This window comes from Coloeus monedula (genome assembly GCF_965178545.1).
Source record: "Coloeus monedula genome assembly, chromosome: 27".
Classification (NCBI taxonomy): Eukaryota; Metazoa; Chordata; class Aves; order Passeriformes; family Corvidae; genus Coloeus; species Coloeus monedula.
In genome coordinates this window covers 1,958,275-2,096,307 of record NC_138807.1, presented here as the reverse complement: position 1 = coordinate 2,096,307, position 138,033 = coordinate 1,958,275, and the positions used below count along the sequence as shown (strand labels likewise).

Below are 138,033 nucleotides of genomic sequence, written 5' to 3'. Positions count from 1 at the left end.
AGGGAGAGGACACTGCTATGGCAACTGCGATCACTCCCTGCCCTGCTGTGGAGGCAGAGCTGCAGGTTTGTCTCTGTTCCTGAGCAGATTGGCTCAGCCTCAGCCCCAGGCATGCCCCGAGCCAGTCTCTCCTTGGGTGGCCAAACTGGCACCTCACCCGCTGGGCACTGCTGGGCTGGCGAAGGGCAGCCAGAAACAAATAAAACCTGGGGGTTGCAAGTGGGTGGAAAAGAGCAAAGTTGTGGTCTCCGTGCTGGGTCTCCCCCTCCATCTGTGCAAAGGTTTCATGAGCACGGCCACAACAAGGCAGAGATGCTTAAAAATAAAAATAACCCAGCCAAGGGCAGCCAGAGAGTGCTCTTAGGGCGACGGCACAGGCTGGATGCGAGAGGATGAGATGTTTAAAAGGTTTGAAAGCAAACCTAAAGCCAGATCAAAAAGACAGGCACGGCATGGTGTAAAAACCCCTCAGGCTTCTCCAGATCACTTCAGACTCCTCAAGGAGATTGTGGGTTGAGGCTGAAGTAAATGACATGGGGAGATTTGGACTCCAACCACCCTTCCTTGCACATCAGCAGCCCTTGGCCAGCCCAGCCCCACTCTGGGGAAGCCAAGAGCTCGCTCACAAGCTCCTTCCCCAGGCCGGATAAGGAGGTTTGTTTGTGCTGTTTGTGGGTTCCACGCTGTGGGTGCCTCGTTAGGATCATCTTGGTCTTTACCCAAATCCTCTTGAGTTCATCTGAGACGCCCCTTCAAAGCAGCACGGGCACTGGAGGGCTCTGCTGTCCCTTCCCGACCTGCTGTTTATTGCTGAGGACAGCATTTCGGTAGGTTTTAACATCCCAAAATCTGCATATTTTTGGGTCACACTCTGCTTCCTTCAGGATTCTTCGGAGCAGACAAGCCACGTCCAACCCTCCTGCTGAGGGGTCACCAGCCCACACACGGGGCTGAGTGGGAGCAGGGAGCCTCCACAGCTCTGGCCCAGAGTCATGAGAAAAAATCATCTTCAGCCTTTGGTGTTTTTTTTCCCCGAAGCTACAGCTTGTCAACATCTCCCGTGAAATAAACCCGGGGAAGGTACAATTAGATTAAACCCGAGTAACTTCTTCACTCACTCAGGAGCATTATAGGCACCTTACACGTGGAAATTAAGTACCATTTGAAACATCCTGCATTGGCAGGTCAAAGTATTTAATTTCAGCTTTTAAATAGCATTTCCTTCCGGAGCTTTCCCTTGCCCACTTCATTCAGCTGAAGTCAACACCGTTCCTGGTGTTTGTCTGACAAAGGACTTGTCACATCACAGGTTCCATTTCTGCTCATCTTTACTTTGATTTTCACATCAGCTTTCCTCCAAGAGGGCAGCCAGGCTCCTGCCTCAGCACCTACTGAGAGCCTGAGGTGCCGAGAGCCTGGCACAATCCCAGCTGGATTCCTCTCCAGCCCGGCCACCCTGGCATCGCCTTGGCACTCTAATTAAGAGCCAGCAGGGTGCCACATGCTCCCAGTTTGAGGACTGGAAACCAGCTCAGAGGAAACAAACTCATTCACTCCAAACTCCTGAGGAAGGGAGTGGGGCTGGACTGCAGAGCCAGGACTCAGGATCACGGAATCACAGAATCATCAGGTTTGGAAAAGCTCTCTATGATCACCAGGTCCTACCACTAACCCAGCCCCGTGTTCATCACTAAACCACATCCCCAGGCACCACATCCACACATTTTTTTGGACACTTCCAGTGATGGTGACTATACCACTGCTCTGGGAAGCCTGTGACAATGCCTGGCCACCCTTTCCATGAAGAAATTTTTCCTAATGTCCAAACTAAACATCCTCTGGGGCAACTTGAGGCCATTTCCTCTCTTCCTGTCACTGATTACCTGGGAGAAAAGACTCAAATCTCCCTCTCCAAAATGTCCCCAGCGTAGCCTCAATATTCAGGCTGGCAACAGCTCCAGAAGGTCTTTTCCAGCCTAAATGATTCTATGATTCCAAAATCATCAACCATTAGCCCACCACCACAAAACCACATCCCTAAGCGCCACACCTACATCCCTTTGAAATCCCTCCAGGGATTGGGATTTGTGTCTTGGTGGCTCTCTTGTCTGGTTTCAGTGGTGCCTGAGAACCTACCAGAGCTGGTTTGACCGCAGGAAGGGGATAATTTAAAGAATTACAGAGTGGTTTGGGTCAGAAGGGACCTTAAAGGTCTTCTCATCCCAACCCCTGCCACAGGCAGAGACAGCAGCACACCTCCCCTGGCACAGCTGGAGACAGGAAGGTGTCTCCAGGTGTGATAAACTTGGAGCTGCACGTGAGGCTGCTGGCAGGATTGCCACCTGTGCAGGCACGGAATCATTCTGTGTCATGGAATCACACAGGGTGAAAAAGACATTTAAGATCCTCGAGCCCAACCCACACTTCTGCAGCCACAGCAGTGCCAGCTGCCTTGGGCCTGGCAGGGTGAGGATCTCCCAGGGGTAACGAGGGAGGGCTGGTGGCTTCCTGGGACACCTGGCTGTGGTGTCCCAGGCACAACCGTCCCACCTTGCTCAGCTCCACCCGGCCTGGGCAAGCACAAGAGCCATGGGATGTGGAGTCCTGGGATGCCAGCCAGGAGCAGGGAATAGCAACAGCAAAGCAGTGGCAGGGAATTGAGGGGGAGGATGGGCTTTTTTGTCCTCTTTTTATCCTTTCACTGACACCCCCTAGGTCAAGACTGGCTCTTCCACAGGACCAGCGCTGCCCCAGTCCTGCAGAGCCGTGCCCTGGGCCCACCCAAAACGCCCACTGCCATCACCTCCTCCCAGCTGCTGCAGAAAATCCCCGGTGTCCCTGCTCTGGCCGGGCTCTGCCGCCTTCCCTGGCTCTCAGTACAGTATCTGCCAGCCCCCTCCCTGCTCCTCGGGCTTTGTCAAAGCACATTTCCCAATTAGAGGATAAAAATATTCCATTCCTGACTCCGCGCGCTATCGATTTTGCCTGTAGCTGTGGAGGGGGCGAGGGCGGGCGTGCGCGGGGTAGGGAGAGGTGAAGGGCTGCAGGCACGAAGTGCAGCTGCCTCCCCCCTACCCCTTTATTATTATTGTTATTATTCATCCCGGTGAAAAGCAGCGAGCAGGACTGGTTAGCTCAGCTGACCACTGATAGAGAACAGGGGATCGATACTTAATTGACACAGGCTGGGCAGCCGGAGCAGGGATTGGAGATGGGGGAAGGCTTCTGGGAGGAGGGAGGGGAAGAGGAGAGAAGGAACAAAAGCCAGGGGAAGGAGGAGAGGCAGCGTGAGGGTGGGAGGAGCGGGGAAATAATGAAAGAAGAGGCAGAGGGGCCGGGAAGCCCACGGAGCCCAGCGTGTCCCGCGGGAGCTCTGCGCTGGGAGCTCTTCCACCCCTGGCTGTGACGGGACAGGAGAGGTGACAGCGTGGCAGGGACGTCCCACGCGCCTATCTACAGCCTCTGCAGGGAGCAAGGTGTGGGCTCTGCTCCTGGGTAGGTGTTGGGCACCCTCAGCTCAGCGAAGTGCCCAGGGCCAGCACTGCCAGCTGTCCCTCCTTGCCCGGCATCATCAGGAGAGGGACAAGCCCTGAATGTTGCTCCAGTGACAGAGGTGCCCCCGGGAGACCCGAACAGCGCCCAGGGACCAGCCTGGGATCTCTCCCACCAGCTCAGGGTAACTCCACCTCCTGCTGTGTCCCTCCCTGGGCAGCACAGCCTATCCCACGTGGTGTATCTGCCGCTAGATGTGGTCTAAACTCCCCAAAGCTCATTTTCCCACCTCTGGATGATGCCTCCCGGAACTGTTGGAAGGGTGAGTTTGAGCACAGCTCATCCAGTGAGACTGGTCTAAAGAGTGGCATCCCAGCCCAAGGAAGGGGTTGGAAGGAGATGGTCTTTAAGGTCCCTTCCAACCCAAACCAGTCGGGGATTTTACGATCCCGTGGCTTGTTCTCTCTCATTGGTCATCCTCTCCCTGCCCAACCCTGCTGTGGAGCTGACAGCTCACAGGGCGGGGTCTCACTGAGGACAGATGTGTCACCTGGTGGCCCTGCTCACTCCAGTCCCTCGAGGACAGCAGGGTTTGAGTGCTCAACGGAGCCCACAGTGCCCTGATTTCTTGGGAAAAGCCCTGAGCAGGTTGGGGAGTGCCCAGAGGCCAGGTGAGGTACCGGACCTGGCAGCCACCCTCTCGTTCAACTCAGCTTTAGTGAGGGTCCCACCAGAACCTCTCACCTGGGTGGGGCACCGGATTTACAAGGGAAATGTGGACAAGCTGGAGAACCATGAAGGGAAAGAACAGGAACAGGAGGTGTGGAAGACGTGGCCTTTGAGGAAGAGTAGAAGGCAGTGAGTTCATGTGCTCCAGAAGGGAGAAGATACAGCAGCAAGTCCCGAAGGAAGGACACTGGCTGGTTTCTTCTTCATCTCAGACAAGGGGAGGACAGGAGAAACCATGCCAGGCTGAAGGTGGGCTCCCAGGCAGCAGCCAGCTTCTCTCTGAGGATTTTGGTGGCATTTAGTGGCCCTGAACATGATTACTACAGAGGTCTGGGGAGAACAAGGTGGACATTCCTGCAGAACTCCAGGAGATACTCCCTGTGGTACGGAGGTCTCCAAAGGGAACTTTGACCAGAAGAACAGAAAATTGCTGAACTTCTCCAGGACTTGGCTGCTCCAAAGCACTGGACAACAAATCCTTGGGGCCAGGAAGGGAAAAGCCAAGACATGTCTTGACCTTCAAAGTCCTTCAGCTGCCCACAGCAGGGGCTGCTCTTCCCTGGGAGCAGAGCTGGGCTCCCAGCCCAAGACAGAGGCAGCAGGACTCCCTCCATGGGCAAAAGGTTCTTCATCCCTGATGGCGGAATAAGAGGGATGACCTCTCCCAAGCCTAAAGGTCACTTTTCTTCCTCTTCCATTTTACTCTTGGCCCTTCCAGTTCTCTCACCCACCATCTTCAACAGGACACCCATGCACAGAAAGTCTTCAAGGTTGACCTTCAACAGCACCTCCCACCACACAACCCAACCATCCAGGGAGAGGCCGGTTGGCCTCGAGCAGAGCCCAACAGAGCCTGTGGCTGCCTCCCAGTCAACAGGAAGAAGAAGGCTCTTCCAGGCATCTTCTGCTGCTTCAGACATTTCAACCCACCCAGAATGTGTCAGCCTGGAGACACAGCTGGAAGTGCCTGGATGGGAAATGCTCAGACCCTCTTCCCACCTGTTGCCCATGGATGGGAAAGGCAGATATATTTAACTTCTCTTGGCACCAGCCAAAAAGAGCTTTGAAAGCGGGGATGGGGTGGTGGGAAAAGAGCGCTTTGATTTTACTTGTTGTTTTTATGGACTCTTAGAGGCCCGGCCTGACATTTGCTCCTTGGTCAGGTGTGGGCCCCACCAGGCCATGGCCCAGGGAACCTCATCCCAGGGCCTGCCTCGTCACTCTTGATCTATAACACGTCAGCCTTAAAAGGATCCTCTCCATCTCCTTAAACAATGTATTGCCGCTGTCCATCGCTCCCATTAATGCATAAAAAATCATTAGGCATTTCTATGGAGACCCATCGCCATAAACGCAGCCTCCAAATGCACTCGGGCACTAAAGCGGCCAAAGTAAACTGAGGCGATTCCTGCGGTAAAACCCTCTCCTCACTCATCCCACCCCAGCCCTCCCCCAGTCCTCGCCGTCTCTCTTCCCTCGATCAATTTTATGGTGCTTGCCTGGGGTTCATTAATGTTTCCGGAATCTCTCTGTGCCCTGTTTAAAAATTCTTAATTAAGCAAGGTTTTTTTGTTTACACTTGAACTAATTACACTTTTAAACCCGACAATAAAACATCAGCTCTGGGCCATTAGGGCCCGCCACGGGCAGGCAATTCAGGAACTGCCATGCTCTGCAAGGAGATAGGAAGGCCAGGGATGCAGCCTAGCTTCCGTCAAGAGGACGCCAGGATCTTCACTGGGTACATGGAGATGGGGGCCAAGGGTTCGAGCAGCCAGATGTCCCCTTCAGCTCTTCCTCGTTCCCTCCGGATGCGCCTTCCCTCCGAGATAAGGCCTGGCAGAGGAGATGGATGGGGAGGTGTCCTCTCCCAGCGCTCATCGCTGTTTGCCACGCTTGGGTTCTCCACACAACCAGCCTGTTTTTCCAGAGGCACGTTGGCCCAGTAATGGGCGGTGGAGGAAATGGAGGCCTGGGAAATGGGCCTCATGGAGGAGGTAGGCCTGGGATGGCAGTGGTTGGGTTGTGTCCAACGGGCTGGGCTAGAGCACTGGTCTGTACCCAAGGAGAGGCTCTCCCCGGTGGCCGAGGAGAAGAAGGGATGGAACAGAACCTCTGGGACACATCTGTCTCCATCAGCAAGGGAATGTGCCCCAAGCTCATCTCAGGAGCTTGGGCTCAGCTTCTCAGCACTGCAGAAAACATTTTCCTGGCCATTGTCTGCCTTGGGCTTTGTGTGTCCATCCCTGGGGACAGGAGCTGAGCTGGGGTGCTCAGTCCTTGGGGCGGTGGCAGCTGATGCTGCTGGAGACCCTTTAGGCAGGAGATGGTGCAGCTGGTGGTGAACACAGGGTCACCACTGCCCACTGGTGTCACCCCTGCCCACCACCACCACATGAATGCCCAAAAGTGCCCATGAGCACAGAAATAGGGGTCACCCAGGGGCTGTTCTGCTCCAACCAGGACCAGCAGATGCTGGTCACGAGTTCACTTCCCACCACAGTGGTGGCTCTCCAGACACCAGCTCCAAACTGGTATTTCCTGCCTTCTTTCTGTCCCATCTGAAAATACCCTTCCTGACATCAGGAAGGCACACGGGGCACGGTGAAGCTGGGGCAGGATGAATTTGGGATGTGAGGAAGATGGGACCGTGAAGATGGGAATGGAGCAGGGCTGTTGGGAGCCTTCGGGTCATGTCAGTGGTAGCCACGTGGAGAAGGCAAGGCAGGACATGGCTGGCAACTGGTCCCTGCATGTTGGCAGCTCTTGGTGGCCTCAGGTTCCTGATTTCTGTGAGAGTCTTGATGCCCAACAGCAGAGGGGTGGAAATCCTCCATATCCCACCCAGCCAGGCTGCCTCTTCCAGGTCCTCAAGGGGCCCACCAAGAGGAAACGGCCCAACTTTTGCTCAGGTGCTTTCCTGAGGTCCTCACCAGAGGGAAAAACCAGAGTTCCAGAGCTCCCCCTGCAAAAGGGTGTGTGGCAATTGAGCCCCTGGAAAGTCCTTCCACCAGGGGAAATTCAGATTGGATATTACGAAAAATTTCATCACTGAAAATGTGCTCAGGCACTGGCACAGGCTGCCCGGGGCAGTGGTGGAGTCACCATCCCTGGAAGTGTTCAAATCCATGTGGATGTGGCACTTGAGGACGTGGTTCAGTGGAGAAACAGTGCTGGGTTAATGGTTGCATGCAATGACCTTGGAGGTCTTTCCCAACCTTAACAATTCCATGACTCTGTGACTTTATCTTCCCCATCCACGGAGCAGAGAAGGCTTTTGCAGAGCAATAAACACCCTGAGCAGGACCAAACGCTTACATCCAGTCCTGTACCCTGCTCCCCACCTCGCTCCATCCCAAAAGGCTGCCCCCAGCACGGCTGCCTTTGGAAATCCCTTTCCCTGACTGTTGCCAGCAGGGAGCTTGGGAGAAATGTCTCACCCTCGCCGAGATCCCTGCAACCAACGTGCTTGATAAACTCCCCCACACGGTGAGAAGTGGGGCTTCAAAGGCATTTTGGTTTTTCCATAGGTATTTATTTTAAAAATAAAAATCCATATATGAAACTTTTTGGGGAAATGTTGCATTTTTTAACCCAAAAATAAAAACCAACCAGATGCTCAAAGGTTTTTGTGAGCCTAACTCATAAATAAACCAGCAGATTTGCTTGGAAAGACGGGAGGAAGACGGGAGTGGAATTGTCGGTTCCAACACAGTGATCTTTCTTTTCTCCTCTCCTTTCTGAAGCAGAAAATGTCACATTTGGTGAGAATACCTGAAGCAAAACCCGAGCAAAGATTTGATTCCTTCCTCCCGGCCGCCGCTGCCCACGTGAGCTTCCAGCCCTCCTCCTGGACAGAAGCGGGAGCGCAGCGGCAGCAACGAGTCAGTCCCCGCCTCCGCCAGAAATCCCTCTGATTTTGGGGTTATTTTGTTCATTTTGGACTCGACCTGTTTGGTGTCAGCTGCTGGTTCATGTGAAATCTTCCTGGACCAGTCCCAGGTGAATGTCAGCTTCCCGTGCTGCCCCTGGAGCAGCGATTCCCTGGAGATGCTGCTGGGGGGATTTTACCCCGGCGCAGCAGAGTCCAACCTTGTCCCAGGGCAGGTGGTAAGGAAGGAAATTCCATTGTCCTCCTGAGCCGTGAGAGGAACCCGGGCACAGAGCAGGGGAGCAGCTCCCCAGGATTCCCAAACCATTGGCAGCCCTGGGGAGAAGGACTTGAGGGTGTTGGTGGGTGAGAGGCTCAACCTGCCCCGGCCATGGGCACTGACCCCAGAAACCCCCCCTGTGCTGGGCTGAGCCCCAGCGTGGGCAGCAGGGGAGGGGGGATTCTGCCCCTCTGCCCCGCTCAGCTGAGACCCCACCTGCAGAGCTGCCCCAGCCCTGGGGAACAACATCAGGAGCACGGGGAGCTGCTGGAGCCACTCCAGAGGAGGCCACGGAGCTGCCCCAAGGGCTGGAGCCCCTCTGCTCTGGAGCCAGGCTGGGAGAGCTGGGGGTGCTCACCTGGAGAGGAGAAGGCTCCAGGGAGAGCTCCGAGCCCCTTGCAGGGCCTAAAGGGGCTCCAGGAGAGCTGCAGAGGGACTGGGGACAAGGCATGGAGGGACAGGAGCCAGGGAATGGCTTCCCAGTGCCAGAGGGCAGGGCTGGATGGGATCTTGGGCAGGAATTGTTCCCTGGGAGGGTGGGCAGGCCCTGGCACAGGGTGCCCAGAGCAGCTGGGGCTGCCCCTGGATCCCTGGCAGTGCCCAAGGCCAGGCTGGACATTGGGGCTGGGAGCAGCCTGGGACAGTGGGAGGTGTCCCTGCCATGGCAGGGGTGGAACAAGAGGTTGTTAAAGGTCCCTTCCAACCCAAACCTTTCTGGAATTTTGTGATACGGCACCAGCCTGGGGGTGCATCCCCTCCTCACCCCACAGTCCCCCTGCACTCAGCAGCTGGAGCTGAGCCCTGGCAGAACATTTCCATGGAACAGCAGCACTGCTCTGTCACACAATCAGGGGACAAAGGCACCCCAGGCCTCTGCCAAGGGAGCAGGAGGGAGCAGGAGGAGAGTGTGGAACTGCTGGGAGGAGGAGGGTGAGGAGGGAAAGGAGGAAGGAGCAGCAGGGGACAGGTCTGGGTTTCCAGCAGGGGACAGGGCTGGGTTTCCAGCAGGTTCCTCTCAGGGTGATTGGCTCAGGTTGCATCGATCCGGGTGTGATCAGGACTTTGTATTTGCTGCACAGGGGAGGGGGAGAGAAGCTTTGAGCGGAAGAAAATAACAAGACTGGGAAAACTGGAGGTGGGAGTTTTCCTGTCCCTTCTATTGCTCTAGATGAAGGCAAAATAACAGATCCCCAATTCCTGGCAAATCCATCCTAGTGCCAGTGTGGAGCATCCCAAAAATGTCACAAGTCACAGGGAGAACACAGCTCAGAGGATCAGTCTCAGCTATGGGGGCACTTTGGATGCCAAATCCAACCCCTGTTCATGTCACACTCTCCCTCAGCACCTTCTCCTCCTCCTCCCAAGCCCTCCTTTACAGACTCCCCTGAAGAGAACCCAAGCCGAGCCCAGCAAACTCATCACACCTGTAACACAGGTGGGCTCCAGCCAGCATGGTAAAATCCACAGGAGGGCATGGAATAAATCACGAGACACCGTGTCTGGGTGGTTTGGTTCTCCTTGAGTGCCCATAGGCATCCACAGGAGCTGGGAAGGCACAGCGAGAATGGAGAGGTGCTCACCTCCCCCTGTTCCCCCTGCCCACCTCCTGGGAGGGGCCTTTGGGGGCAATAAATCTCCCTGATTAAGAGGGAGCAGTATTTGGGGAGGATTTACAGCAGGAAAAATGGCCAAAAATGTGGAGAAGGGAAAGAGCGCAGCATTGTGTGGGGTTTGATCCACAGGGAGGAGGACAAAGAGGCAGGAGAGGGGTGAAGGAGCAAATCAAGGCAGGGGAACCACACAGGGACCATGGCCCTTCACGCCTCTCCTGGCACGAGGAGTCACCCCTGGGTGTCCTGCTGGCTGGGACGGAGGAGAGGGGACAAACCTCTTTGGGGCACAGATGAGCTGATGCCCCTGCACATGCCCACTTGTCCCTCTTCATTCTTTCCCCAATTTTGCTCTTTCCTCTTCAAGGCCTGGAGGAAAACCACTGCTCCTGGAAATGTCAGGCAGGGTTTGCTCTTCAGGGTGGGGAAGCAGGAGGGACAGCATGGGACAGGCTGGGACAGGATGGGACCAGAGGGGAGCAGGGATGAGAGGCTGCAGGTCTCCTTTTGCCTGGGGAGGGATAAGAGGGAACAGCACCTTCCTCATGTGTGTCCCCCAGAAATAGGTCAGGACCCCACAGTGGGGTTTGAGGTGGCCCCAGAGCCCTCCCACAGCCATGTCCCTGGGGTGTGTGGGTGACAGGGGCTTGTAGAGGACTGGGGGCAGGAGTTTGCTGGGGTTAACAACCCAACCCCCCTGCCCCCAGCCCTGTGTCCCTCCATGCTCACGCCTGTCCCCCACCCAGGCCATCATTTGGTGCTCCCCTGCCCCATGGGCAGGGTCTCCACCCCACAACCCCTCCAGCACCAAATCCCAGCCTCTAAACAGCCCCCCAGGACGGGCAGCTTCCCACATCCCTTTCCCCTTCCCGCAGCCAACATTATGGCTGGAGCACAGTGAGGCTGCAGCGTCCTCCTCCCTCGCCCTGCCCCTGTTTCCATTTTATGAGCTTTTTCTTGCTATAAATATGGTTTTGAGAGCCCATTTATCAGGTCCTGCAGCTCTGGAGTCAGCCTGCCGCGCTGCCCATGACAGGTCAGAATTGACTCGTATGATATTAGAATTGCTATTGATCCCTTCGGCACCTCGCCCCGCGCCCGGCTCCGTGACCCAGTGTCAGGCTGGGCAGCCCCCCTGCTCCGGCCGCCCCCTGCTCATCCTGGAGGCTGGGATGGGGTCCCTGGCTCCCTGTGCACCTTCACCCTGAGGGGACCCGGCCCCCATGTCCCCCCATGGGTCCTTTATCCTCCCATCGCCTCCCCCCTGCTGGGGGTGCTGAACCATCCGGAGCTGCTCTGTGGGCAGAACTGGATGATTCCCAAGGGAAAATCCTGCTCTGGCCTGGGGGAATTTCAAGGCTCTGAGCCCATTGCACAAGGACTTTGGGGCTGAGATGGGTGTGGCACCCCAAAAAGGCTGTGAAACCCTCCGTGCCTCAGTTTCCCTACCTCCAAAGCAAAGCACCCCCACCCCCTTTTCCTGCAGGATTCCGGACCGAAGGTCAGTGAAGTCTCAAGTAGCTCTGGGCACTGCTTTTATCAACACAGGCAAATGCCACCAGGGATTTGAGCTGAAATAACCTGGTTTCTTCCATCCCTGTTTCCTGAGGGATCCATGCAGGTTCCTGCTGAGCTGGAAGCTTTTCAACAGTTTCCCAAAACACGATGATTTTCACCGCCAGGTTACTTTGACCTCCTATCAAACCTCCATCTTTCTTTTCCCTGTTTTTCCCTAGAGGAGGAGCCTGCTTGCTGGTCCTTCTTGGGCAGAATGAAGGGCACCAAATGAAAAGAGCAGGCAGCAGGATCAAACCATGCAGGAGAAGGTCCTTCTCCATGGACATGTCCTCTGCAACAGCAAGATGCTGCAGACACTGCAAGGCTGGTCAGGAACAAAGAATATTTTCATGGGAGATAAACTATCCATGGCCATGCACAGCCAAAACACCAACCCTGCACCTGGGGGCTGAGGGAGTAGCTGGGGCTGCATCTGTGGTAGGGGGACATTTCATAGCCACACATGGTCATATGTGGTCATCCACGATTGGGCATGGTCATGGGTGGTGGTGAGTGGTCATATGTGGTCATCCACGATTGGGCATGGTCATGGGTGGTGGTGAGTGGTCATATGTGGTCATCCACGATTGGGCACAGGGATACAGGGCTGTCTGTGGTCATCTGTGATTGTGTGCAGTCATGGATGATGGTGAATGGTCGTGCATGGTCATCCATGGTTGTGCATGGTCATCCATGGTGGCGAGTGGTCATGTGTGGTCATACACAGTTGTGCATGGTAATATTTGGTTGTACACGGTCATGCATGATTGTGTGTGGTTGTGTGTGGTCATGGATGGTGGTGAGTGGTCATGTGTGACCATCCATGACTCTTCGTGGTCATACATGACAGTGAGTGGTCATACATGCTAATACAGGGTTGTGTGTGGTCATGGGTGGTCACGTGTGGTTGTGTGTGATCACAGGGGCTGGTGAGTGCTTGTGCACTGTCATGGATGATGGTCAGTGGTCATGTGTGGTCATACAGAGTTGTGCAGGGGAATATAGAGGTGTCCGTGATCATGTGTGGTTCTGTCTGGTCATGGATGGTGGTGAATGGTCATGCATGGTCAACCGTGGTTGTACATGGTCAGCCATGGTGGCAAGTGGTTGTGTGTGGTCATACATGGCTGTTCAACGTAGTATTTGGTTGTACAATGTTGGGTGTGGCTGTGTGCGGTCATGGATGCTGGGGAATGGTCGTGCGTGCTCATCCATGGCTGCACATGGTCATGGATGGTGGTGAGTGGTCACATGTGGTCATATGTGGTGATAAAGGGTTGTGTGTGGTCATGTGTAGTCACATGTGGTTGTGTGTGGTCACAGATGGTGGTGAGTGGCTGTGCATGGTCATGGATGGTTGTGAGGGGTCGTGTGTGGTCACGGATGGTGGGGAATGGTCGTGTGTGGTCATCCATGGTTGTACATGGTCATCCATGGTGGTGAGTAGTCACATGTGGTCATTCATGGTAACATAGGGTTGTGTGTGGTCATGTGTGGTTGTGTGTGGTCACAGATGGTGGCGAGTGGTTGTGCATGCTCATGGATGGTGGTGAATGGTGGTGTGTGGTCATCCATGGTTCCACATGGTCATCCATGATTGTACATGGTCAGCCACGGTGGCAAGTGGTTGTGTGTGGTCATGCACGGTTGTTCAAGGTAATATTTGGTTGTACAATGTTGTGTGTGGTCATGGATGGTGGGCAATGGTTATGCGTGGTCACCCGTGGTGGTACACGGTCATCCATGGTGGTGACTGGTCATGTGTGGTCATACACAGTTGTGCATGGTAATATTTGGTTGTACATGGTCGTGTGTGGTCGTGTCTGCTGGTGAATGGTCATGCATGGTCATTCACACTTGTACAAGGTCACACACGATGGTGAGTGGTCAGACATGGTAATATTGGGTTGTGTGTGGTTGTGTGCGGTCACGGATGGTGAGGAACGGTCAGGAATGCTCAGGTGTGCTTGTGCGTGGTCACACCTTGTCCTGCCCGACAGTGAATGGTCACACATGGTCACACACGGTCACACACTGTCCCACGTGGCAGTGGTGACATCCGGAGCCAGGTCTCTGTGCCCACAGCCGGGAGCAGGACACGAGGAGCCGCCAGCTCACAGCTCCTGGGTGCAGCCTTAGGGATGCCAAACGCCAGCCCCGGCTTTCCAAGGAGTTTCTCTCCAGCCAGGACTGGTGATCGATCACGGGGAAACTCCGCATCCTCCTGAGCACCCAGGATTAATTTGTTTGTCTGAAGGATGCTAATTAAGCCTGTTTAAGAGAAAGTTAACTTTAATACGGTGATCCAGTTGATATCAAGAAGCTGCCAAGGAGAGCTGGAAGCAGCTGATCCAACTCCTGGCCAGAGGCTCTGCTTCAGGATCTGCTCAGCCCAGAGCCAGGGCAGGACCCTTTTGCCCTGGGATGCTTCCCACGACATTGCCTGCTCCTGCATTCCACCTGCTGCAACACCCAGAGGGCACAAAACAGGGACCAAATCTGATCCAACCTGGGCTTATCAAACAGGACCAAAAGTACTTTTTTTCAGTTTATCGGCAGTTTGCCACTCCCCAGCTCAAAAAAAAAAAAAAAAAAAATAGAAGTACTTTGATTTGAAATGAAAACTGGTCCGAAATCATTAACAAATCGATAGTCAAGCAAAACCCGATAGTTCTGGGTCAGGCAGCACGTTTGGGTTTGATTTCAGGCTTTGAGGCACAGCTCGAACATTTTAAGGTCAAACCAAGGGAAATTCTTCCAAAGTTTCTCTGGTGGAGAAACTGGAGCTGGAGCTGCTCTGACGTGAGCTGGCACAACTGGGCTGTGCCGGAGCCCGACACGCCCTGGGACCCTCCCATCACCCTGGGGCAGGACACGGGGCCTGATCCTGCTGCCCTGGGTGCTGCAGGAAGCCTGGAGCTCCCTGTGCTCCCCCTGCTTCCCAGTTCCACCAGTGACAGCTCCCCACCCACCCCAGGACAGGCCACCAGCCCCGGGCTGAGCAGTGGCAGCAGCTCCTCGTCCCGGCGAGCCCCGTCACCCGGGGCAGGGCGACACACATCGAGTCAACAAAAAAATCTCCTGGCAGCTCCATCTCTTTTTTTTTTCCCCCCCTTAAAGCAAACATCTTCATTACAGCTCGGAGTTGTTTAAATAAATGAATTAATATTGACAAACCATCAACGAGGCTAATAAATGATTAGTTAAAGGCATACATACATCACATTACGGTTAGCATTAGCCGGAGCTTAATTACTTGTGGAGAGGATCCCATTAGAGGAGGTGCTACGTCGCCGTCACCCTCCACAGCCCTCTGCTCCCACGGGGCTCCCGTGGCCCTGCGGGACCCCGGTGACACTGTGGGGCCGTGCCAGGGTGGGCATCAGCAGGGCAGGGAGTGGCAGAGGGATCCCGTCCCCGGCTGCTGCTGCAGGCGCATCCCCTGCGTGCAGCGAGCGGGGCGGGCTCGGCAGGCAGAGCTCTGGGCAGGAGGAGTTTGACCCCTGGCCTGGCACGAGGTGGTCAAACACCCAGATCCATGCGGCCTGCGAGGAGAGACACCGGCAAATAAAATAGGCAATAAATAATAATAACAATATCATAAAATTTTCAAATTTATTGAAAACCGGTCCACTCGCCGAATATTGGATTTTTCTATTATTTACGCAGCTGCTGATTTTCTGTAAATATTTAATGCCCCATGGATTTTTTTTTTTTCCAAAGTACAAATCTGAACAATTTCTAAATTTAAAATCTATTGCAACGCAACGCGGCGAGCGCCTGATCCTGCCCCCCTCCCTCAGTGGGAGCCATCCCGGAGCCGGGATGGGACCGGTGTGCACCCAGAGGTGTCCATGGAAACTCCTGCTGGGGGTGTTTTGGGTCGTCCTCTCAGCCCTCAGATATCAAAGGGGACAAACGGGCAAAGCGAGACCTCTAAAACCTCCTAATAATCCTTCTGGTGTGTCCAGCAGGCTGTGCCACCCACGCCAGGGTCCCCAGGCCACCGTGCTGGTCACACTCGTGGTGTCACTGGGTCGCTGCTGTGAGGACAGAAGCCAAAGAGCCCAAAAGGCAAAAGCTGAGATGAAAGGCAGCGAGAGCGCCAGGCTCGCATCCATATGCAATCGGGCTTGGAGAGGTTTGTTAGGACTAAAGAGGCGCTTTCATCCCTTCCCAAGGTGTTGTAATGTATCCCCAGCTGGCTTTCATCTCCCCCTGATTGATACTCAGGGCTCTAATGAGCGTGACGGGAAAAGTGGCCGAGGCAGGGGGAGGGGAGGGGGGGACCCAGACCCCTCTGCAAAGGTTTCAAAACACTTTCCGTGTTGCAGCTAATGAGGGGATCAGGAGAGGGGAGCTGGAGCTGTGCCAGGGAGAGGTGGGAGGACGGGGCTCCTCGGGGGCTCTCGGGTGCAGGTCTGTGCCCACCTTGGGGACATCGAGCCCGTGCAGCCATGGGTGACCCCCAGCAGCATTTAAAGCCAAAGAAGGATTGAAAAGCCCCATTGCTCTTGTGTCCCCTCCTCTGTGTTTGTCCCCGAACTGCAGAGCAGGGGGAGAATGGCCGCAGTGGTCACTCCGCCCTGAGAGGGGAGGGTTTGTCCCCCTCTCCCTGGGGTGGGCGAGTGAGAGGGGAGCCCCAGGACAGAGCACCCCGCTCCCAGGGAGGTTGGATGCTCAGCAGACATCCCCCATCCTCCTCCTCACGTCTGGGCTGAAAATCACAGAATCCCAGAATGATTTAGGCTGGAAGAGACCTTAAGGCTCCTGATAAATGCCCCCTGTCATGGGCAAGCACACCTTCCACTAGACCAGAGCCCAGAGCTCCATCCAGCCTGGCCCTGAGCACTTCCAGGGGTGGAAAATCTGGACAAACACTGATGGGACCCCCCTGCACCCCCCAGCACCTCCCTCCCCCTGCTCCCCTTCGCATTTATGCCACCAAGGGCAGGTTGGTGGCACCCCTGGCTGCACTCCATGCCGCGAGGAGCCAGCAGGACTGTCACCCCCCCTCTTGTTATGGCATTTATGGCACCTGGGATCAGCCCTGCTGGCACCTGCTGCTGCCTCCCGACACGGCCACCCCAGTGCCACCAGCTCCGGGTGCAGGGCAGCGCTGCCACATTCCCACCCCCGCAGAAACGATCTCACTCCCAGCCTCTCCAGCCCGGGGCAGGATCCGCGCTGGATCCCTGTGGGATGCGGGATGGACGGAAGCTGCTCTGCTGTGTTTGGGAGCCAGGGGAGTGTCCTTGGAACCTCCCAGCAGAAGGCTCCGCTACCAGGGGACAGACCTGCCAGACTGTCACCGGCATGGCCCCGAGCACCCTGTCCCTCTCCTTCCCCCTCCTCTTCCTCTCCCCTCTCGTCCCTGCCGGCGTTCCCCCGTTCCTGTCCCCGGGGCTAACGGGGCTGCTGAGGGATGGGCCACACGCCGACGAACGCAGCCTGGGCGCGGCTTCTCCCTCTCCCCTCCCGCCCATTTGTTATCCCTGATGTCCAAAGTGCTTTTTTATTCCAAAGTACAAATCTGAACAATTTCTAAATTTAAAATCTATTGCAACGCAACGCGGCGAGGGCCTGATCCTGCCCCCCTCCCTCGGTGGGAGCCATCCCGGAGCCGGGATGGGACCGGTGTGCATCCGGAGGTGGCCATGGTCTGGAACTGCCAGCTCCTCTCAGGAATGCCAAAAAATGAAAAAGCCAGGGGGGGAAAAGGGGGAAAAGGAAAAAGGAGGGAAGAGAAAAAATGGGGAGAGAGAAAAAAAAGGAAGGGGGGGAAGAGGGGGAAAAGAAAAAGAGGGGAAGAGAAAAAAAAAAGGAGGAAAGGGAAATAAAGGAGGGAAAATTAAAAGGAGTAAAAAAGCAGCGGAAAGAAGGGAAGGGAAGGGAAGGGAAGGGAAGGGAAGGGAAGGGGAGGGGAGGGAAGGGGAGGGGAGGGAAGGGAAGGGAAGGGAAGGGAAGGGAAGGGAAGGGAAGGGAAGGGAAGGGAAGGGAAGGGAAGGGAAGGGAAGGGAAGGGAAGGGAAGGGAAGGGAAGGGAAGGGAAGGGAAGGGAAGGGAAGGGAAGGGAAGGGAAGGGAAGGGAAGGGAAGGGAAGGGAAGGGAAGGGAAGGGAAGGGAAGGGAAGGGAAGGGAAGGGAAGGGAAGGGAAGGGAAGGGAAGGGAAGGGAAGGGAAGGGAAGGGAAGGGAAGGGAAGGGAAGGGAAGGGAAGGGAAGGGAAGGGAAGGGAAGGGAAGTTACAGCAGCTTCTCCCAGGCAACCAGACTCCTTAAATAGATCCAAAGGTGTCTGGGAGCATCGGATCCATGGATTGGGAGTGCTCCAAGCTGCACATCCTGGGTAGGCTGGGGAGCCAAGCGCTGTCTCCCCGCTCCATCCACTACCCCGGTGCCGTTCCCTCCTCTCCTCTCCCCAGCCCAAGCAGCACCTGCTGCCCTCTGAGGGGCTCTGGCAGTGCCAGCCCCACTCCTGGCCCTGGCACTGGGCATCCTTCCCTGCAGCAGTTCAAGGCAGCTGGAAGGGAAAATCAAACCAGCAGAACCCAAAATCCCAGCCCAAAGCCCAGACCCTTTCCCAGGATGTGCAGGGGTTTGGGGCAGAGCATCCACCAGGGAACAAGGATGGGATTTTGATCATTCTGTGTCATTTCCTATTTTCACAGAATCCCAGAGAGGTTTGGGTTGGAAGGGACCTTAAACTTCATCCTGTTCCACCCCTGCCATGGGCAGGGACACCTCCCACTGTCCCAGGCTGCTCCAAGCCCCAATGTCCAGCCTGGCCTTGGACACTGCCAGGGATCCAGGGGCAGCCCCAGCTGCTCTGGGCACCCTGTGCCAGGGCCTGCCCACCCTGCCAGGGAACAATTCCTGCCCAAGATCCCATCCAGCCCTGCCCTCTGGCACTGGGAAGCCATTCCCTGGCTCCTGGCCCTCCAGCCCTTGTCCCCAGTCCCTCTGCAGCTTTCCTGGAGCCCCTTTAGGCCCTGCAAGGGGCTCGGAGCTCTCCCTGGAGCCTTCTCCTCTCCAGGTGAGCACCCCCAGTTCTCCCAGCCTGGCTCCAGAGCAGAGGTGCAACAATTTATTTTAATTCTCTTCCAGCCCTTGGAGCCAGCAGGAACAAGAATTAACACATGAAAAAGGAAGAGAAAGGGGGGCAGGCAGGGATCCCCACTTTGTCTGGAGTTCCAAGAGTCTCACTCAGAGCCTCCAGAGCCGCCAGCCTGGCGAGGAGCTGGGGCCTGGGGGTTTCCCACACCTGGCACTGCCGTGGTTGTGCTGCCCAGGACCCATCACAGCTCCAGAACCCAGGGAGGGGCTTCCCCAGAGCCTCCAGACCTTCAAGCAACTGCTTGGAAAACCAGAAATGCACTTAAAAGCCTCCCAAAATTCAGGGCCTGAGGCTTTAAAAAGCAACCCCCAGCCTGGCCATAGGCAATGTCTGTCCAAGCAGCCTCAGCTCCCAGAGCAGCTCAGGACTCCCCCGACCTCGGCCCCAGCCTGGGGCTCCAGCCCTGCAGCTCCACGGCTCTGCCCCAGGGCACCCCTGCCTGTCCCACAGAGGGCTGGGAGGTGCTGCCAGGCATCCCAGGGGGAGGTGGCACAGGTGCCTCAGCCCCTGGTGTTTTGGGATCCATTCCTCTCCCACCATGCACAGGCTCGGAGCGCCCGGCTGAGGGATCGATAGGGTTTGATCTTACACTGGGAGGAGGAAGGTAAAAATAAACGGGAAAGGGAGGGAGGAGAGCACGGAGGAGCAGATGGAGTGTTTGGCACTGGAGCAGGGGCTGGGAAGCGCCTGGAGTGCAGCATCTCCAGCCCTGGTGGGTCCCAGGGAGTCCCATCTCAGCTGTGAATCTCCAGCTGGGAGCACTGGGGCCAGATGTAAAGGACGCCCTGCAAGATGCAACAAATAACTTTGTGTTCTCCCCCAGATTCCCTTGTCCCGTCTCCAACCAGTCTCCCACTGCCCCAGCATTGCTCACGGACACCACCAAGGGTCCTGTCCCCTTCCCTTGGCTCCCTGTCCCCAGTGCATCCCAGCCAGGGCCCGGGTTTGCTGCTCTGACCCCAAACACGGCACCATCGGTCCCAGTGGGGGTGTTTGGGGACCCCCACCCTGTCGGGGCGCCTCGTGGGGCACCTGCTCCCCTCGATCCAGCAGCACCAGGATCCAGAGTGGCTCCAGGGCAAAGAGGGAGGGAAGAGTGGAGCAGGGAGCAGGCACAGCTTTCCCCAAGGCTGCTGTGGGGACACCCCAGAGTGCATCCCACCCCTCTCTGGCAGCTCGTGACCTCCCCTGGGCTGACCCTGCTTCCCTCAGCCCCTCCAGCAGCCGCCTCTCTCCGCCGCCTTCCCCTCCCTCCCCACTCCCAAACGATCCCGAAGTCTCTCATTTTCCAAGCCCAATTACTCCGGCACAATGCCCCCGGCCGCGCTCCGGTGCCTCCCGAGGCTGCCCCAGGGCTGGGGGAGAGACCGGGATCCACGTGGAGCCTTCATCGCCCAGATGTGTGTCGGGGTGGTCGGGATTCCCACCGGGCTCTCCTGGAGAGGAGAACGAAGCAGGAGCAGGATGAGCCACGTCCCATCCCATCCCTGCTGGTGAGGGAATGGGCGCAGAGGGATGGGATTTGGCTGGGATTTGGGAGATTTTTCTGCTCAGACAGGAGCTGCTCCCTTCTGGCACTCCTGGAGAGGGGTTTTGGTTGAAGCCCAGCTCCTCACCTTGATCCCGGGGTCTGTGCAAACCCAGGAGCGGGGCTGGCAGGAGCCTCCCCCGCAATGCCAGAGCGCACCCAGGGCATGGAGCTGCAGGGCTCGGACTCGCCAAACGGCCTGGATCAGCAGCAGCTGGCTGGAAAAGGATTTTGGCAAACCCACACCCCTCCCCACAGCCCCCTGCCCTCCCTGTGCCACAGCCACAGGGAAAAGCTGTGTGTGGCCAGCTCCGAAGGCAAAGCTCTGGCAGATGGAGAGCCTGGGGTGAACCCAAACGTTTCACCTGCCCTGTTTCATGGGGCTGGGTCCTTCCCTGCGTGTTTTGCCTTCCCAGGGAAGACCAGAGGTGGGAGTTGCTGTGGCTGCTTTGGGAGGAAAGGTTTTGCCGTGGGCTTGTACCATTTCTGACCAGTTCCACAGGTATTCCCATCTCTCTGAGAACACCCTTGTGGACCCTCCAGGTCCATCCCTGTGCCCCAGAGGAGCCCCCAGGGTGAGAATCCCAAGGATCCCTCGGTGTCACACGTGCACCGAGCGCTGCCCGTGCTCAGCTGCCACTCCACAGGCCCTGCACAGCCCAAACCTCTGCGGGGAGCTGGTTTACAAGAAGAGGAGTGCTGGCTTCCCAAACAAGCCTCCCAGTCCACAACACATTTCCAGCCATACATAATCTAATATACGTTACCATAGCGCCAATCAATAACTCAGTAGGCCAGCTCCGAAATTATTCTCTTAAAGGGCCAGCGCTCCTCTTCCTCCCCCTCCCCAGGCCCATCTGCCTCGTGTCACAGCCCAGAGGAGCCTCGTGTCCCCAGGTCTCACCTGCCAGGCAGGGCACGACACCAGGCTGGTGGTGACACCCTTCACCCATCACATGCCCTCCGTGCCACGTCCCTGTGTCACAGCGTGAGGGACGCGCGGGTGCCACTCCCAGGACACGTCTCTGCCACCACCAGCAGCTCCCTCCCTGCTCTGCAGCTCCATCTGGGCACAGCTTTCCCCTCCTCAGCATCCCCACGCTCCTGCATCCCACCCGCTCAGCAGGATTCTCCAGGCTTCCGGGAGCAGAGGATGCCCTGCCCAGCGGCTCCCTGCCCCTGTCACTGCGAACTGGGGACGGGGACCTCGGCTCCGGGCCAGTCCCTGCCCTTGGACAAACCCCCAAAGCTCCCGGGAACACCTGGAATGCGTTTCCAGCCTGGCTCCCAAAGCACCGCTGGCAGGAGCTTCTCCTCCTGCTCGAAATCCAAGGGGGAAAAGCTCCAAAAGCCCCCGGAGCGGCCATGGCCTCCCTGCAGCCTCCCTGGATTTCACCCCCCTGCAGGAAAAGCGTCCCAAAAGCTGCTCTGCGCTCCAGGTATCCCGTACAAACCCATCCCGCATCCCGGATTTCCAGACCCGAGGCTGTGCCCTCCTCCCCTCAGGCACTCGAGATCCCGCTATAGAAGTGACAAAGAAGTGGCAGCACCTGGAGCCGAGCAAAACGAGCCCCACAGCCCTGGCCGAGCCCTGCAGGGAACGCTCCCGTTCGTGAATCCTTCAACACCGAAACCCAGCCGTGCCAGCCAAGGGCGCCTCCTCTATGTCTCAATTCCAGCAAAGACAAGCCAGGGAGGGGAAGAATAATTGCAAGGGAGCTGGAGAGGGGATCTTCATCAGGAACTGGAGTGACAGGAAAAGGGGAATGAGTTCACACGGAGAGAGTGGGTTTAGATCAGATACCAGGGAAAAATTCTTGGCTGTGAGGGGGCACAGGGTGCCCAGAGCAGCTGGGGCTGCCCCTGGATCCCTGGCAGTGTCCAAGGCCAGGCTGGGCGGGGTTTGGAGCAGCCTGGGACAGTGGGAGGTGTCCCTGCCTTGGCAGGGGTGGAACAAGAGGTTGTTAAAGGTCTCTTCCAACCCAAACCATTCTGGGACTCTGTGACAATTAATAAGATCCTAATGAGCCTCAGCAAGCGGCACGGGCTGCAAAGTGCCTCATTTTGGGTGGAGTTTGGGAGGTTTCTGCGCTGACCACGTGCTCCTGTTTGATTGGCGTCGCCAGAATTCGGAATCTCCCCACTGCACCCCGGGCTGAGCATTCCATGCCCAGGGAATGAACCGAAGCTGCTGCTGCCGCTGCCGGCGGCTGTCCCGGGCTGCTCCTGCCCCCTCAGCACCACGGGAAACACTTTGGGGGCGATTTTAAGGTTTTGCTTTTTTCCAAGCTCACAACAAAACACACTGCAAGGGCAGAGGAGATGCTGGAGCTGTGAGCTGGATGCAGGCAGGGTCTGGTTGCACCCCGCTCCTGTGAGCACGAGGAGTCCTCTTGCAAGAAAAGCCCACAGATTTTCATGGCAAACTGGGGATTTTTCTCCCCTTTTTTTCATCACGCCCCCAAAACGTTTTCGTGGAAACCCTGACCGAGCGCCCTCCCTGAGAGCTCTGCGTTTGCCACATTTCTACCCCCGAGACGCCTGGCTGTGGGCACCGATGACCTCGCCGAGCTGGCATCCCACGGGGGAACCCTTGGGCACAGCCTCAGGAACCAAACCTCGACTCGGGGAGAAGCTCCAGAGCCACAAGGTCCCTGCAGCCGCCCCCTGCCCCAGCGGCATCCCCGGCCCCCGGGCAGGGCTGGAGCCGGGGCCCCCGGGGACCCCTCTCGGCATGGCCAGCTGCCTTCCAGCAGCCCCCGAAGGGCAGCGCGGCCCCGGCAGCGCTGTCAGCCAGGCTCTACGTCTTCCATTAATTCACTTCACACTGTCCATATTGATCGGCTCTGCTCTCTCCCCGGTGCCCCCCCTCGCAGCCCTCCCCCCCGCCGGCTGCTGCACCGCTGGGCAGCCCAGCCTGCATGCTGCATGATCCATACAAACTCACTTACTCAGGGAAATCAATGGGCTCGAAAGAGCACACGCAGCAAGGCGAGGAGTCTGTCTGGGGATCGACCGCCCAGCAAGGAGACACAGAGAGCAGCAGCCCGTGCCCCGCCGCTGCCCGGCGCCCCGGGGGCCGGGGGGTCCCGCTGCCACCCCGCCACACCCCCCTGCGTGCCACAGCCCCCCGCGGGATGCTGGTGACAGGGGGCGGCCATCCCGGGGGGTTTCCTGCCGGGAAGGGGTGTTTCACCTCGGGCAGGGGCAGGGGAGGGTCCCGCCGGGATCGCTGCCTCCTCCCCCCAGACCCAAGAGGAAGCTCAGCCCCCTCTGATGCTCCAGCCAGCGCAGGCTCCAGCGTCCTCCCTTTGGTTCTCCTCAGCTTCAGCCAAGTCACGCTGCAGCCGTGCCTCAGTTTCCCCATGTTTAACCAGCAGGGCGAATCCCGGAATTCCAGCGTTATTTGGGTGCCCGGGGTTGATGGGTTAAAGCCCTTCTCGTTCCACCCCTTCCACTGTCCCAGGCTGCTCCCAGCCCCAATGTCCAGCCTGGCCTTGGGCACTGCCAGGGATCCAGGGGCAGCCCCAGCTGCTCTGGGCACCCTGTGCCAGGGCCTGCCCACCCTCCCAGGGAACAACTCCTTCCCAATATCCCATCTAATTCTACTTCCCTTCAGCTTAAAGCCTTTCCCCCTTGTCCTGTCACTGGGTGCCCAAGGAAGCTGGAGGGATGTTCCCCTTCCAGCCAGTTTCAGGGTTAGGGGATGCCCTGTTCTGCCAGGCCTGTCCACGGCAGCAATAACTGGTTCTGGACCAAGGAGAAGCTAAAATTGAGGGGGTTTTGCCCCCTCTCAGAGCACCGCCGGCCCAGTTTGCCCTGGGAAACTGTTGCCACCACACAGGCAGCACCGGGGTGATTAATAAATCCTGCCAGAAGAGCTGCTGCTGTGCTGAGTTTGCCCATCAAGGAAGGAAATCTTTATTTATATATATTCTATAAACTAATTTTTGCATCATTGCAATAAATCCATCTTCCAGCCGTCAGCTGCAATCCGCCGTCAGGCCCGGCCGGGATGCGGGGGGTGCGGGGAGCAGGAACGGGAGCATCCCGGCACCGCTGGTCCTGGGGGGGTCCCCGGGGTGCCCACCGGGGCCGGAGCCAAAATGGGAACTTGGGGCCGTGTCCGGGGGGAAAAGGAGCGGCCGGTGCCCCCCTGGGCGCGCGTTCGTCATGCGGGGGGACCCCGGGGGCATCGAGGGACTGGGGTGTCACCGCACCGAGGAAACGGGACCCCAGCGGGCTGGAAGCCGCTACCTCACCGGGGAGGAACTGGGGGAACGGGGAAGGCCCCGAGACGGTGCTGGCGGCCCAGTACCGGTAAATGCCGGCAGTGCCCTGCGTGGCGGGGGAAGCCTCTTCCGAGCAGCCCCCTCCCCTCCCCGGGGCAGTGTGGTTGTGCTGGAGACACCGAGTCTGTGCTCCGCAGGCTCCAGCTCCCGAGCAGCGCTGGGGGCAGTGCGGGGCTCGGGGAGCAGCGGCAGAGTTATGGGGACAGCCGCTGCCCCCACCCCAAAGCCATCCCCCAGCGCCGGCTGTCCCTCGAGGGGTCGATTTGGGGGACAGGAGGTGGCAGTGAAGGTCCTGAGCAGCCTCTGCTGGGACCTGGTATCTTTTTGGGATGGGACTTCGTCCGCGGGTGGCTGCACCCCGAGGCGGCTTCCCTCCTGAGCCACGGAGCATCCCGAGATGGGAATTGCACGGGAAGTCGGGGTTCCCGGACAGCCTGAGGAGTGTCCCGCTCTGCCCTGCCAGCCCGGGGTGTTCCCGCTGGGGGAAGATTTCGGTGCCTCACCCCCTCCCCCTGCCCGGGAGGGACTCTGCTGCCCGGCCCCGTCCCAGCACAGCCCGGGGCCGGCGGCCGCGGATCGAACCCAGCAGTGCCCGGCAGGAGCTGCGGGCAGGGATCCACTGGGAGATGAGTCTGCTGGGCCTCAGCCAGGCCAGGAGGGGCCGCAGCCGCGGCTCCAGCCCGGACCAGGGGTGCCAGGAGGGTGAGGAAGGCTCAGAGCAAAGGGGGGATGGAGGAGGGTGAGGAAGGCTCAGAGCTGGGGGAATGGAGGAGGGTGAGGAAGGCTCAGAGCAGGGGGGATGGAGGAAGGTGAGGCAGGCTCAGAGCAGGGGGGATGGAGGAAGGTTGCCATCAGTTCCCCTGTTCAGCAAGCAGAGCCCCCCGAGCCCTCCCAGGGGGCTTCCCCATCTTGGGGGGCCGCAGGGCTCTCTGCCCCCCTCCCCTCCAGGGCAGGATGGGGCTTCTGGGGTGCAGCAAAGCCCCCTGGCCCCCCACCCCTTCCTGACATCGTCTGTCAGGTTGTGGGGAGGTTGGTGGGAGTGGGGGTCACCCCCATGGGCAGCGGGATTTGGGAATTGGAAGCCCCTCTGCCCAACCCTGAGCACCCAGACCCCCACCCTGCCCAGAGACCCCCACCCCAGCACATCCCCCTGTCCTGAGGTCCCTGCAGAGCCCTGAAGGGACCCATCTTGGGGGACGCTGGCACAGGCTTTGGGAACAAAACTCTGAGTTGCTTTTCTATCATTTCCCCCCTGTTTTATCCCTTTTCCCCCGCCTTTCCCAGGCCTGCCAGCCCTGGCACTCGTTATGGAGGTAACGAAGGGCCCTGTGCATAGCAATGAGATTGATTGACCCCGCTGACCCCAGCCAGGGCCTGGGCTCCCTCCAGGGCACCCAGGTCACCGGCTGCTGACCATCACTGGTTGCCACGGTGACACCAGTGGCCCCTAGGGATGGATGGGGGGCTCTGGGATGCAGGGGGATGCCGGGGCAGGTCAGAGTGTCAAGGCTGCTGCGTTAGTGAGATGCTGCTGGTTTGGGGAGGGTGAGGGTTAAATTCCCAGCCCGGGTGGGACCCGGGGGCAGGTCCCTTCCAAGGGGTGCCAGGGGGTGCCAGATCACCTGTGAGACTGGGCGTGGTGTGTTCTCTGGGGAAACTGAGGCATAGAGGGGCGCCGGGTGGCACAGCAGGAACCCAGGAGTGATGGGAGCCGGTGGGGAGAGGGAAGAAAGGCTGGGGAGAGGGAAGGACAGGCAGGGGGCGTGGAGAGCGGTGGAAGCGGGGAGAGGTCAAGGGTGGAGGTTTGGGTGGGGAGTGCAGGGTGAAAGGTGGAGGGGTGCAGGGCAGGATGGGGGTGCAGGGGTGCAGTGTGAGAGGTTGTGGGGTGTGGGCAAGGGGCAGGGTGAGGAGTGGTGGGGTGGAGGATGAAGGGTGCGGAGGGAAGGTCAGGATGGAGGGGTGAAATGTGAGGGGTTGTGGGGGCAGGGCCGGGGCGGGGTGAGAGGTGCAGGGTGAGCGGTACAAGGGCAGGGGCACAAGGAGAGGGGTGCAGGATGAGGGTCCTGCCCCGGGACCCCAATTCCTGGGCTCCGCTGCCCTCTAGCGGGCAGATCCCGCCCCTCCCGGCTGCACCGTCCCCGCGCTGTCCCCTTGTCCCCTCTCCTGGGGTCTCGGAGCCGCCTCCGCCCCGTCCCCAGGATCCCGCGTGGGGCCACTGCCGTCCCCCGGGGGGAACACGGCGGGGTCAGGTCCCCGGGGTGAAGGGGATGGGGGCAGCTGCGGGCGGGTCTGGGGTTAAAGCCACGCAGCTCGCCCTCGGGGGATGCTCCGTGCGGGACCCGCGGGTCACCGCCGGGGTTCCCTGTGTCCCTCCCGGTCCTCCCGGTCCCACCGGGTCCCCCCGACCCCCGGACCCGCGGCCCTGCAGTGCCCGCAGAGGCCGCCAGGTGACGCCACGAGCCCTCCTCGGCGGCGGCGGGACCGGAGCGGGACCAGCCCCGACTGTGCCCGGTCCCTGTGTCCATCCCTGTCCGGTCCCTGTGTCCATCCCTGTCCTGTCCCTGTGCCCGTCCCTGTCCTGTCCCTGTGTCCATCCCTGTCCTGTCCCTGTGCCCGTCCCTGTCCTGTCCCTGTGCCTGTCCCTGTCCTGTCCCTGTGTCCATCCCTGTCCTGTCCCTGTGCCCGTCCCTGTCCTGTCCCTGTGCCTGTCCCTGTCCTGTCCCTGTGCCCGTCCCTGTCCTGTCCCTGTGTCCCGGTTCCTGTGTCTGTGTGTCTGTCCCTGTGTCCCGTCCCCGTCCCCGTTCTGTAACCGTCCCTGTCCCTGTCACCAGCCCTGCTCTATCCCCCAGCCCTGCCCCTGTCCCTGTCTCCGTCGCCAGACACGATTCTGTCCCGTCCCTGTCCCCAGCCCTGTACGCGACTCCGGCTCTGACCCTGCGCCCTGTCCTGAACCCGTCCCTGTTTTCAGCCCCCACCCGATCCCTGTTCCAGTCCCCAGCCCCGTCCCCAGCTCTGTTTCCAGTCCTGTCCCCGTGCCCAGTCCCAGCTCCAGCCCTGTCCCTGTCCCCAGCCCCATCTCCAAGCCTGTTCCCAGCCCTATCCCTGTCCTGTCCCCGTCCCTGAGCCCATTTCCGTCCCTTCCCCTGTCCCCAGTCCCGTCTCCAGCCCTGTTCCTGTCTGCAGCCCTGTCCTCAGCCCTGTCCCTATGTCCAGCCCCTGCACTGTCTTTGTCCCTGTCCCCAGCCCCGTCCCTGCCGCCTCCTGACGCTGGGCTGGTGCTCAGCATTCCGCAGGGGGGTCACACCCCCAGCCCCTCTCCGCACCCGCCCTTGGTGGCACCGGCCAGGCTGAGTCGCGCTGGGCAGCCCCGGCTCGGTGGCACCTGGGTCACCCGACGGTCGGGACACGCGGCCACACCTCGGGCTTCGGCCGGGGACGGGAAATTCCTGGTTCTGCTTCTGCCCCTCTGACGCGGGTGAGCCGAGGGAAGGGAGCGGAGCCCCACCCCCGCCACGGGCTGGGGTCAGGGCACATCTGGGGACCCGCTGGGGTTCAGCCGGATCCCGACAGCCGGGATGGGCCCCTGGACACAGCCCGGGACAGTGACAGAGGGGCAGCTGGAGCAGGGACGAAACACCGCGTGGAGAGGCAGGAGAGGGCTTAGCATCCCTCATTCCCCGAAGCCTCCCTGTTCCATCAGATATTTCGGGAAGCGACACCTGCACATCCCGCCCGGTGCCAGCGGGAACAGGGATGCGCGGGGCTGGGGACCGAGCGAGGCAAACTCCCCCCGCTCTGCCCGGAGCGCTGCGGTTGGAGCCGTGGAGTGGAAGTAACAGGCGGTGACACCGCTGCCCAAAAACCGCCACCAGAACAATGGGCGGGAGCGCGGGGGACGCAGGCGGCCACGCCGCCCCCAACGCTCGCCAAGGAGCCGGGGACATCCTGAGGACTCCCTGCACGGGCACCTGGCATCCCACCCGAGGGACACCCCACCCACGGGGCTGGGTGGCTCAAAGGGGTGACCGAGGCGCCGTGAGGAAGGGCTGGAATTCCCGAGGGTGGCACTGGGACAGAGCGGGGCCATCGCACCAGGGGCACCCGCCCAGCCCGGGCTGAGCCGCCTCCGGCCCTGACGGGGAGAAAGTGAGGGAACAGAAAATGGCAGGAGAGACAACGGAGGAGCGGGGCTGCTTTGCCTTTAAAATAATGCAGCAAAATTAGCAGCTCTGCAGTCATTAATATGCAAAAATGCAAATGAAGAGGTAATTAAGCTGCAGTCCTCCGGAGGATATTTCCATCATAATGAATTCTATTGTCAGGGAAAGAGCAGCCAGGCAGATTTATGGTGCTTACATGAATAAAAAATATGAGTATCCAAGTGGTGTCCTTGCCGCCGGCTGCTGTCCCCTGCCCCAGCCGAGGAGGGCACAGGGCACTGAGGAGGTGCCCGTCCCTTGTGCCATCCCGACTGGCACCGCCCGTCACCGAGGCACAGCAGCCGCCGGGGACTTGGGTACCTGCAACAGGGCAGGGGAAAAACAACTCCTTCCTTCCCTTCCCTCCGTGCCACAGTCCCCGGCAAATCCCCAACGAGACCTGTGCCAGGGCCATGCCGGTTCCCCGGGAGCCACAGAGGGACTGGGGACACCCAAGCCGGGAGGTGACTCTTCCCTGCGGGGTCCCAATGTGGTGGGGCTCTCCCAGGGACACCCTGGGCTGGCCAGTGACACGTCTCTGCAAGGAGCCGGGGTCTGAACGCACCAGGATCCTCTCGTCCTGCTCCCGTGAGAGCTGGGTCATCACCTGGTGCATTCCTCTCTTCCCGCCCCATGAGTGCACTGGGGGCCAGGACCCGGCCAGGGCTGGCACTGGGGACACAGGGGGCACTTGGACACCAGGAAGGCGGCAGCTCCAAGCTCGGGGGACGACCCATGGGTATGCCCAGGATCTGGGGTGCTGCCAGCCAGACCTCTGAGCCACGCAGGTGATGCCCCAGCCCCAGAGCCACCAGTCCTTGGCCATGGGGTCAGGGTCCATCTGCGGGGTCAGCCCCGTCCCCTGAGCCACCCGTGGGTGCCCCCGGGCAGCCCCCAGACCTGGTGGGCGAGGGCTGGGGCTCAGCCTTCCCCTTTCATTCCCGCCAGCGGCGTCCGCCACGGAAAACAAACCGAAACCCACCCAAAACGAAATAGTTGGCCGCGTGCCACCCTGCAGCTGCCGGCTCCGGCTCAGCCTGGCATTTTTCAAATGTCACGGCAAAAGGCTGCGGGGCCGCCCGGCTCGGGGGGCTCGGCACCGGCGGGGGGCTGGGGACAAGAGGGGGACGGGAAGGGGTGCGGGAGAGGGGGAAGGGACACCCGCCACCCTTGCAGCTGTCATTGTCACCCCCGAGGTGAGGAGCGGGCTGGGGGAGGCGCAGGGAGCTGCGGTGGGTGGGAGGGAAGCGGCTCCATCTTAGCGTCGGTACGGTCGAGGCGAGGGGAGACGATTAAAGAAAAAAGGGAATAAAAGCAGGGAAGGAGACGGGCAAACAGCAGCAGCTGCTCCTGGGGATGCAGAGCTCTTTCTTTGCTTTCAAAGCCGCACAAGTTGTTGGTCGCAGGCTCGGGACCCCCTCCCGTGGTCCCCCTGCCCCATGCCGTGGGGCCGAGGGTGGCTGGGCAGCTGCGGCCGGAGGCTGGAGCCTCGCTGGCTGGTTGAGGATCCAGGGAGCCGGAGCTGAGCTCGTCCCCATCCCGGGGCATCGCCTTGGCTCACTCAGAGGGATCGGCCCTCCCTGCCCTGCACGGGATTCGGGGGGCAGGGGACACGGGGCAGGCGGAGCTGTCCCCAACAGGATCATCCTCACGCACAGCACACGGGGTGGCTGAGCCTTGGCACCCCTTGGTCCCCGTGCCCCACACCCCTCTCCCCCCACCCAGCCCCACCGCGCACCTGCGGAGCCGCAAACCTTCCCCTCCCGCTGGAGCCGGGGCACGGGGGGCGGGGATGGGGGCAGGATGGGGGTACCCCGATTCCTCCTCCCCGTGCTCTCCTCTCGGTGTGGAGCAGGGGGAAATCGCTGCCTCTTCCCAAGGGAAGCTCAAAGCCAGGATGCCCCATCCCTGGGCAGGTGGGTGCTCAGGGGGCACCTCACAGGTGGGTGCCACCTCCACCGAGGAGCATCGGAGCTGTGGGACCACAGCGGGCGCTGCCACCCCTGGCTGTCCCCTCCCCAGCACCCTCCTGAGCCCCATTAGGGTCAGGGGATGCCAGCAGGGCTCTGGGGGTGTTTTAGGAATTTAGGAACGGCTCATGGCCCCCCTCCTTGCTGGGTCCCAGCCCCACACCCAGGGGGTCACAGAGCCTGATGTGGTTGAGGGTCCCGGGTCCAGCTTTCGGGGTTCCTGTGCCCCAGGTGGGCTGGGGAGGAACTCGTGGATTATGGGTGAGCAGAAGGGATTTGTGGTGGTGATGGGCAGTAAATTGGTTTCAAACCAGCTCTTGAGGAGCCCAGAGACAGAGAGGGTTGAGGGCAGACCTGCCCCATTTACCTCCCCGGCCTGAGGACAGAGCCCCCTCCCCCATGACCTTAGGGGGCTGCAGGGTCCCCACCCCTTGTCCCAAAGCTGCCAAACCCATCTCCCGGTGGATTCGAGGGATCGGGGTGCTGTGCAGACCCGAGAGAGGGGGACACCCTCATGCCACCACCCCAGAAGGACCCCTGAGGCCATCAGGACACTTTCTCCAGTCACGGACCCTACACAGCCCTGCAAAGGGTCGTGTTCCCACCCCGCCGGCCATTCCCTGTCCCGGCGGGGACACAAGAGATGTTCAGCACGACGGGGGGGCTGTGGAAGGAGCCGGCTGGGAGAGGAGCGCCCGTGTTTACATTGGGTGCCTCGAAACCCCCTCCAGCATCCCGGCCACCCTCCCCCTCGGCAGCAGCTCCTCTTGAGGTTTGAGGTGACATCCTGCCTTCTGCATGTCGCTGTCACCGTGCCCCGGGGGGCCCTGGAACCGCAGAGGCAGCGGAGGCAGGGCTGGGGGTGCAGGTCCCCCTGCCCAGCTCCAGCTGCACCCGGGAAAACGGCAAATATCCCGTGCAGTGACCCCCCACCCTCCTTGCACGGCTTGTGGGGTGGAGGACTCACAGATTCCTTTCCTGAGCACCCCATCCCTGTCTCCTTCCACTGTTCTGGGGAAAACCATGCCAATATTTGGGTTTATAAACTACCAGGCAAGGAAAACAGCAAGGTCTGGATCACAGTGACATCCTGCCGAGGAGCAGCTTGGAGCAGCTGAAGCCTTTTGCACCAGGGCTTTATTCTGGAAGCGTGTGGGGGGGCAGGATTAGGGCTGAACACCCGGCTGTGCCCCACAGCCCACCCTGGCTGCCCCATAGCATGGCACCCACAGGGCCTGGGCACCTGCAGAGCCCCAGCACGGCCAGAAACCAGAGAAATGCGGGGAAACAGAGGCAAGGATGGTGCCAGGCAGCTCAACCTCTCCTTCCTGGGGTGCTGGGGGCTGGAGGAGGGATTGGAGTGCTGGGAGCGCTCCCCGTCGTGCTGTACGGAGCAGATGCTCCCCCCACGTGTGTCCCACTCCTGTGATGAGCTCACGGGGCTGTGCCTGAGTGATGTGGGTGCCCCACAGGGGTGCTGTGGGTGTCCTGGCAGGGGTGGTGTGGGTGCCCCACAGGGGTGATTTGGGTGTCCTACAGGGGTGATTTGGGTGTCCCAGGGGTGCTGTGGCTGCCCTGGCAGGCAGCAGCAGGGGAAGTCGAGGCTCTTGGCACTCGCCTCGCTGCAGCACAGCTCGATGCAGAGATAAGATAAGATAAGGTGTCTGAGGCTGCCAAGGTAAACCGAGGTCACTGCAAACCCCAGCAGGTGAACGTGTCCCCGCAGCCCCAGGTTACACACACAGAACCCCAGACTGGTTTGGGCTGGAAGGGACATTAAATCCCATCCAGTCCCACCCCTGACATCTTCCACTGTCCCAAGTTGCTCCAAGCCCCGTCCAACCTCTCCAACACTTCCAGAGATGGGGCAGCTGCAGCTTCTCTGAGCACTCTGTGCATCTCTGGGAAACATCCAGGTGTTTATTTTCATTTTAGGCAGATTTTTGTCCCTTCACTCATCTCCTGGTGCGATAAACTGGCATCTTTTCCCACAGTGCCAAGTGTTGAGCAGAGCTGATGGCAGGGCCAGGGGGTTCCAAGCTGCTTTTTGCCTGGTTTTGCTCAAAATCTGAGCAAGGTGCTCTGTGAGAGAGGGACGGCTCCCGGGGCAGGCGGGACTTTTGTATTTCACAGTTTCAGCGAGGGGTTGAGGGTTTTCCCCGGGGCTGGGAAGGGGCTGGGCTGTCAGGGCAGCTCCCAGCCTGTCCCGGTTCTTCCGTGCTCCAGCCAGTGGCATCCCTGGCACCTCCTGGAGCTGGCAGGGCTGGCAGATCTGTCCCCAGCAGCTCCTGCGCATTCTCCAGTGCTGCCAGGCATGGAAAGCTTTGGAAGCAGCTCCAAAGGCCAGTCCAGGAATGGCAGTGCTGGGTCTCGGCCACACGTGTGGGCAGCCAGAGTCACCCTCCTGCCCCTTCCTCTCCCATCTCCAAATGTACTTTTTTCTTCCTTAAGCTCCTGATTTTAAATAAAACTGTCATGAAACCCCCTGAATCCTTGAGCTGGAGCTTTTGGGAGCCCTCCAAAGAGGAAAAAACTCCTGGGTGTGAAAATCCTGGGCTGAAGGCGAGCAGGGCACCCAGGCCAGGGGCCGCCTGTGGGAACGAGAGGCACATCCACGGTTTAACAAAGGCAAAAGCCCCTTTGACAGCCCACGGCCTCCTCTCCCCCTCGGAGGGTGCTCCCACAGCCCCCCCGGATGTGGGTTTGCAGGGAGCAGGGTGGGGAGGGGCTGCAGGGGGTGGGGGAGGCATCGCAGCCGGATTCGAACGGAGCCGCCTGACAGATGGGGCTGCCCTACATTTCACGAGTGGCTGCCGTTAATCTGCTTCCTGCACCCTCCCCCAGCCCACCTCCCTGCAGCCCGGGGCTCCCCACTGCCAGGCCGGGGGTGCCAGGGCCCTGTGGGGACACAGGCTGAGGGTCACGGTGCAACGGGGCCATCGGGTGTCCCCAGCCTTTGGCAGGGCTGCTGGGAACCCACCAGCCCGTGGCCAGGGCCACAGCACCCTCCTCTGTCCCGAACGTCCCCTGAGCCTTGGGTGCAGCCCAAAGCCCAGCCCTGGGGTGCCCATGGCCCCTCCTGACCCCCCCACTGACAAACTCCTGGCCACAGCTGGGGGCAGAGGGGATGTGCTGCTGTGTCCTTTCACATGCCCAGGGCTGAGCATCTCTTCAGCCTCCTTCTCTTCCTCCTTCAGTGTCCCTTGCCCCACCTTTGGATTCCATCCCATGTCCCCTCTGTGCCCCCCTCGTCCCCAAAACCCTGAATGTAGGGGAGGGGCAGCACTCTGCAAAATGCCAGGGAGCGGACCCGACAGCTTCAGCCAGGGAACAGACACGCAGGGCCAGGCTGCTGCCCCACTGCCCTGTGCCACTGCCCTGGCAGCAGCCCCACTGCCTGCCCTGGGGGCACGGCACAGCTCGGGGAGGCTGCTCCTCTCCCCTTGGCCACGGCAGCTCAGCCCTGCCAGGAGCTCCTGCTGCTCCTTCCTCTCCCAGTGACGGGAGCTCCCGGGCCCTGGTTTTCCCAGGATTGCTGAGGTTGGTTCCCCCCACGCAAGATCTCAACCTGGGGAAGTGAGAGAGGAGCGGTGCCATGGTGGGAGGACACGGCAGAGACACATCTGCAGCTGTGGTGAGGATGGGCAAGAGCTGGAACGCCCACAGCATCCCTGTGCCCGGCCCTTCCCGGCAGAGAGGGCTGGAATCGGGGCTGTCCTGCGGCTGCAGCCCCCAGCACCCTCTGGGATGAGGTGATGTGGGGTTGTGTCCTCAGGAGAGGCACAGCCAGCCCTGAACCCCTCGCTGGGGAGAGGAGCCGTGAATTTAGGTCACTCAGGGGTCACACCGGGGGAGTTTTCAGCACTGAAGGTTCTTCCCCCCGAGGCTGCTGGGCACTGCCCAGGCTCCCCAGGGAATGGGCCCGGCCCCGAGGCTGCCAGAGCTGCAGGAGCGTTTGGACAGCGCTCTCAGGGATGCCCAGGCTGGGGTTGTTGGGGTGTCTGTGCAGGGCCAGGGGCTGCACTGATCATCCCTGAGGGTCCCTTCTAACTCGGGATATTCCAGGATTCCATCCATGCCAGTCACACGCAGTGGGACGAGGACACGGGGCAGTGTGGAACAGGACAAAGTGGATGTTCCCAGTGCCAGCAGGGCTGGATCCAGCAATGGGAAGGCAGACTGGGCAGGCGGTGCCCAAACCACCCCTGGGCTGAGATCACGAGAAAGGAGGATGGAAAATGGGGCTGAGATGGAAAATTGGGCTCCTCTCTCCTGGCTGAGCCCTCTCCTCCTTCAGCAGAGCTGTCACCAGGATCTGGGAGCCTCTGCCATGGATGGGGACAGTGCCTGGAGCAGGGACTCACCTCACTGTGAGGTTTCTATTACTCCTCAAATGAAGCTGAAACTTGACATTAGATCACAAAACCCACTAAGGGGAGAAATCTGGGGAGGGAAGGGAAATCCCCTGTTGGGTCCAAAGAGGCACCACGTGTCCTCTCCTTCCCCCTGAAGCAAAGGCACGAAGGCCGCCGTGGCCCCAGCGCCCCAGCGCTTGCATCAGCCCCACTTCAGGGCACTGAAACTTCCCGATCCTCTCCCACGGAAAGGACGGATTCCCCGAGCTTGAACAATCAGGAAAAGTGCCCCAAGAATGGAATGGGGCACTTCCCATCCCAGTGACATCCAAAACTCCAACTCAGCCAGGCAAAACCTTTCCACCTCCTCCTGTCCCTTCCTCACCGTGGGGCACCCACCCCTGCTTTGGGACTTTTCCTGGCAGTCCTGGGTGCTGCCCCCTTCCTTCTCCATGGACAATATTTATCCTCAGCTGCCCTCAGGCCCTGCTGTTTTCACCTGTGAAGGTGCCAGATGCCCCATTTGGCATCTTGGACAGCCTCTGTGGGCAAGGCTCCTGTCCCTGTCCCCTGCTCCGTGTCTAACTCCAGTGACAGCTGTCTCCTTTCCTCCATCTCTCACTTTCCATCTCCCTCCTTCCCTCCTCTCCTTCCCCCTGTCCCCATCCCCTTTTCCAGAGCCTCCTGCCTGTGCCCTGCCCAGACCAGGCTCCCTCAGCAGGTTCTCACACCCCTTTTAAAGTTTCTCCCACCACAAGCTGCCCCAGCCACCCCTCACCCCATGCCCTGGTGGGGGAACACGGTCCCACCGGGCTCCCCGGGGCACCCCTGGAGATCCCCTGGCCTCGGGGGAGGGGCTGAGATGGTTTCTGGGGGCGAGGGCGGCTTTTCTTTCCATTCAGAGGAGATTCCCCCACCCCGCAAACACGCACTGAGGGTTTCCTGCCTGTGGGCGGATTCTATCTTGGGCTGCAGCCGCCGGGGGACCCCACCTGGGGCCGGGGATGCCGCGTTTCCTCCTCCTCCACACCATTCCCAGGGCGCTCTCATAACCCCAGCTCATTTCTTTCTCGATTTTAAGGCCGTTTTCCAAGCTCCCCAGGCAGGATCGAACTCCCCAAGGATCCCCGAGGATCCCCTGTGCCTGTGTGGGATGATACCCCACTGCCGAGGGAATATGGAGCAGAAGGACCTGCTCCTCACCTGGCTCGCCCAGGGTGCAATTTCTGCACAACCAGATCATCTGAACGTGACAATTTGGGGGCCACTTTCTCTCCTGAGCCCTGCGAGAGTGCTCAGGGCTGGGGTGCGATCCCCAGAGGTCCCAGCAGCAGCCTGCAGGTGAAGGGGTGAGGGATGATTGTGGTGGGTGTGACGAGGGTGAGCAGCACCGTGGTGGCCCTGGGGGGTGGCTGTGGGAGGTGACCATGAGAGGTGACCACGGGAAGGGGCCAGAGGGGTTTTGTCACCAGCGAAGCAGCGCTGCCATGGAGCACTTTTGCAGTTTTCAACACTCTGCACAAAACACGGGGGCTGCACTCAGAATTCCCCGGTGACCTTCCCAAGGAGCTGCCCCGAGGCTCTCTGACGTGGGCTTGAGGAGTTCCCGTTCCAGCTCTGCTCAGGCTGGGGCTGGGCCCCTCCTACGGGTCCCAAATGAGGATTCCAGGCCTGTCCCCCAGGGCCTCCCCCAGCGCCGCTGTGTCCCCTCCATCCCATGGCTGCTCCACAGGGGCGTGGCCCTGCCTGGCAGGTGCCTGTGGATGCTCAGTGGCCATCCCGGTGTCCTCTCCTGTGCCAGCTGCAAATGGGGCTGGGGGCTGTGCAGTTCACACCAGGGCTGTCCCCTGGGAGCCCCGGGGCCCTGGGGACACACACGGCCCTGGGGACACACACACAGCCCTGGGGGACACACACACAGCCCTGGGGACACACACACAGCCCTGGGGGACACACACACAGCCCTGGCCGTGCACAGCCATCAGTCACACCCAGCCAGGGGCAGGGCCCGATGGAGGGGGGTCCTCCCCGGAATGCCGGTGACAGGGACCCCCGGGGTGGTGGCAGCAGGGGAGCAGAGCCACCGATGTCCCGGGGCCACGCTGTGCCCAAAGGAAGAGAGGAAGAAGAGGGTCCCTGGTGCCTCCTGGCAGGGAGGACAGTGAGGATGACAATGCTCTCGGCATCACTTCTGTCCCCACGGCTGGAAGGAGCAAAATAGGTTGGAGGAAGGGATCCATCGCTGTCACCACCGTCCCTCAAATGCCCTGTGGGGCAGCCTCAGCAGGCAGGGATGAACCGGGATCTGTCCCCAGACTGTCCCGTGGGGGATGGTGACTGTCACAACTCAGCTGGCAGGGTCGGGACAGCGGCGGGGGCTGCTGGTGACAAATGGGACCCGAAGGGAGGACAGCAAGCAAAGCCAAGGATGCTCCCAGGGAGCTGCTGGTGGCACATGTCACCCTTTGGTGCAGGAAGTGTCCCTGCGGGTGCCAGAGGGTGTCCCAGCTGTGCAGGGGTGGCCAGGAAGGAGGGGGCACCCTCGGAGGGGCCCAAAGCAGCCCAGCCAAGCCCAAAAGTCGCCCCCGCTGGGAGCCCATCCCGGGAGCTGCTCCCCACCGCAGGGGCTGGGAGGGAGCTGGGGACAAAGTCGCTGTAATGTGAGAGATGGGCGGGATTTAAACAGAGGGGGGAAAAAAAAAAAAAAAAGAACGAGTTTTGAGGCCTTTCTTCTCTCTCGCTGTTGTTGTTGTTATCCATAAATAATAATTAAACCACCATTTCCAGCCCAGGCCACTTGTTTTAAATTTCCTGGCTAAAGTGATGTAACAGCTGTGCGTGATGCAACGCCATGTGGAATGCATCATCCAGGAAACCAGAAAAAAATCGCCTTTCTGGCCAAGCGCTCGGCACAGCTCCTGCCCCCGGCCCCCGGCGCGGGGGTCCCGCAGCCCCCACGTCTGGGCTGGACACCCCGAAGTCCCCGTGGGACCCGGCTCTGGGTGCAAGGGGAGGACACAAGGGAGAGGCAGCTCCTGCTCCGAGGCTGCTGAGCTCCAGGTCAGTTTTAATTAAAAGCTTTACAAATCAAGAACTGGCGTTTTGCTGAGGACAAACAAACCTGCACAAGCCCGACACGTACCCCGGAGCAGAGGGGAGGGGCGGGTGGGCTTGTCCTGGCAGTTTGTCCCATTTCCTCCCACTCCTCCCCCCAGTTTTGCCCTGCCCTGGGACCTCTCCGCGAATGGCCAGGGGAGCCAAAAGCTGCTGGTGGCTTCAGTGCCACCCCTGTGTGCCCCCACCACTGCGGGAGGGGTGTGGGGGCTCCCTGGCTCAACCCCCTCCACCTGGCAGGGTTTAACTCTCCCTCGGCTTCCCGCTGCTACAGGGAAGAATAAACTCTCCGGGATGCCCGTGCCCATCCCTCTGCCCCATCCACCTGTGCCCGGTGCCAGTGACTTACCTTTGGAATGGGGCTGCCCAGAAGGGGCAGAGAAAGGGAAGAAAAAGAAGAGAAAGGGAAAGGTAAAGAGAGAAGGGAAAAAAACCCCAAACAAACAAACAAACAAAAAGAAAATCAAAAACCAACCCAAGGTCACAGTGGGAAATCAGAAGTCAGAGCTGAGGCATTTCGGCAGCCGGGGCTGGAATGTCTGACTCACACTGTGACTAAATGCAAATATGAACTCAAACCTGCTCCTTAAAGTCCTCGGGATCCAGCGAGGAGCCCCGAGCCCCCACAGGCCCCTTGCCAGTGGCCCAGCCCGGCCGGACGCTGGCCACGTCTCGGTGGCTCCAGGACGGGCACCTGCAGCGAGCGATGCTCCGCACGTCCCGCTCGGATTCACCTCCCTGAGCTGGGATGAGAGGGAGCCTGGGGCGGGATGGGGCTGCCAGACCCCGGCTCTGGGTGGGACGTGCTCACCTGTTTGTGCCCCTTGCTGTCCCCATGCCCAGGGGACCTCCTGGGGCTGTCCTGGTGTTTAGGGCAGGGGGGCTCAGTGCAGCTCCGGCCTCGCCGGGTGGTCCTGGCCCATCCGTCCCCTCTGGACTGGGCATCAGGTCATGGCTGTGGGTGGCTGCCACAGTGTCCCCAGTCAGTAACAGAAGGGAAAAGGGTCTGGGTACCTGGAAGGGGCAGCGCCGTGCCCAGGGAATCACAGGGTGGAAACCCAGCCCAGCTCAAAGGAAATTCCAGGGAAATGGGGACTTTTCCCCAGTATATATATAATTTTTTTTTTTACAGCCCATTTTGTTGCCCAGCACTGACTTGTACTTTATTCATTTCCAGTTTTGTAAGAGCGGGTGGGAGGCTCTGAGGGCAGTGGCAGGTGTCCCACAGCCCCCACTGGGGACAGAGCCTCCCCCACCCATTTCCACTGTACGGAGGTTGGACCAGCCCAGCATTTCCAAGCTGTCCTGGCCAAGGACTGCAGCAAGCCTTCCCCAGACCCTCATGAACCACTGGAACGTGCCATGGGGACATTGACAGGCGGGTGTGGGGGTTCAGAGGTAGAACAAGCTGCCCCAAAGCTGCCTTTGAACAATCCCTCCCTCCATCCATCCCTCCATCCCTCCATCCATCCCTCCCTCCCTCCATCCCTCCATCCATCCATCCATCCCTCCATCCATCCCTCCATCCATCCATCCATCCCTCCCTCCCTCCATCCCTCCATCCATCCATCCATCCCTCCATCCATCCATCCATCCATCCATCCATCCCTCCCTCCATCCATCCATCCATCCATCCATCCATCCATCCATCCATCCATCCATCCATCCATCCCTCCCTCCATCCATCCCTCCATCCATCCATCCATCCATCCATCCATCCATCCATCCATCCATCCATCCATCCCTCCAGCTTCAGGTCTCAGCCTTTCCTTTTGCACCGGCAGCCCCGAAGACACAAATGGGCCCTGCTCCTCCTCGGTGATCTCAGTGACCTTGGCTGGTTTTTGGCTCTGGGAATGGGGTCAGGACACCTCATTCAGCCCCCCTGGGTCAGGCAGGTTCTGCCTCAGGCCTTGCTCAGGGCTCCCCTGCGCAGGGATGGTGGTGTGGGCTCACACCCAACAGAGCCTACAAAGGTCTCCAAGGGTTCCACATGAGCAGAGTGTGGCCCTGATGTCATCACACAGAGGGGAAACTGAGGCACAGAGACCAGGGACAGAGATAAAAACCCAGCCAGAGGAAGTGCTCCTCTTCCAGGGGACATCACAGAGTCATGGGATAGTTTGGGTTGGAAGGACCTTAAAGCTCATCCAGTGCCACCCCTGCCATGGGCAGGGACACCTCCCACTGTCCCAGGCTGCTCCAAGCCCCAATGTCCAGCCTGGCCTTGGGCACTGCCAGGGATCCAGGGGCAGCCCCAGCTGCTCTGGGCAGCAGAGCTGAGGATGACACCCTGGAGGATGACCTGCCTGTGGGGGAAGCTCTCCACGCCTTCCTTTGCACAGTGCTGCCTTTGCAGCCTCCACTACGCCTTTCTCCCTTGGCATCGCCAGCTCTGAGCATTGCAAGAGTCACTGTGAAGCTGCTTCATTTAAGCCACGGCTCCCAGCACCTGGACACAACCTCAGCATTATTTTCTTATTTATCAGTTGTTTGTCATCAGCACGACCAATTGTGAAGAGGGTGAAAAGTGCTACCCCCATCCCAAAGGTTTGGGGGATGGAAACAATGAGAACTTGAGATGTTCTTGGGAGAATCTTGATGGTTCTTGGGGCTGCCCTGTGCAGGGCCAGGAGCTGGGTTCTGATGATCCTTGTGGGTCCCTTCCCACTCAGGAGGTCCCAGGGTTCTGGGGTTCTACGTTGCCCATGCTGTGTTTTATGCCCCTACCCCACCTCACAAGGTGCCCAGGGGATGTTGAGGTTGCCCCTGAGCCTGAGGCTCCAGCACCTCTCCAGGTGGGGAACGTCACTGGAGCCCCTCTGGTGTCACCTCTGGGTGGATGTGTCTGCACAGCATCCCCGTGGTGACCCATGGTGCATCCCCCATCCCCTCTGCTTCCGCCTGCCCTACCAAAATAGCCTGAAATGGGAAACTGAGGGGGCCACGCTGAGAACTGGAAGGGGGAACTTCTCAGCTTCCAAAAAAACCCCCACGATGTCAGAGGAGTTTGAAGCCCTCCTGGTTCCCCATGAGCAGGCCTGGGGACACACTTTTTGCCATGATGCTGGCACCCACCAGGAAGGAGGCATTATTAATCATAGGGTAATTAATTATAGGCTGCAGAGCTGGGTGGGGAGAAACCTGAGGAGGTTCAACAAGGGCGAGTGTAGGGTCCTGCACCCGGGGAGGGATAACCCCAAGTGCCAGCACAGGCTGGGGGTGACCCACTGGAGAGCAGCTCTGCAGAGAAGGACCTGGGGGTCCTGGTGGGTGACGAGCTGTCCCTGAGCCAGCAGCGTGTCCTGGGGCCAGGGGGGACAATGGGACCCTGGGGGGCATCGGGAAGAGTGGCCGGCGGGGCAGGGAGCGATGCTGCCCCTCAACTCGGCCGTAGTGAGGCACATCGGGGATGCTGTGTCCAGTTCTGGGACAAGAAGGACAAGGAGCTACTGGAGAGGGTCCAGCAGAGGCCCCAAAGATGATTTGGGGTCTGGAGCATCTCTGTGATGAGGAGAGACCGCGGGAGCTGGGCCTGGTTAGCCCAGAGAAGACAGAGGGGATCTCACCAATCCATACAAGTATCTCCGAGGGGTGTCAGAGGATGGAACCAGACTCTGTTCAGTGGTGGCCAGCAACAGGACAAGGAGCAGTGGCCATAAACCAAACCAGCAGAAGTCCCACCCCAACATAAGGAAGAACTTCTATCCATGAGGATGGCAGAGCCCTGGAACAGGCTGCACAAAGAGGCTGTGGAGTCTCTGTCCAAGGGAGGGAGACTCCAAAACCCACCTGGACATGTTCCTGTGTCACCTGCTCTGGGTGACCCTGCCTTGGCAGGGAGTTGAACTGGATGATCTCCAGAGGTCCCCTCTAACCCCAACCATTCTGTGAAATGCAAATTCTATTTTCAACATAGACCAAGTGACCAAAACAGCTCGGAGCAGGAAAATCTCCTCACCGCTTTCATCCCACACTGTCCTGGCCATGGATGCCTGTGGAAAACCAGCGAGGCTCATGCCAGCTCCTGCCCATCCCATCCCACCTCTCCATCACTTGGCTTTGCCCAGCCACCAGCAGCGGGAGAGCAAAGCTCAGAGGTTTAATTAACATTGCTGACAGGGAAATTATGGCCACACACGCAAAATTAGAACATAATTGTGTTAGGGAAATGTTTCATCTTCTCCCTGTCATCCCCGGGAGCGGAAGGCGGAGGGGGAGCAGCAGGAGAGGGAAGATGTTGGCAGGAGGCCTCACAGTGTAGGAGTGGCTGGGCTCGGGGTGCTGGGGGTGACTCCAGACCCAAGGGCCACTGGGCACAGAGAAAATGCAGCAGCAAGTGGTGAATGGCTCCTCTTCACAGAGCAGCAGCAACGAGGCAACACTCGCCTTCCTTCACCCAGAGCTGGAGAGGGACTGGGGACAAGGCATGGAGGGCCAGGAGCCAGGGAATGGCTTCCCAGTGCCAGAGGGCAGGGCTGGATGGGAGATTGGGCAGGAATTGTTCCCTGGGAGGGTGGGCAGGCCCTGGCACAGGGTGCCCAGAGCAGCTGGGGCTGCCCCTGGATCCCTGGCAGTGCCCAAGGCCAGGCTGGACATTGGGGCTGGGAGCAGCCTGGGACAGTGGAAGGTGTCCTCGCCCATGGCATGAGGATGGAACAAGATGAAGTTAAAGGTCCCTCCCAAACCAAACTGTTCCATGATTTTATGATTCCATGTGTCTCGGACCAGCACCTCTCTGCCAGCCCACAGCCCCATCCTCACTGAATTGGGGCAGGGGCCATCCTCACCCCTAGGATGATCCATCCTGATGACAGGAGATGACGTTGCTCAGTGACCCCATCTAAATGTGGGCAATTCTTTCCACTTAAAAAAAAAAAAAAAAGCCAAATGGCCCAAAGCTGCAGGTGACAGCTGGCCCCGCTGCAGAAGGGTCAGGCACAGGGAAAGCCAACCCAGCTTTGCTGACTGATGAGCTTGGAGCTGCCTGGGCAGGGCAGGAGAAGCAGCTTTTGCCAGGGAGAACAGCCCCGCTCCTCCATGATCCCTGTGTTGGATCCAGGGTGGATTCAGGGAGATGAGGTGCACCCCTGCCCACACCTGCTGCACCCATGTGTTTGTACCTCTGCTCCTGCACCTCCTGAACCAAGTGTAACTGGGCAAAGCACCATCTCTCCACCCCCACTCCCACCTCCTCTAAAAACCCACTGGAGAAGAGGTGGGGGAAGCTCCCAGGATCCCAGGGAATGATACAAACTCCCTGACACCAAAAAGCCAAGCAGACAAATGTTCCACGGTCCTGTTGGCACCTGCCAGCTGCTTCTGAGTGCTGGCACTGGCTGCAATGGCAAAGTGGGCAGGGAAATGAGCAGGGAGGTGTGGAAGTCTATGGGATCCCACATGGACACTGAGATCGAGGGCACTTGGTGACACAGAGCTGGGTGGTGGGGTCATATGCTGGAGAGAAGGGATGGGGAACCACAGGGACCTGGACAGGCTGGAGAGGTGGAATTGTGCCAAACTCATGAAGTTCAAGAAGTCCAAGTGCAAGGTACTGCACAGGGATCACAGCAATCCCAAGAAAAAGTACAGGCTGGACAAAGAACGGATCAGGAGCAGCCCTGGGGAGAAGGACTTGAGGGTGTTGGTGGGTGAGAGGCTCAACCTGCCCTGGCCATGGGCACTGACCCCAGAAACCCACCCTGTGCTGGGCTGAGCCCCAGCGTGGGCAGCAGGGGAGGGGGGATTCTGCCCCTCTGCCCCGCTCAGCTGAGACCCCACCTGCAGAGCTGCCCCAGCCCTGGGGAACAACATCAGGAGCACGGGGAGCTGCTGGAGCCACTCCAGAGGAGGCCACGAAGATGCCCCAAGGGCTGGAGCCCCTCTGCTCTGGAGCCAGGCTGGGAGAGCTGGGGGTGCTCACCTGGAGAGGAGAAGGCTCCAGGCAGAGCTCCGAGCCCCTTGCAGGGCCTAAAGGGGCTCCAGGAGAGCTGCAGAGGGACTGGGGACAAGGCATGGAGGGACAGGAGCCAGGGAATGGCTTCCCAGTGCCAGAGGGCAGGGCTGGATGGGATCTTGGGCAGGAATTGTTCCCTGGCAGGGTGGGCAGGCCCTGGCACAGGGTGCCCAGAGCAGCTGGGGCTGCCCCTGGATCCCTGGCAGTGCCCAAGGCCAGGCTGGACATTGGGGCTGGGAGCAGCCTGGGACAGTGGGAGGTGTCCCTGCCCATGGCCAGAGGTGGAACTTTGAGGCCCCTCCTCACCCAACCCGCTCCGAGGTGACTCCAGGATGTCACACACGGACTCTCCATCCCAGCCCCGCTGCACTGCAGGGTCCATCCGGGGCCGGGTCGCAACCGCGCAGGCCCGTCCAGGCCTCAGCGCTCCCGGGTGACCCCAGAACCCACAGCGGGGCTGCCCCGATCCCACCTGCCCCGGGGCCGGCGCTGAGCCGAGGGGCGCGCCAGCCCCAGCGCCGCGGAAGGTGCCCCGGGGGCCTCCCGGGGGGGCGGCGCGGCCGGGCTGCGGCCGTCACGCAGGTCCCGCCGGGCCCCTCCGGCCCCTTGGCGAGGCACCCGGGGGGCGGCGGCTGCCAAGCAGCAGCTGCCGGGCGGATGCTCCTCCGGCGGGACCCCCGGGGACCCCGGCCCTGCCCGCCCTGCCCCGCCAGGGGCCCCGTCGGCGGCGCGGGGGGAGAGCTGCGGGCGGCGACGACAACCAGCGGCCGCCCCCGGTCCCCGCCGCCCCGCCCCCGCGCTCGGTGGGCGGGGACCGCGGCAATCCGCGCTCTGGTTGGCCGTATCAACTGCCAATCAGACCAGCAAAGGCTTTCCATTGGTCAGAGCCCCCCTGTCTTATCAGTCCATCTCGCGGAGCTCCCGTGTCGTCACCGTCGCTGCACCGCAAGCAAACGTCCCCCTCCGCTAGGAAACATAGTCCCCACCACGGCGGCGCCCCCGCCGCTCCGCCGCAGCCCTATCCCGCCGCCCCCGGTGCGGCCACGCGTGTGCCGGTGCCCCGGGGCGCGCGCGGGGCGGCATCATCCCCCCCGCTCCCTGCCGCTCGTACGGGCAGCGGAAGGATACGGCGGGGGCGGGGCGTGCGGCAGCGGGTTGGGCGGGCGTGCGGGGGGAGGCGGCAGAGGCGGGCGCGGGGGGGGGTGCGGGGGGGAGACGCCGTCGCTGCCGCCGCCGCGGGGGGAACCATGCGGGGGCCGCGGGGCGGGCGGCAGGGACAGCGGCGGGAGGCGGAGCGGCGGCGGCTGCGGCGGCCCCGGCGGCGGCAGCAGCAGCGTTAGGGCCCGGCCCGGCGCGGGGCGGGGCCGCGGGGCGGTCCGGGGCGCACGCGCCGCCCGGTGCGGGGCGATCGCGCCGCTTCGCTACATTGTATCCGCCGGCGGCGGAGAACAATAGGCGCCGCCGCCGCCCCCGGGCCTGGGCGCCGCGGCCGCCCCCGCCCCCGCCGCGACCCCCGCCACCCTTCATGCGCTTCCCCTGCCCCGGGCGCGCCGGGCCTGGAACAGGTAAAAAAAAAAAAAAAAAAAAAAAATATATATATCTATATAAATAGTAAAATAATAACCGAGCCAACCCGGCCGCGCCGCCCCGGGGCTGCGCGGAGCGGGGGTCCCGGCGCTGCGGGCGCGGGGGGTACCGGAGCTGGGGGTGCCGGGGCTCGGAGCGCGGCCCCCTCGCTCGGTGCGCCCGCGGCTGCGGGCGCGGAGCGGGACGGGACGGGCTCGGCGCTATTGTCCCCTCGGCAAAGTTTGCCGGGGCCGGGGAAAGGGGGGGCGGCAGCGGCGGGGCGGGCTCGGGGGGCGTGTGGGGCGGCTGCGAGGGGGTGCGCGGGTCCCCGCCGGGGAGGGGGGCCCGCGCTCGGTCCTGCTGCGAACTTCAGCCGAGCGCAGCCCGCCGGCCGCCCCCGGCCCGCCGCAGCCCCCCCGGGGTCCCTGAGCCCCTTCCCGGCTCGGGGGACTGCGGGAGCCGCGGGACCCAGCGCGGGGGTGGCTGCTTCGGCTTCGCCCCGCGGCTGGGAGGGGGCCCGTGGGGGCCGCTTCGCCCCCCTGCGCTCTCCGGTCCGGTCCGGGCGGGGGCTGGGTGCTGCCCGCCGGGACCCCGTCCCTACGGCGCGGGGGTCGCGAGTGGGGGGCAGCGAACAACTTCACCCCCACTCCCGGCCCGCGCCTGTCCCGGGGCCGCCGAGCCTTTGTCCGGGCCGGGGAGGGACCCCGGGGGCACGGGGACATCTGGGAGGGGGACCCGGCCCTGCGCCCCGGCCCCGCGGGCTGCTTTGGGGTCAGAAAGTGTGCGCGGAATAAATAAAAATAACCCCCCCCCCAGCCTGGCTTTGGGGCGGCCACGGGTTTTGTTCACGTTGTCCCCGGGTGCCTCGGGGGTGCAGGGTTTGGAGGGGCTGGGAAGTGATGTGCCCCCCTCCCTCCTTCCACGGGTTCTCCGGGGTTTCTTCTCCCCCAGCCACACTTGAGGCACCGGGGCAGAAGGTTGGGAAAGTGGCTTTAAAAACACTGACCAGATGCACTGATGACACTTTGAAAAAGGCTTTTCAAAGAAAATGAAAAGAAGGAAAAAAAAAAAAAAATTCCCTGGCTGTTTTTTATAGTGGTGAAGGCTTTTTACACGCTGGGCTGATTTCAGCCTTTTTTTATGAAACTTCATTGAAATGTAGTGGCTGAGCCTACAAACACTTTGGATCATGTGGAGTTTTCTTTTTTTTTTTACTCTTTTTTTTTTTAACCTTATGATTAATGAGTTAAATTTATTGGCCAGCTGCCCTTTGTAACCATGAATGAGTTCCTTAAAAAAAAAAAAGGCTGAAAAAAAAAAAGGAATCTTTTATCTCATCCCAGGCCTCTCTTCTTCCCTCCCAAAGAAATATTTTTCTATCATAGCAAGCTGGCCAAAAAGATCAATCTCCCTTTTGAAAAAAAATAATCTGCAAAATTAGGAAGAATAATATTTACCTATCTTGCAAGGTTGCCTGGAGGGCTTTATTTTTGCAAAAACACTCCGAAAACAAAATTTTTTTGTTTCCAGTCCCTTTTGGGAGTGGAGAGGTTCAGTTCTCACTGAGCACAGCCTGGCTGGGCATCCCCAAACACAGCCCCTGAAAAAGCAGCTGCAGGTGCTCGGCGACCCGAAGGAAAGAGCTGTAACATCAGACTTTTTATTTTTTTTTCACTTTTTTTTTTTTTTTTTAAACAAAACTCAGCAAGGACAAGAGAGCCTCCTGCGGGGAGCAAGCGTGGGGGAAGGCGAGGGGGCGAGCCGAGCCAGACAAGCGCCTGAGTGATAACTTGCCTGAACCCTTTGATAAATGAGTTGACTCTTTTTTTTTTTCCCTTTTTTTTTTTTTTTTTCCCCTTTCCCCCCCTTCATTCGCCACACGCCAGGAACAGAATTGGCCCGAACTAGTGGAATTGGCAGCAAAAAACTAACATACAAGTGTGTCTGGTCAATGGAGCGCTTGTTCCTGCCACTGGGTGCTGTGTGAGGACTCCGACTGTGCTCTGGCCCCGGAGTTGGACGCTGCAGACGCGCTCAGGGTTTTTCTTTTCTCGCCTCTCCGCTCTGTCTTTTTCAAATATTCATCAATGGGGTGGGTAGTTTGCTGTAGTCATTAAAATATCTCTCTCCCCTCCCCCTCGCTTTCTCCAGGACTGCCACTGTTGAGTCTGTGGGAATATGAATCAGCAGCAGCAGAGAATGGCTGCAGTTGGGACAGACAAAGAGCTCAGTGACCTGCTGGACTTCAGTATGGTGAGCGAGCGCGGCCGGGGGGCTGCGCAGCCCCGGGGCTGGGAGCTGCACAGGGGAGGAAATGTGAGCCCGTAAATTGGACATGATGGGTTTCAGATGTGCCGTGTTTGTGTGCGTGCACATGTGCTGCAACTTGTTTATTTTCAAGTTAAAGCAAAGCCTCTGCCCCTCCTCTCCCCCTCTTCCCCTCAGACGTGTGTTGTTCCCTCGCAGGGAGGACAGAGAGGTTTCTTTTCTGGATGGGAAATTTTGGGGGAATTAACAGAGTTGTGTATTCTCTGTTTAAATGCTCGCTGGGTGACTGTTTCTGCAGCCATGCAGAGATGTAACTTCAGTAGCTGATTAATCAAGCTTTTTTCCTCTCCCTCGATCCAGACTATTAAACTTTTGCTCCCACAGGTTATTTTGTCACAGTTTGAAATGTGTCCAAGCTCTCCAGCACATTATTTTTGCAGGAGTTCGACACTTGTGCTCCCCATGCTCTGCTCTTCTGTATCCTGGAAACCTTGAGCTGCATTTAGGAGCTGTTTATTTTCAAAGAAACAGGACCTAAGAGTTCCCCCCGAAAGGGTGTGCACAGCTCGGAGGGAGGAGAAGTCCCTTTAGTCACAGCAGAGCGGGGTTAGTCCCTGGCACATCCCACCGTGGCACTGCCAGCGGTGCCGCCTCTCCTTGGCAGGTGACTCATGGAGGGCAGAGCTGGTGTTCAAAGGCAAATAACTGTCTGTGGGGTTCCTCTGTTGTGTGCTGCACCCTCACGGCCCTCGGAGCGTGTGTCTTGCTGTCGAGATAAGCAAACGTGCTGCAGAGATAGAAACAACAGCTCCAGCAGGGGGAATGGCCGAGAGAGTCACCCCAGCCCGGGTCACCCAGCCCACATCACCCTGCTGGGCTGATGTTCCTGCTCCTTGGAGGAGAAGGGACAAAAAGTGGTGGCAGGGCAGAGCTAGGGTCACCTGCTGTCCTGGTGGCCGTGGCACCTCTGGGTGTGCTGAGGCTCATCTGCTTTTCTGCCTCCGCACGCTGAGGTTCAGCCCTGGGAAATAAACCTTTGCTGCAGCTGGGGGTTGTACCTGTCCTGGCAGGGCTCTGTGCTGCAGAGGTGCACGGGGGAGGGAGGTCTCTCAGCCCCCCAGAGCAGCTCTCCTGCAGGAGAGGCCCAGTTCTCCCAGTTTCACACTTCTCTTGGGAGGCTGGTTCCGTTACGTTGCTGGTGATGGGCCTTTCCAGTAGAACGCGTTACAGTGGGTACAGGGACTGCAGTGGTGGTATCCCTGTAAAACCTCGAATCTGCTCAGGGCTTGCTGTGGTTATTTGTCCCTCTCAGAGGTCCTGCAGGTTGGCAGGAGCCCTGGGGCTTTCCATCAACTGCACTTTGGGTCAGTAACCCAGAATCTGCTCCCTGATGGCAGCTGCAGCAGCTCCCGCTTCGTTTTTTCTCCTCCTTGAAAAAAAAAATCAAATCCCACTCCCCATTTAGAGCTTTAAAAAACCCCCAAGGCCTTCTTTTCCAATTTAACCACCCATCCTCATTTGCATGCCTAGAGCTGTATTCCCTGCAGGAGTCCTGACCTGGTCCCTCTGTACACAAATGTTTCTGTCCCTGGAGGTGAATCCACACCAAAAAGGTTCAATTTGGGTTAGGATTCAATGCTTTTCCACTGGTATGATTCTGGGAAGGACCAGAACTCATCCTGTGCTCCTCCAAGGCTGGTGTAGAGGTGCTGGGGGTAGCTGCTCACAGCATCAGGGCCTGCAAATGTCATTTGCCAGCAAATGACTCGAGGACGTTCCCTCCAGCATCCGCTGGCCGATGGGCTCCGGCGCAGCCTGGACCGGAGCCAGCTCTGTTTCACAAACCCTCATCCCTGCACACCCATCTCCTCGCTGTGCATAAAGGGAATATTAACATCTCCAGGATGAGGAGCTGAAATGGAAAAGCTTCCTAGACAGGAGATGGGTCTGTTGAGGAGGCGCTCCGTGGCTTGCTCTCCCTGTGTCCTTGGGATACAGGATTTTTGACCACAAAGCTTGCTCTTTCAAGTGTATTTATATTTTTCTTTGAATAAACAGGAGTGGAGCATTGGTTCGGTAATCCTCTCCAGGAGAGTAGAGGGGAGGGAAAAGTAGAGATACTCAGAGCAGCTGGAAGCGTTTGCTTCAGATCAGTGTTTTGATTCTTTTTTTCTAGGGAAAATGTGTTCAGCCCCAGCAGTCTGTGGTCCAGTCCTGCACTGGGTTTGGCTGTGCAGGGAAGGAATTTTAAGGCCCTAAGGGGATGGCATGGCCTGCCATGAGGTCCTGGGGTCAGTCAGTGACAGAGTTGTGCGAGATGCTGCAAACTGGGCCTGCAGTCCTGAAAGAAGAGACTCATCTCATCCCCTCTTTAGTAAATAAATCCATTGGGTAGATGTTGAGCTCCAAAGCACTCACCAAAAGCTTTGTGCCACTGTAATTTGCCAAAAAGGGCAGAAATCGAAAGAATCTGTAAGTGAGCAGGAGTCAAAGGAAAGGCCCAGTGATGCTTTGGGGTGTGCATGGCAGCACACTTACCTCTACCCCCAAATAAATTGCCTTTTCTAATTGCCCCAAAGTGCAGGTAATTTGTAAGCTTGCCTTCACCACTGCTGCCTGGCAGCAGGCCCAGATGGGCTGGCAGATCTGGAGAGGAGCTTTCGAGAAAGCATCCTGCCTATAGACCCGAGTGGGCAGCTCAGCCTATTGATTAGCTGGGCTTTGGTGGCTGCCAGGCTTTGCAGCTCAGCCTGATGGGCACAGGCTGTGTATGGGGGCAGCTGCCCTTGGCCTGTGCTGTCGGGAGATGCTCAATCACAAGGACCTGGAGCTCAGGGAAAGGTTCTTCCCCCCGAGGCTGCTGGGCACTGCCCAGGCTCCCCAGGGAATGGGCCCGGCCCCGAGGCTGCCAGAGCTGCAGGAGCGTTTGGACAGCGCTCTCAGGGATGCCCAGGCTGGGGTTGTTGGGGTGTCTGTGCAGGGCCAGGGGCTGCACTGATTATCCCTGAGGGTCCCTTCCAGCTCAGGATATTCCAGGATTCTCAGACATTTTGTGGTTACTGGTTACCCCAGGCAGTGTCTCGCCTGTGCCAGTGTTGGTGTGCAGTGGGAAGGTGCCACACAGGTGTCCTGGCTGGGCTGAGCTGCTCTGAGGGACAGGGACACCCTGGGCAGGGGACAGGGGAGCGGAGCAGCCCCGGGTGTGTCGGTGCCGCCGAGTGCCAGCCGAGCCGGGAGCGGGCGCGTGCCAGTGCCAGCCGGGGCTCTGGCAGGAGCGAGGTGCTGTTAACAGCCATGATTATTAGCAGAGTATTAACCATATGCTGCGGGGAGCTGCCTGGCAGAGGGGCTTTCTGGCTCGCCGCAGGGTGGGCAGGGGCTTGAGCAGTCACACGGGACCTGCTGCTCCCGCTGCGCCGCGGCCCCAGCCCCGGATCCGGGGGTGGGAGCCGAACTGCTGGCAGCAGGCAGGGCTGGAGCAGCTCCTGCTGCTCTGCTGGAGGATGCTGAAGCTGTGCCCTGCTCCGGCCAAGGCCCACAGCGCCTGCATTTCCGTGATAAAACTCTGAGTTTTGCTCAGAGTGAAGCAGTTGTACAGTTTAAAGTTTGACTTCACACCGCAGTGGGCGTTTGGGGCTGTAGTCAGGAAGGTCTGTCTTAAGTGAGCATGTATAAAATGTCCTGCTGGCAATGTATTTTGAGTCAAATTCCCTCTTCTCCCCGAATTAACAGCTGGATAGTTTCCATGCTGCAAAGTAAGATTTCAGGTTTAGAGTTCAGGCCTGAGGTTGGTTCAGCCTGGAGTTCATCAGGTGGGAGAGGGGAGAGAGTGAGCACTGATTTCATTTGAGAAGCGATGCACTTCTAGATGTGCACAATCAATGAAATGCTGCTTGATGTTCCCTGTTTCTGGCAAATTCCCTTTCTTCCTTAGGAGTTTGCTGTATGAAGTGTGGGGTCTCTTGGCTATAACCTCCTCAGGGGAGCGTGCAGGCGTTTGGGTCTTCCCGTGCTCTGGATTTGCCTCTTTTACCCTGGGAGAAACAGAGGGAGAATAAATTCTTTGGGAGGGGTGGAAATCGAGCTAGGAGGGAATGCAGAAGTCATCAGCTCTCAGGGAGGCTGGAGGTAGGACTTGAAAAACCAAATACAGCGATTTAAGGTGGGGGATTTTACATAACCGTTTAAATCTACATTATTCAAATCTAACAAAGGCCAAGTAATGACCCAATTACAACCCTTGAGAGCTCATGCCTGGGTCCCTCCTCAATGCCTGGGTCCCTCGGTAGGTGCCAGCTCCGGTTCATCTCCTCCCTCCCCCCAGTTTATTTTTAAAGCAGCATTTAAAAGCAGAAAGGAAATTTGCAGTGGGTGGATGAACTTTGCCTGTGAGCGACACACGCCAGCGAAGGCACTTCACGTATGACTTGTGCCAGGCTCCTCGGGGCAGCCTCAGCCCACACCTCAGTGGAAAAAGAGGCTGGGAGCAAGAAAAAAGCCCAAAACACCTCCTGGGGTTGGCAAGTCATAAGTGTGGAGGGGTAACCCGGGGTTCCCCCCTCTCCATCACCCTTCTTTGACAGCATGTGGTTGTGTCAGGGCTGGGCATGGAGCTCAGGGAAAGGTTCTTCCCCCCGAGGCTGCTGGGCACTGCCCAGGCTCCCCAGGGAATGGGCCCGGCCCCGAGGCTGCCAGAGCTGCAGGAGCGTTTGGACAGCGCTCTCAGGGATGCCCAGGCTGGGGTTGTTGGGGTGTCTGTGCAGGGCCAGGGGCTGCACTGATCATCCCTGAGGGTCCCTTCCAGCTCAGGATATTCCAGGATTCTGTGCTTTAGCATCCCCACTTGCCCTGCTGCAGGAAGGGGTCCATGACTCCTAAATCCCCTGGGGAGGGAGAGCAGGAAGGTGTTGCATCAGCCTCGAAATCTCTCTCCAAGCAGGTGGAGGAGGGGAGGGGTTCCCGGGGCTGAGAGGGGTGTGGGGGTGTTTTGGGGGTGCTGGGCATCGCTGCCCTGGGGGGGACACTCCTCCTGTTCTGCAGAAGCAGAAGGTGCTGGGTGCACAATGGAACAAGGCTGTTCATTTTCTCCACTCATGTTTGCTGCTCAAACCTTGGGTTTTTCAGCCTCAGCAAGTGCTGAGCAGAAACGCTCCTGAAAAGAGCCGGCAGTGCGGTTGTTTTAATTTTTTGTTTGTTTTTTGTGTGTGTGTGTGTGCTCCCTGCCGGTCTGTTCATGGTGCATCCCTTCCCCCCTGCTCACACACACAGACCTGCCCCTTGGGAGTTTAATCTTAATCTGCTTCCCTACCTGAACAAGAGGGAGTGAGCAGGGCCAGGGTGGGATCAGCCACCTCAGTTCCAATTTCAGCACTTCTGGAGACGTTTGCAGAACCCCCGCTGGCCTGCAGCGGTGCAGAGGAGCGGGAGCTGCAATCTTTGGGGTTTGTTTGTATTTTCTAGCCCAACTTCCTGAGGAAACAAAGCTCATCCGATGGTGGGGCTGCTGGGCCACCCCAAACACCTTGGGAGCCCCTGGGGTGAGCAGCAGCCTCAGGGCACATGCCAGGGGGCTGTGGGCAGGCAGGTGAGGGCAGGTGTGTGCAGGCAGCTGGGGTGAGCACTAAACACTGTTCACACCTTCATTTAAATCCGTGTATAAAACATCTACACCCCGCGCACGCACGTACACCATCCCAAATTTGTGCTCTTTATGAATGGCACTTGGTTCCTTAACTGCTCTCTTTGCATCTCTACCACATTTAACTGGTTTTTGTTGTTGTTTTGTTTTTTTTTTTCCTCCCCAGCATTTGTGAAAACAAAGCTGGGCAGACAGTTCTGTACAAAGGAATGTTTCTGACCACGGCCAGACATCAGCTATGTCAGGGCATGAAACGCTGCCTTTCTGTAGGCTCTTGTGCCATTACATTGTTTAATCTTCAAAGCATTAAACTTTTAAGTTACTCAGACATTACAAAGCTAAAAATAATAAAAATTCAAATGACTTGGTGGTGAAAGTATCTTGAGTAGAAAAAGGATATTAAAATGTTAATTCACTGAGCGTTTTCCCACCAGTTGTTTTATTGGCTGGAGCTCCATTTGTGTGGAGGAGAATTAGTTTTCTTTTCTGCTGCACGCAGGTGCATGTAAATTATTAAATAGCAGCCTCTGAAACTCTCCCAACTTTTATTAAAAATATTTATACAGGTTAGGTGACGAGGTGTGCAGTATTTTTGAGGAAGCTCCTGGCAGGAGAGGCTCAGTTGTGATAATGAAGCTGCAGCGACAGAGCAAACAAGTCCCCAGAGCAACCGATTCTGTGAAATACATTAATTTTTTAAATCATGAGTAACTGCCTTTGCCCTTGGAGCAGCTTCTCCCCCCAGGCCTCAGGGCTGTGTCAGGTCCTGGTGCTGCTGCAGCCCCCAAAGCAGCGGGGTGGGAGCTGCTCCATGAGGCTGGGGGTCATCCCCAAGCCCTCCCTGCCCGTGCCAGCTGGACACACGGGCAGCCCTTGTCCTGCCCAGGCCCTGCACGTGGCTGGAGGTGTGGGATGGGACCAGGACTCCTGTGGGAGCTGGGAGAGTGAGGGATAAAAGGAGCTTTGCCGTCATTATCCTGCTGGCTGTTTATGAATGGAGTCGGCCTTTCCCCAGGGCTCACCTGTACCTGGGGTGAGCAATTTGGGGATGAAACTGTTGGTTTGGACCGCAGCAGGGATGCTCCTTGGCTGGTTTCCAGCTGCCCTGAGGAGCCAGGGGCTGTGCAGGTGGGGATGTGTGTGTCAGAGCAGGGCTGTGCCTCCCTCCCGCCCCTCCTGCGTGATGGAGCAGGGACACCAGGAAAGTTTTTTGCATCAATAAAGGGCTGCTCTCCCCCTCCCCTCCCCCAGTGTGACCCCTTTGCAGCAGCACAGTAAAACCAACACACTGAAATCTCTTTTCTCTTCCCTTCTCTCTCATCTCCTTGTTTTTCTAGATGTTTCCCTTGCCAGTGGCTAATGGAAAAAACAGACCCACGACCCTTGCGAGCACTCAGTTTGGAGGATCAGGTACTGTCATCTTTTTTTTTCCCCCTTATACCATAATGTTTCTTGCAATAACTCTGTGTTTGGTTCCAGAGATGCCGTAGCAGAGGGGGTTCTGTGCTTTGGTGATGTGTTTTTCTGGTGGTGCTCTGCTGCTGTTTCTCTGCATGGTTTCTGTGTTGCTCCACGTGTCTCTGGGTGGGCAAAGCTGATCTGGCTCCCATTAAGAAGTTGCTGCCCGAGCTGGAGGTTGTTGTCCCACTGCTCCAGGAGCCTGGGAGCAGACAGGGCTGTTCTCTATAAGCTGCTTAGATTTGTCTGCACTGCCCTGGAAGACTTCTGCTGTTCCCCTCTGAAGAGGGGTGGTGGTGGCTTGTTCCTGGTGCAGTTTGGGGGTGTGCTCCATGCAGCCCCTCCAGCAGCTCCCTGCTGTTGGATGGGATCTCAGCATTCCCAAAGGGATCTGCAAAGCCCTCCAGGGTGCCAAGAGGGGACCACGGATGCTGACATCCAAGGCCTTTGGGAGCAGGGTGGTGGGGAGGAGTGGGCTGGAGATGTGGCTGCAGTTGGAGACTGAAAATGTGCTGGTTGGTTTGAGGCTCAGGTGGAGAATTCCTGGGCAGTGCTGTGCCAGGATTGGAATGCCCAGGGAAGCTGCTCTGTGCAGGGCTCGCACAGCACCTGACGTGAGGGAAGTTCAGCTCCTCTGCCCTTCTTGCTGAACACTTTGTGAATGGTTCAAACTCGACCTTCCCTACCCTGGGCTGGATCCAGCTGTGCAGGGAAACTCCTGGCTGTGCTGTGACACTGGGAGGCATCCCAGAGACTGGGCTGGGATTTCTGGAGAGCAGCTTTGATGCCCCAGTGGGGCACTGGGGAAGCTGCAGCAGCGGGATGGGCAGTCTGCCCTGCCCTGCTCCTGCCCTCTGGACCAGGGAAACGTGATGCTCTCAGACTGAGCTGTTCAGCTGCATGTCAGGATGGTTTGGAGCAAACACTTTTGCAGGGAGGGAAGCTGTTGAGTGGGCGCTGGAGGAAACTGGAGGGGAGAAAATGTTCGGGTTAACCCAGATGGAAGCTGATCTCTGCAGAGAGTGTTCCTTGTGCTGTTAAAATAATCCACAAAAGACGTGCTACACGCTGGGGAGAGAGGAGCAGTGCAGGAGCTCCCATTAATCCATTTCCTGCTCAGAGCCTGCCTTGGCTGCCGGGTCCGTGGTGCTGGCCAGGAGCAGGGGCTGGAGCGGGGCCCTGCGGCTCAGCCGGACCCCCCTGCGGCCCACACGACACCGAATCTTTGATTCTTCCCCCAGCCCTTCTTTTCTTTCGGGTGAGTGAAAGGTAACATTGACACCACCCTTCCTCTGGGCTGCTGCTCTCTGAGCCTGACTGGGAGCAGTTCATGAAAACAGAGCACTGGTGTTATACAACTGCACTGAGGGACCTTGCACAACCCCTGCTGTCCCAGCCTCGGACGCTGCAGAGGCTCCCTCATCCTGCCATGGCCATCCTGGCTTGGGAATGCAGCTCAGGGCTGGGTGTGGGGCAGGAGCTTTGCTCCAGCAGCACAGTTATCCCTTGGTCATCCCTTTGGCCTCACCTGGAGATCAGGGGACAAATTTCATCTGAGACTCAGCTTTGGGACTTCTCCCTGCTCCTGAATCTTTGGCTTTTTGCTGGAGGGGTGGATAACTGCAGTAAGACATCAGCGAGCTGTGCCATGCGCAGGGCTGTGCTCTGCCTGCTAGAAGGATCCAGGGTGTCTAAACAAGGTCCTAGAACATGGCAAGGGGTTGTTCTCACAGTTTGTTGGTGTTGGTTTAGCTTTATACACTGACTGACAGCAGGGTGCAATCAGGTACTAGTTAGAATTGTAGTCATGGAGCGCTTTGGGTTGGAAGGGACCTTAAAGTTCATCTTTTTCCACCACCTGCCATGGGCAGGGACACCTTCCACTATCCCAGGGTGCTCCAAACCCCGGCCAGCCTGGCTTTGGTCATCCCCCAAGGTAGTTCAACCCCCAGGGTTGTTCATCCCCCAAGACAGAGGCAGCCATCCAGCTCAAACTTTGATTTGAAGTGGAACCATCATTAACCCTGATGTGGTCAGAGGGTGGAGAGCAGATGGTCCTTGGATTTGGGGATCTGGACTTACTGGGGGAGCGGAGCACCTCACAGCCATACCATAACCTGCACCTGGAGGTGGTCACCCTAAATCTTGCCACGCAGGAAGGCCTGGGCATCATCTTTAATATGCCACGTGTGTTCCAAGCACTTCTCAGTCCGGGGCCTGGACCAGCACTGAAGGCAGTGCAGCATTTCCCCTCTGCCTGCAAAGGAGAAGCAAACCCTGATTTGTCTGAGTCTTAGCTCGGTGCTGTGCACCACAGTGCCAGGATCTCTTTATTTGGGCTTCTTGTGGTCACCTCAGGATAACAAACTGCTCTTGTCTCGTGTGCCAGAAATATTGGTGTTCTATCCTTCTGTCCACCCAGGATGGGAACCCCTCCCTGGGTTGGTGTAGTTGGGTTGGACATGGGAATTCGTGATCCCCCTCTTCCCATCTCCTTGTGGAAATACTGGGACAGTGTGCAGCTTTTATTCTTCTTCCCCTCCAGAGGAGCTGTTACCTCCAGGCTCTTTCCTCCCCAGGGAAGTGAGGAGGCTAGGAGGGAAGGGAGCAAAGCACTGACTGATCAGTCCAGGCCAAAATGAGATTCTTGCTTCCAAAGTCCAGCTGGCAAATAAAGGAGCAGAGCCATTTGAAACAGGGAATCCCAATGGTAAAATTGTCCCAAATTCAAATCCTTTTCAAATTCAAAATTTCTGTACCCAGAAGTGTTGTGAACCACTGGCACAGGCTGCCCAGGGCAGTGATGGAATCACCATCCCTGGAAGTGTTCAGAGCAGGTGTTGATGTGGCACTTGAGGACGTGCTTTAGTGGTGAACATGGTGCTGGGCTGACAGTCGGACTTGAACACTCAAAGATCTTTTCCAACCTTAGCAATTCCATGTTTCTAATAACTGCCCTGGCCAAGCTGTGGCCCCTTTACCACGGGAACCCCTTTTTCTCCCCGAGGCCAGAAAAATTTAAAGTGTTCATGCAAACCCTCCAGCGTTGAGATCCCTTTGCTTTCCTCTTTGCCTCCTGCTTTTATTTTAAGCCCTGCCACCGTTTCCCTCATTTCTGTCCTCAAATGCTCCGGGGAGGAACTGGCTTCGCTCCCCCGCTGCATGGACAATCCAGCACCTCCGCTTTGCCTTTTCTTGGCAAGGAGAGACCCAACAATTGCCACAAGGATGGAGCTGACGTCACCCAGGCCGTGGCTGCAGCATTTATAGCACATATAGGTCACCGCGGGAAGTTGGTCTTCCTGGGGCAGGGAGCAGCAACCAGTGTTTTCCAGCATGGGCTGTTTGCTGCCAGGGTGTTATTTTAGCCAGGATGCTCAGCCTGTGCCTGTGGTCCTGCTCCTCAGAGGGTTTCACCATCCCCTCCCCAAAAAGTGTTTGTTACTTGCAGCAGCAAAACATCTCGAAGCGCGTCCCCCGTCGTATCACAGTTCACAAATGACTAATCTGAGCTGCAGCAAGCTCCCTCCCAGCGCCTCACCGAGCCCTGCCTCGAGCAGGAAACCACTGGGGCTGAATTTCACATGGAAATGACCATTTTAATTGACATCAAGGCAGTGGGAGTGGCCGCAGGCAGCAGAGTTGTGCTGTGGCCTCGTGGCTGCTGAGTTTTCTGCAGGCTTGGTGTGTGCCGGCTGCACCTTTGCTCCAGCAAAGGGGTTTGGGCTCCGCAGAGCAGGGAGATAAACCCAAGGCACGTGGCAGTGCGAGGTGAAACATCTCCTGGAGCAGCGCACGAGCAGCACTTCCACCTGTGGGTAATGTGGAGGGTGTGCAGCCATGTCCCCTCCCATCCCGAATGGTGTGGGGTGCCAGGACTGCGTCCGGTTGGGACGGGAGCCCAGGGGTCTCCTGCTGACAAATTATTCTGCTCTCAACAAGGAAAACCTCTGCTAATGTTTTTCCTTGTTCTCCCCTTTAAAATAAGCGAATTCAGCACTAAGTGCCTTTTCCTTCTTTGTGCTGGAGTGGGTTGGGCTCTTTGCTTGGGCTCTCGGGTGGGTTGGGAAGGGTGAGTCCCCTCCTGGCCCGTGCTGTGGTTCCCGCCCCCAAAATTCGTTGGGTGCTTCCTTGCTGGTGAGCTGAGGCTCCCTGTGAGGGAATTGCTTTGATCGGGGGAAGTTCATCGAGTCCATTTGAAGCTGGTGAAGGAGGGAGTTTTTCAAAGGGTTACAAGCTGGTGCATGTAACAAATTTTAAGTTATAGTCTGGTGAACAAAGCAAATGGATTCTCCCTGGAGGGAGGCGAGCCCGGATCCCCTTTGAAACCCGCTTTAAACAACGCACAAACGTGGATACCTGTGGCAACAGCACTGAGAGTCATAAATTCTCTGGAAGCTGGGGTTGTCTCTTTAATTGGTGCTGTGGGGGAGCTGTTTGAAGGTTTAATTATTTTGAGTGCGCAGGCAGCCCGGGGTTGGGAAGCTCCGAGCGGGATGGGCACGGTCTGGAGCAGCAGGATGGTGCTGGGCTCCCCTCTGCCCCTGGAGCCGGGTGGTTTGCAGGGACACCACGGCTGCAGGGCTGGGAAGAGCCAAGCACAGCGTTTGTGTCACCGTGCTGTCAGCAGTCGAGTCCCAGGCTGCAGAAACCCATTTGCAACTGTTCTCCGTAGTGAGGAAAGCAGGAGCTTTTATTAGCAAGGCTGTATCACGTTTTCCTACTCACTGCCTCGAGTTCCCACATGTTTTGCTTATGCTGAAGTGGGAGTGCTGGGCTCCGCTTGCTATTTTGATGGATGATGAAAGGCAGACATGAGGTGTGCAATATGGGGCTTGGTATTTAGAACTGGCACTTGCCATTCGAGTTTGGGATCCGGGCTGCGTGTTGTTGCGGCGTGCCCCTGCAAACTGTCACCAAGCAGGCCAAACACAGAGCCACCATGACAGAAAAAGGCAAAGCAGAAGAGTTCGCTTGCCAGCCCATTGGTGTGACCGTTTGTTTCACAGTAAATGTTGTTGTTTAGCCATTATCAAAGGAAGCCAAAGGAGAGCTGGGGGTGCTCACCTGGAGAGGAGAAGGCTCCAGGGAGAGCTCCGAGCCCCTTGCAGGGCCTAAAGGGGCTCCAGGAGAGCTGCAGAGGGACTGGGGACAAGGCCTGGAGGGCCAGGAGCCAGGGAATGGCTTCCCAGTGCCAGAGGGCAGGGCTGGATGGGATCTTGGGCAGGAATTGTTCCCTGGGAGGGTGGTGAGGCCCTGGCACAGGGTGCCCAGAGCAGCTGGGGCTGCCCCTGGATCCCTGGCAGTGCCCAAGGCCAGGCTGGACATTGGGGCTTGGAGCAGCCTGGGACAATGGGAGGTGTCCCTCTCTGTGGCAGGTGTTTGGAAGGAGATGAGCTTTAAGGTCCCTTCCAACCCAAAACCCATTCTGGGATCCTGTGAAGAGCCTTGCCATGGCCAGGTCCAGCTTGCAGAGCTGTGAGGTCTCAAGTACAGTCCCTGCACCCCCTGCTCTCCCCTGCTCTGCAGCCCCTCCACCGCTGCTGCTGGCAGAGCCCACTCCAGGGTGCAGGAGGATGCTCCAGGAGTGGCAGGGACATGCCCGTGTGCTGCAGAGCCTGGACACTCTCACTGAGGTTCATCTCCTCCATGCCAGTCGGGCTTTCTGCTTTGCTTCTGTCTTTGCCCTTGGGAAGCTCCTGTTCTCCTTCCCCTCCCCATCCTGCTCCCAGTTTTTCCCATGGGCTGTATCCCATTTCCCAGGACATGGGAAGCAGGGTCTGGAAGAAAAGGTTGGCAGGGGGCAGGGAGTGCAGGAAATAATATGTTTGGGGGAACAAATGGCAAGGGGAGACCTTCACACCTGTGTCCCTTAATCCAGGGTCACACCCCATCCCTGATCCTCGTGTTTTGGGGTGCACGGTCCTGCTCCCAGGGCTTCCCCACCTGCACAGATATTTCTCCTGTGCCTTTGCAGAGAGGTTGAAACAGAATCCCAGAATGGTTTGGGCCCATCCCATCCCACCCCTGCCATGGGCAGGGGCACCTTTCACTGTCCCAGGTTGCTCCAAGCCCCGTCCAACCTGGCCTTGAAATATGAAGGGCTCTCTCTTTCTTGCAATTCATTATTTCCCCTTGGATTGTATTTCAGTACTGGGAGCGAGGGTGTCCTGTCCTGCCAGAGGCACAGCTGGTTTCTAGTGGACACAGGAAGAGCGAGTCTGGGAAGAGCAGGGACGTGGTGACAGTGCTGTGGGGATGCTCTGGCAGCAGCTCAGGGCTCCTCTGGCAGATGGGGAGAGGCAAACGTAACCCAGTCCCTGTCTCGGTGTGTGTGTTTAACTTGGGGGTTGAAGGGTGCATGTTTTCAAGGGAAGGTTTTTGGGGGTTCTTTTTGGGGTTTTTTTGTTCATCTCCCACCCTGGAGAAGAATCCTCCTGACTGGATTTGAGATTTCGAACTGGGAAGGAGAACAGAAAACGCTGGGGATGCCAGAGCCAAAGCTGTACTGAGATAAGTGACAGCTTTTGTTTAGAAACTGCCAATTTGCCACAGACCTTGTTTAAGCACAGTTTTAACTTTGCCAGAATTGCTGAAGCAGTGCAGGGCTGTCTTCCCAGCAGGGCTCTTTCCTTCCCTGGATGAGGCAATTCCGTACCAGGGAGGCTGTGCCTGCTTCAGGGGCTCTGATGGGATCTGTGGGTCTGATGGAAAAATCCGAGGGGAAGCTGGGCTTGGTGTGCACCTTCAGTGTGACAAGAACAGGGACAAGCTCCAGCACTGCCTTGTCTGTAACGACAGGAGCTGGGGGGAGCAATTAGTAAGCAAAGAGAGTAAGTTCAGCTTAGATATTGGGCAGGAATTGTTCCCTGGGAGGGTGGGCAGGCCCTGGCACAGGGTGCCCAGAGCAGCTGGGGCTGCCCCTGGATCCCTGGCAGTGCCCAAGGCCAGGCTGGACATTGGGGCTGGGAGACAGTGGGAGGTGTCCCTGCCATGGCAGGGGTGGGAATGAGCTTTAAGGTCCCTTTCAACTCTAATCACTCCGTGGGTCTATCTGCCTGTTGGATTCCCATCTGTGTGGGCTGGGATATCCTGCCCTCTCCTAGCCCCTCCAAACAGCTGGGAGCAGGGGCACTGAGTCGCCCACCAGTCCCTGTGGAGCCAGGACAAGGGACCTGGGCAGTGTCAGGACTGCTGTCAGGGTGCTGGAGCTTCCCTGGCACATCCCCAAGCCACCAGCCCAGCTGGATACGTGCAGGGGCCTCAACCTGATCAGCCTGGGAAGCCAGGATGGGCAAGATCTTCTTGGTGCCCCTCCTCCCGAGGGGAGGCGGAGGGGCAGGGGCTGAGCTCTGCTCTGCGACAGGGACAGGAGCCCAGGGAACGGCTGGAGCTGGGTCAGGGCTGGCCATGGAGCTCAGGGAAAGGTTCTTCCCCCCGAGGCTGCTGGGCACTGCCCAGGCTCCCCAGGGAATGGGCCCGGCCCCGAGGCTGCCAGAGCTGCAGGAGCGTTTGGACAGCGCTCTCAGGGATGCCCAGGCTGGGGTTGTTGGGGTGTCTGTGCAGGGCCAGGGGCTGCACTGATCATCCCTGAGGGTCCCTTCCAGCTCAGGATATTCCAGAATTCTGTGATTTCCACCTAGTGGGCAGCTCCCAGACCCACAGAGCCCTGGCATGATGTGTGGGTGCTGATGGAGGAGGGATTGCATTTTAGGAAATCAGAGCTTTTTCAGAGGCTGCCCTGTGCTGGGACAGTCGGTGCCTGGTCCCCTCCAAGCAGAGCCCACCCTGTGCACACCTCAGAGCCGCCTCTGCCAGGAGGTCCCCAAATACTTGGCAAGCCTTGATTAGCACGTTGGCTTAAACAAATTGAGTTATACGCCCACGGAGGGAAGAGGTGCTGCACTCCTTCACTGGTGACTTAGAGTTTAATTAATTTTGTTGCCAAATGAGGCATGAAATACAGTCTGAAATACATTGTGGTGGTGAATGTGTAATTGTGCAGCGGCCTGGGAGCACGGCTGAGGATTGGGGATCACCTGAGGCAAGCCAGGCACGGAGCTCTCGTGGCCCCCGAACGGGGCTGTGCGACAACAGAGAGCCCATTTGGGGGGACAGACAGGGAACAGAGCCCCCCCATCACAGCAAAGCAGTGCCCAAAGATGTTACTGTGCCCACAGGTTTGTCACTGTTTGGGGTTTTTCTGCCAGAGGATCCAGCTCCTGGGCAGGGTCCCCAGGTGTGTCCTCACTGGGGCCGTTCTGTCTCTGCCATCCAAACAGGGGGTTGGCTCTGCTTTGGGGGAGGGATGGCAGCTTTGAGATCCTGGTCTGTCTGTCCCTGTCTTGCAGGGTGCAAGTACATCTGAATGAAGATCAGAAAGGGAAAATCTGAGCTGTGAGGGGAGATTTCTTGGTTCAGCTTTTGAGGGTTTCTGCAGTGGCTGTTTGGATGCTCTTCTCCCTGCCCTGATTAATGTTTCTGGAGGGAAGTTGCCCTCAGTGCCTCACTCCCTCAGTAAAGAAGGGAAAGAGGCAGTCCAGGACATCTGCCCTCATTTTTTAATCCTGAATTTTTCAATTAACTCGCCAGGTAGCCCAGCTCCAAAGCCAGCGGGGAGAAAAATCTAAAACACACTGTCCATCTGCCTGTGAACCCTGGGAAGCACATCCCCACCTCCAAAGTGACCTCAGGCAACGTCTTCCTCTAAATTTAGCTGGGGATTGCGTCAGGAGTAAGAAGGAGGTGAAGTTAATGTGGCATAAGCTTTTTCTAGCAGGGGAGTTTGCCTGGTTAGACAGGGACTGAAAATAAATAAATGAGCTTCGTATCAGAGCCTCTGGGGCCAGGGCTGGGAGGGAGGGCAGCCTCCAGCACAAAGGGACGTGGGCAGGTGGCTTTTTTCAGAGCAAGCAGGGCAAGACACAGTCATCTATAAACTTTGGCTTGTCCTAGCTGGGAATAACCTGCCAGGAAAGTGGGTGGTGCTGTCTGAGGGCACTGGATGTGGCCAGCAAGCTCTGGGGTCACCTCTGGCCGTGGCACCTGCCTCTCTGGGGGACTGGTGGCAGCAGGTTTGGTGGTGGCTGCTGGGCACTGCTTGAAGCAGAGCTGTTCCTCCCCTTCTCAGGGAGTTCTGAAGCATCTTCTGCCCATCCTTCCTCATCCCTGGCCCCTGGGGTGAGGAATCAGTAAGGTTTTCCCCCTCCAAAAGCCCTCCCACGTGGGTGGGTGTGTGGCATCCAGGGGACAACCTGACCTGGAAGAAGCCAAAGTCCTTCAGGACAAGCCTTGGGGTCACTGGTGTTGCCAATCCCCTCTCTTACCTTTCTGCCTCATCCTGCCCAAGCTGGGGGGGGACAAATATCACTTTTGGCAAGTGACAAACCCATCCTGGTGGCGGTGAGTGCGTGACCTTCCCTCAGACAGCGGGGCTGGCCTGGGCCCCTGCTGCTTTCTGGGACATTTTATTCTGAAGCGATGTGGTGTCCCTTGCAAAGGCTCCTCCTGCCCCGCTAACATTGTTATACAAAGCAGCAGTTTGCCATCTAATTAGGAAAAATACGCACTAACCTCTACCATATGTTGCTCTTCTCCTCGGATTTGCATTTGAAAGTCCAGCTGAATTTCAATGTGAAACTGGATTTTATCCAAATGATGAATGGCCTGAGAAGCTGTGGGAAGGTGGATGTGCCTCCCCATCACATATGGTTGGTTGGTTGGTTGGTTGGTTGGGTTTGTTTTTTTTTTCCTTTTTGAAGAAAAAAATTTAAAGCAGGGTTCCTTCATTTCTTGTCCCATGGTTCAAAGTGTTCACACCTTTCCTCCCAGACTGGGTTTGTCTGGCTGCGTGGTAATTCCAAGGCTTGTGAGGTGCAGGAGCTCCAGCTCCACGAGGGAGAGGGATTAGATTTACTCCTAACAACTCGTTTTTAGTGGCAGCTCCACTTCTGGCTGTGCCCTGGGCTGAGCCCCAGCATGGGCAGCAGGGGAGGGGGGATTCTGCCCCTCTGCCCCGCTCAGCTGAGACCCCACCTGCAGAGCTGCCCCAGCCCTGGGGAACAACATCAGGAGCACGGGGAGCTGCTGGAGCCACTCCAGAGGAGGCCACGGAGCTGCCCCAAGGGCTGGAGCCCCTCTGCTCTGGAGCCAGGCTGGGAGAGCTGGGGGTGCTCACCTGGAGAGGAGAAGGCTCCAGGGAGAGCTCCGAGCCCCTTGCAGGGCCTAAAGGGGCTCCAGGAGAGCTGCAGAGGGACTGGGGACAAGGCCTGGAGGGCCAGGAGCCAGGGAATGGCTTCCCAGTGCCAGAGGGCAGGGCTGGATGGGAGATTGGGCAGGAATTGTTCCCTGGGAGGGTGGGCAGGCCCTGGCACAGGGTGCCCAGAGCAGCTGGGGCTGCCCCTGGATCCCTGGCAGTGCCCAAGGCCAGGCTGGACATTGGGGCTTGGAGCAACCTGGGACAGTGGGAGGTGTCCCTGCCCATGGCAGGGGTGGCACTGGATGGGCTTTGAGGTCCCTTCCAGCTCACACCACTCTGGATTCACTACATTTCCCAGCCCATCAGGAGCCCCTCCCGTTGCTCCTGGTGCTCCCTGGAAGGGCCCCGGCCGCAGCTCCCGGGCTGGGGGCTGAGGCTTTTTGGTTTTTCACTTCAGCTGGAGCAGTGGCTGCTCCAGGCCCCTTCCCACACCGGGTGTGCTTTGGGCAGTGCTCCCCAGGGAGCAGGCGCAGAGGCTTTGCTGCTGCCTGGGCTGCTGGAGGTTTTGGGAGCCATCGCCTTGCTGAGCCCGCACTGCACACCCCCACAGGCCCTCAGAGCTGCCTGGACTTCCCACTTGGCTCGGGGCTGGGTTTTCCCCTTGTCTGAGGTCTGTTTAAGCTGAGTTAAGCTCTGTGACAAACTCGGCATTACGTTGCTGAGCTGGGTGAGCTCACATGGCTCTTAGTGACCTTTTACCTCACCTGCCTGGCAGAAAAAGCTCTTAAAAATCACTTCACATCCTGATTATTTCACATCCTCTGTGAATCTGTCATTGGAGAGTGGCTTGGGTGCCGGGCTGGCCATGGTGCTCACAGGGGGAGGGAGCTGTTTGCTCCGGGTTTCTGACTTTTGTTCTCCTTTCTCTTCACTCCTTGGAGATCAATTCAATCTTTAAGACAGTTTTTGTTGGGATTTTTTGTTGTGTTAATGCAGCTGAACTAATATGATTACATTTCCAGATTTGGGTAATGGAATAACAAGTCAGGAAGCTCTTTTTTTTAAAAAAAAAAAAAGAAAAAGGAGAACTTATGTCACTTCCAAGTCTCCAGTTGGGAAGCTCTTTCCCTTTATCAGTTACTCAGACAGGCTGGGGACTCTCCATCCCTGGAAGTGTCCAAGGCCAGGGGCTTGGAAGAGCCTGGAGCAGTGGAAGGTGTCTCTGCCCATGGCAGGGGGTGGAATGAGGTGGGCTTTGAGGTCCCTTCCCACCCAAACCATTCCATGATTTCATGTTCTGACCTTTGGGGGCTGTGGCCGTGCGGGGACACCCCAGCCCTGGGTGCTGCACTTTGTGCTCCGTATCCTGGTCAGCCACAAACACAGAGAAGCCACAAAGATGTTCTGGGTGCCCAAAAAGATGCATCTTCCCTTTGCCCTTCGAGCTGCCAGGCCAGAGGGGCCGTGTCCCTCCTGCAGGGCTGTGTTTGGGGCAGAGGCCCTGGCACACCCACCCCGCCTGGGGCAGTCTCACCAGCATCTTGAGGCACGTTGGCTTTGCTCATCTCATCTCTGTGCTTGCTCTCAGGTTCAGAGGAGGGATCTGGAAAACAGCTCAGCCAAAGCATCTCACAATGGCAACTTCCTCTCTAAAAAGAGAAGGATGTTGTGGAGTTGGTGGCTTCCCATTATTTTCCCCAATTTGAGCTTTCTTGCCACTGGTCCCGCAGTGTCTGCAGTATCAGAGGGATCCAAAGCTGTTGGAGAGTGTCCAAAGGAGGGACACGGAGCTGGGGAAGGTCTGAGGAGCGGCTGAGGGCACTTGGCTCGTTCAGCTGCAGCAGAGGAGACTGAGGGGAGGCTCCTGGGGGCTGCAGCTCCTCCCGAGGGGAGGCGGAGGGGCAGGGGCTGAGCTCTGCTCTGGGACAGGGACAGGAGCCCAGGGAACGGCTGGAACTGGGTCAGGGCTGGCCATGGAGCTCAGGGAAAGGTTCTTCCCCCCGAGGCTGCTGGGCACTGCCCAGGCTCCCCAGGGAATGGGCCCGGCCCCGAGGCTGCCAGAGCTGCAGGAGCGTTTGGACAGCGCTCTCAGGGATGCCCAGGCTGGGGTTGTTGGGGCCAGGGTTGGATCAATGATCCCTGAGGGTCCTTTCAGCTCAGGATATTCCAGGATTCTGTGGTTCTGTGTCAGGCTGTGTGTCCTGCTTTGCTCTGGAATCAGCCTCACGGCTGCTGGAGCTCGCTGTGGCTTGGGATGTCCGTGTCTCAGAGCCACGTTGTGTCACCGAGCTGCTCCTGCCCTCCCGGGATGGGGTCCTGGCCAGTGGAGCAGAGCAGGAGTGGGGCTGTGGTGTTTTCCCTTTTTGGGAATGCTGTAAGAAGGTAGTGACTCACTTTCCATGGAGCTGATAGTTACCCTGCTCCTGTCTTGGATTTGTGTTGTGTAGCCAGCGGGATTATTTATAACTTAGCCAGCATCCCGAGTCTATTGTTTCTGCAAAGAGCAGGAATGACTAGATGACTTCCTGAGATTTTTTTTTTTTTGCCACCCCCTCATTTTTTATTTTTTTAAAAATCTGCTTTTCCTTCCAAGTATTATATTCGCCAGTTGGATGCTTTCCCCCCACATCTTCCCCTCCTGATTGTGCATTTTTGCTGCTGACAATCCCACTACCGGTGTTGCTTTAACTCTAAAATCTCTCCCAGGAAAGGCTGGGGGCTGTGCCCCAGGAGGGCTGGGGCACTTTCCCATGGCACGAGGGGCTCTCTGGCCTCACAGGTGCTGGGGACTGAGGCAGGAGGCTCTGGCAGTGCCATTAATGGGTGGACCTCTGCACTCCGCGGATGCTTTGGGAGGGGAGGTGCATCCCAGGAGCAGGGTTGGTCTGGTCTGGGATTGCACCATCGAGCTCTGGGTCAGCCTTCTTGTCTCTGCCTGTCTGAAAGGTCACTTGGGACAATCCAAAGGTATCCCCGAGCCCAGGGATGCACGGAGCAAAAGCCATTTCCATCCTGGCACAGCCAGCCCTGGGGACGTGGCACTGGTGGGCGTGGAAGGAGTGGGTCCTGAGCTCCTGTCCTGGCTGTGTGGCTGCTCTCCTGATGGCCATCAGGGCACTGTTGGCCCCAAACCCTGGAGCTCTCCTGGTTCTTGCCCCTTTCTCTCTGCCCACCCACCTGCTGTTGATTCACTGTTGGTATCATGAAGCCCAGCAGCTGTCACCACTTTAATTAATTAATTAAGAAATCAGTGGGGAGTGAAGGTGCAGGATGGAGAGAAGGGGCAGGGTGGGTTTGGCCAACTGAGCTGATCTGAGCCCTTGAGAGGGACCTGCAGGTTGAGCTTCCTTGGGGAGCATCCCCCAGCGCCCCGAGGCTGCCGTCCTCAGCTTCTCCTCACCCAACAGCTCCACTTTGCACCTTCTTGCTTGGCCTTCACGCCTGATTTGGGTTTGGCTGAGTCCAATTCCCTTTTAGGCGAGTGTGGAGCCTCAGGGGTGCCCATCCCAGCTGTGTTTCCTTCATGATCTGCTGCCTGGCCCTGATGTAACGAGCAGCCTGAGGTTGGGGCGGCTGCAGAGGCAACCGGGGGCGAAACAGCTGAAGGGGAAGGAGCCTGGGCTGCCTTGTGGGCAGCAGAGCCCCTGCTCAGGTGCTCTCGGTTTCCATTAGTTCAAAACTCAAAACCTGGGGCTCCTTGAATGTTAGGCTGCTGTTTCTGGCCGAGGTGCCTGGATGCCCCTGCCCGGCCTCTCCCCATCGGTCACCAAGAGCTGCCTCCTGTTCCCTCTGGCTCCGGCTCCTTCCCGAGCTGCAGGGGAGCCATGGAAGGGGCTGAAGTTGTGGTGCTCCCCCTTTCCAGGGCTCGTGGCACTGAGGTGCTGCTGTCCCTGCACTGGCTTTCCAGGAACTGCCTGGCTCTGCAGGGAAGCGTGAGGTTGGTCCAAGTGGAGTTCTGTCATGCTGGAAACACCACTTGGATGTGAGTGGCTTGGAGTGGAAAATGAGTCCTGAGTTCTGTCCTGTGGGGTTTTTACATGCTCTTCACAGAATCCCAGACTGGTTTGGGCTGAAAGGGACCTCAAAGCCCATCCAGTGCCACCCCTGCCATGGGCAGGGACACCTCCCACTGTCCCAGGCTGCTCCAAGCCCCAATGTCCAGCCTGGCCTTGGGCACTGCCAGGGATCCAGGGGCAGCCCCAGCTGCTCTGGGCACCCTGTGCCAGGGCCTGCCCACCCTCCCAGGGAACAATTCCTTCCCAATCTCCCATCCAGCCCTGCCCTCTGGCACTGGGAAGCCATTCCCTGGCTCCTGGCCCTCCAGGCCTTCTTCATAGCCAGTTTTGCTCTTCCAGGTTTCCTGTGGTGCAGAGCACCAGCCGTGGGTCAGAACCTGGAGGAGTGTCTGTCACCTGAGATCCTGGGCTTGGGGGAGAGGTGATGCTCTGAGAAGGGTCTGGGAATTGAGGCACATCAGAGAAGTGGTGTCTGGAGTCACAAGCTCACAGCAAACTTCTGCAGTTCTCTTTGGTTGCTTGTTTTAGTCAAAACTGGAGGTTCCTTAGGCCTGGCACTTCACTTGCTTCCTGTGAGAGTCGCTCCCAACACCTCCCCAGCCTGAGCAGAGCAGGTTTGTGCATCCTAGGGGATGCCTGTGCTGGGCTGCTCCTGCTGCTGCTTGTCCTCATTCCTGTGAGGTTTTCCAGCTGCCAGGGCACCCTTGTGCTGGCTCCTTCCCATCCCAGGCACTCAGGTATTTGGGGTTTCTCCCTTAGCTGGAGCCTGCAGGCACTGAGTGATGTCCTGAGTGAAGTGCTGGTACAATCCCATCCCGTCTGGCTCACTGCAGCAGTGCCCTGGAGCACTGGGCAAAGCCATGCTGGGTGGCTCTGAATTCCCAATTCCTGCTGGCCCTCAGGCTCCTTTAAATTGAAGTGCATGGGAAATAAAGCTGAGTGAAAAGATGGGGGAGCTCCCCACGGTGCCCATGGGCAGCAGGAGCTGAGAGCCAGGCAGGAGCATCTCCCCCAGCTCCCTGCCCTGCCCAGCCTTCCTGGGTCACCTCAGAAATAGAGAAGAGCCCTTCTCCCCCAGCTTGCTTTGTATTTTTAAAATCATTGTGGTTTTTTGTTCTGTTTTCTTTAAATAATTTTCTAAAAAGTTGAAACTGTAGAACTGGATGGGGTTTTTTTTTACCCAAAGAAGAAAACTGAAAGATGGGTGAGACGTTGTGGTTTGGAGCACCAGTTGTAAATAAATTTTTTGGGTGCTCCAGCGTGCCAGGCTTTCCCACCTGGAGAATGAGTGCTGCTCTCAGGAGCTGTGTTTGTCCACGCAGCTTCTTCCAGGGATAATCTGTGTCGCTGCACTTTGTGCCCATGGAAAGCTGAGCTGGCTCAGCTCTGGGCCCTGCTGCCTCCCTAGCTCTGCCCTCATTTTTGGGCAAGTCTCTCCATCTGTACAATAGCAGAAAGAGTTTTGTTCCCTGGAGAGGCTTCGAGGTTTAACATTTACAAAATGCTTTGAGATCTGCAGATAAAGGGAAGCCAAACAATAACCAGTGCCCAGGGCTGTGCCAAAGGAGTCCCCTGGATCATCACGGCAAAGCTGTGCAGGATTGGGTGGAGGTGGCTTTTGTGAGAGGGCAGAAACTGCTCCAGCTGCAGCCCTGGTGCTGACCTGGCCTTTAAAGGGCTCCTGGCAAGGAGCTAACAAGAAGATAACATCATGGAATCACAGAGTGCTTTGGGCTGAAAGAGACTTTAGGTATCATCCAGTACCACCCCTGCCATGGGCAGGGACACCTTCCACTGTCCCAGGCTGCTCTAAGCCCCAATGTCCAGCCTGGCCTTGGGCACTGCCAGGGATCCAGGGGCAGCCCCAGCTGCTCTGGGCACCCTGTGCCAGGGCCTGCCCACCTTCATCTGTAGATCAGAGCATGACTGAGGCACTTGGGTGATTTTTTACAGGGCTCCCTGGGAACAATCCTGACCTGGAAGATACTCTGTCCATTTGCTCTCCAGGCAGGGCTTCACAAACTCCCTGGTAAACCAGATCCACCCCGTAAACTTCATGAACTTTCCTCTCGCTGCCTCTGCCTGTCCCTGCAGCGAACTCTCTGCAGTCCCCAAACAAAGGCAGGCAGCGGTGGGCAGGACGGGCCAGAGGCACCGGGAGCTGCTCCTCCCTCCCCGGGGCTGGGCTGGAGCTCTCGGGCTCAGCACAGGGACCTGGGCTGGGCACAGGGCCCCGGGCTCCTCGCTGCCAGCAGCTGCCAGGCCATGGCAGCCCAGAACGAGCTGTCCAGGGGTACGTGCTCCTGCCACACACCTGGCACGGTTTTTTGGTAAAGGGTGGGAGGATGGAGTGTGAAGGGGTAATTTGTAGTGGGGTCGGTCGGGAGTTTCTCGAGGGATTGGGTGGGCTGGAGGGTCAGGCTGGAATTGTGCAGGGATCTTCTTCCTCACGTTCCCAGTACTTTTCGGTGCTGTTGGGCAGGAACTGAGAGCCTTAAAGCTGCTTGAGGACACCCAACCCTGCTGTGGGAGCAGGAACAGCCCAGCTCTGTCTGCTGCCTCCGCACTGCATGTGCCCAAGTCCCCTAAACCTGTCACAGCTGTGACAAGGGCAGGGCTGCAGGAGGAGAGGGGTCTGCAGGTTGGGGACACGCCACAAAGTTCAGGTGCCAGCTGAGGGTGTCCTGTGTAGGGTCACCCGTGGTCCCCACGCCGCAAGCCCGTCGCTGGCGCAGTTAATTGCTGTATTGTTAATTGCTGTGGTGACATGGCCTGGGTGTGGGGTTTCCTTGCCCTGCAAGGGGCTCATGGGATGGTTTTTATTTCAGGTGGTTTTAGATATGAATCAAACAAGGCACAGCTCTCTGGAGGTGGTCTGGCTTTGATTGGAGTGACTTGTGTGTGTGTGTGGAGTGGTAACTTAAGAGGAATTGTTTTGTCTGAACTGCTGCACGTGGTGCCTGCTTTGAGCTGAGGTGGCCTGCAGGACACCTTGGGAAACCTGCACCTCTGGGTTTTAAATAAACATGGACTTGTGTGTAGGTGGGGCATCATCCTGGGTGCAGACTGGGCTCTCTCTGGGATGCCAGGGAGCAGCTGAGGCTTTGGGATGCTGCAGGATCAGGGGGAATTGTGGGGTGGACAGAAGGTGCAAGCCCAGGAGCAGGTTCCTGTGAGCACCCTGGGACAGTGGAAGGTGTCCCTGTCCATGGAAGGTGTCCCTGCCCGTGGCAGGGGTGGAACAAGATGAGCTGTAAGGTCCCTTCCAACCCAAACAATTCTGGGGCTCTCAAGAGTTAAAGCTCCGTGCCCGAGGTGAGCAGAGGTTGGTGTGAGCTCCTCACCCTGAACACAGCAGCGTGGGCAGGAGCTGGATGTGCAGCCCCAGAGTGTGGTGGATCCTGGGCACCAGAGAGGTTGATAACAGCTTGTTTCCCCCTGATTCTGTCGGGAAATGAGGGGTCTGGTGGAGCAGCCAGGGCAGTTTGTCCCCTCCAGCCTGTCCCCGCTCCCTGTGCCCGTGGTGGCAGCAGCGCTGGGGCTCTGAGAGGCGAAGGTGTGAGGCTGTGGTTTTGCAAACCAGCTGCCAGCTGAGATCTTCCTCTTCCCATCCATCCTGGCCTGCCCCATCTTGGGGGCTTCTGGGGCATGTTGTGCTCCAAATGGGGAACCGATTTTCTTTGGGTTTCCTGCTGTCTTACATGTTCAGCAGCCCCTGGAAAGTCCAGCAAGCCCAGAACTCACTCAAGAAAAATGCAGGGCGAGAAGGGCCCTTTCCTGCCACAGCAGCCCATGCTGCCATGCCCTGAGCCACTCCTGAACCTGGGGCAGCGAGGATCTGGAGGGGGCTTTGCATGGCCCTGGGTGTCCCCGGAGCAGAGGTGGGAGCTGCCAGCAGAGCTCACGTGCTGGAGGCAGTCCAGGGATCTGGAGATGACTTTGGTCCTTGTTTTCCTTGCAGCACTAGGCTGGGAATGGCTTTTTTTTTTCCCCTTCTCATTTTTATACATAGAATTCAAATTTTTTTTATTTCGAACTTGCATTTGAAAACGCAGCCACTTTCCTTCGAGACAGCAGCTTCTCCTCCTCAGTGGTGAGCTCAGCTCTCAGCATCCCAGCAAACTGCAGCTCCAGGTTTTTAACTGCTGCAGCTCTTTTCTTCATGGAGGAAAACATTCCACTGAGCTTCTCATAGTTGAAAGAAAGCAAGCTTGAGCAAAATATCAGAGGAGCTTGTTGATGGTCAATTTTTCTGGACAGCGGTATTGGGATTCCTGATAAGGAGTGTTAGTGCTTGGCTTGACAAAAGCACCAGAGATCGAACCCTCATGTAGAGAGAGGAGACACAGACGAGATAATCTAATGGGTCTCTTTTTGTCTCCAGCTTGTTCTGGGCAGCACAGAGCCCTGATGTGTGAGCCCTGGGGGGGCTGCGATGGGCTGTGAGGCCAGGCTGAGGGAGCAGGGAGGGGAAACCCCCTCCCACCTTCCCAGGGCCACCCATGCACACCCCAAACAGCAGTCAGTGCGTGCCCAGGGTAACGTGAAAGATGTCAATAACAATAATAAAATCTGCTTTCCTCAGATCTCTGGGGGGCTTCTGGAGCACTGGGCAGTGGGGTTTTTTCAGGGCTCTTTTTGCTGCCCAGCACAAGGGATGAGACCAAGGAGCAGCAGCCCCCACCGGCTGCTGCTGGGCGATGCCAAAGTCGCACCCAGGAAATGGTTTGAGATGTGCAGGCAGGAGAAAGGTGGTGGTGAGTCCTGGGAAAGAGGAGGATCCGTGCTACTCATTGAGTGCCATCTACTGGCACCTCACCCGTGCCACCGTTTGCCCAGGGACGGAGCGGGTGAAGGCGGGGGACGGTCGGTGCCCAGCCTGAGGGGGTGGTGAGGGTGGGCTCCCTTCGCTGCCTCAGCCGTGCCCTCCTTGCCCCTCGCAGCCCCTGCTGAGGGTGGCACGTCCCAACCAGAGCTGGTGTCACCACGACCCATCACACACAGATGGGATCCAGGCTGCCCTTGGCTCTGTCCTGTCCTCTCCCTGGAGCTGCCCCAGGCTCTCCTCTGCATCCCAAAGCAGGTGGCACGTTTAGGTTTGTAAAACCCATCCTCCCCACCAGCTCAGTGCCTTAATCTCTCCACCAGTGTTTGGGCACTGCTTGGAGACGTGTGTTGGGAGCTGGATTTAGGGACAAGGGGATGAGGGACTGAGGGGCTGGAGCAACTTTTTGGTGTCCCCTGACCAGTGTGTGGCAGACAAGGTCTCAGGGCTGACTGACAGCCTGAACCCACAGCAATGCTTCAGTGGCTCCTGCCAGGCTCACAAGGGCTGCTGGCCCTGCCTCATACACACCATGAGCCTTGGTGACCTTAAAGCTGATGGGTTTGGATTTGTCTTCAGGTAAACTCTTCCTGTGACTTGTCCTTTTGGCTTTAGGGCTACAAGGGGAATTTGGGCCGTGGGGTATGGTTGTACAGAGATGTGGATCCTTTCAGGGCAAGGGACGAGTGAACATCTTGAAGTGTTTATATTTGAAGAGGGGGGAAAAAAGAGTTGTGGTTCATGGAAATGGTGCTTTGTAGGAGCAAGTGGATTGAATTCAGCCCTTTTTAATGCAATTTAAATAATCGATGGTCTATTCAATTACAGAAATATTTGGCAGAGCTCTAAATAGGTCACATCTGTCCTTAAATTGTTCTTCAGGTAAATACCTCACTGCGTGGTGTCACATGGACCAGATTCTGTGAGAGCTGCTGTCTGGGAGGGAGAACTCCTCCGCTGTACATGCAGTTATCCCCAAAACTCTGCACCTGGTGTGCTCTGACCCATGGATTTGCTTTAGGGATGCCTTAGGAAGCCTGGCTTGTATATTTTGGGTGTATCCAGCTCCTGAAGTTTGCAGCCCTGAGGTTGCTGGCTGCATCTGGACATGGCTGGGGGCTTTGTTGGCAGCTTCTGTGTTGCTCTCGGGGGCCAGGATAGAATTCTGAGCCCACTGTGCCCCGAGAATGCTCACCTTGGGAAAGGGGAACACAAAACCACCGACGTTTGTTGTGGTGACCAGAGCCTGGAGGTTACTCTCGAGCAGGAGCCGGGGCTGAGGGAGGGAGGCAGGTGGTGGTGAGAACGCTTTGTTTGGGAAAGTTTTCCTCATTGTGTCCAACAATTCTTCTGAGATGATCCTTCCTGTGGGCTGAATCATCGTCTGGGCCAGCGCTGGCTCTCGGGCCCTGCGGCCGCATCCTGCGCCCTTGGGGCATCCACAGGGGCCCAGCACCCCGCAGGACCACACCCGTGGGCTTGGAATCACCACCCCTGCCTGTCTCCCTCACCCCTTTGGGGTCTGCTTTTCCCAAGGAAGCTCGCAGGGACTTGTGCCTTAGTGCACAAGTCATTCCCCACCATCCCTCTCCCCGCTGAGAGGAGGCTCACAAGCAAACTGCCAAGGCCACCCCGGCAGGGTGTACGTGTGTTTGGCCACTTCCCCACGTAATTTCCACATTTTTTGGAAGCCATCCTTAATTTGTGTAATTTTTAACAGCCCCTGGCCTCTCTACCTGCAGGGCTGCAGCGGTGCAGGGCTGGGAGGGCTCACGTACACACGGCTGGCACTGCCTGCCTGTTTGATCTCAAATGCCCCTCTGGCAAACTTGTGGGGGTTTTTTTTGGTCACTTGGAAGTAAACAAGCCTCTGTCCCCGTTCATGTTCCTTGGTGAGTAATGGAAACCAAGTGGGAGAAGATTTCTGTTCCCCAGTGTTCCGGTTGCATCTCTGAGGCTGTAATTTGATTTTACATTGCAAATTAAACAATACTTGGAAAGATGCAAATTAGGGCGGAAATAGAGGTGGGTGCTGCTAAGTGGGGGTGTTGCAGCTCCTCTGTGCATCTGTGGGGGTGTGCAAAACACCCCATGGCCCGAGGAGCACGGGAGGTCACCGAGAGTGTCCCAGGGGAGCCGCTGTGTTTCAGTCCTCGCTGGCTTCAGGCTGCTGAGTTCCCTGGTTCACTCAGCAGAGCGAGTTTTGTCCCTTTGGACAGCAATCCACGTGTGAGTGTGGAGCATCTGCAGCTCTCATGGGTGTGCAGCTCTGTGGTACAGTAAATGACCTGGGAAAACCAGGCTGTGGATTTATGCTCAGTCTTCTCCCTGAAGCTTTCTGTTTAATGGAATATAACCCCTGGCTTTGGGAATGACCCCATATCTACGGAATTTCAGTAGTCTTGCGGTAGCAAATGTGTTGATGTTGTTGAATGCGCGAGAGGCGGAACCAGGGAAGGTTCTCCAAGGGGCTGTCTGTGCTTTTATGGCAGAACGGATCAGGAGCAGCCCTGGGGAGAAGGACTTGGGGGTGTTGGTGGGTGAGAGGCTCAACCTGCCCCGGCCATGGGCACTGACCCCAGAAACCCCCCCTGTGCTGGGCTGAGCCCCAGCGTGGGCAGCAGGGGAGGGGGGATTCTGCCCCTCTGCCCCGCTCAGCTGAGACCCCACCTGCAGAGCTGCCCCAGCCCTGGGGAACAACATCAGGAGCACGGGGAGCTGCTGGAGCCACTCCAGAGGAGGCCACGGAGCTGCCCCAAGGGCTGGAGCCCCTCTGCTCTGGAGCCAGGCTGGGAGAGCTGGGGGTGCTCACCTGGAGAGGAGAAGGCTCCAGGGAGAGCTCCGAGCCCCTTGCAGGGCCTAAAGGGGCTCCAGGAGAGCTGCAGAGGGACTGGGGACAAGGCATGGAGGGACAGCACCCAGGGAATGGCTTCCCAGTGCCAGAGGGCAGGGCTGGATGGGATCTTGGGCAGGAATTGTTCCCTGGGAGGGTGGTGAGGCCCTGGCACAGGATGCCCAGAGCAGCTGGGGCTGCCCCTGGATCCCTGGCAGTGCCCAAGGCCAGGCTGGACATTGGGGCTGGAGCAGCCTGGGACAGTGGAAGGTGTCCCTGCCATGGCAGGGGTGGCACTGGATGGGCTTTGAGGTCCCTCCCAACCCAAACCTTTCTGGGATCCTGTGATAGAAATCCAGTGAGAGAAGTGAAGGCAGGGAGGCCTTTGGGCCTCCCAAACACAGGGAGGATCCACTCCCTGCAGCAGGAACGCCCCAAGAGCAGCAGCCAGCCCCTCTCCCAGCCCCTCTCCCAGCCCCTGGGAGAGCCAGCAAGATGCCACACGGAGAAAGAAAACAAACCTGTGACGACAACCAGAGGGAAGAAAATAAACTTTAAAGCTCAAAACACTTCCCCCAGCTGTAAAAACAAAGGCCAGCAGTGACCAAACACGAGCACAAAGGAGCGGCAGGAGAAGGGGATGGAGGATAACACAGGCAGGGCTTTCTAAAGGTCATCAGCCTGTGGGACGAACCCACCGTGCCCCTGGTCCCCAGCCTCTCCAGGACAAACCTACCCATGTCCCTCATGCCCAGGCTCCATCCAGGTCTGACGGCCCTGCAAGAAGCAGGATGACAAGGAGGGTCCAAGGGAAACAGACCAAGAATAACACCGGGCTGAGTCAGCCCCACAACAGGTGTCAGAGGAGTCGCTTTTCTCTGCTGTCCCTCAGATCAGCCGTGCTTTGGAGGGGCAGCTCTGCTCCCTCTGCCCAGAGGGAAACAGAGACCCAGGGTGAGGTGACAGTGGGAACCCCACAGCCAGGCTGGACAGCCCTGCAGTGCCACTGCTCTGTGACAGGGACCATGGAGGCTGGGAGAGCACAAGGGGATGTCCCAAACCTCTGGAAGCAGCTTGGGATAAACCCAACCCTGCAGAACAACCAGGAGGTGGCCCAGATCTGACCCTGTGGTACCCCCTTTATGGGAGGGTGTCACAGCACAATGTCTGTCACAGAATCATGGAAAGGTTTGGGTTGGGAGGGACCTCAAAGCCCATCCAGTGCCACCCCTGCCATGGGCAGGGACACCTCCCACTGTCCCAGGCTGCTCCAAGCCCCAATGTCCAACCTGGCCTTGGGCACTGCCAGGGATCCAGGGGCAGCCCCAGCTGCTCTGGGCACCCTGTGCCAGGGCCTGCCCACCCTCCCAGGGAACAATTCCTGCCCAAGATCCCATCCAGCCCTGCCCTCTGGCACTGGGAAGCCATTCCCTGGCTCCTGTCCCTCCAGGCCTTTGCCCCAGTCCCTCTGCAGCTCTCCTGGAGCCCCTTTAGGCCCTGCAAGGGGCTCGGAGCTCTCCCTGGAGCCTTCTCCTCTCCAGGTGAGCACCCCCAGCTCTCCCAGCCTGGCTCCAGAGCAGAGGGGCTCCAGCCCTTGGGGCAGCTCCGTGGCCTCCTCTGGAGTGGCTCCAGCAGCTCCCCGTGCTCCTGATGTTGTTCCCCAGGGCTGGGGCAGCTCTGCAGGTGGGGTCTCAGCTGAGCGGGGCAGAGGGGCAGAATCCCCCCTCCCCTGCTGCCCACGCTGGGGCTCAGCCCAGCACAGGGGGGGTTTCTGGGGTCAGTGCCCATGGCCGGGGCAGGTTGAGCCTCTCACCCACCAACACCCCCAAGTCCTTCTCCCCAGGGCTGCTCCCATCCATCCCTCCCTCCATCCCATCCTCCAGGAGGGGCACAGCCCAACAATTCACTGCTGGTGTGAACATTGGCACCCTGGATCAGGTCCTTGGCCATGCTCTGGACATGGGGGGTGGTGGCTGTGCCCCGGTACCGCCATGGGCACCCTGTGCAGTCGTTTTGCAAGGCCTTGATGAGGCTTGGGCTGGCCCGAGTGATTAATTTCCTTAATGATGACTTAAAATAAAGGCAAGCTTTTATTTTGATTACCATAAAAACACTCCCTAGAATGCAGTGGGGACCTTCCTCTACATCTGCAAATGCGATTCGTGTCTGAAGTGAGGGATGGCTGAATTTGCTGGTTGGGTTTTGTTGCTTTTTCCAAAACTTCCTCATCCCTGCTTTGTACATTTATTGTTGCATACAATTATTATTGTTTATGCACAGGGTGGGATTGCTGTGGTGTCCTGTGCAGGGACAGGAGCTGGACTCAGTGATCCTTGTGTGTCCCTTCCAGCTCAGGACATTTCAGGATTCTGTTTGTGAGGTTCCACACCAGCACCCCCACAACCAGCCCGGGGGCTGCCTTGGAGCCTGCCCTGTCCTCCAAGAGCAGTTCCAGTGATATCAGAGCATCTTCCAGAAGACCAGGAGTTACTGAAGTACTTCTTTGGCTCTTTCTCCTCTTTCTGGCTTGGTTTGGTTTTGGTGTAGCTTTAATTTCCCCCCATAGTTATCCCTCATGGAAAGCCGATGGGGGATGGATCATTTTTCCCCACTCCTTCCCTGGTTCTCTCCCATTTTCTCCCAGCCCCAAACATTTCCTAAAACCCATCTGTGTGTGTGCAGAAACTGCTGAACTGGAATATAGTGCAGGAGATGCCGAGCAGATGCTGAGCAGAGGAATTAACAATCACCAAAGTGGTGGCATCAGCTTTTTGAAGTCAAAAATTATCCCTGAGTGCACATTTGGGGAGGGGGCAGCAGCAGCAGGTGCTTCCCTGGATCAGGGGGGTGTGGGGGGGTGTCCTGGCTTTGGGTTCTGGGTTCATTCATCATCACAAAGATAAAGGGGCAGAATCTGCCCAGAAATCGTGCGGGGATCTGTGGGTTTAACGTGGGTGCTGTTGTGTGTCCCCTTTGGGGATGGTGTCACTGGGCTGTCCTGGTCCACAGCATCTGTTTGTGGAATCCTGGAATATCCTGAGCTGGAAGGGACCCTCAGGGATCATCAGTGCAGCCCCTGGCCCTGCACAGACACCCCAACAACCCCAGCCTGGGCATCCCTGAGAGCGCTGTCCAAACGCTCCTGCAGCTCTGGCAGCCTCGGGGCCGGGCCCATTCCCTGGGGAGCCCGGGCAGTGCCCAGCAGCCTCGGGGGGAAGAACCTTTCCCTGAGCTCCATGGCCAGCCCTGACCCAGCTCCAGCCGTTCCCTGGGTCCCTGTCCCAGAGGGAAATGCCACCTGGCCCGCTTGATGCCCCTGGACAGGTCAGGAAGTGGCAGCACATTCCCCCCACTGCCATGGGCAGGGACACCTCCCACTGTCCCAGGTTGCTCCAAGCCCCGTCCAGCCTGGCCTTGGGCACTGCCAGGGCAGCAGAACAGCTCAGCCTCACAGTCCCAACCAGTCAGTTTTGGTCCAACCTCAAATTTCAAGGCAGTGAAGGGGACAAAACCTCCCCTGACCTGCCCCATGAGCAGAGCCCTGCAGGGTGGCAGTGCCAGGGACCTCGTGCTGCCCTCCAGGTGTTCAGGGTGGGTTTTTTACCCCCCCTCCCCGCCTTATTTTTATTTTAATTGTTTTGTCGTGCGCCGGGAAAAGGAAGTGAAGGAATTGTATGGTCCCGTCCACAATCGACGTCCTGTAAACAGCTCCCGGCTGCCGTCCACTCACAGCTGTTTTTTCCTATTTGGGGGTGGATGGGGCTGGTAAATAAACAGGAATTCTGGGAGCTGCTTCCAGCACCCCCTTTTCCCTCGAGGGGCCTGTGCCAGCACCTCAGGGCCTTTCCCAGGGGGTGCCCGGCTGGGTCGTTCCTCCACCAAGTGGAGCCAACTCTTGTCAGGAAAAACAACTTTGCTGGTTTGCCTGGGACTAAAGCTAATTACTGGTCGACTAATTTTATTGATTTCCAATCCCTTTTAGCAGAGATTTTGCTGTGGGGCTGATCACCAGAGTGATTAGCACACAAAGCTGCTTAATTTGGAAGTGTTTATCGAGCAGCCTTCTGTCACCTCTGCTTCCAGTCAAAGCACGGGGCCACCGGTGGCCCTGCCTGTGGTGGCTCGAGCCATCCCACCCCCGAGGGAGGCAGGTGGGGAGCAGGGCTTCTCTGGCTTGAATAACTATGGCAGGGGGCTTGGAACTAGATGATCTTTAAGGCTCCTTCCAACCCAAACCATTCCATGGACCTAAATATTCCATGAGCTTGAAAAGCTGCTGGCTGTGGGGTTTTTACTTCCAGCTGCTGCCACATCCTTCTCCTGCTCCAACCCTCGGGCGCTGCTGTGGCTGCAGAGCTGGAATTTCCCTCCTGGCCCTCAAATCCCCACCACGGGCACTGTGTGGTCTCTCTTGAGGATGGAGGATGTACCTTCGTGGCAGCTACAGCTGCTTCCAGACCTCCTCCAGACACAGGAGGGATTTGGCCTAAATATTTTTAATAAAATTTAAAATAATAAAGCTTGGCCCAGTCGTTTTGCTGGGAATCAGATTAGGGAGGGCAGATTGTGGAGGCTGGAGGGAGGGAGAGGCTCAGCCCGGCTCAGTCACAGCTCCAGCAGCACAGAAACCCCAGCAGTGTCCCCCAGTGTCACCCCCAGGGCTGCTGTGAGGGTCCCTGGCTGCCTCCTCCTCCTCCTGACAGTGAAAACGGGGTGCCTTTGGGACATTTCGAGTCATAGGAAGAAATTCCAGCAATTCCTCCCTGGGAGGGTGGGCAGGCCCTGGCACAGGGTGCCCAGAGCAGCTGTGGCTGCCCCTGGATCCCTGGCAGTGCCCAAGGCCAGGCTGGACATTGGGGCTTGGAGCAGCCTGGGACAGTGGGAGGTGTCCCTGCCCATGGCAGGGGTGGCACTGGATGGGCTTTGAGGTCCCTCCCAACCCCAACCAATCCGTGATTTGGGGCTGCAGCTTTCCAGCAGTGCACACTCTCCTCAGGGTACCCCTTGGAACAGGATTTAAGAGCAAAAACTCTGTATTTGCTTTACAAATGGTGTCTGAGAGGGCTCAGGAGTAAAACATCCCGTTCTCCATCCCTGCATGTCCTCTGGATCCGGAGAGATGGCTGCACACCCCTTGAGCTTGGCTTTGAGCAAAGCAGCTGTCAGGGACTGAGCTTGTTTTAAAAGACCTTTCACAGCTCCTGGGATGTCCTGAGTTGGGAAGGACACACAGGGAGCAGCGAGCCCAGCTGCCAGCCTCGAGCCCAGAGCCCAGCTGCCAGCCTCGGCCCGTTCACACAAAGGCCATGTGCCCTGGGGCCCTTGGCTGTGCTCAGAGCTGCCTCCAGAGCCACCTTCCCTCCCACACCGTACCCCGGTGCTGTGCTCAGGCTGTTCAGAGCTCAGGGCTCCAGGACCAGCACCTGTGCCCAGCTGGGTTTGGGGGCTCTGGCTGTTGAAACCAGGGCAGCCTCTCTTGGTGTGGCATTTCCAGCTCCTGTGGGTGGCAGCTGGAGGCACAGGCTGGGAGCTGAGCAGGAGGGATGTGGGGTGTGGGATGGATCACAAAACCCTGCCCCCCTTTAATGCCTTTACACAGAATCCCAGAGTGATTTGGCTTGGAGGGACCTTAAAGCCCATCCAGTGCCACCCCTGCCATGGCAGGGACACCTCCCACTGTCCCAGGCTGCTCCAAGCCCCAATGTCCAGCCTGGCCTTGGGCACTGCCAGGGATCCAGGCGCAGCCCCAGCTGCTCTGGGCACCCTGTGCCAGGGCCTGCCCACCCTCCCAGGGAACAATTCCTTCCTAATACCTGAATTAAATCTGTCCTCCTTTAGGTAAAGCAGTTCCCTTTTCCTTTCCTATCACTCTCTGCCCGTGTTCTTTGTTGGAGTTGTGTGTCCAAAGTGGTTCCATTCCTCCTGGATGGGGTTGGCTCTCATTGCTCTGTGTCACTGGACACTTGTCCAGAGCCCTTTCTAGGGTTCAGTACTGCACCAAGGATGGCTTTTCTGAGCCGAAATGTGGTTAAATTATTTTTATCCCTGCTGAAGCTTAGGACAGCTCTTGTCTATCAGCTCTTCTTGGCTGCAGCAGGAAAACCGTGAGGGAAAAAAAAATGACTGTCTGACAGCTACATCTTATTCTATTAGTATGTTTTAATTAGAACATGAGCAAGAAATGTGTTATGAATATTCATGCTCAGGGTTATTAAAATGCACAATTAATCTGTACGCGGTTTAATAACTGTATTAATGGCGAGAGGAGGTAGTTCCTATTTTTGTCTCTTCTCAATTGGAAAGTGTGCCTTAACTTGGGGAGTTGGGAAATGGGGTTATTTTAAAATCAAGTTGGCTCCTGCCAGCAGCGTGGGCACGCGGGCGTCTCCGAAACTCACAGAGCTCACGGTGGGAGCACTGGAAGGGTGGCAGAGCCGAGCCCTGTTCTGTTCATGCAGACAGAATTCAGCCCAGTGCCATGGGAGTTCTCAGTCACAGAATCACAAAATCCCAGAGAGGTTTGGGTTGGGAGAGACCTCAAAGCCCATCCAGTGCCACCCCTGCCATGGGCAGGGACACCTCCCACTGTCCCAGGCTGCTCCCAGCCCCAATGTCCAGCCTGGCCTTGGGCACTGCCAGGGATCCAGGGGCAGCCCCAGCTGCTCTGGGCACCCTGGGCCAGGGCCTGCCCACCCTCCCAGCCAGCAATTCCCAATCTCCCATCCAGCCCTGCCCTCTGGCACTGGGAAGCCATTCCCTGGCTCCTGGCCCTCCATGCCTTGTCCCCAGTCCCTCTGCAGCTCTCCTGGAGCCCCCTCAGGCCCTGCAAGGGGCTCGGAGCTCTCCCTGGAGCCTTTTCCTCTCCAGCTGAGCACCCCCAGCTCTCCCAGCCTGGCTCCAGAGCAGAGGAGCTCCAGTCCTGCAGCAGCTCCGTGGCTCTTTGGACACGATCTCCCCTCAGTTCCTTGGCTTTATGGTCTTTTTGCCAGCACTGTGGGTGTTTTAGGGCAGGTCTGTGCACAAGGATGGCGCAGTTGGGGTGCAGAGGATTCCCCTGGGATCGCCATCTCACCTGGGGCAGCTCCTGGGCGATGCCCAGAGGCAGGAAACGCATTCCCAGGTGCCCCAAGGTGCCTCTGACCCTTCCCTGGGCACCTGGCTCACCTCCACAGCTGCTGGGGTGCCCTTGGATGAGCCCCAGGGCTGCTGAGCTGTGTCCTTCCCACCCCAGCTTCCCTCTGGTCCTCCCCTTGCCCTTCCTCTCCCTCCTCTCGTGTCCAGCCTGGCTGCTCCGTGCTCACAGAGCTGGGGTGTGTGACCGTGCATGGGGTGATGCCATGGCTGGGGGTTTGTGCCTTGAGTGGAGCAAATCCCGCTGATGGGAGCTTCTCCTGGCACACCTGCCCTCGGCCAGACGTTGGGGTTTTGCAGGGTTGGCCGAGGGCATTGGCTGCCAAATTGTAGCTCCTTAGGAATACGAAGGGAGGGAGGAGTGGGCTGGCAGGGAATGTAGGACAGATGCCAGACATTGAAAGAGGGCAGTCTGCTTTTTCCTGGCTTCATCCCAGAAATCCCTGAGTTCGTAAAACACCTGCAGGCTGAAAACAGGGAGATTTTTTGCTGGTGCCTTTCAAGCCAGTGGCTGCAGCTTGGGGAAGGTGCAAGGCTTTATTTTCCAGGAGACATCGGACAGAGCTGGCATGGGCACCTTCAGAGGTGCTTCCAGAGCCTCGGGGTGCTCTTTCCTGCTTTGGTGGGAGAATGGAACCTCACTTCACCTTGGCAGCCACAGGAGCTACCTGGAGGTACAGGAGACCTTTTGGGTTTCCCCAGGGGTTACAGAATCCCAGAAGCCCAGACTGGTTTGCATTGGAGGGACCTTAAAGCCCATCTCATTCCACCCCATCCATGGGCAGGGACACCTCCCACTGTCCCAGGCTGCTCCAAGCCCCAATGTCCAGCCTGGCCTTGGGCACTGCCAGGGATCCAGGGGCAGCCCCAGCTGCTCTGGGCACCCTGTGCCAGGGCCTGCCCACCCTCCCAGGGAGCAATTCCTTCTTGAAAAAGAAAGGGTTGGTTTGCTATGACCCCACTTGGGGTCCCAAAGGGGCCAAGGAGGGGGTCTGGGACCTGGACATGCTCTGGACGAGTGGCTCATCCTCAGCAGCCGCTGTTGGAGCTCTCAGGGATTTGGCCCCTCTCCAAGGTCTCTGCCATGCTGGTGGCACCACAGGGTGCAGCAGCTCATGCCAGGGGTTTGTCCTTGTCCAGGGCATGTGTGACCCTCAGCCTCAGCCTTTGCTGCCCATGCCACTCGCTGTCTCCTCTCCCTCCTTCCTCAGGGAGACGGGGCAAGGTTTTACTTTTATTTCTCAGGAATTTTGGCACAGAGTCCCAGAATGGGTCAGGTTGGAAGGACCACAGTGGCTCATGTGGCCCCACCTCCCTGCTCAAGCAGGGGCATCCCAGAGCACAGGGCACAGGGTTGTGGCCAGACTGTTCTGGCATAACTCAGGAGCAGATCTGCAGGGACGTTCGAGGGAGGGAGAGTCAACAACCTGAGGAGAATTTCCCTGGACTTCCAGGCACCCAGCTCCCTGCAGAGCCCACTGAGCGTCCTCCCCGGGCATATCCTGGCCTGGGAATGCTGCTCTGCTGTGGTTGGGGTGGTGGCAGGACCAAGGGCTCTGTGAGAGCTCAGGGTGAGCCAGGGTGGCCCAGGCCCCCCAAAGCCCATCCTGCGTGGGGCAGGGTGGGTGTGAGGGTCGGGACCCCCACGCCTTGGCTTCCCCTCTGCCTCTGAGGCTCCTGGGGCTCCTCCTGGGGACTGTGGTGCTGCAGTCCTTGTCCTTCCAGCCTGAAGGGACCACTTGTCCAAGGAGGTCCAAGGCTGCTGATCCTGCTCGTGTCTTCTCCCCGACCCTTGGGGAGCTTTAAAAGCACCCATGACAGCAAAATGACTCAAAGGAGCGTTTCTGCCTCCTGCCTCGCCGGGCTTCGCAGGGATTGCAGATGAATTGCTTTGGAAAAACACATTAGCAAAGCAAAAGTTTATTCTAGGAAGTAGGAGGTGGGAGAATTGGCAGTAATTCTCCCTAGTATCCAAGGTATTATTAGAGGCTTATCCCTGCTCTGCACAGTAATCACATTGGAAATTTTTGATTAGAAAACAAAATCTAAATGAGAATTATGAATATTCATTAGGTGTGGAGATTAATATGCATAATTATGCAAATTAGACAGCAATTAAACACCAATTCTCTGGGGAAATGATTAACACAAAGGCACAGAAATAGAAGGATGTAATTTGAAAGAAGTTTCTGGTTAAATGAACAGTGAGGGGAGCGGAGGAGACAAATCCGAGGCATGTTTGCCATAATAATCAGCCTTGCCAAGCGAAATGGGAGTGAGCCCTGGCCCCCTGCCCCCGTGTCCTTGCTGCCACTCAGCTCCCTGCTCCCGAAAGGGCATCCTGGGGCACCTGGAAGTGCCATCCCCGCTGGGAGAACCAGCACAGGACGGGTCCCCAGAGAGCCACAGGGCCCTGGTGCTGCCACGGGGAGGTTCTGGTGTCACTCCCTGGCCACTGCGGCCCCTGGTGTGGGGCTGGGGATGTCCGTGGGTTGGGAAGTGTCCATGGCTGGTGCCATCCTCACCCTCGGCCTTCTGCACATCTGGGATTTCTCCCTGTCCAGCTCAGCAGAGCTCACAGGGTTTGTGCAGCACCTCCAGAGATGATGGACCCCCACCCTGCTCAGCCCCTCTCAAATCCCTGGATTTACCCCCTTTCAGCACCAACTGCTGCTCACCAGCCCCTGGTCAGCCCCTGCAGCAGGAGATGGAGCAGCACAGTCAGAGATCCTGCAGCTGAGTCGGGTCGAGGCTGTTTTCCAGGGAAGGTTCCTTCTGTGGGGTTGTGGTATCAGCTGGAACTGTGGGAGCTGCGCTGATGCAGCATCCCGGGGTTTTGTGTCATGCTGGACATTCCCATCTCACTGAAGGGGCTCCAGGAGAGCTGCAGAGGGACTGGGGACAAGGCATGGAGGGCCAGGAGCCAGGGAATGGCTTCCCAGTGCCAGAGGGCAGGGCTGGATGGGATCTTGGGCAGGAATTGTTCCCTGGGAGGGTGGGCAGGCCCTGGCACAGGGTGCCCAGAGCAGCTGGGGCTGCCCCTGGATCCCTGGCAGTGCCCAAGGCCAGGCTGGACATTGGGGCTGGGAGCAGCCTGGGACAGTGGGAGGGGTCCCTGCCCGTGGCAGGGGTGGGATGAGCTGAGTAAGGTCCCTTCCAGCCCAAACCATTCTGGGATTCCCTGGCTCCTCGGGTGCCTCGTGCAGCCCAGGAGCTGCTGCCTGCGTGGCCTTGGCAGGGGATGAAAGGAGCCGATTTCCCACCGCAGCCTGTGCAGAAACATCACAAACCCTTCTGCCCACTCCTCTGCCGGTTTGGGCTGGATCCCTTTTTGCTGAGGATATTCTTGGGAGGGCTAAAGCTGGCAAGGCTGGGAGCGTGCTGTGCTGGCCCCACCTCCTCAGGGGGACCTTGGGGGGCTGCAGGAGCACCCCTGGACAGGTGGCTCTGGAGCGTTGGACCCCCAGCACTTCTCACCTGAGGATTTCGCCTCTGGGCACTCTGTGCTCAGGTGCAGTGCTGAACAGAGTTTGGTTGTGATCTTGCAGCACCATGGGCAAACTTCAAGTCCTGCTGGAGCATCCAAATGGATGCGATGTGGTTTTGGTTCATAGTTTAGTCCCTTTCAACGTGGGTGAGGGAGGTTCGTGGGTGCTCTCTGGAGTAAAGGAGTTAAAATACTTGTTTCTCTTCTTCCCACTGTCCCATGTTTTGAACCATTTCCAGCCTGTGGTGGGATTTGCTTTGAAGTTTGTGGAGTAACTCCCAGCGGGAGTGGGAAGGTGAGGAGGCAGAGGGGAGGCTCAGTCACGCCAAGTGGAAGTGGTTTATTAATGAAAATATTGTTTTGTTTGTAGAAGGAAGAGTTAATTTTACGAGAACACCTTTGAGGCTTTGCTGATAAAGCAAAGAGTAACCTTTGTTCTTCCTGTTTTTCGGTAGGCTTGGATGAAAGGCCGGGATCAGGTTCCTGGGGAACGGGAGATCAAAACAGCTCCACGTTTGACCAAGGAAGGGTAAGGACAAAGCACAAACACCCAGCTCCAACCAGAGCAAGCGGGGGCCTTCCTGGGCCTTTCAGAGCATTGGGCCTAACCCTGCAACAGCTTTCCTTGCCCCATTTTGGACGTGCATCCTGGGAAGTCTGTAGGGTTTCCTCCATCCCCATCTCCCCAGGCTTTGCTGCCTTGAGGTCTCCTTGAGGTTCCTCCTCCAAAAACCTCTCCCAGACCTGCACTAGGATGGGCTCCTGTGGCTGCTCAGGCATCTCCCTCCCTGCACCCGGTGTTGGCGTGGGAAGAGGGGGCTCAGGGGGTGGGACAGGTCCCCAGAGGAGACACGGGTGGGTGGGTTGAGGGATCTGAGTGGGTTGAAGGATCTCATCTGATGGCAAAGCTTCCTGGGCACCCTCCCCCCAAGACTTTGGGAACCTGAGGAGGGAATCCCTGCAATCCATCACCCTGTCCAGCCCTTGGTGGGGATGGAGAACTTGGGAAGGGTTTTGCAGGGAAGGAGTTGAGGCTGCAACACCTCATGACTGGGGCCTGAGTATGGGAGGAGAGAAATGCCATGAACTTCATGGAAATGGGGTTATTTTTGTTTTAATGGGTTTGTGTGATTTGTTTTTGCAATGGCACCTTTCCCTCCCCTCCGGTCAGCAGCGGAGCTGGGGCTGTGGTGTCAACTCTCATTTGTATATTTAGAATTTATATATTTATATAAATATATCTAAAAATACACATTTATATTTATCCAGCTTTTTCCTCGCCCCTTCGCCCCCTTGGTTCAGGGAGGGGCTGCCTGGCTCTTGCCTGGTGGGTGCTGCCCAAGAGCTGCCAGGACATGGTGCCATGTCCCCTCCTGCCATGTCCCCTCCCAACACCACAGCCACTGCACTGTCCAGCTCTCCCTCAGCATGAGGATAAAATCCTTCCCATGCCCTTTTTACAAGGAGCCTTTGGCTTTGCCCCTTCCTGGGAGAGGCTGGCCCTGGCAGCCTCGTGTTTCGGGACTGGGCTCAGCATCCCCACGCTCCCTGTGACTGTCCCCTGTTGTCCCAGCAGAGCTATGGCGAAGGCCCCCACTACGGCGAGCACCGGGACCTGCCATCCCATAACAGCATCTCCTCGTCACCGTTCCTGGGAGCTGGACTCGTGGGTGAGTGCCAGAGCTGCCTGCCAGCTCCCCGGGGCAGGGGACTCGTGCCACTGGCTGGCCCGTGCTGGGGGGAGCGTTGGGACAGCGTTGCTGTTCCCTGTGCTGGAGCTGCTCCAGGTGTTCTCCAAGCTGTGGTCCAGGGGGGTGGTGTCCAGAGGGTTCCATCAGTGCCAGCTGTGCCAGCTGTTTTGTGTGTGTGGTTATTCCCCTGCTTTATGGTGGCACCTTGAGGCAGTAGCAGGGATCGATGCCCGCCAGGATGGGCTGAGTGTGCTCCTGGGAGCTGGGAATCAGGGGGGGAGAGATGCTCATTGTTAAGGGTTTATTAAGGACTTGGCATGACCCTGCTTGAGTGGGGAGATGGCACCAGCTGACCCCACTGTGGTCACTTCAACCAGACCCGCTGGGTGACTGTGACCTGCGAGGGGCTGCTGGCCATGTCCCAGAGCTCTGGGGATGCTCCCTTTGCTGCAGTAGCGTTTGGAGGGGCCTCTTCCCATATCCTGCCAGGCTCCAGCAGCCTTGCCTGGCTCCTCCATCCCCAGCTCCAGGCAGGCAGCCTGAGGAGCTCACAGGGACTGCCTGGGGACGGTGATCCTGCGTGACCGGATGCGTGTGACCATTCACCCAGATGCCTCTGCCAGCCCGGGGGTGGGAGGAGAGATAAGAACAGAAAATATCCCTCCTGGAGGGCTTAGAGAGCTCTAATGGCATTAGGTCAGGAATTGGGGTTAGTCCTCCCCACCTTTGCCCACGAAGGGGTGGTTAAAGCGCTCCAGCCCATGCGGGAGGAGCGGGGCCGGGGCAGGGCTCGCTCGTGGTCGGAAGGGAGGGGAAAGAAGAGGGAATAGTGTTTGAAACAGAAAATCCCCCCAGCACAAAATCGCCCCTGTAGAGCTGGTGGCAAAGGGGAAGAGCAGAGCAGGGTTGTGCTGGGACAGGAGCAGCCACATGTTGGCCCCTCCTGGCCTGGCTCAGGGCTCGCTGTGAGCTCTGCTCCCCCCTTTCACCCCTTGTGCTGTTGGGGACAGTGCTTGGGTGTCCCGTGGGGATCCTGTGCAGGGGAGGAGCCTTTCTGAGCAGCTCCCCCTGTCCCTCTGCAGGGGAGGATCGTCCTTCTCCTTCTCTGCCCCAGGAGGATGTCAGTGGAGCATGGAGAAGGTTTTGGGTGGGACAGGGGAGCCCTGCTGCAGCCCAGCGGGGTTTGGAGGGGATGTGCGTGGGGGGGCCCAGCCCAGCCCAGCCCTGGGGCCAAGGCAGCCTTGAGAGTTTCCAGCTGAGAAGGAGCTGCCTGGGGAGGAGCACGGAGGTTTCCCCTTTGATGTGTGCAGGGAAGACGCCTTTGGCTCCCTCTCAAAGCCAGGGCTCCCTGTCCCTGGCAGCCACCGCAGCTCTCCCTGCAGGCCCAGCCAGTCCCCGGCACGTGGAGCCCCCGTGGGCGATTCCCAGTGGCTCTGGAGCTGAGGGTGAGCGGTGGCCCCGTGGCCAGCAGGATAGTGGCCACACTCTGGCCCCAGGCTCAAGAGGCTGCATCTCCCCAGGGGGGTCAGGGGCAGCACCAGGAGCTCGACCACTGAAGCAGGGAACAGCCAGGGGGGGAAAAGGGTTCCTCACATTTCCAAGACCCTTTTGTTCCTAAAATTGAACGTGGTTTAAGTAGAAAGCATCGATTCTGGGAGCAGGTTCCAAAATACATAAATCAGTTTTCATTGTAGAATCAAAGAATCCTGGAGTGGTTTGGGTGGGAAGGGACCTCAAAGCCCATCCAGTGCCACCCCTGCCATGGGCAGGGACACCTCCCACTGTCCCAGGCTGCTCCAAGCCCCAATGTCCAGCCTGGCCTTGGGCACTACCAGGGATCCAGGGGCAGCCCCAGCTGCTCTGGGCACCATGTGCCAGGGCCTGCCCACCCTCCCAGGGAACAATTCCTTCCCAATATCCCATCTAACCCTTCCTCTTTGCTCATGTGCTGAAAGGAAGGACATGGGGGAAGAGCAGGGGTGGGATTTTCTCTTCCTCTTTTCCAAGCTGCTTCTGAAGACTTTGAGAGTGGCAAAATGCAAAGGGAAAGGGCGTGAAAATGGAATAATGCTTCTGTAAAAGCAGAGGAAAAATGGGAGGGAAAGGAGAGTTTGGGAAATGCGTCCCCTTGGTGCCAGGCCCTGGCTGCCAGCAAGGTGCCCCTCAGGGTGGGAAGTTCATGTTAATGGGGCGGTTGAGTGGAACCAGGGAATTTTAAAATTTGAGGAGGTGGAGGAAGCAGATGAGGATGAACATGTTGTGGTAGCTGATGAATGAAAGGTGTCTGAGACATCTAAGCCCTTCTCAGCATTTTCATCTCTTTCCCATTCGACCTCTGTTTCTTCAAAGAGGATCAGGACCTTCGGGAAGAACCATTTTGGGAGCAGCGTGGATGCTCTGTGGTGGCAGTGGTGGGTTGGGCCAGGAGAGGGGGAGGCTGAGCTGAAAGGGCCCCCCAAAGTCAGTGTTGGCTTCCTGCACTGAGGCTCTGAGCAGTCAGGGTGGTGATGGCTCCTCCTGGGACCCCCATCCTCTGGATTCTGTGTTCCTGGAGTCTGTGCATGTCCCAGAGCCAGGCTGCAGCCCCCCATCCTCTGAGGATGGGCTTTAGGGACAGCGGGCACCTTCCCACAGCAGAGGGACACCGCAGGCTGGCAGCACTTGGTGGAGAAACAGAGCAAATGGTGATTTTTTGCCTCAATTTTCCACATGGAAAAGGAGGCTTTGCTCTGACCAGCCTTTGGTGGGCTGAGGAGCTCCTGCCAGCCTGAGCTTTGAAGCAGGGGTCGCATCCCTTCCAGGGTGGAGCCTTCCCCTGTCCCTGCAGGCTGGTGGCATTTTGGGGCTCTGGAGATCCCCAGGGGGATCCCGGGTGCAGCCGGTGCTCCCCCTCCTGCACGAGCCCTGTCACCACTCCGAGGGGTCTGGCAGGAGCAGGGAGCAAGGAGAGAGGCTGGGAAGCTGCAAGGTGGAGTGGCCCTCTGGATAAGGGAGCAGTGAAATGTGTCCATCCAGATCTCTGCCCAGCGTGTCCCTGCGCTGGGAGCTGCTGCCACAAACTCCATGAGCAGCAAACTCCGTGGGAAAGGCAGGGCTGGAGGGATTTGCCTGGCCCAGGAGAGAAGGAAAGCTCTGAGTTTGGGGGGAGCAGGACACTGCCAGCACATCCCTGAAATCCCCTCCAGGCTGCATCCCTGTCTCCTGCTCCTGTCCTGGTTGGGCCCTTTGGTGTCACCCCAGCCTGAGCCCTCCTCCCCTGCCCAGGGTCCCCGTCCCAGGGGCAGTGAGGAGGGGGCTGCACAGCCCCTGGGGTGGAGCTGGGCGAGTACAAAGCTCTGATTTAGTCCCTGTTGCTCCCTGCAGTGGCCCCAGAGCAGGAACAGCAGCCAGAGGGATGGTCACTGCTCCTCACCCCAATCCAGCCCAGTCTTGGGGTGGTGACCTTGTGGCTCTCAGGGTGCACACCTCATCCAAAAGCAGTTTGAAGGGAAAAGCACTGATTTCTGTTCAGCAGTTAAGTTTGGGCTCACGGATGTTCTTTGGATGAGCAAAGCTTGGCTTTGGGAGGCACCGTCAGCACGGAGCTCAGAGGGGCTGCACTGGCACAGCACCTGGGGGATGCTCCCCCCACCCAGGGCTGCCCCAGGGCTGTGGGGAATGCCCTCCCTGCTCTCATTAAGGGGACAGCATGAGGGGAATCTTCAGTCACTTCCCTCTGCCACAGCTTCAGCTCCTCAAGGTGATGGGGAAAACCAGAGCTCTCTGCAGGACTGACTGGGCAGGGAGCTCTGGGCTGTGTTGCACTGGATGGAATAACATAAATTTGTCAAAAGAAGAAGAAAATAAATTAGAAAGTGTCCAAAGGAGGGATACGGAGCTGGGGAAGGTCTGAGGAGCGGCTGAGGGCACTTGGCTCGTTCAGCTGCAGCAGAGGAGACTGAGGGGAGGCTCCTGGGGGCTGCAGCTCCTCCCGAGGGGAGGCGGAGGGGCAGGGGCTGAGCTCTGCTCTGGGACAGGGACAGGAGCCCAGGGAACGGCTGGAGCTGGGTCAGGGCTGGCCATGGAGCTCAGGGAAAGGTTCTTCCCCCCGAGGCTGCTGGGCACTGCCCAGGCTCCCCAGGGAATGGGCCCGGCCCCGAGGCTGCCAGAGCTGCAGGAGCGTTTGGACAGCGCTCTCAGGGATGCCCAGGCTGGGGTTGTTGGGGTGTCTGTGCAGGGCCAGGGGCTGCACTGATGATCCCTGAGGGTCCCTTCCAGCTCAGGATACTCCAGGATTCCATGATTGTAAACTCCTGGATGGAAACACCATCAGTGCTCTGAATGAGAAGCATCCCAGACTGCCGGGGGGGCTCTTTGAACCAGGTGAGCAGGTGCAGAACCAATGTCTGAGCCCTCCATCGTTCCCTCCTCTTGAGTTTTCCAGCTTTGAGCCTCTGGCGCTACTCCTGGAGGACAGGGAATGTCCTGGGGAGTTCTGATCTTCCCAGCCTGGGGTGGGGAGAGGTGACAGGAGCATCCCTGGCTGTCCTGGGGTGGTGCTGGGACACAGCACGGTGACAAACTGGCTCGTCCCAGAGGGTCAGCAGGGTGAGGAGGGCTTTTCTGTCTGTTTGAAGTCACCAATTTCACATTTTACCATTCATCTTCAGTAGGGACAGGCGGGGAGGGGGGTGGTTAAACAGCGAGGAAACTGATAAGCCATAACAGATTTCTTTCTAGTAATTATTTCAGTAATTAGCTGCCTTTCAGAGCAGCGTTCCTAATCGGGTGGGTATTGTCAGCGCCTGTAGATTGGGGTCTTCCTGGACAATGGGTTTAATCAGGGGCTTGTTGCTGCTCCTGGTTTTTTAACTTCTTTTTTTCCTCCCCGTTTTTAATCCCTGGCTGTGTTTTGCCTCCCCTTTTCCCCTAGGCTGGAATTCTAATGGAATTCTAATGGAATTAGCAATGTGGGGCCGGGGGGAGGTGCACAGTGGGTGGTGGCTGTGCTGGGGCTGGGGTGGTGTGGGGGCACTGGTTTTGCCAGTGGGTGCTGGAAAAACTTGCAGGCAGCATTTTAATACTTTTTCTCGGGCTGTCAAGTGCAAGGCCAGGAGTTGGACTTCGATGATCCCTGTGGATCCCTTCCAGCTCGGGCTGTTCCTTGACTCTGTGGTCTGTGAGAGAAATGGCAAAGCCATGAGTTTATTTAAAAGCAGTTTGCTGCGGTGGAGGCGAGATGCTGCCATGATCCAGGGTGCCAAAGCCAACCCCTGACACTGCCAGAGCTGCTGGGAACCTCTGGGAAGAGCAGTTTTTATTTTTCCACCTCGTTCCCCCCGAGCTCAGGGCAGCTGTGCTGTTGGGAGGAGTCGCACACACAGCGTGGGGGGTTTCTCTGGAAAAGCCCTGGGTGAAGGCAGGGCCTGGGGGAGGCTTCCCAGAGCCCCACACAGCCAAATCCTGCAAGAGGGAACGTGCTGGGAGAGGAGAGAGGCTGGAAAGGGCTTCTTAGGCAGGGCTGGAGGCAGCCAGGTGAGGGGCAGGAGAAGGAGCTGGGAGGGGGAAGGGCAGGGAGGGGGATGCCAGAAAGAGCTGGAAATGCTGAATGCTCTCAGCCAGTGTCTGGGGGCACTGACTCGAGGTGCCTCTGCTGTGCTTCACATCCTTTCCAAAGGAAACCCCCTTCCTCTCCAAGGGATTTATTCCCACTATCTTCTCCTCCTCCTCCCACAAGATCCCTCCATGCCCATCTGCAGGATTTCAGTAATTCTCTTGGGGGCAAGATGGTGTTTGGGGAGAGTCCTGGTGGTTTTTTCCCACCCTGGTCCTTGCCTCCTTCCTGGGGCTTTGCCACCTTTCCTGGTTGGTGCCCTGGGCTGTGGCTGCCAGGGGGTGACGGGTGGATCTGGGTTTGCCACCTGTGCCATCTCCCTGCCCACAGAAACAGCTCCTTCTGCTGGCAGGTTCAGCCTTTCCTTGTGCACCTTTTGAATCTCAGCAGGCTTAGGTACATTCCAATCCAGAAAAGTTTGCCATTCTTTCCTCTGCCTTGTTTTCATAGACAATTGAATGTAAAATTTCTTCTGCTGAGTTTTTACTGCTTTTTTCCCTTGTTATGTGATGATGGAGGGTGCAGGAGCTGGGGCTGGCCAGGGCTGCTCTCTCTTTCCCAGTGTCCCCCATCCCATGGGGCACCTGCAGACCCAAGGGTGCAGCAGATGCTGAGTGAGAAATGAGAGACATCCAGGGAAGGTTGTGGGTTTGGAGAAGAGCTGGCACTGGGTTCAGAGAATCCTGGAAAATCCTGAGCTGGAAGGGACCCTCAGGGATCATCAGTGCAGCCCCTGGCCCTGCACAGACACCCCAACAACCCCAGCCTGGGCATCCCTGAGAGCGCTGTCCAAACGCTCCTGCAGCTCTGGCAGCCTCGGGGCCGGGCCCATTCCCTGGGGAGCCTGGGCAGTGCCCAGCAGCCTCGGGGGGAAGAACCTTTCCCTGAGCTCCATGGCCAGCCCTGACCCAGCTCCAGCCGTTCCCTGGGCTCCTGTCCCTGTCCCAGAGCAGAGCTCAGCCCCTGCCCCTCCGCCTCCCCTCGGGAGGAGCTGCAGCCCCCAGGAGCCTCCCCTCAGTCTCCTCTGCTCTGGCTGAACGAGCCAAGTGCCCTCAGCCGCTCCTCAGACCTTCCCCAGCTCCGTGTCCCTCCTTTGGACACTCTCCAACAGCTTTGGATCCTTCTGATCTTGTGGTGCCCAGAGTGCCCCCAGCACTGGAGGTGAGGCTGCCCCAGTGCAGAGCAGAGCGGGACAATCCCTCCCTGGCCTGGTGCCCCCCAGGACACGGTGGCCCTTTGGGCTGCCAGGACACACCGGGGACTCAGATCCAACTTGGACCAACCAGGACCCCCAGGTCCCTTCCCACGGTGCTGCTCTCCAGCCTCTGATTCCCAGTCTGCCCCTGCATCCAGGGCTGCCCCACCCCAGGGCAGGATCCAGCACTTGCCCTGTTTAAACATCACATGGTTGGGGATTGCCCAGTGTCCCTTCACCCTTCCACAAACATCTGGGGGCCCCCTGGTTCAGCCCAAGTTCTCAGGTGATGTCAGAGGCTGCTGGACGGGGTTTGGATCACCCTGGGATGGTGGAAGGTGTCCCTGCCCATGGCAGGGCTGGAGCTGGATGAGCTTTAGGGTCCCTTGCAACCCAAACCATCCTGGGATTCCATGATTCCCCATGCCAGTCACACGTGGAAGCAGCAGTGTGTTATCAGACAGGAGACCTGGCTGCTGCTGTCCAGCCAAACCCCCGTGGCATTACCCTGCCTCTCCTGTGCTTTAGGAGCAATCAGGAGCTGCCTGATGCCACAGCCTGCTGAGTCCTTTGTGCCCGTGGCTGGTGCTGAGGCAGATCGAGCTCTTAAGCTCTTTTAGAAATTAGGTCATTTAGGAGATCCATCCCCTGACATTTTGACCTTTGTTTACTTAACGTTTAAGCCTCTGAAAGGAAATGGCAGCAGCACCCAGAGCCTCCGGCTGTCGCTGGAGGTGAGGGAGGGGGAGGCTGCACCGTGCCAGGACCTTCCCATCAGGAGTGGGGCTCTGGGGCTTGGGGGTTGTACTGGGGGAATCCACTCTAAAATATTTGGGTTGAGTTCAAGGCCTCCATGGTAAGGTTTCAAAATGAGCAGCCTCCTCTCTCTCCCCATCTGGCACAGGGTGCCCAGAGCAGCTGGGGCTGCCCCTGGATCCCTGGCAGTGTCCCAGGCCAGGCTGGACAGGGCTTGGAGCAGCCTGGGACAGTGGGAGGTGTCCCTGCCCATGGCAGGAGTAGCACTGGATGGGCTTTAATGCCCCTTCCAACCCAAAGCACTCAGGCATTCTCTGATCCCTTGGCCCTGTGCTTCAAGGGGGCTGGTTTGAGGCATTTTGTTTCCCCTCCCCTCTTCATCTGCTCCCCAAAACCTCTTAGTGGTGTGGGGAGGGTCCTGCCAGCCCCTGTGTCGCCCCAGTGCATTAACCTGCATCTTAGTGGCCTCAGGGCTGGCTTTAGGCTAAGCAGATTGGCAAAATCCTGCCCCTCCCAATTTTGCTCACTAAGCCAGACCGGAGGCAGGATGTGATCTGTGATCCCCTTTTCGGGAAGGGTTTGGGGGTGGGGGCTGCTGGAGTGCCTGTTCCCCACTGGAAGAGTGTCTGGCTTTGCGTTAGGGGGATGGAGAGAATCCCAAAGGACACTGTTGTGCCTGCAGCTGCTCTGGGCACAGCACAGAACCATTCCCTTCCTCCCAGCCCTGTGTCCTTTGCTGTCCTGGCACCCCTGGGTGCTGCTGGCTGAGGCCATGCTGTGCCCAGGGCAGTGACCATGAGGCAGGAGAGTGCCAGGATGTTTTGGAGAGGGAACATCCCACCAGGGGGCTGGGCTCCTTTTTTTTGGCCCTTCAAAACTTTATTTTCAGCTGCATGTGTGCAAGGTGAGGTGGGTGTGAGAGAAGCCCTTGTTGATGCTGAGTTCTAGGACAAGGGGGAATGGCTTCCCAGTGCCAGAGGGCAGGGCTGGATGGGATCTTGGGCAGGAATTGTTCCCTGGCAGGGTGGGCAGGCCCTGGCACAGGGTGCCCAGAGCAGCTGGGGCTGCCCCTGGATCCCTGGCAGTGCCCAAGGCCAGGCTGGACATTGGGGCTGGGAGCAGCCTGGGACAGTGGGAGGTGTCCCTGCCCATGGCAGGGGTGGCACTGGATGGGTTTTAAGGTCCCTTCCCACCCAAACCACTCTGGGATTCTCTAAAGTTCCCAGGGGCACATGGGCACTGCTGGCACGGGGCTGTTCCCACACCGATCCCAGCGGGCAGCGATGCCCCGGCTGTGAGGAACCCGCAGGTTTTGGGAAGTCGAATCTCCCACAGGAGAGGGGAGGAAGGTGCCCCGTGCCCGGTGTGGGGCAGAGCTCAGCTCTCGTGCGCTGGGATTGCATTTCCTGTTGTCTCAAAGCGCTCCCAGTCTGGTCACTCGTCCTGGCCCTTGGTCTGCTCCAGCCCTGCCTCTGCCAAGTGCAGCTGGCTGCGTCTCCGCTGTCTGCGGGGAGGTTTTGGCTCGGCTGACCCTGCCAGTTTCCATGGCCACAAGCACTTCCCTGCGCTGCTGCAGCTCCGGGCTTTTGGTGTTTATGGACCAGCTCTCCCAGCAGCTCCTGTTTCAGCAGGAGCTTTTCAGGGCTGTCCCTTCATGGAGGGCAGAGGTGCTGCCTCATGGGAACAGGATTTGTCCACCCCCTCCACTTCCCTCTTACCCCAAACCTTGTTTTTTCTCTTCTCCTTCTGCAGGGAAGAGCAGTGAAAGAGCCTCATACTCCACATTTGGAAGAGACACAGGGATGCCAGGACTAAACCAGGTAATGATAAAATGCAGTGAGATTTTCTGCTTCATTTACTGGCTCCTGAAAGTGAGAGTCTGGTCCTGAAAACCACGCTGGATTTACATCCCATCTCTGTGCACGGGCTCCTGGAAAGCCTCTGCTCTGCTCCAAAACCTCTGTGGAGTGTTGGGGGTTCATGCTGGTGTGTGTTGCTGGCTCCAAAGAGTTGTCAGAGGTTAGAAAATGTTGGTTGTAGCAGCCTCTCGCTTCTTTCCCAAACTTCTCCAGGCTCACTGGTTTTGTTGTTGTTACTCCTGGTTTGTGTTTGATCAGCCGTGACCCAGCCCCGCTGCCTCGCTGGGGAGTTCCAGGGAGTCAGATCCAAGCAACACCTTCCCTGTGCCAGGCTGGCCGTGGGCAGGGGAGCGTTCCAGGAGGCTCCTTCCCCCTCCCCTGCCTGCCCTGGGCTTTCCCTCTCCCTCTCCAGCAGTGTCTCCCAGTTCTCTGGGCAGGGAGGCTCTGTGGGGTGGCTCCTGTCAGTGACTGTCCGGTGCAGCTTTGGCTTCATCGTGAGGCTGTTGATGTGGGACCTGCAGCAGGAGCTCTCTGTGCAGCTCTGGGGCCCAGCATCAGGACGTGGAGCTGCTGGAGCCACTCCAGAGGAGGCCACGGAGATGCTCCCAGGGCTGGAGCTCCTCTGCTCTGGAGCCAGGCTTGGAGAGCTGGGGGTGCTCAGCTGGAGAGGAAAAGGCTCCAGGGAGAGCTCCGAGCCCCTTGCAGGGCCTAAAGGGGCTCCAGGAGAGCTGCAGAGGGACTGGGGACAAGGCCTGGAGGGCCAGGAGCCAGGGAATGGCTTCCCAGTGCCAGAGGGCAGGGCTGGATGGGATCTTGGGCAGGAATAGTTCCCTGGGAGGGTGGGCAGGCCCTGGCACAGGGTGCCCAGAGCAGCTGGGGCTGCCCCTGGCAGTGTCCAAGGCCAGGCTGGAGCAGCCTGGGACAGTGGGAGGTGTCCCTGCCCATGGCAGGGGTGGCACTGGATGGGCTTTGAGGTCCCTCCCAACCCAGACCACTCTCGGGTTCCATGATCTCCACAGTCCAGGAGGGGACCCGGCACAGCAGAGCCACCTCCTGCAGACACAGCCCGGCCCCGTTGGGTCACCCCACGTGAACCCCGGGGCTGTGCGGGGGGGAACAACTTTGCTTCCTGTGGGGAATACCACAGGCGTCAATCCGAGCCCGGAGCGCAGTGGAGCAGCCCTAGATAACCTTCCCTGCTGCCACCAGCATCCAGAAATAGCTTTTTGGGAAGGAGCGAGCACCTCCCTTTGATGTGTGGCTCCAAGTGCCCCCTCAGTGCCCGGCGTGGTCCTGGGGAAGCAGTCCCAGCACCGGAGCCAAGGGAGGAGTTTTGGCCGGACAGCTTTTGTTTTATCCATGTACACACACACATATTAGATGTTTTAATTTTACACAAATTTGTCATAATTTCCTCCTCTCTGAAGTGAGGATGTTTCCTTTGCTGGAGCAGCTGTGCTGGCTGTGCCAGAGTGGATTTCATTTACCACTGAAGCTGCTCAAAGAAAACCGGGCCCGGTGCCAAGTGTTGCTTTTGGATGTGGTGCTTTTGCTGGGCTTTCGTGGAGGAGGGGGAATATAAGGTAACAGAAATGGGGGGGCAAATGGCCGGGAGAGGCCCCGGGAGAGGCGGGCACAGGGCTCGGGATCGGGTGGCAAATCCCACTTGATGCGGAGAGGAGACAAAACCCCCTTGTGGGGGTGGGGGGGGGGGCCAGCAGAGCCTGTGGCCCCCAGAGCAGTTGTTGCTTCTGGCTCCAGGTTGGGGGAGTGAGGAGGGTTGACTTTTTTTTTGTTTGTTTTCGAAAAGATGAAGAATTGTCTGGTGGAGATGCCCTGGATGGGGATCAGGTTCTTCCCCAAAAATGCCCTGCTCTGGGGCAGAGCTGCGGCTTCCCCCTTGTTTAACCCTGAACCATCTCTTGGGGCATCCTCAGGGAGAGGAAATAGGAAGAAAACCCCTTTCTCTGGGAAATTGCCTCAAAATCCCAGTGCCTCCCCTGCCTGCAGGAGGAGCAGGGCAGCAGCTCCCGGGGTCCCTCCGGGTGCTTTCCTTGGCCGGGCACGGAGCGGGTCCGGAGCGAAGGAAACCTGAGCAGTGGAACAGATTGCAGGAATGTCACCAGCTGTGAACACACAAGCTCCTCTTTCCCTCCCTGACCCCTTTCTGGAGGAGATGGAGTTTGGAAGCAAAGATTTTTCTTTCCAGTTTCTCAAAAGCCTGAAATCCTCCTTTATTTCCATGTGTTGCCCTCGGAAGATGGGTCAAAGCTGAGCTTTTGGGCCTTCAGGGCCCTTTGCCAGCCTGGTGCAATTCCATGTAAATACACTGAACTTCCTCCGAGCTGAGAGGGGCAGTGCTGGAGGAGAGGCTCCATCCCAGGAGGGAGCACCCCGGGCTCCGGCTCCCCCGGCTCCGCTGCTTCCCAGCGTGCCCAAGGTCAGCCGGGATAAATACGAGGGAGGAGTTTCCTGGCTTTAGAAAGAGGGATTTGGCTTTTCCCTGATAAAACTCAGGAGAAAACCACCCTGGGCAGTGGCAGCACCGTTCCAGGGCTCTGGTCACGACGTGGGCTGGTGACGTGGGGCTCATCCTGCCCTCCTGGACATCAAGGTGACCATGGGACCACGCTGTCCCCCCACATGGCACCTGCTGGTTTGCATCCCTGGTTTGCAGAGGTTCCTCACTGGGGTCCAGCAGGAAAGCACAAGTTGAAAGCCCCTTTTGTTCCCCCACACCTATTCCTCCACCCCCATATTTACGGATTTGCTTTCCCTCCTGGCCCCTTGGCCCGTGTTTATTTTTCCCCTCAGCTGAATTGGTGTGAAGGTGACTCAAAGCAGCTCTGTTCTCTCCCAGCGAGTCGTTTTCCAGTGTAATTCCATGGAAGGGCTTTTCTCTCTCCTTGTTTGCAGCCCGGTTTCCTGCCCAGCGAGATGGGAATCGCCAGCCCCAGCACGCTGTCCCCCACCGGGGGCAAAGGGGGGTCTCAGTATTTTTCTTACCCCAACAATCCTCGCAGGAGAGGTGCTGAGAGCAGCATAGGTGAGTGGCTGCGTGTCCCTCGGGTGCCACCACGCCGCAGGGTTGTCACCTGGGCAGGTGCCCTTGTCAGATCTGCCTTTGGGAATGAGGAGCTGATGCTGGGAATGAGGGCGTTGATGTTGGGAACGAGGGACTGATGTTGCCATAGGTGCACCTGGCATGAATTTGGCATTTGCTCTTTGTTGGGGAGGGAATGCATATAAATACCTCTTATCTATGTAGAGATATCTAACTTCAAGAAAGGGGTGCTCAGAGGCAGGTGCAGTTTCCCTCTTTCTGGAAAATGCCAGATTAGCTGAAAGCAGCAAAGCTTGAGGTTCTTCTAAAAACACCTCCAGCCACACTGCACATCACTCGTCCTTCCTGGAAAACCTTGGGCTGCCTCAGAGGCTGTTTCCGTGGCTGGTGGCCCTCCTGGAGCTGCAGCGGGCAGGACTGGCAGGAGCAGGGCGTAGGAGGCAGCGGGAGGTCCGGGCACTGTGCCCTGGGACTCAGGGAATGTTTGCTCCAGGAGCTCTCCCTGCCTGCTCCGGGGTTCCCAAGCAGGACTTGCCCATGTCTGGATCGACCTGGGAGTAACTTTTACCACAGGCTGGGGTCAGGTGTGAGTTTAGCTTCGGAGGGAAGACAAGCTCCACTTCCCCAGAACTTGTGTTTCTCGTCACAGTTCCCCCTGCAGCCTCCAGAGCCACTTTCCTGCTGCTATTTTGGGCTTTCCCCAACAAGTGAAACCAGAAGTGACCCAGTGATGGGTGCATTTTTCAGTGCTTTTCAGAAAAAGGCACCTACTGTGGTGCTGCCACTTCAGCCTGGAAAATGATTCTTTAGCATTCTGTGGGATGAATTCCTGCTCTGGAGGTACATCCCAGCTGAGTCCCTGGCTTGGCAGGTTGCTGTGTTACCACCCTGCACCCCCCAGCCAGGGCTTTCCTTAATTATGAAAAATAATAAAAAATAATTATGAAAAAAAAAAATTAAAATAGTCATAAAAATAATAATTAGGAAAAATTGAATTCTAAAAAAATTTAGCCTGTGCTTCCCCTTGAGCCACTCCTGGATGTTTCCCTACCACTTCCCTGAATTGTCCCCTTCCCCCAGGACACTGTGTCCCCCTCCAGAGCTGGATTGGGAGGGATGGGCTGGGGTCTGTCCCTGGGAAGCACATCCCTGCCTCCTGCAGCAGTGAAGCTTTCCCAAGTATATCCCTGTATAGGGAGCAAATGAAAATACAGCCCAGCCCTACACGTGTTCCCTTTCTGCATCCTCTCTCTGCAAACCCACTTCAAGTTAAAGTGTTTCCCAAAACACCCCAATGAGGGGTTATAACATTAAATGTTACTACATTTATGGGCTCAGTCTCTTCCAACAAGCCCTTGCTGTCCTGGGATCTCTGTGTGGCTGTGAAACCTGCCCCCAAAAGGTGCAGACGAGATTTGGAGGGGCTCATCCTTGGACATTTTCACTGTTGATGCTCCCTTGGCCATGGGACATTTGGGATCTCAGCCCTGTCAGTACCTGCAGTTTCCAACCCCGGAGACTTTTGCTGCTGCTCCTTTCCCCTCCCTGTAACCCCTCTGAAAACTCAGATCCTCTCTTCTCTAACACAGATGGACAGCCCAAAAAGGTTCGGAAGGTGCCTCCTGGACTCCCCTCCTCGGTAAGTGGCAGCAGCTCCTTCCCCATCCCCTGGGAGCCATCCCTGCTCCCTGTGCCACAGCGCTGCAACCCCAAACATCGAGGGCTGAGCTTTTAGCGGGACGGGGAAGGGTTTCCCGTGTGTGGGAGAAGCTTTGGGAGAGCTGGGTGGGGAAGAAGCCCGGGGCCATGGCCTCGTGCCCCGCAGCCTGGGCTGGGTTTGACGTCGTGTCCCGAGTGAAAGGCGAGCCCGGGGCTCGGGTGTCCTGCAGCAGGGGAAGGGGAAGCGGCGCAGTTGTGCCGGGGGCAGGCAGCTGAGCCCGCTCCAGGTGTGCGCTGCTTTGCAGGAAAGCTGAGCAGCCTGCAGGAATACGCTGTCCCCGCTCCCGCGGCTGTTCGGGGAGTGAACTGAACAATGTCTTTGTGGCTGGGAGTAATGGGATCTCCAGGAAAGCTAATTGGGGCGGGCTGGAGGGTTCCTGCAGGAACACTGGAGCTGTCTGGCGGCTGGGGCTGCATTCCTGGCTGGAATGTTTGCGTGCTTGGAGGGGGACAGTGCTGTCCCATTGAGCTCTGTCCCACTGGGCTCTGTCCCCAGACCAGGGCTATGCTGAGGATGTGCCCTCACTCCCTGCCAAAGCTGCTGTGACTCTCTCCCATTCCCAGGGAACACCCCATCCATGGGGGAAACCCTGTGCTGTGGCATTCCCTGACTACTCGAGCAGAGCTGTAACCTCCAGCACAGGCTCTGCCTTTGGAATTGGACCCCGAGGTGCTGGGTTTGGAGGATAGAGGGAGAGGAGGGTACCGAGGGCTTGCCAGGTTGGGCTCGCCGACCTGGGGGTGTTGGAGGGTCCGTGTGGATCTGTGTGAGGCAGAAACCAGCTCCAGTTGCACCAAGAGTCTGTGTTTTTACAGGGAAAACCTGCTCGAGTCACAATCCATGTCGCTGCCTCGAGTTTCTGTGTGAAATATGGGAGTGTTAAACCCCAGTCGACATGTGGGGAAAACATCGCCGCCGACAAATGGCCTTTATTGGCCTCGGATTTCAAAGTGCTGGGGCTTGGCCCGTCCTGCTGGCAGAGCCCTGGAGGGCCCTGATTCCCACAGGAGGGGCTGCTTGGCATTTGCCACAGCTCAGCCCCTTCCCCGTGTCTGAGTGACACCTGCACAGCCTTTCATAGGATCATGGAATGGTTTGGGTTGGAAGGGGCCTCAAAGCCCATCCAGTGCCACCCCTGCCATGGGCAGGGACACCTCCCACTGTCCCAGGTTGCTCCAAGCCCCAATGTCCAGCCTGGCCTTGGACACTGCCAGGGATCCAGGGGCAGCCCCAGCTGCTCTGGGCACCCTGTGCCAGGGCCTGCCCACCCTCACAGGGAGGATTTTTTTCCCCAACATCCAACCTAAATCTCCCTCTTTGCCCTGGCTGTTGCCTCGGCTGCCCCTTGATGCCAGAGCTCCAATTTCCAGAGCACGGGCTGGTTCTGCCTCTTTCCCTCACCCTCCCTGTGCTGGGAGCTCCGGCTTCCTGGTTTGTTTTTGAACTTCCACACCTGGGGAGACAGATCCGTGCCGAGGCGGCAGGAGAAGTGTGAAGCAGAAGGAGTGGCCTCAAAGGCAGCGGATCAAAGGCTCTTTCTTGTCTGACTCGCCCATGCAGGAGCCCGTCCCGTGTTATCGCTGGACCCCGTGCAAAATAAATAGGTTAATCAGCATCTTATTAAAATGAAGTGCTTTAATCTGTAATTCCCGAGCTGCTTTGAAAACTCGCCGAGGTCAGCGGCTGCAGGAGCTGAGGGTGGGTGGGTGAGCAGGGAGTGATGCCAAAGGCACCGAGAGGCACCAGCAGCATGAGGGGGTGCAGGGGCTGTGAGCAGCGATGCCAGGCAGGGACAGGCACAGAGGTGCCTGCGCTGGGAACCCAGGGCCTTTGGGCTCAGGGCTTTTGTCCCGAGGAGACCACAGAGATGCTCCAAGGGCTGGAGCTCCTCTGCTCTGGAGCCAGGCTGGGAGAGCTGGGGGTGCTCACCTGGAGAGGAGAAGGCTCCAGGGAGAGCTCCGAGCCCCTTGCAGGGCCTAAAGGGGCTCCAGGAGAGCTGCAGAGGGACTGGGGACAAGGCCTGGAGGGCCAGGAGCCAGGGAATGGCTTCCCAGTGCCAGAGGGCAGGGCTGGATGGGATCTTGGGCAGGAATTGTTCCCTGGGAGGGTGGGCAGGCCCTGGCACAGGGTGCCCAGAGCAGCTGGGGCTGCCCCTGGATCCCTGGCAGTGCCCAAGGCCAGGTTGGACAAGACTGGAGCACTCTGGGACAGTGGAAGGTGTTCCTGCCATGGCAGGGGTGGCACTGGATGGGCTTTGAGGTCCCTCTGAACGCAAACCATTCCACAATTCTACTCAGCAGGTGCTGGGTTGGGCCTGCCCTCAGGGCATGGAGCCCCTGGGAGCCTTCCTGCAGCTCTGGAGCTCCTGGCCGTGGGCTGCTGTGTCTGGGCACAGGATCCAGGGCTGGACGTGGCCCCACATCGGCGTCGGTGCCAGAGGAACCCAGGCAGGGATTTTGTGCAAGTCGGTTCCTGCAAGGTTTTGTTGCCACAGTGAGTTCAGTGCCTGGGAGCTGTTTCAGGCTGCGCATTCCCAGTCTGGTCACTGCTCTGTTTAGCCTCAGTCTGCCCAAAGTCCCACCCCAGCTCCTGCATTTAAGGAAGAAAAACAGGGAGGAGAAAACAACCCAAGACCACAAAGCGCTGCGAATCCCAGCGCTGGGGCTGTTGGAGCGGCTCTCGCCGGCCGCGCTGGCAGATTTTAAGCGGAGGAAATGACCTCACCTGGAGGTCCCCGAGGCCGGCGGCGGCGTGAGGGCTGGGGCCGGGCTGGGGCCGGGCTGGGGAACGGGCCTGGCCCTCACTTCCAGCTGCCTGCAGCGCCCGGCCCGGCCCCGCACACGGCTCCGTGCAGAGAAGGATGGAGCTGGCTTTTCACAGCCTCCCCTGCGCTGGGCAGCAAAAGGGAAAATCAGCAGGGGTCAGGGCCAGGATTGTGGTGAAACTTGGCCCGCAGGATCCAGCAGGAGATGTTGCGGGGGTGGTGGAGCAGGGTGGATACACGGCAAGGTGAACTCCCACCCCCCCCCGCTCTGCTTTGCACCCCTGGTCCCTCCATCGCTGCGATTTTACCCCCCTTGTTTTCTCGGTGGGTTCCTGGCTTGGCTGTTGGTGCAGCTGCCGGGCGCCTGGCCCCGAGCCAGCCCCTGCCAGATGGCGCGGGGCTCTCAGACGTGCTGCACTCCATTCCCTGTCCCGGCTCCCGCTATTTAATCAAATTATAGGAAAAGTCAATTTGCTGGATTCCCGTTCTCCGCTGCCTCCCCCATCCCCCCCCCAGCCCACGCGTGGCTCCCTCTGCCCACAGCACCCGGCAGCAGCCTGGACCAGGGCCTGGAATTCTCTTTTTAGAGCGAGGCACAAAGGGCAGCTGCCAGTGTGTCAGGATTTGCCCTTCCCCCTCTCTCTCTTTTTTTTTTTTTTTTGTCTTTATTTTACAAGCTCCCTGTAGAATCACAGAGTCATTAAGGTTGGAAAAGCCCTCTAAAGGTCACAGAGTCCAACTGTTCCCCAGCACTGCCAAGGCCACCACTGACCCACGTCCCCACGTGCCACATTCACACATTGTTTGAACACTTCCAGGGATGGTGACTCCACCACTGGCCTGGGCAGCCCCTTCCAGTGCCTGACAACCCTTTCCATGAAGAAATTTTCCCAATATCCAGCCCAAACCTCCCCTGGCCCAGCCTGAGGCCATTCCCTCTCCTCCTGTCCCTGTTCCCTGGGAGCAGAGCCCGACCCCCCCGGCTGCCCCCTCCTGTCAGGGACTTGTGCAGAGCCACAAGGTCCCCCCTGAGCCTCCTTTGCTCCAGGCTGAGCCCCTTTCCCAGCTCCCTCAGCCACTCCAGCCCCTTCCCAGCTCCGTTGTCCCTTGTTGGATTTCTGGGGGGGCTTTGGGGTAGTGTTTTTAAACAAGAAGAAGCCTGGCAGCAGCTGCCCAGGGCCATGGTGGAGTCACCATCCTGGAATTGTTCTAAAAACGTGTGGATGTGGCACTTGAGGACAGGGGTTAGTGGTGACCGTGGTGGTGCTGCTGCTTTGATGTTGGACTTGATCTTAAAGGTCTCTTCCAACCTTAAGGATTCTCTGATTCTGACTTTTATTTCCCACCATCAATTTTGCCCCTTTTTGCTGGTGAGGACCAGGGCTGGAAGGGAGCAGCTGGCTGTGGGGAAAAAGAAACTCAGGCAAGTTTCCTTCCCAAAGAGAATCGTGTGTGCCAGGCAGAGCCCAGCCCCTGCCCCACCTCTGCTTTCAGCTGGATTTAAAAAAAATGATTATCGGTTTCAGAATGAATCAAAGGGGATGAAAATAAGCTGTGACAAAAGTTCTCACATCATTCTGAGCGCTATTTCAGTTTCTTTGAATGCCGTTTCGGTTTCTTTGCGTGTTGAATTTCTGCTTTAAAAAAAGAAAAGTCTGTTTTTGTCCTGGCAGAAGCTGATTTTCGGTCAGGGCTTTCTAGGATGGGTTTGGTTAATTTAGAAGGGAAGGAAAAGCTTTTTCTTCTGCTTAATGTTCTGTTAAATCACAGAGCTGAGCAGTGCTGCAGAAATTTGTCCCAGGAGCTGTCCGAGGGCTGTCTGAGAGTCATCCCCTCCCCTGTGACAATGCCTGTGAGGGGCTGCTCAGCCCCCCCATGCCTCAGTTTCCCTTCAGCCTGGTTTCCCTGTGGGCTTGGAGCAGGGGCTGTGCTCGGGAGCCTGGTACAGGGCAGGGTTGGCACAGGGGGGTCCTGAGGTGCCCGCTGCCCCCGCCCAGCCCGTCCCCCTGGTGTGGGGTCACTGCAGCAGTGGTGGCTTTTGTGGTTACCCAGAACAAGTTATAACCATGGAAAACGGAACTGGAGCGGAGTCGAAACTTCTGCTGGAGCCGGGCAGGTTCTGGGGACCACGGAGGGTGACAGGAACACAGAGGAGCCCTGTGCCCTCTGCCCTGTCCTCTGTGCCCTCTGCCCTGTCCTCTGTGCCCTCTCCTCTGCCCCCTGTGCCCTGTGCCCTCTCCTCTGTCCCCTGTCCCCTGTGCCCTGCTCCATGTAGGGCTGTGCCCTTTAAAGACTTCGGCTGAGCTGCTCCAGTTCCCCCCCAGATCTGCTGTGGGATGAATAACAGCAAAGCTCCTGGGCTCATCAGATGGTTTGGGGTGGAAGGGACCTTAAAGCCCCTCCAGTGCCATCCCTGACATGGGCAGGGACACCTCCCACTGTCCCAGGCTGCTCCCAGCCCCAATGTCCAGCCTGGCCTTGGGCACTGCCAGGGATCCAGGGGCAGCCCCAGCTGCTCTGGGCACCCTGTGCCAGGGCCTACCCACCCTCCCAGGGAACAGTTCCTGCCCAAGATCCCATCCAGCCCTGCCCTCTGGCACTGGGAAGCCATTCCCTGGCTCCTGTCCCTCCAGGCCCTTGAAAGGTCAGTTGAGTGAAGCACTTACTGCTCTGTTGTGGTGGGAGAGGTGGTCAAACACTGCTGAAGTTTGAGGTTTGAAGTTTAAGCTGTGCAGGGTTGGGGGCAGCCATGGTGAGGATGTGGGGCCGTGGAGTCACCAAGCCCTTCTCTTCAACCCCTTTCCTGCCCCACAGGTGTATCCATCCAACTCAGGTGATGACTACAGCAGGGATCCAGCTGGATATACTCCCTCGAAACCTCCCAGCACTGTGTATCCTGGAGCCTTTTATATGACAGGTGAGTTATTCCTCAGAGCAGGGGCAGCTTTGCCCGTTATGGGCCATGGGAGGGATTGCAATATGGAGGGGGCTCAGGGCAGGAGTGTGTGAGAGACACTGCAGTCCCAAAATCATGGAATCCTGGAATTTCCTGAGCTGGAAGGGACCCTCAGGGATGATCAGTGCAGCCCCTGGCCCTGCACAGACACCCCAACAACCCCAGCCTGGGCATCCCTGAGAGCGCTGTCCAAACGCTCCTGCAGCTCTGGCAGCCTCGGGGCCGGGCCCATTCCCTGGGGAGCCTGGGCAGTGCCCAGCAGCCTCGGGGGGAAGAACCTTTCCCTGAGCTCCATGGCCAGCCCTGACCCAGCTCCAGCCGTTCCCTGGGCTCCTGTCCCTGTCCCAGAGAGTTTGTCCTGATTTGCTCAGTGGGTGATGCTCAGCACAGGCAGGACATGCTGGGGACAGTCCCAGCCCCTCAGCCAGGGCTGATTTGTGTCCCCCCGGGGGCTGGGGGCTGCCTGCTGGTGTCCCTGCCCCACTCAGCTCTGGGTTCTTTGCAGACGGACTCCACAACTCGCCTGACCTGTGGAGTTCCCCAGGTGCCATGAGCCAGTCGAGTTACGGTGCCATGCTGGGCAGCTCCTCATCCCCGCTCCCGCAGTCCAGTGGCTTCAACAGTTTACATCAGCATGAACGCATGGTAACGTGTCCCATGGCTCTGGCACCTCCTCCCCTGGCACCTGGGTCCTGCCCTGGCTGCCAAAGCCCCACAGCTTTCCCAGGGCCCCTCTCACCGCTCTCCCCCTCCCTGCCAGAACTACCAGCTGCATTCAGGAGAGGTGAACGGCGGACTCCCCTCCGTGTCCGGCTTCTCCTCAGCCTCCACGGCGTACGGAGTGTCCAGTCACACGCCCCCGATCAGCGGCACCGACAACATGATGGGTATGGCCAGTCACCAGAGTGACCCCCTGGCTCCACGGCCGGGCACAGCTCACCTGGAGAGCCAAAGCTTGTGCAAACCTGGTGCCTGAGGCATCCGGTGCACCCGGACACCTTTGGTCCCTTGTGTGTCTCCTGTGCCTGCAGTCCCTGCCCGGGGAAGAGGCACAGCGAGGTTCTTGCTGCTGGAGCACCCGGGTGCTGGTCTGGGGGTTTACACCTCGTGGGGTGGGTCTGGGAGGAGCCCAGGAGCTCTGGCCTTATCTCCTGGAGGTGCTGTGGCTTAGATGAGTTGTGGAAGGATTTGTACCTGTGTGAAGCTGCTCCCCCGGATCCAGAACGGGAATGTTCGTGCTGTGTTCGATACCACGTTAACCCCGAGTGCTTTAATCTCTGACCCTGCTGAACCTGTTACAAAAATACAGAACCTGCTACTGAAATAGCTCGTGCTCCCCAGGAAATGAGGATCCCAACACAGATTTGTAGAAAAACCCTTGTTTTTCTATGGAGAAGCAAGTTTGGGATTCATAGAATGAAAGTATCATTAAGGTTGGAAGAGACCTCCGGGATCATCCGTTGGTGTTTGGGGGGGTCTGAGATGCCCCATGGCGATGGCTGTACTGCAGCAGAGATGTCTGATTGCTGTTGTTGGCACTACACCTCCAGCCCAGAGCTTGGAGAGATGTCCCTGCAGCCCCCTGAAGGCTGCCAAGAGAAGGTGCCCCATGCCCCAGCTGCTCCGAGCTGGACAAACATTGAATTTTCAAGCAAAGCACTAAAAGCAGAAAACTTCCACCCCAGAGCAGGTGACTCCAGAGAAGGTCTTGTAGGGTACTGTGTCCTCTGGGGTCTGGGGCCTTGGCAGTGACATCTGTGTCCTCTCTTGGCAGGTAACAGAGGAACCACAGCTGGGAGCTCCGGAGACGCGCTTGGGAAGGCTCTGGCCTCGGTAAGAGCTTGGGGTGGTCCTGACCCGCTCCCGGTCCTGCTGCTGCAGGGACCCTCTACCCAGCAGGGAATATGGACACATGCTGTGAATGCACCCCAAATCCAGGGCAGCCTCTGAGGGAGGGTTTTCCCCTCTCTGTGTGCTGCCAGCTCAGTCCTGGTGCCTTTTGGTGGATGGGGAAACTGAGGCACTGACGGGGAATCTGAGGCAGTGCAGGCTGTGGTGGCCCTGCAGCCCCATTTCCAGCTTCGTGCCCTCCCAGCCTGGTGCTGCTCTGCCAAGACCACCCTACAGAGACCTCGTGGCAGGACTTGCAGGTCCCAGTAGTCCTTGCCCTGCATGTGCTGGTTCAGACTGGAGGGCACTGGTCTCACTGGGTTACCAGAGAGTTGCCTCTGTCCTGTTCAGTGATCTTTGCACGGTGGCACAGGGGTGCTGGCAGTGCACCCTGCAACAATTCCTGACAGCTCCTGCTTCCTCCTGAGAGGGGACCTGAAGGGCAGAGGCTGCACACAGGGGTGGTGACAGTGGGGACAGAGAGAGGCCCCGGGGTTATTGGGGGAACTGGGGGGAACTGGGCTCGGCCTTTGTGCTGGCTGTGGGTTTGGGGAGGGAGATGCCAGCGGGGTCCCAGTGGGTGGTGGGTGCCACTGGGAGGGGACAGCTAGCTCAGGGTGGCACTGCTGACCATCCCCCTTCTGTCTCTGCAGATTTACTCCCCCGACCACTCTAGCAATAACTTCTCCTCCAACCCCTCCACCCCGGTCGGGTCCCCACAGGGCCTCGCAGGTGAGTGACAATGAAAAGGGTAAGGGGGGGCCGGGTTTGCTTTGGGGAGCTCCCAGGCAGTGAATTCCCCAGGTCAGGCCCAAGTCCTCAGCCCAGGGCTGGCAGCAACCCCAGGACCTTCTCTTGCCCTTCCTGACCCTGTCCCTGAGTGCCCCATCTTGGAGAGGCTGTGGCTGGATTTGCCTCCCATGGGAGAAGCACAGCGGGAACTGGGAAGCCGCCAAGTGGTTCAAACCCATGTTCAGCACATGCTGAAAGCCCATTCCTGGTCCCCTCGGGCAGCTCAGGTCCCGCTGTGCCCAGCAGAGCTGGTGCCCAGGCCCCCTGTGCCTGGGGTGCAGCATAACCTGGCCCCGAGGTCACAGCGAGTCACTGAGACCGGGGACATCTGACACCTCCCGAGGTGTGAAGGGCTGAGCCAGAGCAGAGCCCGCAGTGCCACGCAGTGCCACAGTGTCCATGTGGTGCCACAGTGTCCATGCGGTGCCACGCAGTACCACAGTGTCCATGCGGTGCCACACAGCCCTCTGGTGGCCCATGCAGTGCTGTGGTGGCCCATGAGCTGTCAAGCAGTGCCGTGGTGGCCTCTGTACTGCCACGGGGAATGGTATGGGGCTGTAGTGGCCCATGCAGAGCCTGTGGTGCCACAGTGGCCCATGCAGTGCCATGGTGGCCCATGCGGTGCTGTGGTGGCCCGTGAGGTGCTGCAGTGGCCCATGCGGTGCCACGGTGATCCATGTAGTGCCATGCAGTGCCACAGTGGCCCGTGCAGCGCCGTGGTGGCCCGTGCAGTGCCATGTGGTGCCACAGTGGCCCGTGCAGCCCCGTGTGGTGCTGGTGTGGCCCGAGCAGTGCCGTGCGTGGCGCGGTGGCCGCTGCGGTGCCCCAGCTGCCAGCCCCATCTAGTGGCCGCCATGGCCGTGGCCGGTCCCCAAGCCTGCGTTTGTCCCCAGGCTCGTCGCAGTGGCCGCGGGCGAGTGGAGCGGGTGCCTTATCTCCCAGCTACGAAGGGAGCCTCCACACTTTGGTGAGTGGCACCAAAAATTCCAGCTTCTCCTTTTCTCTCTCATCCCTCAGGGCCTGGCGGTGAAGGGTTTTTGGGTGACATCCTCTCCCCTGAACGCCTGGGATCAGCTGGTTGGTCAGGGGTGGATATTGGGGTGGCAGCAGCTGAGCAGAGCCTGGTGCTGCCTCCCTGGCCTGGAGTCCCCCAGCAGCCTGGCACCCTCCCCCTGGCCCCAGCCTAGGCCCATCCCGGGCTCTGGCCCAGCCAAAGGGATTCCTGTCAGGTTTCTGCCTCCCTGCCCTGAGCAGTTCCACTCGTGTGGCCCCTCATGCCTTTAGGTGATGGCACTGACTGGGGGGGTTATTTCTCTCCATCCCTGCCCTGTGGCACCTGAGTCCAGGACTGGCACCAGCCACTCTGCAGTGCAGGGCAGCAGGAGGCTGCTGGCTTTATGGGATTGCAGTCATGGAATTGGATTGGAATCATGGAATGGTTTGGGTTGGAAGGGATCTTAAAGCTCATCCAGCTCCACCCCCTGCCATGGGCAGGGACACCTCCTACTAGACCAGGCTGCTCCAAGCCCCCTCCAACCCTGGACACTTCCAGGGATGGGGCAGTTAACACAGACCTGTCTCTGTCCTGCCCTTCCAGCAAAACAAAATGGAAGACAGGTTGGACGAAGCCATCCACGTGCTGAGGAACCACGCCGTGGGCCAGACCTCTGCCATGCCCAGCAACCACGGGGACATGCACGGGCTGCTGGGCTCAGCACCACCCCACAGTGCCGCCGTGGGCAGCCTGGGCCAGGCCTTCCCCGCCTCGGTCATGGCCCTGGGGAACAGGCACCCGAGTCTGGTGAGTGTGGGAGCACTGTGGCAGCTGGCAGGGACACGCTGGGGACACGTGTCACGTGCGGGGTGCCCTGGCATTCAGGGGGACGTTGCCTTTGGTGCAGGAATAGCTCAGTGTGGTCCAGCTTGGGTCAGGTGTTGGCAGCGTTGCGTGGGTGACATACACAGAAGTCACTCCCCATGTTCCTGCAGGGAGAGTTGAGTCATGGAATCCCAGAGTGGTTCGGGTTGGAAGGGACCTCAAAGCTCATCCAGTGCCACCCCCTGCCTGGGCAGGGACACCTCCCACTGGACCAGGTGGCTCCAAGCCCCATCCAGCCTGGCCTTGGGCACTGCCAGGGATGGGACAGCCACAGCTGCTCTGGGGACACTGAGTGCACCCCTGGCACAAGCTCCGTGTGCACTTCCCTTGTTTGTGCCCCTTCTCAAGGCAGGCAGAGGTGGTGAGAGAGCTGCTCTTCTTTCCCTGCAACATGACTGGAAATCCCTCAAAACAACTTCAAGGCATCCCTGGGATATGCAGGGAGGAGAAGAGGGATTCAGTGGGTACAAGAGTGCCAGGTGTCACCAGGAATTCCCTGCTCTGAACGGTTTGGGCAGGCACCGTGTCCCTCTGTGCATGTGGGGAGTGCTGGTGTGTGAGGGCTCATTCCAGCTCCAAGGGAATGTGATGGATCCAGGGTTCCCTGAGCATGTGGATGCTGGCGTCCTGTGCTGGGTCACCTGGGTCCCCTCTTGTCTAGAGGCTGGTGACCACAGCAGCACATTTTTGGCAGAGCTGCTTGCCTGCCGCAGCAAACAGTGACACATCTCCAGTCTCCAGAGAACCAGTTGTGATCCCCTTCCAGGCTCCCTGGATTCTGCTCCTGACCTGGGAATGAGATGTGTGTCCTCTGTAGGCTGCTGCCAGCTGGGGAGCCAGCAGGGCTGGCTCTATCCTGTCACTCCCCAGCCTGTGTAGCAAAGCCTTGGGGCCGTGGGCTCAGAAGGGGCCCTCACCCTTTGCTTTCAGCCCCTTTGGAGCCAAGTTTATGTTGCTGGGATGTCCCTTGCTCTGGTGGCACTTGGGAGGTGGCAGAAAGAGTGGTGCTCAGTGGAGACAGGACACGTGTCCTCTCCGGTGTGCTGCCTTACAGAGGGGCTGTTCCTCGGGGGGCACAGCACTGACAGGGACTCTGGGCCAGGTCCAGCTCCTGTTCAGAGCAGGGAGCTGCAGTGCCCCCACCACGGTCCCTGGGGAGCTGTGCTGGAGCAGGCTGGCTCTTCCCTCCCTCATTCCCAAGCCCCAGGTGTGGCAGCGTGAGGGGAGCTGTGCCTCAGCCCGGTCCGTGGAGCCCCGGGGTGTCCCTGGGTGGCTGTGCTGGGCTGACTGTCCCCATTGCCCGCTGGCCATGACACAGCTCTGCTCATTGTGCTGCAGGTGGGAGGAGGCCACCCCGAAGATGGGTTGTCCAGCAACCCCAGCTTGCTCCACAACCATGTGACACTTCCATCACAGCCCAGCTCCCTCCCTGACCTCAGCAGGCAGCAGGACACCTACAGTGGTAAGGCAGCTCTGCACGGGTGCAGGATGGGGCTCACCTGTGCCAGGGGTTACCTGTGCCAAGGGTCACCTGCTGGGAGGCGTGGGGATCACCTGTGGGGTTTGGGTCCAGCCCTGTGCAGCAGCAGCCCAGAGGAGATGGATGTCTCTGCAAGGCTGGTGCTTCCTTGCAGCATTCACGGGGCAGTTTCTACTTGGAGCCTTTTCCAGAGGTTTCACAGAGTCCTAGAATGGTCTGGCTTGGAAGGGACCTCAAAGCCCATCCAGTGCCACCCCTGCCAATGGGCAGGGACACCTTCCACTAGCCCAGGCTGCTCCAAGCCCTGTCCAACCTGGCCTTGGGCACTGCCAGGGATCCAGGGGCAGCCCCAGCTGCTCTGGGCACCTTGTGCCAGGGCCTGCCCACCCTCCCAGGGAACAATTCCTTCCCAGTATTCCATCTAACCCTACATGTCTGACCTGTATTTTCCTGTCCCCCTGCCAGGTGTGGGTGCACAGTTCACAGTGCTCTGCTGTGTAGGTTGGGTTCCTGTGTTGGAGGGTCCGGGAAGTAAGGGGGAGAACAGGGAGTGTCAGCAGGGCAGAGCCAGCACCCCTCCATCTTCCCTGAGTGTGGAGCAACAATGCAGGATGAGTTCGGGATGCCAGTGCAGGAGCAGGGCCTGGGGACCCCCCAGCCTGCTGTGTAGGTCAGGCCCCTCAAACCCTGGGTGTGGCTCTGCTCTCTCTGCAGGCTTGTCCGGGGGGCTGGGGCGGAGCAGCGTCTCCTCAGGAACGAGCGAGATAAAGAGGGAAGAGAAGGAGGATGAAGAGAACACGTCGGTGGCAGATAACTCCGAAGAGGAGAAGAAGGAGCTGAAACCCTCCCGGAACAGAACAAGGTGCTCTTTGAACAGGTCTCTCCCTTCACTTTCTCTGTCCCCAGGCCAGGGGTGTTTGGGCTGGGGGGCACTGGGCTTGGCCCGGTTTGGCCTGGGGTCACCCTGCGGCACAGACCCCCCCAGCCCCTGCCCACCCTGGAGCCTGGTGTGGTCTCACACAGCCTGGGCTCCTGCTACTGCCCCAGGGGGAAGGGTCCCTGCCACCCTCCTGCTGGCTCCTGTCCCTGTGGCCTCGGGGCATCCTCATGCTCCTAAAGCAGAGGGAGGCACCTTATCCTGCACTCACCTGCAGGCTGTGCAGGGAAGGAGTGAGTGCTCAGCCCCGTGCAGGGAAGGAGCGAGTGCTCAGCCCCAGGCAGGGACAGTCTGACCCCTTCCCTGCCTTGGGGCGTCTCTGCTCTCTGCTTTGGGCTCCTGCATCCTCTATCACATCCAGCCAGAGGAGTGGCAGTGGCTCAGGTAGAGTCCTTCAGCACGCTGGCTGCTCTGCAGCCTCGCCACCAGCTCGGAGACCTCACCAGGGTGATGGTGCCCAGAGAGGCAGCACCAGCCCCGCTCCTGCCCTGGAGGCAGAGGGCTTCGTCATCCCAAATTCCAGCTGGGGATTCCAGTGTTGGCCTTCACCTTGTCTGGGCCGCCCTGCACTCTCCCAGGAACAAGCTCAGGCCTTAATCACATTGTGGTTTCTTTCTTTGCTGTTTAAAAACAAAACACAACAAAAAAGAGGCAGAAGAAGAGCCTTAACTGCTTCTCTCCGAAGCCCCTGCGTGTGCCTGCGTATGGCACAGGCCAGCAGGTCCTGGCAGGGCACGTGGGGGGCTCGGCATCTTGGTGCCTCACCGTGTGTTTCTTGTCTGTGAGTTGACCAGTGCTGAGAGTGCACGCGAGGAATGTCCCTGTCTCGTTCTTATTTTAAACCATTAGTCAAGATGAGGATGAGGAGGACGATCTTCTTCCCCCAGAGCAAAAAGCCGAGAGAGAGAGAGAAAGGAGGGTCGCCAATAATGCCCGTGAGCGCCTGCGGGTTCGTGACATCAACGAGGCCTTTAAAGAGCTCGGACGCATGTGCCAACTGCACCTAAACAGCGAAAAACCACAGACCAAACTGCTAATCCTACACCAGGCCGTATCAGTCATACTGAACCTGGAGCAACAAGTTAGAGGTCAGTGAGGGTCCCGGAGTGGTGATATTTTACGTATCTGATCGGCACGGGGCTGTCTGTCTGTCTGTCTCCTGTGACGTGCTGTGGTGCCTCGCACTGTCTCTCTCCCCTGTGGCCTTGGGGACCAACCCAAGGCTGTCGATGTCCTTTTTATGTTGTTTTTTTTTTTTTTGCCTTTTTTGCATCCATCCCTGCTGTTCTCTCCTTTGTCCCCCGCTGCCACCGCGTGTGCTGCATGCCGGTCCCGCGGGGACGCCTGTGCCGTCCTGCTTCCCTGCAGCCAGGAGCGCTCCGTGCTTGGCCAGCAAAGTGTCAGAAACCCCACCAGGAAATCTCCCAGAGGGGTCCAGCTCTGCCGTCTCCAAGGGCTGCTCCAAGCACAGAGCCCGTTCCTGTCCCTTCTGTGTGCCTGACGGGGCTCTACGCTCCTATCCCCACAGTGTGGCACCTGGCAGAGCCCTGGGACCATGGGAGCTGTGTGAGGGCAGCAGGATGCCCTGGGCTGAGCAGCCCTCGCTGCCTGCACTCGCTGGTGTCCGACACAAGCTGGGGCCACTGTGCATTCCGAGCCCGGAGCTGCCAGCGGGCACCTGCAGGCTCTGCCCCTCACCGGGACACCCTCAGGGCACCCTCGCTTCCTTCCACACGCGTGTGCACCCATGGGGTGTGTGCACCCATGGGGTGTGCGCCCATCCCAGGGAGGGGAAGCAAGGGGCGGCTGTCCCGCTCCAAGGACGTGGCTGCTTTGTCCCGCACCCCGCAGTGCATGATCCCGCTCCCGCTCCCGCTCCCGCCCCCGCTCCCGCCCCCGCTCCCGCCCCCGCTCCCGCTCCGGCCCGCGGCGGGCGTGCCGGGGCAGGATAACTCCTTTCTCTCTGCAGAGCTGTCGTAACACGCGTCGGGGGCTGTGCCTGGCTGTGCTCCTCTCTGCTGGCCTTGCTGTGCCTTGATGTTGGAGTCCTTTGTGCCTCTCTTCAGTTTGTAATTTTTTGCCTTTCATAACATGTATATTTTTTCCTGTCTTCTTTTTTAATTTCCCCTTTCTTTTGATTTTTTTTTTTCGAGTTTTTATTTTTTGGTTCTGTTCTTTCCGATCTCCTACAGACAGTCCCCAGCCGTGACCTCTCGGTGGTCCCACTCTACCTTGTACTTGCTGCTCGTGGATGCCAGGCAGGACCGAGGGTGGGGCAGGGCTTAGGCAGAGTTGGCACTGTGCTCACTTTGGTCTCCCACGCTTGTCCCTTTTTAAACCCTTCCTGGAGGCAGCCAGGGAGGTGGCTGAGCCCTGCAGGCTCCCTCAGCAGTTAGTGCAGACAGGCAGTGTCCCCTCTGTGGGTTTGTGCTGCTTTCCAGGAGAGAATCCCACCCTCACACCCCTCTGGCAGCACTGCCATGGGAGCGGGGCCGTCAGGTCCCTGTGTGCCCAGCCAGGGCTGCCAGGATCCTCCCGCTGCCACAGAAGCTACAGGAAGGGAAGGGTGAGACTGAGGAGTTTTAGGCTGGTTGGTGACCCCCAGGGGCACAAGGCAGCCGAAGCAGCCCCTCCTCACACAGTACCAGCTGCCAGTGGTACGTGCTGGTGGTGGGGAGACGGCTCTGTCCTGCCCAGCTGTGACATCCGAGCCTTGTCCCTGCTGGGGGAGCCACCAGCCAGGACTGTGGCCACCAGCCAGGACTGTGGCCACCAGCAAGGACCTGCAGCCACTGGCCTGTGCTGGAGGAAGGACCTGGGATCCTGCTGTGGGGGGCACAGGTGCCAGGATGGCCCCATCCCCCTGCCCGTCCTGGGCGCGAGGAGAGAAGGTGGCAGTGCCAGCTGGGGCAGCGAGGAGGGGACACAGGCAGGGACAAGGCAGCGAGGAGAGGGTGCAGCAGGGACAGTGGGCAGCCCTCTGTCCCACACAAGCCAATGCCTGCCCGGGAGCCCTTGCTCCCCCTTCACACGGCCGTACACTGTCCGGAGGCTCTCCAGGAAGGCTCTGACTCTGCAGCCCCTCTTTGCTAAAGGCTTATCCCCACAGGCTGTCCCAGTGTCAGCTCTCACCCAAGGACCCTCCTCAGATAGGTGTCTTCCTGCAAGAAGTTTTGCTCTGGGGGCGAAGGTCGTCTGGGCTTAAATTGGGGGTTTCAAGGCAATGGGCAAGGCCACGGTTCAAGATGCTGCCAGCACAACTTTGTTTCCCCCCATCCCTGCCTGTGTCGGGCATCCCTGGGGAGCTGTCGGCAGTGGGGCTCTCCCAGAGCTTCTGACTGTGCCTGAAAGACAATCACCCCTTCTGGTGGGCTTCTGGCTGTGTGGAAAGATCGGGATTCAGTGTCTGCATCCGAGTCTGATCCTCAGAGCAGCCCTGGCTCCTGCTCTTGATGCTGCCCTGGCCCCTAAGAGGGTGCCAGGCCAGGCTGCTCCTGCTGCTGCAGCACCACCACTGCTCCAAACACCTGCACTGGGAGCTGCAGATGGAATCTGGGAAGGAAATCTTACAAAGAGGGATTTGCTTCCTGCCAAAATCTTTCCTTGGGGGACAAATTTTATGGTCTTGGTGGAGACCTTCCCCCAAACTGTGAGTTTTCAGTCGAAAACAAACAGGAAGGCATAATTTTGCAGAGGGTAGAAGGTGTCGGTGGCGATGCTCCATCACTGCCTGCCCTTGCCCCCAGTGCCCCCTCCAGCCCCCTGGGCACCTGGCCCTGTGCTGGCAGCACCTTCCCCTGGCTCGCAGAGGTGACACAGCCTGGGCTGCTCTGGGAAGCACCCAGAGGAATTGGCTTTGCAAAGTGAGGCCGTTTGGGCCGTTTCCAGTGGACACCTGGAGCACTCCCAGCACGGCAACATAGAGCTCCCCCTCGGTGCCACCCCCTGACTAACCCCTGTGGTGCTATGAACCCAGCAGTACAGACGAGGCCTTGTCACTGGAGGACAAAGATCTGAGGGACCGGGAGAGGAGAATGGCCAATAACGCCAGGGAAAGGGTGCGTGTGCGGGACATTAACGAGGCCTTTAAAGAACTGGGACGCATGTGCCAGATGCACTTAAAAACGGACAAAGCACAGACCAAACTGATCATCCTACAGCAAGCGGTGCAGGTCATTCTGGGCCTGGAGCAGCAAGTACGAGGTATGGTACCACTGGCAGGTGCATTTCGGGGCCTGTCTCTCCCCCTGTCTCTGCATGCTCATGCTTCTCTGTCCTGACTCCTGCTTTCGGTGTGAGGTGTGTGTTTGCAGTGCCAGCAGCACCTCTGGATGCTGATCTCTCCCCAGCCCCGGCCCAGGGTGGATTTGAGGCTCCTCTCTCCCTCTCCGCTCATGCTTAATGGGAATTTGGTACCTGGATTCCATTAAGCAGCTTTGGAAAATTCAGTCCTCAGCTCTGAGTGCTGGCTGAGGCACTTGGGGGTTCCTGTAACAAGCACATGGAGATGCCCTGGCACAGGGTGCCCAGAGCAGCTGGGGCTGCCCCTGGATCCCTGGCAGTGTCCAAGGCCAGGCTGGAGGGGGCTTGGGGCACCCTGGGACAGTGGAAGGTGTCCCTGCCCATCGCAGGGGATTGGAACAAGATGGGGTTTAACATCCCTTCCAACCCAGACCATTCCATGATGCCATGTTTAAATTGGCGTGGGGGTGCAGCTGGGCCTGGGTTCTGCTCGAGCAGGGGCCTGGCTGGATTCGCTGTGGGGAGCAGCGAGCGGTGCACGGAGCCCATCTCCTCACACGGTCCATGGGCCTGCCCGGGACTCTGTCCCCACTGTCCCTCTGGGGTGCTGCTGCCCACACTGAGCTTGCTCCCCTCCCCTCCTGTTTTGGGCACAGAGCGCAATCTGAACCCAAAAGCGGCCTGCTTGAAGCGTCGGGAAGAGGAGAAAGTGTCCGGAGTGGTAGGAGACCCCCAGATGACACTTTCAGCTTCACATCCTGGTTTAGGAGACGGTCACAACCCTGTTGGACACATGTAAAGGTACCGTTCCCCACCTGTGATCCCACATCCCCAGCCCTGTGCCCACATGCCCTGCTCTGCTCCGGCTGCTCAGCCCGCTCCCTCAGCACCAGCCCTGCTTCATTTACCTGAAATCAATGACTCACATGTGGGCAGGGCCTGGCACAGGGTGCCCAGAGCAGCTGAGGCTGCCCCTGGATCCCTGGCAGTATCCAAGGCCAGGTTGGACGGGGCTTGGAGCAGCCTGGGACAGTGGAAGATGTCCCTGCCCATGGCAGGGGTGGCACAAGATGAACTTTAAGGTCTCCTCCAACCCATTCCATGATTCTCTCTGTGTGTCATGTGCCCCATGGACACCCAAAGCCTCTGGCCCACAGGAGGGTGCAGCCCCACTGGTGGGATGGGGGGATTTTGGAGCTCTCTGAGTGGGCTCAGCTCTGCTCTGCACCTCCCAGTCCTGCCCCAGTTGGCTACTGGAAACCAGCAACTCCTTTTCCTTGCAGCTCTATGAGATGGAATGGGCAGGTCCCAGAAATGCCAAGAGTCAGAGAAGGTGAAAATCCCCCAGGGAGGCTGTGGCAGGCACAGGCTCCGATGGGCTGTTCCTGTTTTTAGAGAACCCAGGAGCATCTGAGCCTGTTTATCCAAGCAGTGCAGAGATGGTGGGGGGATTGAGCAGATCCAGGAGTGGCAGGTCAGGAGCTGATCCCATGGAGTGCACAGAGAGGACACAGTCCCTTGGTGTCCCCTGCCCCAGTGGGTGCCTGGGGATGGCCTGACCAAAACAAAGCTCAGCTGCAGCCCTGTCCAGCCCTGCAGGGACAAGCTGCAGCAGGAGCCTTGGGGCCCCCTGTGCAAGGAGCACAGTTTTATTCTCATTTGGGTTTCTATCACTTCAGACTTTCCTTTTTTTATTATTATTTTCTTTGTAGATCTTTTTGTTCCTCTGGATACGGAGATCTGTAGGAAGAAAACCCTCGGTGTGACCTGCAACCTTGCTGAACCATAAACTGTAGTACTGCTCATACTGACACACGCAGACGGATCCTGGCGTGACGTAAGGGGTGGAAAAAACACTTTGTCAGAAACAAAACGGAAACAAAAAAATTGCCTTAAGTATAAAGTGCAGAACAGTCAATACATATCACTCAGTTAGGAGGGGGTGGCGTGTTCTCTTGGCTTGTTCACAAGCAGCCAGCAGCAAAATTGTGCCTAAGCTTGATATTTCTTTTTTAAAAAAAAAGAACATTAGTTATGAGATTTTTTATGTAGAACAAATAGCAATGCCTTTTGGTTTTTTTTAGCTTCTTTTGCATATGTTTTGTAAGCAACGAAAAATTTTTTTTTGTATAAAAACATGTCTTGTACCCTCCGCTTTTCTGCTGCTGTTTCTATAGTTAACGTTGCATCTTTAGGATCAACCAGAATATTAAAATTGTATTAAGAGAGACTGGATATAAAGAGAGGAATTCTCAGATTCGGCTCAGAAAGCCACTAAAAGCGAATGTAGCCACAGTGAGGGAATGTTCTTCCTTGCCTGGCTTGTACCTTCCATGACAAAAAACAAACAAACTCATGTGCTGAATTCACCATCTCTTTGCTTCGGCCACTTCTGATTTGGGAAAAGGAAGTCAAACAGCAAAGCAAGTGGCAGCAGTGCTCCCGCTCCTCCCGGGCGGTGGCCGAGGTGCTCGGCGAGGTTTGCTTTATTCCCGGAGATCCCGAGGCCCCGCGGTTCCCTGTGGGAGAGGACGTGGCCACGGCTGTCCCAGAGCGTCGCCGTGGGGAGGAGGAGCTGCTGGGAGAGAGCAGGCCCCGAGTGGAGGAGAACCAAGGGACTGAGGCGCTTCCAGGTGAGCAGAGCAGCAATGGATGCACGAGGGAAGCCTCTTCCCACATGCCAGAGCTGTCGGAAGCACTTCCAGGAGCAGCGCTGAACAAAGACCAACTGAACAAAGCTGGAGCATTGGCAAGAGGCGGAGGCAGCCGGAGCACGGCAGCAGCAGCAGGATACAGGGCCAGGAAGCTGGGCAGCAGCAGACCTGAGGATGCTGGAGGCAGGAAAGGAGCAGCGACCTGGTTCACTCCAGCCCTCGGCAAAGCCATGACCAGCAGCAGGATCCCTCCTCCTTGCAGTGGAGCCACCACCCTTGGAAATGCAAAATGCTGGCTCGGGGAGAGGGGTGGCTTCTCACCCTGCTGTCACATCTCCCAAGCATCCTTGGAGGCAAAGTGAGCTCAGCACGGTGCCATGGGATGTGAGTGGCCACTGTCACCTGCACGTGGGCTTCTCTCTCGGCACTGAGAAGGAGGGCAGCAGGAGCGCCTGTCCCGCACCATGTGCTCCAGCAGCCAAGCTGGGCCAGCCATCCCTTCACTCCGAGGGATTCCCAGTCACTCCAGACCTCTCTGGTGTGCTCAGCAGGAGGAGGATCCCTGGCAGCCCCTCTGGGTGCCCCGGAGGTGTGGAGCAAACAAAGAGGTGCTGGGCAGTGCTGAGCTGCAGCAGCCTGTCTGGAGATGGCCATGGAAAAACATCCAGCAGGAATCTACTCTTGTTTCTTCCCTCTCCTTCCCCTTCTGAAACATTTTGTGCCTGGTTCCTCCCAGCTCTGCAGAGCCCAGTCAGGCAGGATGGTGCATGGGACACGGGTGCTGGTCTGGGGGGATGTGGGGACCCCCCTCTCCCCTGCAGGGTCCGTCTCTCCCCTGTGCTGCTCCAGCCTGGGCTCCTGGGGAAGCTGTGTTGCTTTGGCACGGGGAAAGGGAGGGACTGGCAAACAGGATTAGGTCCTATGGCACTTCCCAGCAACCCCAGGCTTTGGCATAACCTGGTGCTCCTCCATGCTCATGGCTGTGCTTTGTGCTCTGGCAAACCCTGCTGGAAGTGCTCAGGGCAGTGCTTATCTCCCACCCACACCTGGGCACTGTGGCCTCAGCACCTAGAGCAGCTCCAAACAGAGCCACTCCAAGTGCCAGGGCAGGATGGGACTGTCCCTGCTGCCCCTGGCCCTACCCTGGGGCTCCCCAACATCCAAGCATCGCTCTGAAGCTTTTGGGTGCTCCTGGCTTTCCCCAGATTGCTGCTGCCAATGAGTGAGACCTCAGCAGCCCCAGCTCTGTCCCTGGGAAGGCCAGCAAAGCTCAGTGGTTCCAGTAGCCCAGGTTCTTCTTGCCTGTGTCAACAGACACATTTTGGCCTAATCAGCTCGTCAGGTTACACCACTTCCCTCCCTTGGGTTCTTCTGGCTGCCGAAGCAGCGCGCAGGGAGATGGATGAGGTTTTCCTCTGTGTGTGACAGCCTTGACTCCCATTCATGCTCTGGAGTGCAAATCGGAGGGCTCAGCAGCTGCTTTTTGTTTCATCCATGAGAGCTCCTGCTGCACTGGTGAGACCGTGCTGGGGCTGCACAGTACCCACTGCTCAGGGGTTTTGGCTGGCTCAGTGCCCCTGTCCCAGGGCCAGGAGGGAGGGAGCGGTGTCCCAGGACCAGGGCGGGATGGAACAATTCCCCAGGACTGGGAGGGATGGAGCAGTGTCCCAGCCCTGGAAAGCTTGAAACCCTACAAAAAATATTTAAAAGTGCTTCCCAAACCCTTTGATTTTGCCCCAAGAATTGGAGGTGGCAGTCATGGACAACTGGACTTAAAGGGACTAGTCAAGAAAAATCCATAAATGCAACAAAATTGGAAATCTGAGAAGATTTATGAGTTGTGCACAATTTTGCTGAACTTCATCCCCTCCAAGTCCTGAAGGCCAGGAGGGAATCCTGATGAGCCAGAGCCTTTCTCACCATCCCTGAATCCCCAGGCATTGCAACAAAAATGGGGCTTTTCAGCTGCATTTAGGCGGTTTAAGATGTTATTTTGACAGCAAACCCGGCCAGCTTCCTTCCATGGCAAGGCTTGGGTGAAGATCCTTGAGCATAAGCCCTCAGAGCCAGGGTTTGAAGAGATCATCTCAAAAGCACAATGTAGGGGGTGGCAGTGCTGTCTCTGGAGCTGCCTCGATGGCACAGGGTGAGAGCTTTGTGTGCCAGCCCAGTGTGGCCTCAGTGGCATCTCTGCTTTCCAGGTGCTCAGGGAACAACTGGGAAGAGCAGCAAGGAAAAATTCCTTTGTCTTGCCAGCGTGTTTGGCTCGGTGTGAACATGGTGCCTGTAACCTGCCAGGGGAAGTGGCTTTTCTGAAAACAACCACTGCTGGGTGCTGTCCCCAAAAACCACCAGCCCAGCCCCAAAATGTCACCCTGTAGCCATGAAACTCTTGTCATTAGGTGTTGTGGTCAGCAAGAGCCAGGTCTGTGCCCTGCCCAGCCTGCAGCTCTGCTCCATTCCACTTGGGATCTTACAGATCCCCAAACCTGCCTGTCTGCGTGTCCCCCACACCAGTGCCAGGAGAGGTGTCACAGGTGGGTGACATGCTATAGGGTGCCATTTATTCCATTTTCTCTTTCCTGTCTCAGCCTTTGCTTGCATGGCTGCTCCTGGGGACACGTGCCCTCCTCTTTGGGGGCCACTGAGCCCCCCCAAAGCTTCCTTCATCAGACCAGGGGGCTGCCTGCCCTTCTGTGCAGCTTCTAGTTCCTCTTTTCCCAGGCTGCATCCCAGTGAAGCAGCAGAACTGGGACACTGCCATGGGACATTTCTTATGTCTGGGGTCCCCAGCCCAAGGGCCTCCTCAGCCAGCCCCCTGCCTCCCTGCACACAAGCTGTACATGCCACAGTACTGGGGAGTGTCTGGAATCCAGTCTATGAACAGTCAAATTGCAGATTTTTGTTCTTTCTCCCTTTTCACCTGCTTTTGCCCCAGAGCAAAGCAGCTGCAGCCTCCCGTGGGCCGGTGCTCAGGCAGCAGTGGCAGCCTGGCTGCTCCTGCTCACAGCCCCAGGGAGCAGAATTCCAGCTGTTTGCCCGTGACCCTCCGGCAGACCTACTCACAGCCTGCCTGGAGTTCAGCCCCAGCCAGCCTCTCTCGTGGCTCTCTGCTCCCCTGCTTTCACAGCTGTCCCACAGAGGTGTGTTGGCAGGAAGGATGGAACCTAACTGGGGTTTCCTCAGGAGGCTGCAATTCCAGACTCGGTGCAGAAACTGCTCTCCAAGGTCCTTTGTGTCTCACCAGTGTCCCCACTGAAGCCAGCAGAGCCTTCGGGCCCTTGCTGGGTGATTCCAGTTGTGGGGGCTTGAGAAACAGGAGGCTTTGGAAACCCCCAACCCTCTGAGCTTTGCTGCCAACTTTGGAGCCAGTGGAACCCAAGTTCCTCTTGCAGGCCCTGCTGTGCTATCCTGGGGACCCCAGGCCAGCTCCAGTTCCACCCGTGGGTTTTGGGAGGTGAAGCAAAGCTGGGGATGGAGCTGGGCCAGAACAAGCCTTCAGCCCCTAGCCTGCAGTGCTGGCTAACCCAGAGCAAGCCCTGGCCACTGGACTCCCCCATTCCTGCCCGACACCAGCAATAGCAAGGCCTGTTTTCTGTACCCTGAGCTTGCACAAGGTCTTTGCCCTGTTAAATCCTATGCAAATCTTATCCCTCTCCCCTCTCCCGGGGCTCTGCAGATCCCAGCCCAGCCTGTTCACTCTGCTCTTGTCCCTGATTGCCGAGTTCCTGCTCCCTGCTGCCCTCAGGGTCCAGCTTCACTCCCAGCAGCTCCAAAAGCATTTCAAGACCTGTGCCCTGGAGCTGGGAGGGGGCAGATGAGACTGTAGGAACAGCCAGCTCATACTGAGCACTGAACTGGAGGGGGCAAGGCCTGGTCCTGGGGCTCCTTCACGCACCCTTCACCCTCCTGTGCCTTCTGTTCGATGCTGGTGGGGCGCTGCCAGCATCCTTCGCCCCCCCAGCCCCCTGAAGGGAGAAGCTCTGTCCCACCTTGTTGCTGCCCAGACTGCTCTGTTCTAACGCCTGAGCCTCAGGCTTGGCTGGGCTGCTCTTCTTTCAGCTGCCTCAGGCCTGAAGGAGTGTTTGCCTTCCTCCCACGCTCCCCAGTCTCTCCAGCCAGCATCTCTGAGCTGTTTCCCTTTGCAGAGGGGCAGCCCAAGCCAGCAGCTGCCCATCGGCTGGGATGCAGGCGGGAGGATTTGGGAGTGGATGCTGCTGGTGTCCCACAGCACAGCGGCCTCTTCCGGCCCTTGGGGCAGGTGTCGGGGGACCTGGTGCTCTGTACTTTGATTTCCAGGACAATTCAGCCCTTCTGGGGAGCCGGCACTGCTGTGCCTTGGCCTGCAGGACTCCCACGGGGAGCTGGGCTCTGGTTAGGAGGGTGGTGCAGGCTCCACGTGACCTTCTGCCAAACCTTGTGTGTCCATCTGCAGCCCGGCTCAGGGCCAAAGGCAGTCCTGCCGTGGGTCTCCACACTGGTATCTCTGTTCCCCTGGTTTTGTACCCCTCCTTCTCCTCCGGGCTCTCCCTTCCCACCTTGGCTCTGCGTGGCTGCAGCACCAGCTCAGGAGAGCAAAGGGGTTTCTGCTTCCAAAGGGGGTGTCCTGGTACCGAGGCCTTTTGCCAAAGAGCATCCCCGTGCCCCGCATCCCTGGGCTGTGCCCGGGGGAGCCGTGGAGCTCCTGGCAGCAGTGAGTGGGGACACCACGGGTCCCCCTTGCCGGGCCCGCATCTTCCCAAATCACTTGAACCCACCAGCTTTTGAGCAAACCTTGTAACACGGAGCCACTAGGGAGGGAAGGAGCCATGGCAAGCCACGCACCAGCCGTGTGCCAGGAGAGGGGAAACAGGCACCTGGTGAGGCAGGACAGGGAGGATGCCAGCCCCACGCGTGGGAATGACCCGTTGGGTGCCGAGGGCTCCGGCTCTCCAGGGAAACAAAGCGTTCCTGGGATGTTCTTTCTCTATATTTTTGTAGGAATGGGGGGTGGGAGAGCAGATGGGAGATGCCTCCAGAAGTTGTTTATTTTTAACCCTGTAGAAAGTTTTGGGTTGTTTTTGGTTTTTGGCCTTTAAAATAAAAAATGGTCCTTGCTTTTGATGTTTATGCTGCCTACCTGTAAATCCAGATGTACTTAAGTGGCTGAAATCCTTGTTCTTAAATCAGATACACATTATAGTTTTGAACTATATATATAGTAAATATATATATATATATGCCTAACCCAGCAAAAAAAATAAAAAAATAAAGTATTTGGGGGTGGGAAATGCGTTGCTCTTTGAAATGAATCACAATTGGGGGATGAAATTGTGTTTCTGAGTGCCTCAAGATATGAATTGTTTTCATTTTTTTAAATAATTTTATACAAGTGTCAAAACAGCTGGCTGGATTATTTGGAATTTTTAAATAATCCTAACTTTTTTAAAGTAGATTTTGAGAACTGTCCTGTATATAACAGTAATGTAGCAATAAATGTGACATTTTATAACAATATTACTTTTTTTTTCCCCATGTGTGTCCTTCAGATGTTGTATTCCTAGGAATAAAAAGTTGGAATAAAGGCTTTGCCTTGTACTAAAAAACAAAAAAAGAAAGAAAACACCAGACAGGTTTTCAGATACTTGCTCTGGGTGTGGATCCTGCCCCCCTGTATCACTGTTGTTTCCTTGCCTCTGTCCCTGGGGAGCAGCCACAAGTGGGAAATCCAGTTAAATGCCCCCAGCCCCTCCCAGGAGCCCAGCACAGACTGGTGATGAGAGAAATTCATCAAATCAGAGTCGTTAAGGTTGAAAAAGACCTTTAAGATTATCAAGTCCAACTGTCAGCTCACCACTAACCCATGCCCCAAGCACCACGTCCATTGGTTGAGCACTTCCAGGGATGGTGACTGCCCCCCTCTGCCCCAGGCAGCCTGTTCCAATACCTGACAATCCTTCTTGGGAAGAAAATTTTCCTGATATCCAACCTAAACCTTCCCTGGCACAACCTGGGGCTGTTTCCTCTCATCCTGTCCCTGTTCCCTGGGAGCAGAGCCCGACCCCCACCTGGCTCCATTCTCCTGTCCTTCAGGCTCCAACGATCCCCAGGACTTTCACAGAATTACAGATAGATTTGGGTTGGAAAGGACCATAAAGCCCATCTCATTCCACTCCCTGCCACAAGTAGAGACACCTTCCACTGGACCACAAGCCCCATCCAACCTGGCCTTGGACACTTCCAGAGATGAGGCATCTGCCTGGAGTAGCCTTCCTTCCCCAGGCAATTGCTGCCTGTGTTTTACTGTGCTGCTCTGGCTCGGGGCTTGTCTGCACAGAGCAGGACAAACAGTCCAGACTGGCTGAGGAGTGGCTCTGGCAGTGGCTGGTTAAATCTCCCTGAGCCTTGGGTTCCCCCTCTCAGCAGTGAGCCAGCTCTGCCCTTCCCAAGCTGCTCTGAGTGCATGGAATGACAGTCCTTCCTTAGACTCCATCATAAAATCACAGAATCATTAAGACTGGAAAAGACTTTGAAGGTTACCCAGTCCACCCATTAACCCAGCAGCAGCACCATGTTCACCACTAAAAATGTCCTCAAGAGCCACATCCACACATTTTTTGAACACTTCCAGGGATGGTGACTCCACCACTGGCCTGGGCAGCCGGTGCCAGCAGTTTACAACTCAGATCCAGACAAGGGAGAAGTGTGGGCTTGGGAGCAGCCTGGAAGATGGATGCCCAACAGCTGTACGAAGTGGAGAGTAAAGCAGGCGAGTGCTGGTGTCCAGAGCAGGCTTGGGCTGGGAGAGCCGGTGAGGACAGGAACAAGGAGCAGCACAAAGGAGTTGCTGAGAGCATACAGCTTCCCAAGACCTGAGCAGTGGCCACCAACTGAGGCAGAGCTGGAGGATCCTGCCAGCACTCCCTCCCTAGAGATGAGTCACTATCAGCTGGAGATGAGCTGGGATGAGACTACCAGATCCTGTGGGCAAATACCGTGTCATGCCGGACAGAGAATCACAGAATCATGGAATGGTTTGGGTTGTAAGGGACGTTAATGCTCATCCCATGGGCAGGGACCCCTTCCACTATCCCAGGTTGCTCCAAGCCCAGTCCAACCTGGCCTTGGACAGTTCCAGGGATGGGGCAGCCACAGCTTCTCTGGGATATCTGCTCCAGTGTTCTGCTGAGCAGGCTTTGAGCAGAGCCTGGGGAACATGATGGAATTGATGGTGATTTTATGACCCTCTCCTGAAAAACCTGGCTGGAAACTCCCTCTCCTGTTGGGGGAGACTGAGTGGCCATGAGAGGAGGGTTTGTGGAGGCCCTGATGGGCTCGGGGGAAACCACTTTGGGAAGGGGCCACTTCCCTCCAGCACATGAGGCTGAGCAGCAGTCCCAGCTCAGTGCGGGAACAATGCCACCCCTCAGGGCCGGTGTCCCCTCCCCAGGTGGGGACATCCTGTCCCCTCAGGGCTCATGCCAGAGATCGTGCTCCCTCTCCGGTGCGAAGACAGGCCTCATGTCCCCTCTGCAGCGCAGGGGCAGCCTGTTCCCTCAGGGCAGCTGGTGTCCTCTCTCCGGTGTGGGGACAGCCCGTACTCTCGGCCCGTGTTCCCTCAGGGCTCATGTCCTCTCAGGGCTCGTGTCAGGGCTCTTGTCCCTCCCCAGCGTGGGGACAGACTGTCCCTCCAGGGCTCGTGTCCCCTCTCCGGTGTGGGGACAACCCGTCTCCTCGGCCCGCTCGTGTCCCCCCTCCAGCACAGAGACAAGCCCGTCTTCTTAAGACTCGTGTCCCATCAAGGCTCGTGTGTCACCAGGGCTGGTGTCCCCTTGGCTCGTGTCTCCTCAGTCCCCACGTCCCCTCAGGCCCGTGCTGCCGCGGCCCCTCAGCACCGCGCGGGGCCCGTTTCGCTTCCAGCCCCGCCCCGCTCCACCCCGCGCGTGCTCGGAGCGGCCCCGCCGCCGCCGCCGCCCCGGCGCTCGGGGTCACTTTGAGGCGGCGCCATCGCCATGTTGAACCAACTGCTGGGGCCGCGCTACGTCCAGCTGCTGCAGAACTGGTGAGGAGGGACCGGGCTGCCCACCCAGCCCTGAGGCTGCCTGGGGCCTGCCCGCCCCGACCCCGGGTTTACCCGCTCCGCTCGGGCTCTGCTCGCTCCGCCCGGGTCTGTCCGTCCGGCCCGGGGCTCCGCGGTCCCCTCACCGCGTCCTCCGGGCAGGGCCGCGCACTCAGCGCGCACTGTGGGAGCCTGAAGGGCTTCCCGAAGCCCTGCCCGCGGCTTCCCCGCTCTCCCTCGGGCCGGGGCTGAGGGGCTGAGGAGCCGGGGAAAGGGCTGCTGTATTTCACATCTATAAATATAGCAGTGCCCGTGGGTGCCTCTTGCAGGGTTGTGAGAGGCAAAACGAATTGTTCGGCGGGCCAGAACCGAGGGGATGTAGCTGCAGCACTGTATGGCAGTGTGTCTTCTCTTTGTTGAGTAGTAGTCTTTTTAAGTAAAAGACTATGACTCTTTTCCTGTAAAATATCTTGGCTGCCCTGAGGACTGATGGTGTTCCATGTCTGTGAGGTTGTTTCAGTATTTCTGTATCCACTTCGGTCACCACAAGATCAGAAGGGTCCAAAGCTGTTGGAGAGTGTCCAAAGGAGGGACACGGAGCTGGGGAAGGTCTGAGGAGCGGCTGAGGGCACTTGGCTCGTTCAGCTGCAGCAGAGGAGACTGAGGGGAGGCTCCTGGGGGCTGCAGCTCCTCCCGAGGGGAGGCGGAGGGGCAGGGGCTGAGCTCTGCTCTGGGACAGGGACAGGAGCCCAGGGAACGGCTGGAGCTGGGTCAGGGCTGGCCATGGAGCTCAGGGAAAGGTTCTTCCCCCCGAGGCTGCTGGGCACTGCCCAGGCTCCCCAGGGAATGGGCCCGGCCCCGAGGCTGCCAGAGCTGCAGGAGCGTTTGGACAGCGCTCTCAGGGATGCCCAGGCTGGGGTTGTTGGGGTGTCTGTGCAGGGCCAGGGGCTGCACTGATCATCCCTGAGGGTCCCTTCCAGCTCAGGATATTCTGGAATTCTAAGCTCTTTTTTGATTGAAGTGACTTTCTCAGGTACTTCAGCCATGAGCATCCGCCAAGCCTTTCACAGTGGTAATTTGTTGTTTACCTGGGTGTGTGTCTCTTCTTTAGGACCCCCACTATCCTGACATGGGGTGGTGTGGCCGGTGTTGGTGTGATCTGGGCCACAGACTGGAAGCTGGTGTTGCAGTACGTTCCCTACATCGGCGGCAAGTACAAAACTGAAGACTGAGCTTCCCTCTAATGGTGAGTTTTGTTTGTGCATCTCTTGGCTGAAGTAATAGAACCATAAAATCACAGAATCCGAGACAGGTTTGGATTGGAAGGACCTTAAAGCTCATCCTGTTCACCCCCTGCCCCTGAGGGGCAGAGACACTTTCCACTATGCCAGGTTGCTCCAAGCCCTGTCCAACCTGGCCTGGGACACTTGAACACAATAACCCTGTGTTGGTGTGACAGTGGATGTTTCCTCTGTGCTTGGGGCATGATCATATTTTTTGTCCCAAACTTCTCAATTTGATTATTCAGATTTTTTTTTCTTTTTCTTTTTTTTTTTTAATGGAGCTTCACAGAGCACCAGAAGGATGAAATATTCTTTAGCATATGTTTTTCAGGTGGTCACTTTGCAAGTGGTGGGTTTTCCACAACATGATGTGGTTCTTAAGAGGTCAAATCAAGCTTATCTGGAACATTGGACATACCTGTTTACTTCTGTTCCTGAGCAGAAGGGCTATGAGCTCAGGACTAGTTTTGTGAGTAGGCAAATTCAGACTCCTTTCTGCTCCTTGTAACTGGCATTAAAAGTAAATTGAGTTTTCAGAGCTGGTTATTGTATTCCACAAATTCCTTGGAAGATTTGCTTTCTCAAGGTTTTGGTTATTTTCCTTCTTCAGATGTGTATCAGAAGTGCTGTTCTGAATGTTCTGGAAGTCTGACCATTCCTAAAGCTGGAGCAGCAATTAGACAATCCTTCTGTTGGGGCTCTAACTGCATGTTTTTTCTAGTAGGCAGGCTTTGGATTTCTGTATTCCTTGCTGCAGGTAGAAGGGAGTCAGGAGGATTTTTCCCTATCATTAAAGGATGCTAATGGGAAACCTCTTGAGTCCAGAGGAAACTGTCTACCTCAATGTTTGTTTCTTCTGGTAAGAATAACAGTTACATCTAAATGTTGATTAATGAAAGTGAGCTATTTGTGTTCCAGCTTCACTGTATTTTGTAGGGAAGTCAGTCAGTTTGGAAAGCACAGACAGTACTTTTAAAGTCTTTTTTTCAGCAATAGTTGTTGCAGTTTAAACAATTTACTGTTTGCAGACTTGGTATTGCACAGATCCTTCTGTAACCAAAAGAGGAATGAAACTTGTCATGGAAGTCAGCTGAACTGGAAGCATTTTGGGTCATCGGGATGTTGACAGACAAGTCATAGAACCATAAAATCACAGAATGGTTTGGGTGGGAAGGGTCCTTAAAGTCCATTCAGTTCATGGCCATGGGCAGGGACACCTTCCACTGTCCCAGGTTGCTCCAAGCCCCATCCAACCTGGATGGAGAAAAGTTTTCAAGTGGAAAAGCTCTCAGGTTATGTAGAGGCAATTAAATTACCTTTTAAGGGCTTTCTTTACTTAAAAATGGTCAGTAGTAGGAACACAGCTCTATTCCTGAGCCAGCAGTTTGTGTTTTCTGTTGTGGAGTAAGAACATTGTATCAACCCTGTGGGAAGAGGAGCTGACAAAGGGAATGTGTCTGTGGTGGCCTGTGCTCCCTTCCAAAGCGATTCCAGGCCTGCACACCTGCACCTGGATCAGCTCCTGTACCAGAAACTTCTTGCCTGGGTACTGGAGGCTTTTGAAGTCTCTCATGTTGGCTGCTGTGGCACTGTGCAGGAAGCTCTGCTAACAACTGCTCTGTGTTTGTTGTAGGAATGTTATTGCTGGAGGGAGTGTTTGGAGCCATCCGTCCGCTGAGACCCTGCTTGGGGGTGACCCTGAAATGCCCAATACAGATTCTGCAAGTTGTGGGGTGTGTGTCTCTCTCTCCCATGAGCAAACTCATCTTCACTGACCACTTCCTCTGAGCACTTTCCCAGCACCTCTTGCCTTGATGGGAGTAATTTATAAACCTGGTGTACAAAATAAACCAAGTGAATGATTTTTGGGGGGTTGGGTTGGTTTTTCCTGTGTGTGTGTGTGTGTTACCTTCTTAGTCCACATTCTTAAGACCAGACTCCTGGTTTGGTTTTGGGCTATAGAACTATGGAATCACAGACTGGTTTGGGTTGGGACACCTTCCACTATCCCAGGTTGCTCCAGGCCCCCTCCAGCCTGGCCTTGGACACTTCCAGGGATCCAGGGGCAGCCACAGTTGCTCTGGGCACAGTGTTATGTCTTCAGCTTGTTGGACTGTGTGTCCTGAGGCAGGTCTGCCATGTGTTTGCCTCTTTTCCTGTGCAGGTTCCTTGGGAATCAACCACTGGCTGCTAGGATGCTGGGTTTGATGATTTATTTATATCAATTACAGCTCTTGAGCTACTCTTAGTGATGTGTTGATTTTAGGCTCATCATTCCTAGATTGCTGTGGCCTCATGGATACAGTTAGCTTTTCATAGCTAGCATAGTTTCATGGTAACAGATTCCTGAAATTTAGTTTGAAGAAAGGAGTTGGGGTTTTTAACATCAATTCATGGACCCCTTAAATGGTCTGGTTTTTAAGCTTTTCTGGCTTAATCTAGGGGCTTGAGGAAGGGCGGCCCCAAATCCTGGGTGTCTTTCTTTGTACCAGGGTGAAAACCAGGGGTTCAGAGAGCTGCTCAGTTCTTAAGGCGGGGTTTGAGTAGAAAAAGAACCTGTATCGTATCCTCAATTCATAGATCTATTTATTTGTGGACAAAAATCAGTGATGAAACAACCCCCAAACACAACCCTTTAGGCAAGAGTTTTTAACTGTTAGAAGACCCCTCCCACAACCCTTTAGATGAGAGGTTTTAGCTGTTAGAAAAAGGAAGAGTGAGGATTATTTTGCTCTGGTCTCTGCCACTCAGTCACAGATGACTCAGACTCGGGAGAAAAGTTCATCCCTTTTCACAAAGACCAGAATTTACAAACAAACTTCCTCTGTGTGAGAACAGGGTCACTGTTTTCTCACTGCTTAGTGCCCAATTTCATCTTGCTAGAATGTTTGGCTGTAATGCAAGGTTTGAATCTCTTCAGGGGAAAATCCGAGTTGTAGCTGTGCTGCCTGTGTGTCGCTGTCAGGGCTGTGTCACCCTCAGGGATGTTTCTATGGAAAACTGTTGGAAAACCTGCCCAAACAGTGGCACTATGCAGGACACTTGGACTACTTAATTAACAGTAAAATTTCTTAGTGTTCCTTCAGCAACATCGCTGTTAATTAATTGGGGGCAAAGAATATCATTTTCACATGCAAAAACTGCCTTTGCTGCTCTGCTGTGTCCAGTAAGATGCAATCACAGAATCCTGGAATATCCTGAGTGGGAAGGGACCCACAGGGATCCTCAAGTCCAGCCCCTGGCCCTGCACAGACACCCCAACAACCCCAGCCTGGGCATCCCTGAGAGCGCTGTCCAAACGCTCCTGCAGCTCTGGCAGCCTCGGGGCAGCTTCCCTGGGAGCCCAATGGGACAGAAGCTTATGGAATAATGGGATAACGGCTCTGTTTCCTCAGGCTGTCCCACTCCCTGCTCCAGCAGTGCTCTTGACTGACTCGAAGGAGGCCAAAGCCTCCCCTTAACCTCAGGATACTGAGAATGTAGGTTTGTCAACAGCTGCCCCCTGCCATACACTGGGGTGTTGATACTGATCCATTTCCAGCCAAATTATGCCTGGAAAGTGGAGATTCTGTCAGCCTGTCCTTGCACGGCAGCAGGATTGTAAGCTCAGGTCTGAACAGCTCAGTCCCTGCTCTTAGCTGTGTAACACACCTGGACAGGATGGGTGTAATCTGCTTCAGAAATTCCTGGTTTTGCCTTGTTCCCATGGGTGAGTGACCTGTTCCCATGGCTTGGAGTTCTTTGGGAAGCCTGAAGCTGGGGGTCTGTGGTGTCCATCCCTCTGAGGACCCTGAGGTCCCTGACCTGCCAGTCAGTGGTGGCAGTCACCTTTACACAGCCCCGCTGACAGAGGGCAGGTGAGATTGGGAGATACTGAAAGGAGAAAAACGTATTTAAAATCCCAGCCGTGTGCACAGGTAGCACTGCAAGGAGTGTAAGGACCTTGGATTTGTTTGGGGATTGTTCAGCTGCTTGTTCTTCGTGCAGCATTTCCAATGATGGATTTATTGTTAATTAACCCTAGGATTAGTGTATAACTAATTTAATTGCTATATTTCTCCTGCTACAAGAGCAAGAAACACTCTTGAAAATACCTTCTGCATTCTTGGGCAACTCTGTTAAAATTCAAATAATTACTGTTCAAGTGGCATGGGTGATCTTTCCAATTTTTAATATCCTAGCATTGCCTCTCTTCTAACAGTTAATTATTTTCATAATGAGCTATGAATGGCACATATGCTAGAGGAGCAAATTAAAAGACAACAACCTGACAGAGGGGGAAAAGCTTCCCCTTCCAAACCTGGAGAGGGCACAGAGGTTCCTTTGGATTTACAGACATCAAACAAGCTCTGGGCTGATGATGTAGCTTTGAAACAGCCTCTAAGAAAAGGGAGGCTTTGCATTCCTGCCTGCCTGCCTCTTCCAAGTGTTTGTGCTTGTTGGTCCCCCACTTGACTTTCCCCATGGAATGTGTAAGTGGAGATGGGACAGGGGTTTTTTACTGCAGCCACCTCGGCACTGGGAGCCTGCAACAGCCCTTGTTGGTCTCTTCTCCTGGAAGAGCCTCTGCTGGGGCTCCTGGGTTGGGAATTCCATGGCAAATCCTGCTCTGGAATAAGCTCCTCTTGGCTCTGGGAGGGCAGAGTAGGAAGCTTCAAACCAGGGATACCTGCAGGGTGAAATCAAGAGTTTTTGTCAGGATATCCTGCTGCTTCCTTCCATGTCTGACAACAACTGATTTTGGTGATTTTTTGGATTATCTGCTCGTCCTGGGGCAACCCGGAATCTCTGGCAGCTGAATCCACCTTCAGCTGGTGGCAATACCTGCAAATACCTCACCTTGACAGTGTTCCCACAGGAACACTGGAATATTTTCCCTTGGGCTCAAGAGTTCATTTCACTCAGTCCTAGGAGAGAGTGTTTCCCTTCCACAAATTGGTGCCAGTGAAAACTGATTTTCTACCTCCTGATACCCTCAGCTTGAGGTCCAGAGGACATCTCAGGGATCCCCTTCCACATCCAAACCCACAGCTCCACTTGCTCCCAGTTCTGCCAGTTCATTCTTAAAAAAAACACTGAAGGTTTCACCGTGCTTCAGTTTCCCTTTTGCACTCCAAAGCCCCATGTCAGTAAAAGTTTTTGGTTACAACAGCATCAGTTGAGCTGGGTTGTGAGGTTTGGGGTGTTTGATTGAAAAAAACTAGGGAAGTGCACTTATGGAAAATAGCGTGGGTTTGATCAATAGTGGGTATTGGAAGTTTTCCATCTCTTTTGTGCAAGATTGCAGGAAATAACAGCAGTAGCAGAGCGAGACATTTCCTACCTGTGAGCCCAGAGGTGACAACATGAACTACCAAACCCCAGACCGATCCCTGGGGAGCTGGAATGCCTTCAGGGCAAAGCTCAGCATTGATCAAGTTAAAGACACCACCTCCACCCTCATGGATCTTAAATCTTTCTGAACAAAGCAAATGTAACCCAGCACCTACAGGCACAGCTGGCCCTTGGAAATTGTTTCTAGTTTCTACACCCAACGTTGGACAATTTGCACCCCATTATGGGGGTGTGGGCTTCCCTCTCATCCGTGACATCTCTCACATCCTCCCTCAAGCTCCTCTGCTTTCCAAACGAGGGAGCTCGAAACGAGTGAGCCCTGACTTAGGAAAAAAAAAAAAAGGTAATAAGTAATAACCAACCATGTGATGTTTAACAGGGCAAGTGCTGGATCCTGCCCTGGGATGGGGCAGCCCTGGA

The 138,033-nt window shown here is 57.7% G+C and overlaps 2 protein-coding genes across 9 annotated transcripts; both read left to right on the top strand.

Moving 5' to 3' along the window:
- Window positions 1-45,449: 45,449 nt before the first annotated feature.
- TCF3 (transcription factor 3) lies at window positions 45,450-128,448 on the top strand. 8 transcript variants are annotated; one of them, XM_082297962.1, is made up of 20 exons: window positions 45,450-45,631; window positions 47,784-47,885; window positions 54,876-54,948; window positions 87,942-88,015; window positions 89,063-89,156; window positions 98,474-98,541; window positions 101,497-101,626; window positions 103,234-103,283; window positions 108,943-109,045; window positions 109,590-109,729; window positions 109,845-109,971; window positions 110,859-110,917; window positions 111,628-111,706; window positions 112,660-112,733; window positions 113,364-113,567; window positions 114,984-115,107; window positions 115,840-116,002; window positions 116,912-117,150; window positions 120,961-121,105; window positions 122,017-128,448. In XM_082297962.1, exons 2-19 carry the CDS (start codon window positions 47,811-47,813, stop codon window positions 121,101-121,103), a joined length of 2,019 nt encoding a protein of 672 aa, XP_082154088.1. In that variant the 5' UTR covers window positions 45,450-45,631; window positions 47,784-47,810; the 3' UTR covers window positions 121,104-121,105; window positions 122,017-128,448. The 8 variants fall into 8 exon arrangements, with proteins under 8 accessions (XP_082154088.1, XP_082154091.1, XP_082154090.1 ...); XM_082297965.1 differs by lacking the exon at window positions 116,912-117,150 and adding an exon at window positions 120,042-120,265 and having other exon boundaries at window positions 89,060-89,156; window positions 115,840-115,987; XM_082297964.1 differs by lacking the exon at window positions 116,912-117,150 and adding an exon at window positions 120,039-120,265 and having other exon boundaries at window positions 89,060-89,156; window positions 115,840-115,987.
- A 2,486-nt stretch (window positions 128,449-130,934) lies between these two features.
- UQCR11 (ubiquinol-cytochrome c reductase, complex III subunit XI) lies at window positions 130,935-134,143 on the top strand. The gene is made up of 3 exons (XM_082297873.1): window positions 130,935-130,999; window positions 132,108-132,242; window positions 133,913-134,143. Exons 1-2 carry the CDS (start codon window positions 130,950-130,952, stop codon window positions 132,226-132,228), a joined length of 171 nt encoding a protein of 56 aa, XP_082153999.1. The 5' UTR covers window positions 130,935-130,949; the 3' UTR covers window positions 132,229-132,242; window positions 133,913-134,143.
- Window positions 134,144-138,033: the final 3,890 nt, after the last annotated feature.

Excerpts from the sequence above, each read along its gene's own strand:
- TCF3 (XM_082297961.1), top strand. The coding sequence starts at position 47,811 with ATGAATCAGCAGCAGCAGAGAATGGCTGCAGTTGGGACAGACAAAGAG. Across the intron at positions 109,972-110,858 it reads CGGCACCGACAACATGATGG|GTAACAGAGGAACCACAGCT; the intron begins GTATGGCCAGTC and ends CTCTCTTGGCAG. Across the intron at positions 113,568-114,983 it reads GGAACAGGCACCCGAGTCTG|GTGGGAGGAGGCCACCCCGA; the intron begins GTGAGTGTGGGA and ends ATTGTGCTGCAG.
- UQCR11 (XM_082297873.1), top strand. The coding sequence starts at position 130,950 with ATGTTGAACCAACTGCTGGGGCCGCGCTACGTCCAGCTGCTGCAGAAC. Across the intron at positions 131,000-132,107 it reads GTCCAGCTGCTGCAGAACTG|GACCCCCACTATCCTGACAT; the intron begins GTGAGGAGGGAC and ends TCTCTTCTTTAG.